The sequence below is a fragment of the Pleurodeles waltl genome, chromosome 9 (assembly GCF_031143425.1).
Source record: "Pleurodeles waltl isolate 20211129_DDA chromosome 9, aPleWal1.hap1.20221129, whole genome shotgun sequence".
NCBI lineage: Eukaryota > Metazoa > Chordata > Amphibia > Caudata > Salamandridae > Pleurodeles > Pleurodeles waltl.
Genome location: NC_090448.1, coordinates 660458613 through 660602791, shown reverse-complemented (window position 1 = coordinate 660602791; position 144179 = coordinate 660458613). Strand labels below are relative to the sequence as shown.

At 46.7% G+C, this 144179-nt stretch overlaps 1 protein-coding gene across 1 annotated transcript; it reads left to right on the top strand.

Moving 5' to 3' along the window:
- The first annotated feature begins 23103 nt into the window (after nucleotides 1–23103).
- On the top strand, nucleotides 23104–136347 carry LOC138259833 (bone morphogenetic protein 2-like). The gene is made up of 3 exons (XM_069207729.1): nucleotides 23104–23756; nucleotides 49790–50151; nucleotides 132812–136347. Exons 2-3 carry the CDS (start codon nucleotides 49797–49799, stop codon nucleotides 133708–133710), a joined length of 1254 nt encoding a protein of 417 aa, XP_069063830.1. The 5' UTR covers nucleotides 23104–23756; nucleotides 49790–49796; the 3' UTR covers nucleotides 133711–136347.
- Nucleotides 136348–144179: the final 7832 nt, after the last annotated feature.

Here is a 144179-nt window from a genome sequence, read left to right as displayed (position 1 = left end):
AAACCCTCCCCTGCCACAGTGTCATGAGCTAGGTGATGCATGGCACCTGAGAAAGCAAATTAACCCCAGCCCTTTCTCCATCTGTAGGGTCTGCTGACGAACTTCGAAGACCTGGCTAAGTGGGAGGTCACGTAACATAGAGTATTTCCATATTGCTTAGAAACTTTGTTTTACAAAGCTTCACCTGTGTTTTACAAATGTAGCCTTTTTTTGGAGGGGGTTTATTTTTTTTTGTTTGTTTGTTATTATCATAAAAACACGTTCTGCGGAAGGCGTATGCCTATTATTTGGAACTTTCACAATTTCCGTGCGCTGCTCTGGCAATGTGGGTAACGTTTGATCTGCTGACTCTTATATGGTAAAGGTTATGTCCTAACTACATATAGCAGCATCAGCCTTAAGTCAGTTGTGTAATACGAGCTGCATTTCCTGAAGGAGAGTGACTTTTTTTTAACTACATGCACATTTGTATGAAAAAGCCCGACTTGTTTCATATGTCATTAAAATGCTACAAAGAAAACTTTTGAAATCTGGTCTACATTAACAAATCGAATATTCACACTCTCTAAATGCAATGTATTAACTCAGTGAAAGACCATTATTAAGTACGATATTGAGAATACCATCAGTATGGTTTACTGATGTTCTGTAAGTACCCAGGTGATTCACCCAGATTGAATGTAGGATTAGGATGTGTGCTCACGGGTGATACGTGTGGTGTATTTAGTAAAACTAATGTGGTATTTAATAGGAGAGTTTTAACCTTCTATGTATATCTGGATGCTGATGTAACTACAAATTCATTGTTGTAAATACAATGTGGCATGTTTAATAAAATATAAAAAATGACTGAAAAATTAAAATACATAAATACATATTAATGTTTGTAATGACTATAGTTTATTGGAGTGTTAGGTTTGTGAGATACGTGCTTTGTCGATGAGTTATCATCTGTTAGGCAACTAATTAATGATTCAGGAGGAACACTTGTCCTCCTTGTATGTAATGATGTAATTTGCAAATATTTAAATTACTGGACTTTTTAAAATATATTTGGCACAGATGCACAGTACATTTAAAGTTCCCTACATCTTTCTTCAGTCGCTTCAGGAAAATGAGTAAAATCATACGCACATCAACGGTGAAGCCACGTCTGCCAACATAGCCATACACACACTTCACGTTCACCAAAAACGTGAATTCATCTTCATTTCGGACATCCTCTTTATTTATCTTTTCTTCCAACACATTTAATGTTTGTTCGCTTGATTTTTGGATAGACAAACTGCCCCTTCTTAGGTTGAGTTCACTAGCACTTTGACCTTTTGTAAGTATTGTGGGCTTTTAACCACCACAAGCCCTGCACTTTCACTCCTTCATGGGCTTGCCTTTCAAAAATCCGTTGTTATCATTGGTAAATGCTTTACGTTTGTCCCTCCTTGGGTTGGTTTTGTTATTGCCTTGCAGACTGACACCTATACGTTTGACTATGAGCTAACTTCTTTTTCCTTTTGTGTCTCTCCTTCACGCTCATGGCTCTTTGAATTGGCTCACTCATGTCAACTGTTTTACTTTTTATTTCAATTTATGTTGCAAGAAAAGTCTTATTACAAAGTTACAATGCTAATATCTCTATCTCAGGCAAATGCGAGACCCATTGCATTGTAAATGCTTGTCTTGATGGGCGCTAACCTGCATAGAAATACACATAGGAAAAGGTATCAGTCAGACCGTCCTGCCTGTTACACTCATGGCCCACCATAGCCCTCACGTCCCCTTATGCACAGACATTGCCCACCATACATGCAGCACGCTGCCCAGGGCCCTTCCCCCAACCCACCCCCAAAACGAGTCCCTCACACACAGAACTCCATGCATTCATGCCCCATTCATCGGCTCACAGTGTACTCATCTGTTGGTCTGGAGGCCCATACAGCATTCGGTTCTGGGGTAGGACCCCATCCACCAGTCTCTCCGACTCTGCAGCCGTGAAGGCAGGGGCCTTTTCCCTGGTGACACAAGCCATGGTCGGTTCCAGACACAGGTCACAGCAGCACTTGCTTGCAGTGTAGGTCCTCTCCTGTTGAAGGTCAGGTAGCAAGTGGGTGGACAGATAGAAAATGGGAGTCACGTCCGCAACGGTGCGTACCGCCACCGCCGGCGTACATCACCATTGGCCACTGTAACCCATAGGGCCCAATGGTATCCAATGAGGAGTTGCACAGCGGTTTTCGACCGCCTCCCGGCACAGAACACATCATCAGCCGAATTACCTCATTTCCACCTGTCCCTCCATACAGGACATGCAGATGCCATTTCAGGGGGGGGCAGGCCATGGCACCTAACTGCGTCACAGTACACATAGGTACCATTTGGGCATATACAACAATATTGTGTTACAGTCACAACATGCAATGCAGTGTAGTGTTTGGAAATATGGAATACAGACCAGCTACTCACCGTTTGGCCCCTGGATTACTGCTGCGGATGAATAGGAGCTGGAGACATCCGTGTGTACAGGCCCCTGGTGGACTTGGCAACAATGGAGGACAGGCACATTATCCTCACCTATAGACTGGACAGGGCCACAATCACAGAGCTGTGTGCCCAATTGGAACCTGACCTGATATCTGCTATACGTCAGCCCACCGGGATCCCCCCTCTTGTGCAAGTCCTATCTCTGCTCTATTTCCTGGCAAGTGGCTCCTTCCAAGTGACAATGGGCTGGGCAGCAGGAATGTCTCAGCTAATATTCTCAATAGTGCTGACCATAGTATTGTCTGTCCTGATTAAACGCATGCGCAGCTACATCGTTTTCCCCCAGGTGGAGGATTTGGCCACAGTGAAAGCTGATTTCTATACAATGTAACATACCCCCAACATAATTGGGGCTATTGATGGTACACATATTGCATTTGTCCCCCCCCCCAGAGAAACGAACAGGTGTTCAGAAATCGAAAGAGCTTTCACTCCATGAATGTGCAGATGTTGTGCCTGGCTGACCAGTACATCTCCGATGTCAATGCAAAGTATCCTGGGTCTGTGCATGATGCCTTTATCCTGAGGAATAGCAGCATCCTATATGTGATGGCTCAACTCCAGAGGCACTGAGTGTGGCTAATAGGTGAGCCCTGGTTCCCGCCCAGGGGATGTTGGAGTATGGGTATTGTGTAGGCCCTAAGGGTTAGTGTGTGTCTAACAGTTGTCCCTCGATATTTGCAGGTGACTCTGGTTACCCCAACCTCTCATGGCTACTGACCCCTGTGAGGAATCCCACGACAAGGGGAGAGTAACGTTACAATGAGGCACATGGGCAAACAAAAGAATAATAGAAAGGACATTCGGCCTCCTGAAGGCCAGGTTTCTTTGCCTCCATCTAACAGGTGGATCCCTGTACTACTCACCCAAGAAGGTCTGCCAGATCATCGTGGCATGCTGTATGTTGCACAACCTTGCCTTACTTCGCCAGGTGCCTTTTCAGCAGGGGGATGAGACTGGATATGGGCGTGTGGCAGCAGTGGACCCTGTGGACAGTGAAATGAGGAGGCAGAGGATGAGGATGAGGACAACAGAAGTGCAATAATACAACAGTACCTCCAATGACACACAGGTAAGACACTGTAAATACACTTTACATTGACAGTTTTGTGTTTGACATTGTCACTGGCAGGATGATTTTCCCACTTCAATGGCCACTTACTGTACCCTTTGGCATCTCTATTTTCAGATATTTGTGCCACTCTATCGTTCCTGGTGTGCAGCCAACTACAGGTCATTCCTATTTACACATTACTTTACAGTTATACTGCAGTGTTTAAAGCTTGTTAAACGAATACATGGTTAAATGATTTGACAGACTCCATACTTGTATTTATTCAAATGGTGTTTATTTAAGTGCCAATGATTAGAGGGGGCTGTGTAATGGGCTGGGGTGATGATGGAGGAATGTCCAGGATAGAGTCCAGTCTATTTGTATCACAGGTGCATTGTCCAAAGGGACATAGCATAGGAAGAGGAGCAATGGCAGTTCAAGGTGGACAGTGTGACAGAGTGGGACACAAGAGTGACATTCAGGAGGGTCTTATTTCCTGGCGGGGGTCTTAACAATGTGCTTTGACTTCTGCCTGGATCGCTGGGACCATTTGAGGGGTGGTTCTCCTTCTGCAGGGGGTGGGGAGCTGGTGGCCTGTTGTTCCTGTGGCTGTGCCTCCTGTCCACTAGCGGCAGCGAAGGTGGAAGGCTGTTCATCGGTTTGGCTAGAGTCAGGGGCCCGGTGGTGTGCCACTGCCTCCCTCATGGCGTTGGCCGTGTCTGCCAGCACCCCTGCAATGAAGACCAGGGTGTTGTTTATGTCCTTCAAGTCCTCCCTGATCCCCAGGTACTGTCCCACCTGCAGCCGCTGGGTCTCCTGCAACTTGTCCAGTATCTGGCCCATAGTCTCCTGGGAATGGTGGTATGCTCCCAGGATGTTGGTGAGTGCCTCCTGGAGAGTTGATTCCCTAGGCCTGTACTCCTCCTGTCGCACAGCAGTCCTCCCAGCTTCCCTGTTGTTCCTGTGCCTCTGTCCCCTGAACCATGTGCCCAATGCCACTGGCCCCAGGTCCCTGATCGTCCTGTATTTGTGGGGTGGCTTGGGGTCCCTGTAGTGGTGGACACACTGCTGATTGACTTGTCCTGGGGACAAAGGTATGGGCCCGCTGGGTGGGTACTGTGCTGGTGTTTCCTGAGGGGGAAGGGTCTGTGGTGGTAGGGGACTGTGCCTGGGTTACCGACTGTCCGGAGATCCCTGATGGGCCAGGTTGGTCCTCCAGATCCAGGCATCCAGAGTTGCTGTCATCACTCCGGGCCTCTTCTGGGGGTGGACTGTAGGTTGCTGGCACCTCCTCTCTGGTGACGTTGGCTGGGGGACCTGTGGGAATGTAAATGCAGTGTTATTGTTTCTGTGTGTGTCATCTTGTGCATGGGTGTGTTGCCGTGTATGATTGTTATTGCCCTGGTAGGTTTGCCTTGTGTGAGTAGTGATTTTGTGGGCTAGGTGATTATCTCTAATGTGCATGCTTTAGTGATGGGTGTCCATGCAAGTCTGTGAGGGGTGTCCAAGCATTGGTGTTACATGCAGGGCTTGGTATTGGGATGAGTGGGTTGTGATGGTGGGGTATGTGGGAGGTGGTAAAGTTTTGGGAGTGAGGGTAAGGGCGGGTTATGTGATGGCATGCAGGTGGGGGGTGAAAATAGTAAAGAGTTGACTTACCAGAGTCCAGTCCTCCTCCTACTCCTGCCAGGCCCTCAGGATGCATGGTTGCCAAGACTTGCTCCTCCCATGTTGTTAGTTGTGGGGGAGGAGGTGGGGGTTCACCGCCAGTCCTCTGTACAGCTATTTGGTGTCCTGCTGCTGTGGAACACACCATCCCGAAGGTCGTTCCACCTCTTCCTGATGTCATCCCTTGTTCTGGGGTGATGTCCCACGGTGTTGACCCTGTCCGCGATTCTCCACCATAGCTCCATCTTCCTAGCAATGGACGGCTGCTGCACCTGTGATCCGAATAGCTGTGGCTCTACCCGGATGATTTCCTCCACCATGACCCTTAGCTCCTCCTCAGAGAACCTGGGGTGTCCTTGCGGTGCAATGGGTGTAGTGTGAGTGGTGTGGGTGAGGGTGTGTGGGGTGCTGTGTTGGGGTGTGTGATGTAGGGTGTGTGGATGGTGTATAGGCGATGGTGGTGTGTGTCTGTGGTCTTGCTATCTCTCTTGTGGCACTTGTTTGTAATGGTAAAAGGTTGTGGGTATTGTGGGTAGGTGTTTTATAGAGGTGTGGGTGTGTGGGTGTGGTGTGTGTATGTGTGTCAGGTGTGTGTAGTTTGAATTGTCCAATGTGGTGTAGTTTTGTTAGGTTGTGTGTATTTTGAGCGCGGCGGTATGTATCGCCAATGGTTTAGCTGTGATTCATGGGTCATAATGCTGTGGGTGTAGTTCTGTTGGCGTAGCAGTGTGGGTTTTGCTACCGCCAGTTTATCACTGACCTTTGGGCTGGCGGACTTGTGTGTGTGTGTGTCTATATAGTGACTGATTGCTATGTGTGGGTCATAATATGGGCGGCGGTAATCCGCTGTGGCGGTGGTATGTTGGTGGCAGTCAGCATGGCTGTAAGCGGTACTTACCGCCAATGTCATAATGAGGGCCATAGTGTTCTAAAAGTTCACTTTAAGGGAGAGGTTAATTTAGACACAGAGGCAGAACCGAGGGGCTAAATGACCATACAGCACTACTGCTGGTGGAGGGCAAAAGTTAATAATTATCGTGTGTATATGGTATGGTGCACTGGTTAATGGGGAGATGGCTGAATACTGATGTATAGGGAAGGTATGAGTATGCGTGGTCAAGTCCGAAGGTTAACAACATCCATAGATAAAATGCACTTTTTTAATCTCACATTTTTCATGTTTTTGTAAAGGATCAGTGCTGTGAGGATAAGGTATTCATGTCTTTGTCATGGAGGTGCTACATCGTCTTTATAATAAAATAATTAATTCCATAAATGATTTAAGTGCTGTAGAAAATCAAGCACATAATGAATGGTATAAACGCGGATCAACTGTTTCATCTGACCATATTGTAAAATGAGTTGTTCACAGTAGCAGGAACATTTAAAGATACACTAAATACAGGACCAGAGCATCCCAGAGAGTTCCTTTTTTTATGTTCCTTTTCAAAGTTTATATGTATAATGTCTTATATCATTTTTATGTCTCGACTGCAGGCAGTACACATGGCGAGGATCTATAGTGTCTGAAAAGAAAACCCTCTTTTACCCACCCATTACCTGCCATTCATTAGCATCATTATCACTCTTCTTTTCTGCCTTCTAATTCTGCAGCGTATGCGAGGGGTCGCTTCCTTTTCTTTGTGTGGAGCATGGACCAGTGCAGATTAATTTATTTTAATTAGTGTCTGTCTGCTGCTCAAGCTGTGTTTGAGGTACGATTTCTTTTTTTTTGTGCATTTTTATATAAGCACGAACCCAACCCAAAAGTATTGGAGCACTTTGCGTGAGCACCAGTTATATTACACAAATTGAGATTTATTTTTTAGGCAGGGGAGATTAGGTGATTTGCTCAGAATGACAGGATGGTTCCCCAGTTCTGAAGTCGGGAGCTGTGACTGTAGCACCACATCCTGCTTCCCTCTCCCACCCTCTCCTCTATTTTGCTTTGCTGGGCTGCTTGTGTCAGGTTAAGAGTTAAGCACTGTCAAAGCCAGTAGCTCTTGCTTATGCAAGATCTAGTGGCTTTCTCAATAGTTGTTAGCCATGTTATACAGCAGCCTACCAGTCGTGCAGCATTTTGTACAGCAGAGCAGCTGCAGCGCAGCATTACTGAAAGTGTAAAAAAAAGTACTATTACGCAGTCAATGTTGACCAAGTCATAGTGTTTTTTTTTGCTTTCAACCATGCTGCACACCAACCAGACTGCTGTGCACCATTGCTTAAAAACACTGAAAAGCCAAACAGTGGAGCTATTTGGCTTTGTCAATGTTTTCTTTGCCATGTTGTACAGCTGTGCAGCATTGTTGAAAGTAAAACAAAGCCCTATAAAGAGGCCAGCACTGACCTTGTCACAACACGTTTTTAACTTTTAGCCATGCAACACTGAAGCTGTGCTGCTATACAACACAGCTAAAAAAACTGACAATAAATCGTGCATAGGCAAGACCTATTGGCTTTGCCAGTGCTTGTTGTAAATTGTGTTGATAACCAAAAATAAAGATGTGTTGCTTAAATTAAAGATATGGGGCCAGATGCAGCAATCTTAAAAATTGCGACTTGCAATTTGCGAGTCCCTGCGACTCGCAAATTGCAACTCGCAATTTGGAATGCAGTACGGTGTCTCAGACACCGACTGCGACTCGCAATGGGGTCGCAATGACCCACCTCATGAATATTCATGAGGTGGGTCGCAAATTGCGGCCCCATTGCGAGTATAGGCACTCGCTAACATGGAGGCCTGCTGTAGTCAGCAGGCCTCCATGTTAGCGACCTGCTTTTAAATAAAGCATTTTTTTTTTTTTTTTAAATGTAGCCCGTTTTCCCTAAGGGAAAACGAGCCGCATTTAAAAAAAATCAGAAACCTTTTGTTTCGGTTTTTTCAGGGCAGGGAGTGGTCCCTTGGACCACTCCCTGCCCTGAAAAACTATTTTGGGGTCCAGTCTCAAACTGGAAGGGGTCCCATGGGGACCCCTTCCAATTTGCGAGTGGGTTACCATCCACTTGAAGTGGATGGTAACTGCGACTCCATTTGCGACCGCGTGTTGCATACCACTGCGACTCGCAAATAGGAAGGGAACAGCCCTTCCTATTTGCGATTCGGAAATGCATTTTGCGAGTCGGTAACGACTCGCAAAATGCATTTCTGCATAGGAAACACGCATTTGCGAGTCGCAAACGGCAGATTTTGCCGTTTGCGACTCGCAAAGTGTTTCCTACATCTGGCCCATGGTCCTGTATTTTTTTCAGTGGGAGCAATCCTGTAATTTAGCTGTTTCTCTCAGAACAACATCAGCCTATGTGCCTTACGCAGGTGTGTGTTTTACTCAGGTGAACTGTCAAGTTTTTATTATGCACTGCTCTATATCATTATGTGCAATTTTCCTTCCCCCAGCCATGCTGCTGCTTCCCAATGTTTCTTTTTCTCACTTTACCCCATCAATATAGTTGGCATGGATATCATAACTGAATAAATTAATTGCAACGTCACTGCCCTGTGGTTTCCCTGTCACCACACTGGCTCCCCTGAAAGGTTCCCTACATCTTGCAGTGCTTCTCATCAAAGGTGGGAAGAAGACTGCATCTATCACTTCATTGATGATGGGACAAGCCTGTGTCATCATCAAGATAAATCGCATCATATACAAAACCAACAGACAGAGGTGCTGGAACAATGTTCAGACTGAAGGGGGATTCAATCAATGTTACATCACTGAACTCATAGGGATTGTGAAAGATCCAAGCATCATACAAAGAACAAGTGTCACAAAAGAGCCATGCCCACTCAGCAGAAGAGTGGTGTGTATTATGTAACTGGTGTTGCAAAACCATTACTAGAGCATGGTGATATAGCACACTGTCATTTACTGACAGAGCATTTTCCATTGAAATTACCTCTAAATTTGAAGACATACAGCTTTACTGATAAAACTATAAAGTGCACAAACAATAATATGTGAAAAATTGGTTTCATAGAAGATTAGTCATTTGAACATCACCATGTAAGGTTTCTTGAATTGTTTTGATCCTGTTAACATTTGTGTTTCCATCACACTTCATCATTAGCAAAAATGTGCTTCCTGTGTGCTTTCCTAACTTTTTATTAATGGTGTAAAATGTTTACAGTTCAAATATAGGGATTAACATTTTGTTGTGTTTTAGAAGAGAACATCTGACATCCTGCTCTTTCTCAGCAGTTAAATTGTCACATAGATCACTTTACAAAATCTTCAGAAATTACTATAAGAGAAAAGGGGCATGGCAGAGCAGTGAATGGTATAAGATGGAAGATACTGGAGCTCCATAATACTCGGCCCCATCCGACCCACCAAACCTGGCGTGAGAATCGCCTCTATGGGGGAGTGAGGTGCTTTATTATTCCCCTGAAATTTAATGGGACTCTCCGCCATAGTCTGAAGACTGAAAGCAGCTGCATTTGCCAAGATTGAGAACCTAGACCGCTGCCGCATGTTCGCTTAAGATGGCGACGGTCTTCCAGAGTGGACCATGAGGTGCAACCACTGAGATACCTAGGCACGGTCCTGACAGGACGGTGCGGTAGGGAGATTGGGACCAATCACGGATACCCAGGAATAGGGTTGACCTAGCGCTGGAGGCTCGGTGTCAACAGCGCGTCTAACCGGAGGACCTGGGGGAGGACTTGCCTGCAGCTCTTGCAGGCCTGGGCCGCAGCAGATGAGTCTTAGATGCCTCATGGACCCTTGCTGCCTGAGACTGACACCACTCACCTGACTTTGAGTTGAACGGGGGACCTCATGCCTGGAGGTGAGTCCTCCTCCTCCTTGAACCTACTTATACTGGTGTGTCCTGGGGGCAACAGTGGGACAGCGGCCTGGAGGCCTCAGGGCCGAGGCAGTGCTGACCGCTGAGAGGACAGCCTTACAAGCGGCGATGTGTGGCTCCAGAAGAGGCCTGCTGTGGCCTGCCCACCTCCCTGCCCGCTGACAGAGAGAACCCTTGAAAACAAAAATGCTGTGGCACTTGTGGTGACGAGGCGGGGAGTGGCAAACAGCGCTTAGGCGGTGTGTTCTGCGTGGTGGCACCTGTGGTGGATGGTGGACTCCAGATAGGCACCGGGGTACCAATGCTATCTTCCCCCTGACCTACCCAGCAGCAAAAAAAGAGAACTGGGAAGTGTGCTCCTGCTGAACGAAAATAAGAGAGGCAGTTAACAGAGAGGTCCCGAGGACTATTTAAAGCAGTGGGATGCTCTTAGAAGCCCTGTCTATTTGCACTTGAGGCCTGCCCTGGGGCATCGTCTCTGGCTTCAGCAGACTTTAGCATATTGGCACGCCCTAGGGAGTGGGGCATACTACCTTATAAGCTTGTTATCCCTGGCGTGGGCTGTGGGGAAAAGGTCCTGGTCCTGCCTCCTCATTGAGACAGCGGCCCCTACTAAGAAGTCCACCTGCCACTTATAAGACTGGCTCCAGCGTAAGGTGACCCCTGGGAGCTTATTCCCCTTTTTTGTCCAGGAGTGTGCACACAGGGTCCCATCTCAGCCATTTCCCCCAGGTGCTCCTCTGAGGCCTGTGGTGGCATGCTTGCTCCAGCTCCACTTTAAAGACCGTGACTTTATCCTGCAACAAGCCTGCCTGAAGGAGAACCTTACTGGGGAGAATTATAAAATACTGATCTGTCAGGACTTTTCCTGTGATGTACAGCGTCAATGAGCTGCATTCACCCAGGTGAAGAGGAAACTTCGGGAACTGGGAGTGGTGTACTCCATGCAGTTCCTTGTACAGCTTCGAGTAGTAACACAGGAGGGGGTGCAGTTTTTATCCACACCTTAGGAGGCCTGGTCCTGGACGGAGTGACAGTCTCGCCCTGATCTGAGCAGGGTGCCCCAGGTACACAGGAGAAGTTGCTATCCTTGCTCCCATCGAGGGGGGTTCCTGGCCTCAACTACACCTCCTACTGGGATGGAAGCACAGCTGGAGCACGAGAGAGTGGTTGAGGTGGTCGCCTCCTTGAGCGGATCGATGTCCGGTCCTCCATCCCATAGAGCAGGTGAAAGGAGACCTGATTCTGAAAGCAAATCACTCACCTCTGACCACTTTAGTGTGCTCCTTCCGGTAGGCACCCCAAGGCCACAGATGAGCTAATTTGACAGATTAGTCTTGCTTTATGACTTGATCGAGTTAGAGGGGGTGGGGGTTCCCTATCTTGCTTAATGTTACTAAACTATGTGATCCTTCCCCAAGGATGGACTGCTTATGACTCTGACAAATGTGCACTTGCAGACCTTCAAGACTATACAGAAATGTTTGGCACAATGTATGCCAAAGACCAGTACCAAGGTGCAATACTCTTCTGAACTGCCTTTCACCGCACTCCCTTTCCTCAAAACATGATGGCAGATGGGCGGGGTTGAGTGCCTGGACTGAGGCGAGAGTTACTAAGGTTGGGGACCTGTTTCAGAACTCCACCATGCTCCCCTTTCCTGATTTTAGGGAGAAATGTTGCCTACCTGGAGGCCATTTCCTGCTCCACGGCTCAGTAATGGCTGCCGTACGACAGCGCTGGAGGGCGGTGTAGGAAAGTACCCTCTTTCTTGGATGGTTAATTTCATTTTCTGCCTGTGGTCAGTGTGTTTGACTGTGTTCACTGGGATCATGCTAACCAGGACCCCAGTGATTATGCTCTCTCCCTTTTAACTTCGTAACTTTTTTACTTCCAACCCATGTTTGGTATACTGGTGTCCCATGTAAGTCTCTTGTATATGGTACCCAGGCCACTGGGGTACCAGGGGCTCCCCATGGACTGCAGCATGTATTATGCACAAGCAAAGTGTTCTGCAGGCCTGCCACTGCAGCCTGCGTGAAAGGGTGCATACACCCTTTTTCACTACATGTCACTGCACCAGGTCACTGTAAGTCACCCCAATGGCAGGCCCTCCTAGCCCTGAGGGCAGGGTGCAAGTATCTGTGTGTGAGGGCACCCCTGCACTAGCAGAGGTGCCCCATGAACTCCAGGTCCATTTTCCTGGATTTCGTGAGTGCAGGGACACCATTTTATGTGTGTACTGGACATAGACCACTACCTATGTGTAGCTACATAATGGTAACTCCAAACCTAGCCATGTTTGATATCAAACATGTCGGAATCAAACCCCAATACTGTTTCCAGGGTTGGAAATATGATTCCGTGCACTCAGGGGGCTCCTTAGAGGACCCCAAGCATTGCTCCTACCAGCCTTCTGGGGTCTTCCAGGCAGCCCAAGCTGCTGCCACCCCTCAGACAGGTGTATGCCCTCCTGCTGCTTGACAAGCTCAAGCCCAGGAAGGCAGAACATAGGATTTCCTTGGGGAGAGGGGGGTAACACCCTTTCCCTTTGCAAACAGGTGCTACATGGCTTGGGAGGGGTAGCCTCCCCAAGCCACTGGTATGCCTTGAAGGGCACATTTGGTGCCCTCCGTGCATAAACCAGTCTACACCGGGTGAGGGACCTCCAGTCCCTGCTCTGGCACGAAACTGGACAATGGAAAGGGGAGTGACCACTCCCCTGTCCATCACCACCCCAAGGGTGGTGCTCAGAGCTCTTCCAGATGGTCCCTGGGTTCTGCCATCTTGAATCCAAGGTTGGCAGGGACCTCTGGGAGCATCTGAGTGGCTAGGTCAGGTAGGTGATGTCAGAGCCCCCTCCTGATAAGTGGACACCTGGCTAGGTGACCAATCCCACATTCAGGGCTATTTAGGGTCTCTCTCTTGGGTGGGTCCTCAGATTCGGCTTGCAAGATTCGAGCAGGACTCCTCTGCAACCCTACTTTGACTTCTAGCCACTGGAACCGCAACTGGACCCTCCAGGAACCAACAATCTGCATCCATGAGGAAGACTCTGCTTGCAACATTGTTCCCAAGGCTCTTTCCAGCTTCTGCAACATTTCCCTGGCTGTGCATCCTCTGAGGGTAGCAAGTCTTCAGTCTGCATGAGAAGGAAGAAGGAATCTCCCTTGGAATGAAGGAGTCACACCCCTGCATTCACAGGCACCAACTGCAAGGACGACCAGCAGCGTGGTTCTCCTCTCATCCTGAGCTTAGTGAATCCTGCTTTATGGGTGGTGGTCCAGAGTAGTTCTCTTAGTCCTCTCTGCCAGCTACCCAACTTTGGTAGAGGTAAGCATTTGCATTCCCACACAGGACAGTACCCCCATGCACAGCGTCTCTTGCAACTACAAAGGTTTGTTTGCATCTCCTCCAAGGGATCTTCAGGCTATGTGTAGCTCCAGCCCCCATCACCCCTTCTTGCAACGCACAGCCCTCTGTGTGGTTCTCCTGTGGCGTGGGACCCTTCTACAGTCATTCTGCGACTCCTGTGTCCCCATCCTGTGGGACTCCTGTGGGTGCTGCCTCTGCTTCTCTGAGCTCTCTGTGTCACTGAAGGTCCCCTGTGAATCCCCCTCTTGGCTGAGTCCTCCTGGGCCTTGCTGGTCCCCGGCAGCTCCACTTTCCGCCAACCGCAACATTTGACTTTGCCAGGGCTTGTTGGTGGAATCCCTGCACCAGAACCCAACTGCGTGGGACATTGCCCGCATCCCTGAGGAACTCTTCACTGACTCCAGGGCTGCAGTGCTGACCTTCTTCACATCACCAACGACCAACTCCTCCAATCCTAGACTGGTGGGTGGGGGCTACTTCTCCCACTGGACTCTTCTCTGATTTCTGGACTTGGTCACCTTCTTCGACAGCTCTTCTTCTTCAGGAATCTACCTCTGTTTTCTTGCAGTCTTGTCTGGGTGTTGCATTTTCTTCATGTTCTTCCTTTTAGGTGGTTTGGGAAAATCCAGTAAAGTATTCCTTTCTTACTGGTCGCTAGGGGACACTGTGGTACTTACCTTTGGGGTTTGCTAGTACTCCCATCTCCCAGCTACACATTCCACTTACCTAGGTGAGGGTCCTGTGTTCGCATTCCATTTTTTTAGTGTATGGTTTGGGCTCCCCCTAGGGTCACTATTGTCTAATTGCATTTGCACTGTTTTCTATCACTTTCTATGCCCATTGCTGATAACTAGTGTATATATTAAGTGTGTTACTTACCTCCTATTGGAGGGTTGCCTCTCTAGTACTTTTTGGTATTATGTCACTAAAATAAAGTACCTCTATTTTGTACCACTGGGTGTTTTCTTTCATGTATGTGAGTGCTGTGTGACAACAGTGCTATTGCATGAGCTTTGCATGTCTCCTAGATAAGCCTTGGCTGCTCATCCACAGCTACCTCTAGAGAGCCTGGCTTCTAGACACTGCCTACACTGCACTTAAAGGGGACACCTGGACCTAGTATAAAGTGTAAGTGCCTCAGGTACCCACCACACACCAGGCCAGCTTCCTACATGCGGGAAATTTTGAACTTCTGATCCATTTCTGTTGCACTTATATGCTTCAGGTAGCAGGTACATACAAAGTGATTACCTGCTTATACTGCTTGCTGCAGACCGAAACCTTACGGCCCCTCCATGCCCTTTGGGACAAATGGGAGATGGATTTGGATACCGAAGCGGGCTTGGGAGCTCATGCTAGAGATAATACCAAGGGTCTCTAGGAAAGTAAAATTCAAACCTATTTGTTTTTACATTTTGCGTAGAGCGTACCTCTCCCCAGATAAGCTCAACAAATATTTTGACACAACCAAGGCTGCCTGCCCCAGATGCAAGATGGTGAATGCCTCTTTTCTACACATGAAATAGTCGTACCCCGGGTTGACTCTCTATTGGGCCAGGGTAACTAACTTGCTGGCGACGCTCATAGAGAAGGCGGTCCCAGCCATTCCGGCTCATTGCCTTCTTCACTGGTTCCCCCATATCTCCAAAAATAAGGTGACCAGTAGATTTCAAGATTTAGGCCTAATCCTAGATGAAGGAGAGATTACCCGGCGCTGGTAGGACACTAGAGGACCCGCTTTAGTCTTGTGGCGACGAGAATTAGGGAAGTGGGTGGATTGTGAGGGAACTCTGCTACAGAGAGAACATGGAGGGGGACTGGCCAGGGAGAGGTGGCACAGCCAAGGAAGACATTCACTGATGGCTTAAAAGAGCCCGCTCCCCGGTCGAGGGACACTTTTCTGGTTAGCTCCCCAGGCTCATACACCATGCTCACACTAACTTCTACCCTGACTAGATGTGGAGTTTGCCCCGGACTGGTTGTCCTAATTATAGGTTGTCCCATGGGACAGTCATCCCAGCTAGAGACATACACACAGAGGCCTAAAGGACCTTCCAATAACCACCATACCGATTCAGGGGGTTGCGGAGGGGGGGATTTAGTTTCCCAGTTGTTACATGTAGGAGGCTGGCCTGGCTTATAATTGGTACCTGATGGTACTTACACTTTGTGTCAGGTCCAGTTATCCCTTATTAGTAGATTAGTAGTGTTCTAGCAGCTTAGGCTGATAGAGGTAGCTATAGCAGAGCAGTTTAGGCTGAACTAGGAGACATGCAAAGCTCCTTCTATACCACTTATTTCATATAGCACTATATCATAAGGAACACAATACTCAAAGTTACTAAAAATAAAGGTACTTTATTTTAGTGACAATATGCCAAAAGTATCTCAGAGGATATACTCCCTTAGGAGGTAAGTAAAATACACGAAATATACACACAAACCAAAATCAGGTAAGTAAAACACTTAGAAAAGTAGTGCAAACACTGTAGAACACAATAGAATGCAATTGGAGACAATAGGCCTAGGGGCAACACAAACCATATACTCCACGAGTGGAATGTGAACCACGAATGGACCCCAGGCCTCGTGTAGTGTGTAGAGGGTCTCTAGGAGTGTAAGGAAACAATAAGATACTCCAACCCAAGACCCTGAAAAGTAGGAGTAAAGTTAACCTACTACCCCAGAAAGACAGTAAAGTCAAGATGGGGGGTTCTGCAAAGACAGCAACTGACTGCAAAGCACTGGAGACAGATTCCTGGACCTAAGGACCTGCATAGGAAGGGGACCAAGTCCATGAGTCACGTAAGTGTCCAGGGGGGCAGAAGCCCACTAAACCCCGGATGAAGGTGCAAAAGGGCTGCCTCTGTGTGGAAGAAGCTGAAGATTCTGCAACAATGGAAGTTGCCAGGAACTTCTCCTTTGGTCAGAAGATGTCCTACGGCGTGCTGGAGGATGCAGAGTTGGCTCCACACAGAAAGACCGCAAACAAGCCTTGCTAGCTGCAAGAGTCTCGGTTGAAGGTTTTGGGTGCTGCCATCACCCAGGAAGGACCAGGAGGTTGCCCCTTGGAGGAGGAGGCAGAGGGGGCACTCAGCAACACAGAGAGTCCATGCAGAAGCAGGCAGCACCCGCAGAAGCACCTGAATAGGCGTTCAGGAAATCTGAGCACGGCGGTCAGAGTTGGGCAATGCAGGAAGGAGTGCTGGGGACCTGGGCTGTGCTGTGCATGAAGGAAGTCTTGCAAAAGTGCACAGAAGCCCTAGCAGCTGCAGATCATGCAGTACACAGGATTACTATCTGACGTGGGGAGGCAAGGACTTACCACCACCAAATTTAGACAGAAGAACAACTGGACTGTCGGGGTCACTTGGATCCAGCTCCTGTGTTCCAGGGACCACGCTCGTCAAGGTGAGAGGGGACCCAGAGGACCAGTGATGCAGAAGTTTGATGCCTGCGTTAGCAGGGAGAAGATTCCGTCGACCCACGGGAGATTTCTTCTTGGCTTCCAGTGCAGGGTGAAGGCAGACAGCCCACAGAGCATGCACCACCAGGAAACAGTCGAGAAAGCCAGCAGGATAAGGCACTACAAGGTTGCTGGTAGTCTTCTTAGCTACTTTGTTTGTGGTTTTGCAGGCGTCCTGGAGCAGTCAGCGGTTGATCCTTGGCAGAAGTCGAAGAGAGAAGTGCAGAGGAACTCTGGTGAGCTCTTGCATTCGTTATCTGAAGATAAACCCACAGGAGAGACCCTAAATAGCCCTCAGAGGAGGATTGGCTACCTAACCAGGTAAGACCCTATCAGGAGGGGTCTCTGACGTCACCTGCTGGCACTGGCCACTCAGAGGGCTCCATCGTGCCCTCACACCTCTGCATTCAAGATGGCAGAGGTCTGGGACACACTGGAGGAGCTCTGGGCACCACCTCTTGGGTGGTGATGGACAGGGGAGTGGTCGCTCCCCTTTCCTTTGTCCAGTTTCATGCCAGAGCAGGGGCTGGGGGATCCCTGAACTGGTGTAGACTGGTTTATGCAAGGAGGGCACCATCTGTGCCCTTCAAAGCATTTCCAGAAGCCAGGAGAGGCTACTCCTCTCAGGCCCTTAACACCTATTTCCAAAGGAAGAGGGTGTAACACCCTCTCTCAGAGGGAATCCTTTGTTCTGCCTTCCTGGGACTGGGCTGCCCAGGCCCCAGGGGGGCAGAAACCTGTCTGAGGGTTGGCAGCAGCGGTAGCTGCAGAGAATACCCCAGAGAGCTAGTTTGGCAGTACCCGGGGTCCATGCTGGAACCCCGGGGTTGCATGGGATTGTCACCCAATACCAGAATGGTATTGGGGGGACAATTCCATGATCTTAGACATGTTACATGGCCATGTTCGGAGTTACCATTGTGAAGCTACACATAGGTATTGACCTATATGTAGTTGAGGCGTGTAATGGTGTACCCGCACTCACAAAGTCCGTGGAAATTGCTCTGAACAATGTGGGGGCACCTTGGCTAGTGCCAGGGTGCCCTCACACTTAGTAACTTTGCACCTAACCTTCACTAAGTGAGGGTTAGACATATAGGTGACTTATAAGTTACTTAAGTGCAGTGTAAAATGGCTGTGAAATAACGTGGACATTATTTCACTCAGGCTGCAGTGGCAGTCCTGTGTAAGAATTGTCTGAGCTCCCTATGGGTGGCAAAAGAAATGCTGCAGCCCATAGGGATCTCCTGGAACCCCAATACCCTGGATACCTAGGTACCATATACAAGGGAATTATAAGGGTGTTCCGGTGTGCCAATTAGAATTGGTGAAAATGGTCACTAGCCTGCTGTGACACTTTTAAAAGCAGAGAGAGAATAAACACTGAGGTTCTGGTTAGCAGAGTCTCAGTGATACAGTTAGGCACCACACAGGGAACACATATAGGCCATAAACTATGAGCACTGGGGACCTGCCTAGCAGGGTCCCAGTGACACATATCAAACACACTGACAAAATAGGTTTTCCACTATGAGCACTGGGGTCCTGGTTAGCAGGATCCCAGTGAGACAGTAAAAAAACCCTGACAAATACTCACAAACAGGCCAAAAGTGGTGGTAACAAGGCTAGAAAGAGGCTACCTTCCTACATCACATGCATGCTGTCTGGTATGACTTGCAAGTAGCCTTTAAGAATGAATCTCTTTGTGTAACTGCTTCTACGCTACCACTGGTGGATGCATTGTAATGTTGAGTGCTTTTAAAATTGCCAATTGGAAAACAACCTCAATAAAATCAGTTTACAAAAAAAAGCACTGTTGTTAAGTAAAAAAAAAAGTAAACACCAGTCTCTATTTTAAAAGAATAAGCAACAATTTGTCAAAAATTAGATTGACAATTAACCTCTGTCCTTAAACGCACTGCAAATGTGACAAGATAAAAACAAATTGTAAAGTCTTCTTTAATACTCATTCACCTTTGGAATTCTAGCATGGTTATTTGGGGGTTGTAGGAAGTTGGCTCTGTATGTACTATTTCAAAGTAAGAAATAGCATGCACAGAGTCCAAGGGTTCCCCTTAGAGGTAAGATAGTGGCAAAAAGAGATAATTCTAATGCTCTATTTTGTGGTAGTGTGGTCGAGCAGTAGGCTTATCAGAGGGTAGAGTTAAGCATTTGTTGTACTCACACAGGCAATAAATGAGGAACATACATTCAAAGACAATTCCAGGCCAATAGGTTTTTATATAGAAAAATATATTTTCTTAGTTTATTTTAAGAACCACAGGTTCAAGATTTACAATCTATACTTCAAATGAAAGGTACTTCACTCAGGTATCATAGGAACTTTGAATCAGCAAAATAGCATGTACGGTTTTGGCAAAAATGGCAAAAAGCTATTTTAAAACTAGACACTGCAAATTTCAACAGTTCCTGGGGGAGGTAAGTATTTGCTAGTTTTGTAGGAAAGTAAACCACCTACAGGGTTCAACGTTGGGTCCAAAGTAGCCCACCGTTGGGGGTTCAGGACAACCCCAAAGTTATCACACCAGCAGCTCAGGGCCGGTCAGGTGCAGAGGTCAAAGTGGTGCCCAAAACGCATAGGCTTCAATGGAGAAGGGGGTGCCCCGGTTCCAGTCTGCCAGCAGGTAATTACCCATGACTTCGGAGGACAGACCTGGGGGGTTTGTAGGGCACCGGGGGGGACACAAGTCAGCACAGAAAGTACACCCTCAGCGGCACGGGGGCGGCCGGGAGCAGAGTGCAACCAGGCGTCAGGTTTGCAATAAGTTTCAATGGGAGACCCCGGGGTCTCTTCAGCGAAGCAGGCAGGCAAGGGGGGGTCTCCTCGGGGTAGCCACCACCTGGGCAAGGGAGAGGGCCACCTGGGGGTCGCTCCTGCCCTGGAGGTCAGATCCTTCAGGTCCTGGGGGCTCCGGGTGTGGTATCTTTACCAGCCGTTGGGTTCTTGGAAGCAGGCAGTCGCAGTCAGAAGGAGCCTCTGGATTCCCTCTGCAGGCGTCGCTGGTGGGGCTCAGGGGGGTCAACTCTGGCTACTCACAGGGTCGCAGTCGTCGGGGAGTCCTCCCTGTAGTGTTGTTTCTCCACACGTCGAGCCGGGGAGAAACGTGGAGTCCTTTTAAAGTTGTTTCTTTGTTGCAAGTTTTGGTTTCTTTGGAACAGGGCCGCTGTCCTCTGGAGTTCCTGGTCCTTTTAGATGCAGGGTGGTCCTCTGAGGCTTCAGAGGTCGCTGGACCCTGGGGAGTGCGTCGCTGTTGCAGTTTCTCTCGAAGTTGGGGAGACAGGCCGGTAGGGCTGGGGCCAAAGCAGTTGGTGTCTCCTTCTTCTCTGCAGGGCTTCAGGTCAGCAGTCCTTCTTTGTCTTAGGTTGCAGGAATCTATCTTCCTCTGTTCTGGGAGCCCCTTAATACTCAATTTAGGGGTGTGTTTAGGTCTGGGGGGTTAGTAGCCAATGGCTACTAGCCCTGAGGGTGTCTACACCCTCTTTGTGCCTCCTCCCTGAGGGGAGTGGGGCACATCCCTAATCCTATTGGGGGAATCCTCCATCTGCAAGATGGAGGATTTCTAAAAGTCAGAGTCACCTCAGCTCAGGACACCTTAGGGGTTGTCCTGACTGGCCAGTGACTCCTCCTTGTTTTTCTCATTATCTCCTCTGGCCTTGCCGCCAAAAGTGGGGCCGTGGCCGGAGGGGTTAGGCATCTCCACTAGCTGGAATGCCCTGTGGCGCTGTAACAAAGGGGGTGAGCCTTTGAGGCTCACCGCCAGGTGTTACAGCTCCTGCAGGGGGAGGAGAGAAGCACCTCCACCCAGTACAGGCTTTGTTACTAGCCACAGAGTGACAAAGACACTCTCCCCATGTGGCCAGCAACATGTCTAGTGCGTGGCAGGCTGGCAAAACTCGTCAGCCCACACTGGAAGTCGGGTATGTTTTCAGGGGGCATCTCTAAGATGCCCTCTGGGGTGTACTTCAAAATAAAATGTACACTGGCATCAGTGTGCATTTATTGTGCTGAGAAGTTTGATACCAAACTTCCCAGTTTTCAGTGTAGCCATTATGGTGCTGTGGAGTTCGTGTCTATCAGACTCCCAGACCATGCTCAGCACATGCACCTATGCCCTCACCTATAGTTAGTGCACTCTGCCTTAGGGCTGTAAGGCATGCTAGAGGGGTGACTTATCTATGCCATGGGCAGTGTGAGGTTGGCATGGCACCCTGAGGGGAATGCCATGTCGACTTAGTCATTTTCTCCCCACCAGCACACACAAGCTGGCAAGCAGTGTGTCTGTGCTGAGTCAGCGGTCCCCAGGGTGGCATTAGACATGCTGCAGCCCTTAGAGACCTTCCCTGGCATCAGGGCCCTTGGTACCAGGGGTACCAGTTACAAGGGACTTACCTGGATGTCAGGGTGTGCCAATTGTGAAAACAAAGGTACAGTTTTAGGGAAAGAACACTGGTGCTGGGGCCTGGTTAGCAGGCCTCAGCACACTTTCAAATCATAACTTGGCGTCAGCAAAAGCAAAAAGTCAGTGGGTAACCATGCCAAGGAGGCATTTCCTTACAGGGGTGACGCAGCACACCCTGAACCCCTCTTCTGGCATTCATGATGCCAAAAGAACTTGCACCCTGAAATAACAGAACAGAAACTAACTACCGCAGGTGGATACCAGAACCCATGACATAGATGACATAGCCAGACTAAAAACATAAAACTGCAAAAACAAACCGATCAGAAGACGACACCTCTCCATCTACCCTCCTGGGATCACAAACAACATTCCCATCAACATTCAACTGCCCCAACCCTTCTGCAGTTCGGAAAAGAGCTGAAGACTCAGACCTTCAGAGAATATTACATCTCCACATGGTAGGGCAAGCCACTCACAAACACCCTTCTTCATTGTAAACAATACTGACTCATAACGTTGGGGCTTCTGCCCTTGTTTGTCACTCTGTTTCCCTGGGTCTAGGTTTGTACTGTAAAATAGTTACAATTCCATGCAAACATCATCTCTATGGCACATGCCATTGGTGTACGTGTCACTTGGCAATGAGCATTGTATTTTTTCCACACTGTGTAGTGAAGACTATGCACTAAAATGTTCTCTTGGAATCTGATTAACTGAAGTTTTTCCTTGGCTTGAGTCTCTCTTAAATCATGAAATGTGGATCTGATTTAGGAAGGGCTTGTACTGGGTTAAGGCGGTCTAATAATAGTTTTACGACTCTCCGACTTTGCCTTAAAGACTGACAAGGCAAAGATGACTTTAGTAAGACAGGCCTGTGGTGCCTCAACGATAGGTGTCATTTGCACTCGTTAACAGTACTTGTCTTGTCGCGTAGGGAATGTCAAAAGGATAAGATGGCACTGTGGGGTCTTAGTTCTTCGACTACAGGTCTCTGTGGTGTGTACTCAACATGCTGGGCATGACTGACTTATTGTTCCACATGCTTGAGCTTAACGTGACACAGTATTAAAGAGTCTTTAGCCGGAAAAAAAGCCTCCCTGATCTATGAGTTGTTTTGTACTGGCTTAAGGCAATCTTAAAACATTCCTAATGCATTTTAAAATGTTTGTGTTTGACTTAATACAGTCACACGGCTGCATAAAGCCAAGGAAAACCTTCGAAAATACAGTCTTAAGTCAGGGAATGGCATTGGGAAATAAGACTCATATATTTTTCTTTTAAGACAGTCTTATTACTGTTTTAAACCTGGAAATAATTTCAGTAAAAAGGTCGATGTTTCTTCATTTGAGACAGTCTTACCACTGTTTTAACCCCCGGAAACGACTTTAGCATATTAGGCGCGCTGAGTGTGTTCTACTTGGTGCAGCTTGCTTGGACCTAGCACTGCCGTGTGACCCTTGACGCCCTCCTCCACTCAGGTGATCTCCCATCCATACATACCCTTCAGGGCCTACTTCGGGACCACACACTGCGATGCTGGATTATATTAACAGGCATAACCTAAACACAAAAGATGAAACCTACGCAGTGGGAGACAATCTCATTACACAAACCTGCCCGTGGGCACGTTAAAAAGGCCCTGTCACTCCCCGCAATACTTACCAACAAGCATGACAAAGTCCCTGGCTGCCGCGAGCTCGAGGGTGGCACAGCTCCAGCTGATATCACGTCCTGGACGCAGGATGGGGTGGGGTGGGGTGGAGGGAAGGGAAAGCTATCCCAGGCACATTTTAGTCGGAATAGGTGGTAAACAGCACGTTACTTAAGAGAGGCGGACAGGGTAAGGGCAGAGAGTCGGGCACAAAAGAATTGATCTGGCAGAGCAAATATTCTGAAATAAACTCAGGGCGTAAGAAAAAGAGAGCAGCAAAAACAAGAAGCGGAAGACGAAGATAGGAGAGGGTGGAGGATTGGAGCATGAAAGAAAAGGCGAGTATTGTATATAGTGCTTTTCGGAGGTAAGGATGGAGGCTTAGTCCAGATTAAATGTCTTGTTCCGGATCATTTCAAGAGGGCACAGAGGAATTCTGGGACTAGAACTCCACTTGGGTATAACGCATTATGTGCACACGCCTCGAAGACGTCTCATCAGAGGGCGATGGCAGGTAGTGGCATGACCATGTGCCGGGCGGTGTGTTAAGGACACTCATCAGGTTTGCTGCTCGCACGGCACGGCTGAGGTGTTCGCCCACCGCGAGAAAGGCAGTCCGGGGCCCGCCATCAAGGAAACGGCAGAGGAAACAGCAAAGCACAACAGGAAAAGGGAAAAAGAGCGCCTCGTGGGCTGGTGAGACGAGGGGAGAGTTCAGAACCTGCGCCGCTGGAGGACAGCATGGGGCCACTCTGCCCCCTTGGGACCCGGGGCTGCGTAAGTTATTGCACATGTTATATTTTCTTATGCTTTTGTATCCAGAGACAACAGTTTAAGATTTGTTTTGTGTTCTGGGGATCACGTCTGGAAAGATGTGTAAAGTTTTAGAGGCTACACATCCAGAGTATTGTGTTAAATTCTGCAGACCGCATCTGCAGCACTATGCAGAGGCGCTTTAAGGCATAGAATTGCCAAAGTGGGCCATTGCCCAGGGCTTCCAACTCCCAGGGGCACGCCTGGAGAAATATTTTGGATGGTTAGAAGCAGTGCTTGAAATAGAAAAATTAAAGTGCAGGTACTCTGTGCCAGAGTACCTGCTTGTTTCTGAGAAGGGCCGGTACTCTCCAATTCAAAGTATTACGTTTTTCTTGAGAAGAGCAGGTACTCTCCCTCTCAAAATAAAAAAAAGTGCTGGTACTCAGTACCGGACAGTACCGGCCCATTTAAAGCACTGGTTAGAAGAATCTTTCTCTCGCCTTCCATTGCTCTCTTCTCTGTCTCTCACTCCTCCTCCCTCTCTTCTGTTTCTTTGTCTGCCGACCCCTAGCTCCCACTATCTACTTTCTACCCACTCCACCTCACTTATCTCTCATTCTGTCATTTCTGTCTGCCTGCATTGCTCACCCTCTTCACTTCTCTCTGCTTCTGTCTACACTCGCAACCGTGGTGTAACTCACCTCCTGCTGTCTTCGCTTCTCCTTTCTGCCTCTCCCCTCTCTTTCTGCCTCACCTTTCTCTGCTTCATCTCTCTCTACCTCTCAAATCATTACACAACCACCTTTCTCTCTACCCGGCCCCTTTAAGTCAACTCTCTCAAACTCACCACTCATGAGGGCTTGAGTTAGTTGAAATTGAGTAATAAATGTAATGCTGTTCTGAACAGGGGACATGAAAATATGCCTTGCCCAGCGCACCACAAATCCTTAAGGTGATGCTGGTGGTATGGCCACAAGTGGAGTAGGGCCAGATGGATGGCTCCTTGTTATTTTCTATAGCATTGGGCGAGCCAACAAATTAACAGGGAAAGCCGAGTTGGATTCGAGCGAAGACTATCTCAGCCCAAAGACCAAGGTACGGGCAAAGCCTTTGAAATATTTGGCATATATATATCATACAATAAATATCATGATAAAGTGTCTTCAAATTTAAAATATTGTATTTCTTTGACATGCAGAAGTGTTTCACCTTAGTACACATTCAATCGTTGTATTGAGAGGCATTAATTAAAAGTGATAGTTTCTAAACAAAAGCTTAGAAACTTTCGTGACCCTCCGCCCCCCCCACCAGGATGATAAGTCACTAATGAACTAAGAGGCAAATCAGTTATTACATGTACCCTATTTGTGGACGAGATTCTTATTAGAGCAATATAAACTTGTAAATCAAACAAAAGTTTTTTTTTAATAGCACTCATTCTGAACTCACATATTAGAAGGTGCTCATCATATGTGATAATGAATTAAAACGAGGTTTGGTCAAATACAATATGTGCCTAGGATCACACAATTTGGTCAAGCGGGATAGCTGGGATTGATCTCAGGTTTTCTGGTTTCACAACCATTATATGAATATCTCTTTCTCGCTCGCTTTTTTACGTCAAAGGTCACTGCTGTCTTTAATTCTTTGTGCCTGAGATAACAGCATATGTAATAGCAGAACTCACATAAAAGGTCGGCTCGTTTTGGACTCAAAAGTCCAGGGGACCTAGAGCTGAGCCAGAGTCATGCAGCTGGCTCGACTCTGACTCTAGCTTTCAGTAGCTCACCACCTCTAATTTTATGGCATGGTGTGTTTGTGCAGCACACTGACGCCAAGGTTTCCTAGCGCTACAAGGCCATGTTAGGGTAATCAAGAACTCAAAATATACAGACAGCTATTTCTCAGACATAGCTGCTTGCATCTGCAGGTCACAAGTTCCAATCCCAGCAAGATCGATCTACTCAGCCTTGCATTCTTCAGAGGTCAGTACACCAAGTGCCATTACATTGTGTGACAGTAGACACAGGTACTTATAGTCCTAGAAATAGCAGACATGAAAACTGCATACATAAAAGAAGCAATTTATTATCTTTGTGGTCAGTTCAGTTCTGAAGGTTACATCTGTAGCTCTGAGTGCTGTCTTCAGGTCTGGAGACCAAAATTGTTTAAATGACAAAGGCTGACTGCAGACAGTCCAGGGACTGGCAGTTAACATGCTGCAGTTTTTAAACCACAAACCAGGAGGAGAAAGAGAGGAATACGGTTTCAGATAAAAAAAAAGTCCTAAGTCTAAAGGAAGTAAGGGGAAAGGAAGACATAGACGTTTTTCAGCAAGAGCACAACAGAAACTAAAGGTCAGAATATAAGAATAAATAGTGTGGTTCAGGGTTAACATGAGACTTGAGGGAATGGCCACTGATAAACATTAGAGGTTACAATATGAGGCTTGGGGGAGTAGCCGTTGGGTGATAATTGGGGGTCATGACATGAGCCACAGGGATGTAACCATTGAGTATCATTAGAGCTCATGATGTCAGTTTCGGGAGAGTAGCCTATGAGTAATGTTAGAGGTCTCGATACCAGACTTCAAGGAGTGTACATTGATTAACTTTTGGAGGTTGTGATATGAGACTTTAGGGAGTGGTCATGGAGAAATGCTAGATGTCACAATATGGAATAACAAAAGAGGTTGCAACGAGGCACTGGATTGGTGAGGCTCTGGAATAACATAAGCTGTGCTGCCATGAGGCTGGTGGGTCTCTTTCTAACTACTTCCTGCTCTCTCTGACCCCTCTTTCTCTCTCTCTTGCTCGACCTTTCTGCCCCATCCTCGATATCTGTTTATTGGCCTCTTTCACAAAAGTAATAATTATCTATATTATTCTCTACACCTATATGTGTATATCTCTCCTTCCTGTCTCCCTTGTTTCGAACCTCTCGCTGTCTCTTTCTCTCTGCTGGTTTCTCTCTTGCTCTAACTCTCACTTTCTCTCTTTCAGTTCCTGGTCTCATCCTTCTTTCCCCACCCCTTCAATTTCATTCATTCACCTCAATCTCTTTTTTCCTCTCTCTCTCTCCCTCTCTCTCTCTCTCTTTCGTGTTCCATTGCATTCTTTCCCCTTTCTCTCGCTTTCTCTCTCCATTCCCTCTTTTATTCTTTTCCCCCCCACCCTTCCGTTCCCTTTGATCGCTCTCTCTGCCTCTGGGCTCCACCCTCTTTCTATCCTTTTCACTCACTCAATCATTCACATTTCAATAATACTCTTTTGTTATAGAAGGGCACGGATTTATTATTATTCCCAAAGCTTTACAGAGTCACATATTTTCAATAATTTTAACTGTGAGTTTTTTGGGATTCACATTGAGTGCTAGGTGACAGACATTCTTATGCCCTCCCCGAATCCTCTAAAGGCTTGCTTTTTAAAGAAGTTCGGGAAGGGTTTTCCCGCAGCAGGAATTATTTGTTTCCTCGCAACTGGGGCAGTTTATGAGGAATTTGAGCAAGTTAAAGTCTCTGGTACATTTTGACAGGTTTGGCCGCCTTCTGCGGGTGATGTCCTTTTCGCCATCCAGACGGTGATCTCTTACCCTGGGGTTCACCATCCGTTTGTGAGTCTCCGTTGTGAACAGATAATGTGTTTTGTGATAAGTAGTGTGTGATAGGACTTCTCAGTGGATTGAAAGTATTTTTGGTGTTTTCTTACTACTTGCGCTCGACAGGCATCTCATGGTAGTTTTTGTACAACTCGAGTGCTTGTTTGTAGAACAGTAGGTCGTGTTTTCTGTTGGTCGGGATTTATACTAGGGGCCAGATCGCAGGTGTTACAGTAACTCTCTCATGACCTTAAATTCCCCTTTCCAGCATAGGCGGTATAACAAATGGTGCAGTTCTGCGTGCCTTGCATTAGCCAATGTGGTAAATGCTGGGCACACTTGCACCTTACAAAAGCAGGTGGCATTTATGCCAAGAAATGGCCCTGTGGTAAGGAAAACATCCAGGAATAGGTGCAGAAGTTTCTTACCCAACTTGTTATTCCTCATTACTAAGCCAGGAACTCGTGCTTGCAGGTAATAGTCAGTTGATGTGCTACAGAAAAGGTAATTATGGTGGAAAATTTGCTTCCCACCATTGCCGTTCAACTGGTGATCTACCCTTTGGTGTAATACTCTGGTTACTTACCGGTAATCTTCATTACTCCAGATCCAAGTCTTCCTAGATACAGTCCTGGGATGCCCCTCCTCCCGTCCCTTTGGTGGGGGCATTGCTTATATGTGCTTCTTTTCTTCTGTGGTTTGCTTGGTACTACAGGATGTGTGGTTTGAGACTTCACCTTTGTAGTGGCACCTCGGTAATGGCGGCCATATTGGAGGAAGTATTTTGAGTCAGTTAGGGAATAGGGTCTGCCAGAAGGAGGTGTGATCTCAGTTGTAAGGACTGGATGAGGGAAGATGGACATGGAAGTAATGGCTGGTGTTTATTGGGTGCTGGACTTCCCTACCTAGAGGAGGATTCGCTGGACCACCCTTTACAATAGCTCCATCCCATACTTTACCGGAGTCTTCATGCCCCACTGCTTGGCCCTTATAGCAACAAACGCTCACATGGTCTTCTTTTGGAAGCGTGTAATGGCTGAGGTTAAGTTTCCAGAGTGCTGAATGGTATTCCCTGACTGTTGTAGTTGGTTCTTATTTGGATAGTCTTCCTGTTAACCCTGTGTTTGTTTTAGTTGGTTCTTACGTTTTTCGTTTTTCCCTAGCCGATTATGACTTTGGCGTTCGTTTGGATCATTTTCAGGCACCAAAAATCGCAGTCAGTTTTCTTCCTGTTGAGGTTCCATTGCAGGCTGCCCTATTGTGGATCTTTGTACCTCAGAGCAATGTCCTGCTACCGGTGAAAAATCCTGTATGCCCCCTGTGTATGATGGCTTTGGTGGAAGATATGCCGGTTTTATTTTCATTTAGGAGAGCATCGAAGAATGTCCCAAGATGCTGCAGCCCGGATTTTATGCTTATTGACAAACATTAGTAATCCATTTATAAGTAGTTTAAGCTTGTTTTAACTGCACGTTTTTGATAGGGTGAACACAGGAATTAATTCCTCCCTTCCCTTCCCTACCATTCCCTTCAATTCGCTTCCTCCCCTCGATGAAGGGCTCAGTCTCCCTCTTTAAGGGCCACTGTTAGATGAAGGATGCCCCTTTGTCATACTCGTGTGTGGCAAGCTATCTATGGTTTTGGTGACCACAAAGGGGAAAGAGTCTGAAGGCTTTTCTATGGTCGCAGAAGAGCACAGACAAAGACACAATCTAATTATGTTTGGAGTCGGGAGGTCTTCAGCCCTTTTACTGGAGAGTCGTGTTCTTCATGCCATCCAAACAATGCAGCACATTGATTTGGTGTTTCCTAAAACTGGTAATTTCTCCAGAATTTTAGTATGTCATAGAACCCCAGGTTAGAGCCTAAGAAGAGTGTGTCTGCACACTAGGTGTAGAATTATCAAACGACCTTTGACCCTCCCAGTCTGTACAGCAGAAAAGATCAAAGGTCGTCTGCGATGAGATCATTAGGTACAATGCTTTGTTATAGTATTGAAATTCGATTCATGACGCCTCTCCCTCTTTTGAAAGGGCACACCACACGCAAATGTTGAAGTGTGGGGAAAATCCTAGTAACATTGCTTTCCAGAACCAGCAACGCAATAACAAATCACGTAGTACACGATTAAAAGAATAGTAGTGTCACGAATCATGTGCCGAAATCAAGTTGCTTCATTTCTTATACACTTTATATTCTTTATCCATCAACAAATGTGGCGAAACATGATATCGAAGGGCTAGAGAACATGTTAAATGTTCTTAAGAGTAGAGATTCAGCGTTTACAATGTCCAGATTTCACAGACTATAAGAGAACATCGTGAACATTTATTTGACACTTGTTTTCAAGAACAGGCAAATTAATAAAAAATACCATCTACACAATCTATTTTTAGGCCAGTTTAAGGATCTCAGTGAAATGTAAAATTCTATTTTCCTCAAAGCTTTCCTAAGTAACACTGCAGACTTTATAAAGTTCCTAGACGCTCCTAAAGGAGTATAAAGCAATATATGAATAAAGGTATGGTACTTCTGTAGTCACTCTTCGTGTTATTAGTTGCTACCATCAGGCGGAAGCTGGAGCAAGTTCACCGGATAAGTTCCACTTTTAAGCTGCCAGCCAGGCATCTGTATCAGATATATCCTTCAATGCAAGTGGTGCCCCCTTCTACACTGATCCCTCAGTGTTAAAGAGCATATATGCAACTTACGGCAGTGGCCATTTTGCATTCTGTTAGTTCAAGTGTTTCCATGACCGCAATGATCTGTGATACCTCTGATTCAGGGCCAGCAGTGCTTTGCAATACCAGCCAGAGACCATCAGTAGTCTGTGGGACTTCTGATCAGAGGGCCACAATGTTTTGTGGTCACCGGTAGAGACCAGCAGTGTTCTGTAGTGCCTCTGATTGTGTGCCCACAGTGCTTTTTGGTACCCATCAGAGGCCAGCAGGGCTCTGAGGTGCCTTTGCTCCAGGGCCACAGTGCTTTGTGGTACCAGTCATAAGGGAGCAGTACTCTACGATAGCTCTGCTCAGGGGCCCACAGTGCTTTTGGTAACTGTCTTGGGCCAGTCTATGGTACCTCTGATCTGGGGTGCACTTTCAGTGTGTTGTGGTACCGTCAAATAACAGCAATGCGCCTTGCTACCACTGACCGGGGGACCCACAGTGCTTCATGTTACCCGTCATAGGCCAGCAGCCTTCTGTGATAATCTGTGATTGGGGGCCCACAGTGCTATGCGGTACCCGTCAAAAGACAAGAGTGTTATGTTATATCTTTGAATAAAGGCCAAAAGGCATCTCTGCCACCTGTGCTTAGTGGCCAGAATTACTCTGGTTCTTGGTATGGTTTCGTGGACCATGACCAAAGATAAGCTCTATAAATCCAAGTTTATCACAGGAAACGAATGCGAAAAACTGATCAGCTGCTGTAAACTTTCCAACTTCCCTCTAGATGCTTGCTCTACAGCCTATATTAAATATATTAAACAGAGGGAAGGAAGATCCGTATATCTGTGATGTCATCAACCAATTGCTAAGGAAAGGAATAATTCTTAAACAATTTAAAACAATCTTTGTTCGTCCCCTACTCATGGAAGCCACTTTAAAAGCTGGCGATGCGATGCTACAAACTAACATCCTGTATCACTTTTAGCTTATCTTGCTAAACTACTGGAGAAAGTCGTGACTCAGCAGCTTCAAAATTTCACAAAATCTAATAACTTTCTAGACGAGGCACACACTTTCCTCCCGGGCTGGGTATTGAACCAGTACTGAGCCAGGTAACAGACATGAGGATGAGGATGGATGAAGGTGGGTTGGGGCACTTGTACAGTTGTACAGGTGGAGCTGTCAGCTGCCTTCGACACCATACAGCAACCGGCTACTGATGCCTAAGCTCAAGAGCACAGCAGTAGGTACCTCTTTAAACTATTTAACACTCCTCTGGTGCAACCACTCCCCTTAATTCATAACCAGCGCTTGGGTGCAGAGCTGACATTCACGACATTGATTTCGAACACTGGTCTAGTGAGGATAGATTCCCACAGCTCTGATCTCATATACGCATCTCTGGGGCAGGACTGAACCTCACAACACTGAGCTAAACACTCAGGGGTGGCTCCGTTTGACGAGCTCTGGTGCGGATTGTCCAGTGCTTGTGTTCTCATTTCTCGCGGCAAAAGGTTCCCACACAAGGGTGTATTCTTGGAACGTCTTTGCTAATATGTGACCCGAATGACTTTGTTTAAAGTAAATTTATAGGAACCTTGGTATTGCCATTTATTGCCTTCAAAAACGTATTTCCTTATGCTATATACAATGGGGCTCTGTGAGGGGTCTGTACCAGTTGCTTGTTTTATGCCCTACGTCCCCTCAAGGCGACCATATATTGCCTGTTCATTGTGAGGGCTGGATTTTTCACAATGTGAATGGAGGTCAAACAGAGAAGCATCCTCGCCCCCAGGGCTTGAAGGCAGAGGCGCCAATTATGTGGACACTCCATAACTAACTACTTGAGGATAACTCCTTAACTCTAAGGAAGTCGGTAAAGCTAACAGTCACAAACATGCGTCTCACGAAAGTATCATCTTCGCAACCTCGCATGTTTTGTTTTGAGTTTCTTTTTTAAAGAAAACTGCATTTAGAGTCGGAGCAAGATATGTAGACCTGGCACCGATGAGGCGGGTGGGAGATATAGGTGTACATTGTCAGACTGACAACCAGAGCAATCTGGCAAAGCCCGAAGGTCTATTCTGACAAGACAGCGTGGGTCGGTTTTCTGGCTGCTTGTAGGCCCGTGTGATGGTCTGGTAGGCCGGAGTGTACAATTGATTCCCCTGATACTATCACAGACACTACCTGCAGCAAGCACAAATGAATGCCGTCCCCCATACCATGCAAAACACGTACATAACGTGTATTTACATCAAAAAAACTGCTCCGATTTACGAAATGCGGTCTGTTAAGTATCTGATTCGGGTATGGGGGTAATTTTATTTTGCTGCCCTGACATAACTTGTGCCCCAGTCCGACCCTGTTGTGGAGCATAGACAGGCGTATGAGATGAAAAGGACGGGGCGTCTTTGACAGGAAGATAAGACTAGCAAACACAGGCACTGTCAGTCTCACTTCATAACAGAGCGAGTTCTGAGGAAGTGTCAGGCACATGCCAGGCCACTTCCTCTTGATAGTCCATAGTCAGAACTAGGTTACCATCGGTCACGTTTCACGCCAGAGCCCCTGAAAGGTCCAACGACTAGGTCAGTCAGTCACAGACCAGTGCCTCAGACAAGACCGCTAGCGCTAGTTCAGGCACCCACACACCAGTGCCCTTGAAAGGCTGGTAAGCCTAGGACAGAGTCAGTTACAGACTAGTGCCTCTCAAATGCCGAGAGGGCTAGGTCAGGTTCAGTCATAGAACAGGCTGGTACGTCTAGGAGAGAGTGAAAGAACGGTGCCACTGAAAGGCTAGTAGGACTAGGACAGAGTGCCACCGAAAGAATAAGAGGCCTAGGTCACATGCCGGTTCCCTTGAAAGAACGGTAATGCTAGGTGAGAGTAACCAAAAAGGTTAATGCCAGTCAGACTAGGACGGAGTCAAAACCAGTGTCTTTAAGAGCCGGTACGGCTAGGACAGAGGCAGCCATGTGGCAGGTCCAACTCTGAAAATCCAGTAGTGATAGGGTGGATTCGGAATCATGACACGTGATAGACCAGTGGAAAGTGTTCCTTTTTACTCAGTTTTACATGAAGGAAGGACCTTTAATTTTGTCAGTAAAAAGAGGAGTGGTGGGGGCAGGGCATATAGCACAATATGAAAGGATCCTCTTCTTGGCTCATACCTGATACAAGTAAGGCGCGTTTTTTAGAAGCGCATGCTACAAATACAGGGAGAGTTTCCAATGACCTGGAATATTCAGAATACCTTCTCCTAACCTATTCAATGCAATGAAGAGGTCCGGTAAAGAGTGCAAAAAAATGCAATGTAAATCACTCCTGGAGGGTTTGGGGTGTGAGGAGGGCTAGTAAAAGAAATTAAATGAACAGAAGTGATAGAAATTAGCAGGCCTTGAGAGGCGGTGGACTGGGACAAAAAATAGTCCCGGGCACCAAAATAAAAGTGGCCCTCCCATTACTGAAGCACATAGATAGAAAAAATGGACGACACACCCCACAACTAGCAGTAGGGGCAGCATTAGTTCTGACACAGTCTGGAGCCCCCCTGTTTGTTTTTGCAGGCTTCAGGATTGGACGTGCCACCGTGATGATGTCATCTGGGTGCGACAACCAGTGGCGGGACCAATTTAAAAGGGCAGCAGAAAGCTTTGTGCCAGATTCTTCCTCGGCTAGCTCAGCGGATAAAACATTTTCTAGCTTTTGCGTCAAGAATTTTTCAATTCTATTAAGGACACGGAGGCGAGGATTATGCTGCTCTTTCAATGCTTTAATTTTTCAGCAGCCAATCCGAAAAACAAAACAAAGACATCACTTCCTGTGACACAGTATCACATGACCACCATAGAGCCTAGCCCTCTATAAACCCCTTAGGGATATAACGCCTCCTCTTTCTTTGCGTGAGTCCAAAGTAAAAGTCTCAAGAACAATCCCCAAAGGAGGGAAAAAACTACAAACCACACAGGAACTTCAACGGGCCAACGAAGATCCAACCAGTGAAGGGACCAACGGACCGGGTCTGAGACGGAGATCTCAGATGACAGGAATGACGCCAACTCAGAATAATCAGGAGTCACTTGTCTTCATTGCCTAAGAATAAAGAAATAAATCGAGCCATAAACACTGGACTATACCCTTTGACATTCAATATAATTTCAAAAGTAGGGGGGGTAAGAAAAGGAACACAACAGGAAATCAAGACATATCAATAACATGTGTGATACAATATACAAAACACTTTTCCAAGGGAGGGATAATCCTCGCCTCCGTGTCCTTAATAGAATTGGAAAATTCTTGATGTGAAAGCTATTCTATGTCAGGACCGGAGGCTTCCATTATGCTAGTTTAAAGCTGGTCTAGAACAATTGTTGAAATGTCTAAAATGTGTTTGTACAAAAAGACCTTAAATGTAGACTCGGACAACCAGTCAGCCGCTCTCAAAATGTCCTCAAGGCGAGATCCTAAAGAAAAAGCCTTAGAAGCCATGGTGCCTCTCGCGGAGTGAGCCCCAAACTGAGTGCTATCAATGCCCGTCTCACTCAAAAGCCACCGCATCCATCTAGCCAGGGTGGCTGAAGATACTGGGCAGAAAGGCTTTAGTAAAGATTTTACCAACTGATCGCCCGTGTCAGAGCAAAATTCGGCTGTACTTACCTCAGACTCTTTTAAACATTGTACAACACACAACTTAGAAACTCATTTACACAATACCAAACACAACAGCATAGTAAGTTTAGCAGAAAGCTGCTTCCTGGAAAGGTACTTATTAGCCGGCCAGGATTCTAAGAAACGCAAGACAATATTAACATCCCAAAGGGCAGAATAGCGTGGTTGAGGAGGGTTAGAAAAATGAATTCCTAGAAGTTTACACACAATCGGAAGTTCGCCAATAGACTTACCCTCGATGGGAACATGACCTGCTGAGATGGCCGACCTGTACTTATTAACAGATCTGTAGGCCATACCTGAAGCAGCCAAATGAGATAAGAAATTTAGGATCATATAACAATCAACTAAGTTTGGATCAACACATCGTCCACTGCACCAAGTACGCCAGCGTTTCCAAGCGGATGCGTAACGCTTGTGAGTGCTGGGAGCCCAGGAACTCGCAATTAAATCATGAGATTTGCGCAAAAGTCCTGGGAGAGACCATCGTTTCCTGGAATTCTCCACGCCACCAGGGTCAGGAAGTGCGATTGCACTAGAGGATGGGGAAGGCCCATCGGGTCTAGTAACAGGTTCCAAAGATGTGGAAGTATAACTGGAGTGAGCAAGTCTACTCTAGAACTACAGGAAACCAGGCTTGAGCCCTCCACAGGGGGGTCACAAGCACTAGCTCCACTCTCTGACGACACACGATTCAGAACTCTGGGTATCATCATGAATGGAGGAAAGGCGTATCCCAGGAACTAAGAGCAGTCCTGCAGAAATGCATTGGTCGCCTGAGCTTCCGGATCTGGGTGCCAACTGAAAAACCAATCCAACTGCCGGTTGAGGCGAGACGCAAAGAGGTCTATTGCGAAAGGGCCCCACAGGCTTTGGAGAGAGTGAAATATTCTCGGATGAAGTCTCTAATCGCTGAAGTCTCGAAGGTAACGAGACTGCCAATCGGCTACTGTATTGCTCTGACCTGGGAGATATTCTGCCACTACCAAAATCCGATGTTGAAGGCAAAAGTGCCAAAAATCCTTGGCAATCTCCACCAAGAAGCAAGATCTCGTCCTGCCCCGTCTGTTGATATAACAGATTGCTGAAATGTTGTTGATCCGGAGAGGGATGCAAGAATTCGACTTTTCTGGAGAGAGGCTGCGAATTGCAAAAGAACCCACCAAGAGTTCCAAGCAATTGATATGAAGATCTAGCTCTGCCCTTGACCAATGACCCCCTGTAACTATCGAGCCGCAGCGGGTTCTCTGCCACAGTGGCTGGTATCGGATTTGTTCACAATCTCCGGAGGCGAGCCAAAGATTGCTCTGCCATTCCAAGCATCCATATGAATGAGCCACCACTGGATCTCGGACCAGGGGGAATGAGGGCAGAATAGCTGAGGCCCTTTTGTAGATGGGAGATCTTCAGAAGTTGAAGGGCCCGATAATGGAGGGGACCCGGAAATATAGTCTGAATGGACAAGGAAAGGAGGCCCACCATCTGTGCTAGGTATCTCAAAGATACCATCTGTTTGGACAACATCGTCCTCAACTCCTTCTTTATGTTGCGGACTTTGGAAGGAGGAAGGATCAACTGAGCTAGGACAGAGTCTACGTGAAAGCCCAGAAACTCCAGCCACTGGGAAGAAACAAGGATGGACTTCTGACTGTTGATGATGAAACTCAAGTCCTGAAGGAGAGATATAGCCCATTCCAGATGGGTCAGTATAAGAAGAGGGCACTGAGACATGATGATAAGGTCGTCAAGATATATGATCAGACCTACCATTTTGGCCCAAAGGTGTTCCATAATGGGGCGCATCACCTTTGTGAGGCCCCAAGGCGTTGAAGACAGGCCAAAAGGAAGAACCTTGTATTCACAACAACGGCCCTGCCATAGAAACTGAAGAAATCTCTGATGAGGAGGAAAGATAGGAATGGTCAGGTAGGCATTTTTTAAGTCTATGGGGACCATCCAGTCTTTTTCTCTTAAGATGTCCCTTAATAAGTGTATGCTCTCCATCTTGAAATGGCGGTAAATGATCCAGCCATTGAAATCCTTTAGATTTGTGACTAGCCGGGAACCACAGCCCTTCTTTTCTACTAGAAAAATTGGACTGAGAAAACCATAAGGGTGAGGATAGGAGTCCATTATGGCCCCTTTGGCTAGATAAGCTGCGACTTCCAATGAGATGAACCCTCGATCTTGTAGGGAAAAAAAATTCCCGGAGGAGATAACCTCTGTACCGGGGAATCTGAAAATTCTAGTTTGATAGCCTGGATAGGCTCAAGGACCCAGGGGCCCTGAGTGATCTTTTGCCAGTTGTGAACAAAAAAAGCAATCCTGCCCCCAGAATCACTTCTGAACCCGAAATAAGTCTCACCTGTAGGGTTGGGCTCCTGATAGGTGGTGTAGGATGCCTTAGATTTTCCTCTCCGGAATCGGTGCGACCTCCGCTGGACCAGGTGGGGGTAGAAGGTGGAGGAGGAATCCTGATACCCCCCTCTGGGGTGTTGGTAGGAATCTCATGGGGGGGCCTTAATAATAATTGCGGCCGAATGCTCGCCCTCTGTAGCGTCCGGCTCTGGAAAAAAGCGGGCAAAGAAACTTTTTTATGGAGCTCTGAGCCTTGTCTAGGTTGGCATAAGTGGAAACAGACTTAGAAAGCTTCTTGAGAAAAGGAGATCCAAAAAGCAGTCCCTGAGCCAGTGGGCCCGATTCAGACGAGGTCAGATCTGTTAGTTTGGGATCCATCTTTATTAGAATGGAGTGCCTCTGCTCACTAGAGATGGTGCAGTTTGCGTTTCCCAGAAACCATAAGGCTCTCTGTGCCCAGCCAACCAAAACTTCTGGGTTAACAGGGGTACCTAATTCCCTACCCTGAAAACCCAGTTCCATGATCTTAGCAAGAGAGCCTGAGACATCCAGGAGTTTGTCCTGACAACCTCACCAGGCACAATCAATGCCCTTTTTACGGTCTTTGGAGAATTTGTTAGGATAGGTTACCAGGGTGGGATCTATCTCCGGAGTCTCAGTAACCTTTGAGGGGAAATCAGGTCTGGAACATTCAAATCTCAGCAGAGACTGGACATCTTTGTTGACACAATGGCGAATGTGTGCTTGAACGTATTCGGCCACCTCTGAAGGCGGAGTTCAGGAAGAAGCTCTAGGTTGGACAATATCTTCCGATTCGAAAGTGAGTTCTTTCAGAGGCTGAGAAGCCGCTTGAATGTGCCGTGATTTAGCCTTTCATTTATGAGGAGGAGAATCAGTGTCCTTATCCGGATTTTGGGAGGAAGACGCAGAATCTGAATCCTCCTTACTCTCATCTCGTAGATGAAGTGACTGTGAGGATGAGTAACCATGCTCATTAGCCAAGGATTTTACAAGTTGTTCAAAGTCAGCTTGGTGAGGGTGTGCATCAGAGCTTGAGCCGGAGGGACCGTGTGAAAATGGCAGCTCTTCTGAGAGGCTAGAATGTGGGACCCAGACCTGCTGCTCAGCGAAACCCAATAAGTGATGCTTAATCGACTGGATAGTCGGGTCAAGTCCTCATTGACAGTGTGCGAACACCAGCATCAAGGGCATAGACAAGATCTTGCTCAAACGACCCCACAGAGTCATCATAAAAGGTACCATCCCCAGATTCTCCTTCATAACCAGCCATGCTGTACAGTATCAGGTCACAAAAGTGAGAATTTAAAGGGAGGAGGAATCTGCCAATAGTAACTTCAAATGAAGTGGGAGGGAGGAGTTGCTGACAAACTTCAAAGCAGGCTAATATGCTCAGGGAAGGCGCCAAGCCAGTAGTAAAGTGTGGAGGAAGGCCTGCTTAAAAATAGAGAAAATATTCCACTAACAAAGTGGTATTCCAACAAGACAGAGCCTAATAATAATGATTACAGCCCAACAGCAACAGCCGATCGGGCGTTGGCCGGAGAGCTGGTGAATTCCTGCACGAGACGAACACACACGTCCCTCTCGTGTTCAAAGCCCAAGGGAATAATGCTGACAGGAGTCAGAATGAATTGCGCGTGCGGGCAAAGTCAGGAACACCAAAAATAGAAAGAGGACACTGCGTCAAGCATAACACGCTGTCCTCGCTCTCCTAGCTCCCACCCCACATATAATTAAAGGCGAGGGTTAAGGAAACTCTCGCCGGGAGGATAAACGCTCCCACAACGTAAAGGACGTGCGATGCGAGCGCGCAATAAGTATCAGAAGCATCCAATCGTAAAACGCTCAATTATGCAAATAACGAGTCTCAATCGCAACGTGCATCCCACATTAAAACACATTCAACAATATAAAGACACTTAACTGGCTGCAAAGCAGCAATGAAAGAGGAGGTGTTATATCACTAAGGAGTTTATACAGTATAGGGCTAGGCGCTATGGTGGTCATGTGGTACTGTGTCACAGGAAGTTATGTCTTTGTTTTGTTTTTCTGATTGGCTGCTGAAAAATTAAAGCATGGAAAGAGAAGCATAATTTGAGCCTCCATTCCTGACATAGAATTGGAGATGACACTCATCCACGCCTGATAAGAGCGGGCAGAACTCCTATCTGCAGAGACAAGGGGGAGACCCCAAGGAGTGGACTGTTGCATGGACTGACCCCTTGGCGGGGTGTATTTCCGAGGTGGCTCGGGGCTGGCAGGATGGGGACTGCCCTGCTGGTGGTCCTGGACCTTTCTGCCAAAACCCTGGGATGCATGAATGTGGATGCTTTGGGAGGCTTTGCCTGGTGTCAAGCACCCGGGCAGGGACGGTGCACTATGTGGTGCCATGGTAATGTGTGTTTGCTGAAAACTGCAGACCTTGTTTGTTTCTTTTGCATTAAAGGTTGTGTTTCATTAAGTATGTTCACCTGTCAAAGATCTTGCTGATGCAGTTGGGTGAAGTTGATGTATGTGATGTGTAAGATGTATCCAGCTCTGCATGGAATTGGGGACTTCTGGCACAACGCTGCAGTTAATGCTTGCTGTAAAGGGGTGCTGCAATGTCAAATCGTTTAAGTCTGAGATGGTGAGTGCTTTTCTCTCTGTCCTGTCTCTATTTTGAATACTTGTTTATGTCTCAGCAACATCAATGGAGTTCATTGTAAGTAATGTCTACTGGTTGCTTTGCTTTTCGGAGCTTGTAATAAAAGGCTATGTCATGAAACAACTACAAAACTGGGTTGGTCTCACTCCTTGGTACTGTGCGGTGGAGGAGAGGGTTAGTGACTGGCACGTTGAAGTGCACTAAAATATGGTAATATTAGGGAATCAACAATAAAAAAAACAGTCCACCTGGCCATAAAACCGGCCCACAAACTGATCTGTCAGACCAGCCCATTGGGTACTGCCTGACTGCCCCTTATGCAATCTGACCCTGGGCCTTGATGAGTGTGAAGGGTTCGCAGCATTCTGCTCACACAGAAGAGGTCCCAAAGTCACAAATAGTACAACATTGTAGCATACCACCTTCTAACAGCCACTGTTTACCCTACAGAGCTGGTCAATGGCGGATCTCAAGATTTTGAACAGGTGCATCGTGCAACACTTGCGATGGGATCACACGACTCCCCCTGCAAGCTCATTTAAAGCCTGTTCGAAGAGATTCGCCCTTGTGTGCCAAGTCTGAGTTATTAAGTAGGTGGGTGGGTTGCCCCAAATAACAATTACATAAGAGGTTACAACTGCTCATCGACATGTGGAAAAACTAAGAATAAGCACAAAGTCCAACAGTTTGAACTGTGCCCTAACCTTTGTTTGCTTCTTCACGATAACCAACTTCCATCTTGAAGTCTCCACCACAATGAGCTAAGTGTACAATTCTGGAAAGGAATTTCCCCTTAGACATCATTAGCAAAGGCTCTAAGTTGCTGTTGCCAAACTGGGTAACACAATTTTGTTTCACCAGTGCAAGTCTGAAAAAGTATCATTAGCATTTGCACTGGTGATTAGAAGTGTTAATACACAGCCTTCCTGGTGTACATGCAAGAGAGTAAAATTATGTGTCAGAAACCGCAAAGGACAAAGAGAGGGATGTGAAGACGAGAAGGCAGCGTGTACAGCAGTTTAAGGTATATGAGAATGGCAAGTAAAATGAGGTTGCAAAGGAAAGTATATTAGAGAGCTGTCTGTGTCAATGAGAGGAAGGTGTGAGTGCATGTGACTAGCATGGAAAGAGAAATTTGTGGGGTACAGAAGGGATGATCTTGTGGACAAGGTGCACAAAAAAGGTGAGAACTGAAGATCTTAGAGCTCTCAAGTTTCACAGATCCATACACGAGTAGCTCCTTCAGCCCAGGATTTTGCTTTGTATTCTGAGAGCTGTAGTCCTGTATCCCATTATAAAATCAGTAATATAAGTCTCAAAATGAAAAGCAAAAAAACTGAACCAAATGACCTAGTCATACTTGGACTCAGGCAATAAGAGCTCTGACATCTGTGAAAGGATTTTGTAAGAAAGGAATGTACGAGAGAAGATAATGAGATGAGAGTCAGAAAGAGTGTATATCTGTGTGTTTGTGTGGTGAACTACAGGAAAGTGAGAGGGAGGAAGATGAGCTGGTTGTCAGAAGATGGAGAGAAATTAGACTTGCCAATTAAATGTGTGTGTTAGGGTGGGAGAAAAGGGTCTGGGAAATAGAGAAAGGGCGATTAGGTGGTACGAAAAGGCAATGTGCGAGGAGTACACGTTTAAAAAGAAGTAGGAGGATGAATGAGAAAAAAGGGACAAGGAAAGGAGTTTTTGAAAAAAATAGAACACTGTGAAACACAAGAGAGAATTGACCTATTATTGGGAAAGCAAATATTAGGTGGATGTCTAGGAAGTCACCATGAAGGAGTGTTAGGCAGCTCCACCAGTGAAATAACTGGTATAGGCAGTGATATGGAAAGATGTGCCTCCAGATTTGGGGGTGAAAAAATCATTGCACTGGTCCTAGAAAGTGGTGAGGGGTAGAAGAAGGACATAGGGGGAAGCAAGAGAGTAGGTAGGTGAGTGATAGAGGTTTTGGACAATGGGAAGAGTGTGCCAAAAGTGTAAAAGCTTGGTTGAAAGCGAGTAGAAGTGTGAGTACATACCCACCATGGTCTTCGTTAGGAGTTAATGTAAAGAGAAGAGGGTAAAAATGCAAATGAAGTTGAAACAGGAGCACTAGTCACATATTCACCCACTCACTTACAACCTATACATTCATCTGAATGGATTGAGCCCCTGCTCTATAAACCTGTGTGTAACGTACATGTCACTCATAGATTAATTGGACATGCTTTATGAGAGAGGAAGCTTACACTACTATACTACATAGCACCACAGTACCATCTCCTACACAGCTACCAGCCTGGCTTCAGATGATGCTGCAGATAGCCAGCTTACAAATCATAGGCATGCCCTCCTGACCACAGATGGCGTTTTTCTCTTCCTATGTGTGCTTCAGAATGCAGCACACATAGAAAGAGGAAAAACGGGGAGAATTAATGTTATTTCTCCTCTTTGCGCCATTATAACGTCACTCCTGAGGTAGGAATCGGATGCATTCCCAGCCTTGTAAATCTGGGAATGCATCGGATTCCATGGGTGTTGCGTAGGAATATCCACAGCACCACAACCAGGGAACGCCCCTTTCACGCAGAGTAATTCGTGAAAGGGGGCCATATTTACAAGGCCATGAAAAGCCACAAAAGGTTGCTTTGCATGGCCTTGTATATATGGGCTAGCACATTGTGCCATTGGAGCGTAAAAACAAATGGCGCTTTCATGGCACAGTGTGCCGCTAGGGGCTTGTAAATGAGGCCTCCAGTGCCTCAAACGATGCCTCTACTTCTTCTGGACTCAGATCTCCAGTACCTACCTGAAACCCACCCAGTACACAGTGTCTTTTTAACTATGGTTAATTCAATAGGGTAGGTAAGTAGTTATCCAACTCTCCAACGATACAACAATTATAAATGTATTCACTAGAAAAGTCCATGTATTGGAAGTAAAGTCTTGCTGTAATGATTACTACAGTCTTTTAACATGTTACTTCAAAGCCTTAAGCAGTTCATACTCATAAGTGTCTGGTCTCTCTTCCTTTATCTGTTGAATTCGATCCAGATGTTACTCTTGATTTCTTTTTGTTAAAGTTGTTTGTTAAAGTTGGCAGTTGGCAGGGAATTATTTCACCTGAAACAGATGTTTTCCAGGTAAGGTTTGGTACTGTTCCCTCTCTGCATCCTTTGTTCTTTCTCTCCTTCTGAACACTTGCCTGAAGTGTAGATGATTCCCAAGTAAAGACTGGTCCTGTTCCCATTTTACATCCTCACCAGATTTCCCTCTGCAGTACCGGCACCTAAACAACGTATAGGTTTTAAAAGTTAGGGCATGACGCATACCTATCAAACTTTTAATCTTCCAAGGAATGTGAGATTCAGGGATTATTGATGGTGATCTCATTGAAATCAATGGTAATTACGTTATTGGGAGGAAGGCGGGGAAGGTTTTCAGAGCACATGAGCCCATTGAAAGGAACGGACGGAATGGCCCTGGTTTGGAAGGTGGTGAGACCAGGGAAGTTGATGCCCTACAAATGAGGGTGAGATGAGGTGTATGCATAATACTCTCAGCTTCATAGCAACAAAGACCGTATCTGTTGGAGGACTCAAAAAGCAAATGTCAGAGCTGCTAATCTTTACCTAGTCTTTTCTAATATGTAGCATTATCAGTGTGCTTACAATGCTCTATTAAACAAAGTATTGTAAATGCAGTCGCTGGTAAGGAAAGACGGCTCAGATCTTCTACCCCTGTCCATTCAGGCTGCAGCAGTTTTGAGATGTGCTTCTTTTTAAAATCAATAGGTCTAAGATCTGTTGGTACAGATCATTTTTGCTAATTTTGCCTCAGTAGGGTAAGTCTGCAGTGGGCAGGAGTCTTTCCCCTCTCCTACCCTGCCCTGAGCAACAGGTCTGAAGCCCCAGCTGGTAGTACCCTCTTCTTATTTGCAAAGCATCTCAATGAGGTCCCCTTCTTCTCTGAACCATTAGCCATTCAGGCCCCCAGCACACGGTTGTTTCTCCCTATTTGTAAAACATCACATTGAGCCTTCATGTTGTTAGCCTTACACCTTGCTGTGCTCCCATTAGCCAACATTAATAGTCTCCAAAGATTCCAGCCAAAGGGTAGGGCTGCTCTCCATGGTTGTCAGTGCCAGCCTGATAGGACAGTATGCTTCTTCACTCCTATCGCCCGACACATCTTGTTTGGGGTCAAGGGCAACAAGTTTTTATGTTTACTTTGTCCTTGGGACAAGTAGGCCCAACCCTCTGCAGCACAAACCCTTTGGCTGCCTGTTTACAGAGAGTGGAACTCTCTACAGTTGAGGTAATGTGTTTCCAAGAGATAACGCTGTTCGAACTTGTATTTATGGTTCATTATTTGAAAACCTTCATTATTAGGGTGAGTGCTGTAAATAAAGGTTTTAAGGTCACACTTCACTACTGACGTTGGTTCCAGTACAAAAAAAAAAAACGTGTATACACATGTTTGAAAAGTTTAGGCTATGAGGCTAAGTATAATGCTCCCAGAATGCTCTCTGATTAGATGCAAATGCGGTGTAATTTAGTAAAATGTTTTGATGCATGCTAGTATTTCCCAAAAATATTTCTAATGGAAAATCAGTGTAACCATTTTCAACACGATTATGGGAAGCATGAAAATAAACAAACACTGACAAAGCCAACTGATCTGACATATTTTTATAAGTCTTTTAGTTTCATCAATGCGTGTCTTGTTTTGACATGGCTTTTGTAACACTTTATTGTTGTGGGAGCTACCAGGCCCTCAACATTGTAACAAACACTGGCAAAAAAAAACCAAAATGTTTTTGAACTCTAAAAGCACACGTTGCCACCAGTGGCATAACAAAGGCCCCGCAGCCGCCCTCCAGGGGGCCCCTTCAGCACAGCACCTACTCTGAGTGAGTCTGGAGAGGGGGCTCCTCCATGTTCTTTGCAAAGGGGCACCCTCCAGTTTCGTTACGTCACTGATTGCCACTGTAGTTCCTGACACTGAACAAAACTACTTTGTGTGCCAATATGCTCCTTGTGGAAGAGAAGAATGCGATCACTCACAGTAAAGCCAGCCGAAAGAGAGAGAAATAGAAGTTTAATAAAAACAAAATGTCTTTAACACCAGACCTAATTAGGGACCAAGACCCACATGTAGGTAGCTTTTTGCATGTCGCAAACAGCGACTTTCGCTGTTTGCGACGTGCAAAAAGCACATTGCGGTGCACAAACCCAGTTTTGCGACTCGCAATTAGGAAGGGGTGTTCTCTTCCTAATTGCGACTCGCAGTGCAATGTAGGATTGTTTTGCGAACGCGGGCGCAAACCAATCGCAGTTTGCACCCATTTCAAATGGGTGCTAACACTTTCACAAAAGGGAAGGGGTCCCCCTGGGACCCCTTCCCCATTGTGAATGTCACTGTAAACATTTTTTCAGAGCAGGCAGTGGTCCGCAGGACCACTGCCTGCTCTGAAAAAATGAAACGAAAACGTTTAATTTTTCGTTTTTGTAATGCATCTCGTTTTCCTTTAAGGAAAACGGGCTGCATTACAAAAAAAAAAAAACTGCTTTATTGAAAAGCAGTCACAGACATGGTGGTCTGCTGTCTCCAGCAGGCCACCATCCCTGTGAGGCCGCCATTCGCAAGGGGGTCGCAAATTGCGACCCACCTTATGATTATTCATGAGGTGTGCATTTGCGAAGCCCTTGCGAATCACAGATTGTGTCAGGGACACCATCCTACATTCGGATTTGCGACTCGCAATTTGCGGGTCGCAAATCTGAACCTACCTACATGTGGCCCCAAATTCTTAAAGAAAGTCACAAAAGTGCACCCATGGTATATGTCGTACCCCTATAAAATATTTGTGAACTGTATTTTAGCATGGGTAAATACGCATGTGTAGATTTGCTCATGTGAAAATCTATTGAGCATTTGCAAGTTCATTTTCCCTCCAGCCACTTTCTTCCCAACCCTGGAAGAAGTTCTAATTCTGCCATTGTCAGGAGTAAATGTCCAACCTTTCTTATTATGGGAAAATATTAGAGAGAAGCTGGTGAAGATCTTTAAAACATGCAGGTTAGTAGGTTTGCAGACTCAAAGGCATTCCAGCCCTGGAACTATTGCTTACTGCTTCCTCCAGCCCCAGTATGCAGATCTGCAGAAAGGTGGAAAAATAAGGAAATTGCTACAGTAGGGATTGAAACTGCAAGTATTCAAGCCCTACTATGGTAGTAGCCCTGGCATAATCAGAGAGGCTATTATCAGAGCTCTTACATAATGAGATTGCTGCCATAATTTGGCGCCACACTACATGGCACCAAAGGGACAAGTAGATCTTTTTACAGGACAAGTAGATTTGAGAAGCAACCTGTCCCGTGGACAAGTAGATATTTTAATAAATTCCACACCCCTGACTCCCTTTGCTCCCCTCTCGTCACTGTAAAGAGGTGTGCAAGACAGCCAGGCTGGAAATGCGGCACGCAAGCAAGGGCAGTGCTTCCAGGCTATCTTTCCAGCATTGGTAAATTACCCTACACTCAGCCTCAACCCACACTTTTTGCCTTCTCTAACTGCTGAAGGAAATGTGTTCCTCTGAAAATAGCATCACAGACACTGGTGTGGGGGTTGAAGACATCTGGTCTTTCTGGTCAGATATCTGCCTTCCTCACAGATAAGAAATTAAACAATTCATAGCCTCTCCATTCCATTGCCCTGCGTCCTGTCCTGGGGTTGCAACCCTGATTTCTAGCTCCTCTTTACTTCCCTGAAATATCTCTATGTGGCGGGGACTGCCTTTCCACCTGTTTGGAGCCCTATGGCTCCACTGACCACAGAAGTCTCCACCTATACTTAAGGTGCCTACTGTTAGGGTGGTTCTATGTTCTTTGCATATATATCCTTGTCCACCTCCTTGCATCCTCAAGACAGAATTACTATTATATGACAAGAAGAACCAGCAAGAAATAGTACACACTGGCTCAATGACATGAGCCTTGACGGCTTCAAAACCCAACTTTCACCCAGTGCCAAGTCCCTGAATTCACCCTAGACATCATCTTCAACCTCAGGGAACATACTGCTATGAAGACCAAGAAAGCCCTCTCACTACTTAAGAAAGTGAATTGATTTCTCCAGAAAGCACTGCTGTTCAAGACCCCGTACTCTTGCATATGGATAGTAGTAATGCGCTGCTTCATGCCACTCACTGGCCCCCCTTCAGGGCGTCCTTCATACAACAGCATGTCTCATACATGGCCTGAAGAATTATGATCACATTACTCACATCCTGATGTAACTCCACTGGCTCCTCGTGGTGGCCTGCACGATCTTCGAAATCAGCTGTTTCATCTACTAAGCTGTCCCAACCTGCACCCATGGATGTTTGGCTGACAACCTCACCATCACTTGTAGCTCTCAGCAGACCTAAGCCGAGATACCACCAATTGGAGTCAAAGAAGTGTGGAAAAATAGGAAACTGAACTTTTCCATCTATGTACCCAGGATCTGCAATAACCCAACCTTACCTGTCGAAATCACACCACCCCATGCTCAAGCTCTGGAGGGAACTGAAAACACACTTTCTTAAATAACACCACATCATGGTTCATCTGAAAACACACTTTCTTAAATAACACTACAGCATGATTCAGTAACATTCAACAAACCAACTATCGCTCAAATCATTTGATTGTATCCTTGCTTTTGACCCTGTAAAGTGCACTACTCTGTTAGCTAGGTTAGCACTATTCAAATACCCCCTGCATACATATGAAGATTGCTTCTGGGCTGAATCTGTTCTGCAGGGAAGGGACACCTTGCACGGCGGCTGCCTTCTGGGTGGCAGAGAAGCTTGTTTCGCGGTTGCCAAACTTTATTGGTTCTGCAAGGAAACAAAGATTGCACTGCCGCTTCCTGATTTCTTCCTGCCCTGTGAGAGATAGAAGCTCTGTTACTCAACCCCTGTCTGTTCTGTGGGCGAGGAAGCTTGCATTGCTGATCTTCGGTAAATGCTCTATCAAAGAACATTTCCAATTATATTACCCAAAAATACAGCTTCTTTGCGGAGGCGAAGCGTTCACTGTTGATGCTTCAGTTGAACCTAATCTAATCTGTTGATGCTCTACGTTTACCTAGTCTATGAGGAAGGGAAGCTTGTACCTGTTCTGTGTGTGGCAGAATGTTGAGCTGCTCTTTCTGCTGCTATGGCCCGTGCTTTACCTATTCTTTGTGTCAGTGAAAGTTGCACTAATATTGCGCAATCATTTCCCTATACAAAAGCCAAAATGGCTGACACAGTCAAGGCTTGTTTGAACACAATTTTATTAACAAAAGAGTGAACGCTCACAAAAAAAGGGAGTTAGGCTTACTTTTGGTTTTACATCTGAAATAAGCAATTGTTGACAGGAGTTACGCCTAAAATTGTAAACACAACTGCCAAGTGTTACATGTTATGTATGTCTCCTTCAGCTAATTCTGACTTTTTAGCCAAAATCATTTTACACAGAGACACTGTTAAAAGCAAAGCTCACCACAAGAGTGCAATGTGGTGTTTGGTGAGAAGCAAAAACTGACTAATGATATCACGTTATTGAGCCACATGGTAGCTTTGAGAAAAGCAAAATAGAATTCATTTATTTTTGTCCTTTATCTTTTATGGGAATATGAGTTAAATAGGTCAGTGGTGGAGATGGCCTTTAAAACTTAAATGGAAGCACCCTACTGCTAATAGCTAACATTAACACTCTTCTAACAACAAAGGATGATGCAAAAATGACAAATGACAAAAGTCTACATAGGGTTTGGATATTCGAAACAGGACCACTTGCAAACATATCTCCTCGTAGGATTAGATGTTTATTGCAGCGTCTGCAGAGACATTAGAAATCAGGCTTTACAGGTGGCACAACACCTGCAATATTTGTGTGAAAGGCCCTACATTGAACCGGTCCAACATGTATTTAAGGTGCTGACCCGTGTGGACCACCAGTGATGCTGGCAGCTCTAAAGTTTTTTATACAGCTCTTCTATCACGTCTGCCATTTCTTAGTGCTGTATATAACCAATGTTGCTATTACCCCTTTAATGGTACGCAATCTAACGACCTCCAAAGGATAGAAGGCTGAATCAACCTTGCCAGAATTGGAATTGTAACATGCAGAGTGGTGAATTGCTCAGCAGCGAGTGTTCATTCAATGATCCATCCTGCTAGCTTGAAATGCAGAATAGAAACTGTCACCATAGATATCTTCCACTTTATGAGACAATGGGGCAGTTCATCACTTCCCACAACAGGCGAAAATAACCCCTTCATGAGGTATGCCAAATCTAGTAATAGATCTTCAAATAACACAAAAAATGAGGGTTCTCAAGGCTGTATCACGTTTTAAAGAGATCCTTATATTGAAATGTATGTTTCATTCAAGAGGCCAGCATGTGTTTCAGACTAACAAGTCGCTTGTTCAGGGCGAAGGCTATATCAAAATCAATATTGTAACTTTAATGATGTCTTCCACTTTACGAATGGCTACCACATACCCTTGGCTGTCAACTACCAAATTGCCCAATGTATCCATGTAGCCATTTACCCAAATACACTATAAGAGTCCATCTTAAGTCTTGATACACTGAACTCTCCTACATGAACTACTAAGTATCCTAATCTGGTAGAGCAGCAGTTGAGAGGTTTTCAGATAGCCAGTTGCTAAACTGCAGGCCAGTGGTGTTGAGTGCATTATTTATACCTGGACTTATTTTTCAGAAATGTCACAGGGGCGTCGTAGTGTGCTTGAGCAAAGGGCATTTCCTTGTAAATGTGAGACATACCTAAACATCCTGCCATAAAAATTCTGAACAAATCTAAAGAAGTCAACCGCACTGATTATGATAGAATGTAAATCATGTGTTTGCACTATTGTGGAGGTACATATGTTAACAGGATGTAAGATGACAATACTTACTGAACTGGCATTCTTTGTTTTTGTCCTCCTTCCTCTTACATCTCCCTTTCCTATTTTTCCTAATCTCTATATGCTACGTGTGCCTCACTTTGTTTTTGCCTTCTCTTTTACTCCCTTCTCCTCTCCCTCCCACTGCAGCTTCACAATGTTTGGTGGTGACATCAGCGTCCTCATAATTTTGCTGATTCCTCCCATCTTCCTGAGCTTGAAAGTGAGTGTGAATCACAGGGAAGCCGCTTCAGGTCAGAACGACAACACCGTACTGCCTCATGCTACCTCGCTCTCGCCAACGGTGCTTCAATCCGTTCAAACCATCCTTCTTAGGCGCTTGGGTCTGAGCGGTCCCCCAGAACGGAAACCTGGATTTGTGGTCCATCCATACTTACTAGACTTGTACAGTTTACACTCTGGAGAGAGACGCGTCCTCCTGGATTCCAAATCCCGTTTGCCACTGAAGTATGCAGAGAAATCCAACACTGTACGGGCATTCCACAATCTAGGTAAGGTCATTTTAAGTGTGTTTGCCTTATCTATGATCATGATAAATGGCTTGTTTTATGATCACCTTGTCATATATTAGTCAGCAACAGTGACTCTGTAGTTATGACTGAAATGATATCGAAAAAACGATTTTGATTACTAAGAATTTTGGCCTTATTTGAAGAGACTGCATGAAACATTGTTTTTCTAAAAATTAACTAGTAGTTTAAAGTGATGCTTACATGCGTCGTGGACATTGGTTAGTGCGGTAAAAGTTATGGGAACCTGGTTCGTAGTTCTTGTTCAAATTTCGAGTTTTACTAAAAGATAATCGAAAAATCTATTGACCCAAACTTGGTATAAAGAGAGAAGTGGTAATCTGTGGCGTTTTTGTGATTTGATATAAATAAAAAATTAGGTTTATGAAATATCCCAAAAACAAAGTCCCAAAACATGTACAGATATCTGACAGTTTGGTTGCGAGTACAGCTTCAAATCTGAATCTTACAATGCCATTTGTTTAAGAAGAACAAAAAATAGAGCCAGGATGTTGACTCACTTGCAGAATCCCTTTCAGAGGGCCAAGGGGCAAGCAGGAGCTCATGGGACCAACCGTGAGGACTGTGGCCTTTTAGTCCTGAAACCCTTGGTCCAACCTTATATGGGCTCTGAGTAACTAGGTCAAGTACTATTCCTTCAGCACTTGACTCTCAATGGTAGCGCTGGTCGAGCAGTCCAAGGATCTACAAGGGAGGTATATGCAAGAGCTCGCAACTCAAAATACCCATAGTGTCCCCAACAAGGTGATTGTCCCGTCCAAAATAAATTTTACATATAGATTAGGATGAACTCTATCCTCACTATGTACACACATGGGATAGCAAAGGTGTATTCTATTGCAGAACAATATTTTATGCTAACCTACCTAGTTGACACACCTATAAAAGGACCTGCTACATATGAAAAAGTGCGGTTTGGAATACCACTGCTCTCACTATAAAAGTATAAATATTGATTTTAGTATATAAGCAGTATTTATAATGGGCGCAAGTCATGACACCTAAATAAATAGAGTCTCCTTTTAAGACTAGCACCCTAGTGCTGAACCGGGCTGTCTTCCCTTCCCACAGGTCCCTTTTCCCATCACCTTCTAACCACTTTTACTTTGCATCACCGTATGGAACTTAGGAGTTGACCCCAGGTGCGGCCCTCATTAGCACGCACATTAAAGTCTCGCTTTAGCCTGTAAAGTCAGCTCTCAGGTAGAACGCCGCCTAGCTAGCATCATTCTCTACAAAGGGCCTGTAGCCCTGTTTCTGCCTGACCTTAGTGCAATCTCCAAAGTGTCCAACAGCCAAAGATCTTCCCATCCCGTACTTCCACCTCGAGCAGCATGCACCTCGATCTCCCACAATCAGTGGAGACAGCCCTTACGAGACGGTCTTAGACAGCGGTAGGTCCTTCCTCGCTGTCCTGCCAGGTAATCAGACAAAGTAACAGCTTTCAGAATGGCAGCTTCACGTCTTGTTTCTGAGTTCACCTGCGGGGACTCCTGCAGCAAGGTGACTGCCCCAGTGCTCCTCGTGGCCCTCTCATGGCATCTGAGTGTCACAGGGATGGGCGGCCGAACTGATGCCCCCTAGTGGGGCAACCATGAAAGTATGCCACATTACAAACAATATAGGTTAGGCCCAGTTTGGGCGATGTTACACTGTTTATGGACTAGTATTGCACGCTACAGTAGATAAGAAACCTATTACACGGGCACCATAGCTCTGATGCCGCTCCAAGTATGTTGAGTACGTAGAACCTTGAACCTGATGTGATTATAAGCAAAGCTCATTGAACTCGTGAACTCAGGGAATACTCGGCAGACATATCGATTGATGTATGTACTATATTATTGCTCTGGGTGTAAGATGTAACCAGGTTATGCTTATATATGTCTGTGTTACTCGTTTGAATTTAATTAATATGACAAAAAACAGCATGCACATGTAAGTATCATGCACTGTGTGGTGCTAAATGCACTCAATGCAGGCCAAGGCTGAGTTAACCAGACAGCCATAGAATTTTACACGAGTGGGGCAGTAGCCCCCATTTCAGTGACATATGTAAAAAGTCCTGTTCACATTACTGACTCTACTGAGCATAAAACCAGGAACGCCGTCACCACCGTACTCGTGTGACTTAACTGAGGTAAGGGCAGGAGCCCTCTACCTTCATGAGGGTAGCGATTGGAGTACTACTTCTGGTGTTAGTAGGCAACCTTCTCCCACACCAAAACGGTGCTACAAAAAGCTGAAGAGTCAAGCAGTGGCTAGGTATCCACAAATCATACACATGGGGAATGTGGCCATATCCTTGCCGGTGAGGAGAGAATAATATACCCTTAATTTAGAGGGAAATGTGTTAAAAACGGTTGCAGTTGACACTTTTAACTTGGGGTCAATATAAGAAATAGTTTTTACAACTTTTACAAGTTTTCCGTTTGTTTTCTAAGGCAGGAGTCTGGAGTTTTGACCTTAGCTGTAGTCGTAAGTGTGCTACACAAGCTCAGCATATGTGCTCTGCAAACCTGCCATGCATTTGTCGCCTTGGTGCAGGTCTCGCTACTGTAGGGCTATGTTATTAAAGAGGATTGCTGAAAAATAAATACTACGCTCACGTAAATCAGCAGTAGTTTGCTAATTAGAGGAGAGTTATGAAAAGGTTTGATACAGAAAACATCATTACCGAATGTTTATCTTTTCCGTCAACTGTTATAACTGTAGCTAACCGATGTTGCTGCAAAAAAATGTCTATTTTAAAATAGGTAATGCCAAAAACGTCTCACACGTAGTTTTAATAGGGGCCCAGCATCACTTCCAAGGTGCTAGGAACGAGACATGATACATAACTACAGTGTTCCACTCAGCAAAACTTCTTCTATTTCCAGACCGAGAACATCCGTTATTTTTCATCATCACCCAACAATTCTTCAAAATTGAATGTTAAGTTAAATCACACAAGTGCAGCACACCAAACAACTGATATTTTCAAAAATATTCATACAACATTTAGCACATAAATATGAAATATAATTATTGGATTATCATATACATCATTATTCATAAATTTTTAATAAAAATATAGTTGCCCCATAACCATCCATAACAGAAAGATAAAGAATGTGTTGAGAAAAAGTGCTCGTGAATCAAGAAAACTAAGGAAAAGAAAAATCAACCTTTTTTTATTGTTTTATTGAGTTTAATATGCATAACAAAAAAGAAACAGTATTCTGTATTTCATTGCGAGATATCACAAAGATAAATCAATCTTAATTTCTATATAAAGTTTATGTATAAAAGCCTGTTGATTAACCATTTTGAATCACATAAAAATAAATCTCATTCCCTAAGGGTAAAATATCCTAATCAAAATTGCCCTTTGGTGGTCTCCATAAGCCAATCTAGACTCAATATACTCGTCAACGTTTCGACCTGGCGTAACAGGAAGAGACCACTTCTAGCTTTAAAAGCGGGTCTTCATCAGGACTCACATTGAAAAGGAGCAATCTAAACTCTTCGGTCATGAGATGAGACAAAGGTCAAACTTAGCCAGCAGGTACGACTGGCCTCTCAATGTAGGAACAATCTCCTTCCTTCCATGAAAGAACAAAGAAACACTCCAGCATCGTTATCAGAAAATCTCTTAGTCATTGCCAGAGGTAGCACGCCAAATAGTATAATTATTTCCCACATCTCCATACCGGATTAAGATAGTCCTTTCTTGACCTTGGATACTTACAACTTCCTTCTTTGTTGTTTTAGCCACTCCGTCTGCCGCTGCACCTGATGCTTCTAGTGGTGTCCAGCATATCAGAGGTGCCTATTTTCACATTCCTCACAGATTTACTGCTCTTATTGTGACAGGAAGGAAACGAGACTGGGTTTGCTGTGCCTTTTCATCTGATGCTACTCTTGAGCTGTTTGCTACCTGATCAGCAGCCAACAAACTTCAATCCATATTTTCTGCGCTTGGCTCCGAAACATTCTGACTAGGGACAAACCTCTTCCAGATATGACTTTAGCAATGCAGTTATTAGCACAAATCCCAATGTCTGTTGGCAAGCGAACGCTATAATGTCTAATCATGAATCTCGGAAGAGTCGCACTTTTGGTTGGGCAACACTACTGATTGATCACAGTGATCACCTACTCACTGATTATGATTTGATATTAGACTACATGGCCTTGCCTGAACATGATATGGTAAGCAATCTGTTCCTAAATAAATGATGATCCTCCAGCAGGGGTACCATGATTTAGTTACCTACATTATCTAATTCAAGCATTTGGGAGCAACACCCAGTTGGTTAAGCACTTTCTAGGTACTTGGTTCTACCACGGTGAATGGGGCAAAGGACAATGAAATGTTTTATTAAGTTGTGACACTTCAAGAAACGTCTGATGACATTATAACTCGAGTAATGTAATGGGATCACAGATAAAGCAAAAGGGAGGTAAAGAAGAGGTACTTTGAACCAAGGAAACCGATTTTTCGTTTCACTGAAGGCTCATTCTTTGCTTGAAGCCAGGCAGTTAGGTAGACTGATTGAGAATCTGTCTCCAGAAGGGTGAGGAGATATGATGCAGGGGTAATTTTTTTTTTCTGCCATAGAGAAGGAGGTCATCACATCTGTATATACCCATGAACTAAAATAGTGTCCCGTTGTGAAAATGACCAAGCCCACCAACAATAATGATCCCCCAGAGGGCGAGTCCACTTTGACTTCCTAACTTAGCTATTCTTTGAAACATTAAATGCATCTCCGATGTACACACTAATAGAAATAAGGGCACCTAAGCTTTTATCACTGAAAAACGCTGTTCTCATTACCTATGGGACATTGACTTTACCTTTACTAACTGAGTATTTCTCTTCCTTTAAAGTTATATCCAGAATCCATTTGTGGGTGTAGATGAGTCTCAATTAACCTCAAGGTCCACAACTCAGGTGCTCTGAGCTGCATATCATTTTCTTCTGGATGGTGGTAACACCCAGCTCCATGTCCTCCCAGACTCCACTACAGTACACCTTAAGGGCATCTTATACACCACAGCACAACTCATTCAGGGCCTTAAGAAACATTATCACACCACCCCATCCTAAAGGAACTCCATTAGTTTGACTTGACAGCTCACAACATACTCAAAATCAACATGCACATTTCCAGAGCCATCACAACCAGCACCCCCACCACCTTGCATACATGCTCACAATCTTTGATGGGTTTCACAATGGCCAAGACACCATCAGACTGCAGAGTAAGAAGTGTAAAAACAAAAAAACAAGGCAGCAGGCCTCTATCTATGCACGCAGGATCTGGAATAACATCGCTGATCATTCATTTATTAACACGTATGCATGAAGGCACATACGCTCAAGTAAGATGGGGTAACCAAGGCGAATTGACTAACAAGTTTCCCATTAAAAGAGGTGTTCGTCAGGGATGTGTCCTAGCGCCTCTTTTGTTTTGTTTTCTTTATTCATTAACGAGGTGGTCCAAGAACTCATGACATGCCAGAATGATGCTCCCAGCTTAGGCAATCAGAAAATCCCAATTCTTCTTTTTGCGGATGATTCTCTATTGATCTCAAAGACCCCTATGGGGCTGCAAATTCTTGTGGATAGATTTAAATCATTCTGCTGGAATTTTGGTTTAGAGCTGAACTCGAAGAAAACAAAATTGATGGTGCTTCGCTCTGGCTCTCGTAAGAAGTGTACGATCAGGTTAGATGGAGCTATTTTGGACCAGGTTAGCTCTATCGACTACTTGGGTGTGAGGCTTACAGACTCACTCCTCTGGGACGAACAAGTCGGTAAGAGTGGCGGGCTTTTGCAACATCGGGCAGCATCCATATTACGCCTTTACAGGAATACGATCGCTAAAGTTGTGTCTCCAGCAGTAAAGATCTATGTGGCCAAGGCACAGGGTGCTGCTGTTTATGGTGCAGAGATTTGGGGCATGACAGATAGCAGTAGGATAACTAAAATTGAGAATAGCTTTGCTCGGGCTCTATGTGCTTGTCCCACTAGCACCCCATTAACCCCCCTTTTTTTAGATCTAGGGCTTAAACGTATAGCCGATTTGATTATCTTACGGCCCCTACTATATTGGGTGAGGCTTTGGGTAGTTCCTGAACTGGCTATATATAAGTCTTCCCTATTAGAATTGTTAAAAACCTCTAACTCCATGTCCATACCATGGATCAAACACGTATCTAGTTGGTTTTGCATGCTAGGACTGAGGAACTTCTGGGAGAATCCCCAGCAACTTGTGAAGCCCCATGTAAAAGTATTGAAGAGAGCTTACTGGTCCCACATATGTAATAATTACATTTCTCAGAAATCGAATGGTCATTTAACTAACTCGTTTATTGATTTTAAATGGTACCCTGAGTTTGAACCATACTTAGATACAATACCTGATTTGTTAGGCAAAAGTTTGTATGCCAGATTTCGATTTGGAACATTACCCCTGAAGGCCTTAACGAGCAGATGGGGACCTAAGTCAAGCTCTGATACCTGTCCTGTATGTGGCATTCCTTCCGAAACAGTAGAACATTTTATGTTTTTTTGTCCCGCCTATTCAATCCCAAGGTTTAAATGGATATATAAAATCTGTAGGGAATTGAATTTAAGGAAATGTTTTTTAGCTTTGCGGATCTTAAAAAGCCACAATTCAAATGTGACAATTTACGCAGTAAGTAAGTTTTTAGCAACAGCATGGCGCATACGCACTTTTTATTTACAATGAGTTGAAATTGTTTTAAGACGGGCAAACATGGATCATTCTTTTTTTAAATTTTTCTATGACATTATGGTTTATATTATTATATTATATTGTATTGTATTGTATTGCTTTGATGGTCTGTTGGCCGAATAAAGCTTATGTGAAACACTTTGCAAACACATCGCTGTTTCCATAAAGACTGTCCCAGAGTGGCTCAGATTTAGGAAAGAGTTCAAGGTGCACCTCTTTAAGGAATACGTATATCACACACAAGACAGTAACAATCTGATAACCAGCAACCTCGAGTATTAATTGTTGACTTTCTGCTTGTGTTTGACTCTGTACAGTGCTCTAATGCCTTATGCATAGGTTTGCACTTTAGAAATACCATATACATACATGAAGACATTAGCTCAAATGCACTGTAACTGCTTCACTTCACTTTACTTTGGTGGAGGGACCACCACGGCTTTTGAATAACTTTACACTCAGATTATATGAATAACCATAACTAGTAGTTTTAGCATGTTATTCCCATTCGAAAAGTATCTTTGGTAAATCAACACCTGATCTCACCATATTACCAGGGCCTATAATTATCTACAATCCGAGTCACGGTACCACATAGAACTGTATACTGCTGTTTAATTAAGGGGCACTGTTAATGAAGGCCACACACATACCTAATTTGGAACATCTGGTCTCTATTATGGTGAGCATCCGGACCTGCATCATCTCTGCATGCATGTGTGCCAATGTAGAGAATTAAGGTATTGTGTAGAGAAGTTTTTGAAGGTAAGCCGTTCACTCATCGTGACTGATAGTACCAGGCTCTCATAAGACAGATAGTCTGACTGAGAGATGGTATCCCACTCTGATTGTGAGTGGCACAGCGTTTCTGAATGAGTAAGAAGGTCCGTCTCATTGTGGGTGAGAGTGACAGTGTTGTTCCGAATTTGAGTTTGGGTGCAGTCTCATTGTTTGTAAAAGTGATACACATTGTGATAAAGAAACGCAATCTCTTACCATAAGTAGTGCAATTGTCTCTCAGTGTGAATCAGAATGATAGTCTCTAGTAAGTGATTGTGACAGTATGGTGGAAAATTTGTGAAATAGATTCCTGGGGGATCTATACTGGGTGCAGACCTGTGGAAATATGAAAAGCTGAGATGTCGACTGAACAAATGTATAGTATATAATGCAAGTCATTGGGGAATCAGAGCAATATATAAAACACACTGCTGTGTAACTACTTTGGGATGAATAGAGCCACTGGAATACAAAAAACCCTGCTTGCTGTCATTGATGGCCATCACAACAGTTCCTGTCAATCTTGTAAAAGTTTGATGAATGACTTTGTCATACAGTATGGACACCATGCAAACTTTTGAAGCAGGAGTCTGATGTTGAAAAATGAAAAACGAATGACCACCACACCAAGGGAATTTTGTGGGAAGGTCATTATTATTATTATTTTTTACTGCCCCTCACTACCATGTTCTGCCTGTAAAAAAAAGCAAATGTATCAATCATTCTATATTGAGTGGGCGGTAAGATTGCTAACTTCTGACAGCACGTATGTCTTCAAGTCGTCACAGGAGTAGGTCAGTGACAAAGGCGAGTAGTATCCCTCATCAACATGCTTTTGGTCTGCCCACCTCTAAATCGGGCAGGCGGACCGTGAGTTTGGCAGACAGCTTACTCCATCATCAGTGCAACAGAGTACCCTCTCCTCCAAACTCTTATTCAGCCCCTTAGAAAGATATTGACTTAGAAAGAATGAGCATAAATGACACTGTGGGCAACAGTGATTGAGACTGCAAGTGACAGATTGTCTGGACATTCTCCGGGGCTTTCATAGTTCTGGTGTTATTATGAAAAAAAAAAATCATTGCATTTTGAAAAAAAGTTCCTCTCGCCCACATCCAGAGGCTGGCGAGGCCACGTTAATTTGGGTAGCTAAGCCCTGTGTTAAACACAAAACAAAATATTTCCTACATAAACCTGTCCTTTCTCCAACTCAACACACATCCCATGTACCCTTTGCAGTAACAATGCTATCCCACTAGGAGATTTGCTGGTCTGAGGATTGTGGAGGTATTCACTATCCACCCTCTCAATTTATCTCAAACCAGTTTCCTGGTCCTTCCATTAGCCATTTCTCTCCGCAGTCAGGTGGAGAACTCTTAGAGTATTTGGGGTGGCTGAGTTCCTGCAACTGTCCAGCAGGAAAGCTTATAAAGCGCTGCATGATTTTCTCATAGTTGTACTTTTTTGCCTTCTATGGATATTGTGATTTGTTCCATGCTTAAAACCTCCCATAGAGAGTGGAGCCAGCCTTGATGATCCAGGATAGTGGCTTTGCCCCACTGGGATGCAATCACTCATTTTATTTCACACAGGGCTAGGGCCATTGATCTGCCCATGGGGGAGTGGAGGAGGTATGTTTGTTTATTGGGCAAGCGTAAGATTATACAGGCCGAGAATCAATGGAATTGTGTGTTGAATATGATGTCTACATCATCTAGGGCCTTTTTTCAATATTCGGTCCTCTTCAGACACTGCCAGAACAGATGCGAAAGTGTGCCTGTTACCCCACAGTTGCTCCAGCTTAGTTCAGTTTTATTGGTGGCTCAAGCCTGTACACTCTACAGGTATGTGTTGGTTTTCAGGAGCAATGCTATAGCATGTGTACAGTGGATGGAGAGTTGTGTTGTGTCATGGGTGTCTTGCCATTCTGTCAGTGTGAAGACCTGCCCTATCTCCTTCTGCCAACTCTTCCTGCCTAGGTGGGTTATCTAGCAGTAGTTGAAATATTTCAGAAAAGGTCCACAATATCCATTCATGGAGAGCAGTCACTTTTCAAATGATGTCGGAACTGATTGTTCTGCATAGCACCCAGTGTCGGATCTGGTAGTAGTGCATGCTCTCTCTTTTGGGTATGTTGAGTTCCCTCTTGATTTGTTCAAACCGTCTAATGCCATTTGCACCTGAGAAAACCCCTATGTGTTTGTAGCCCTGTTCCGTCCCAAATGCCTATTCCTAATTATGTAGAGCCAAGGGGAATGCCGGGTTTCCATGTAAGGGTGTGATCGGAGAGGGGAATGTTATCAGACCACTATTCTTCACAATCTTGTCCGAAACTGCTAGTTTACTTCTTGTCACTGGTAATGCTTATATCCCCCTAGTTCGGTGATTCATAGGGAGCCAAGGTATTCTCCAAATATGGGAGCCAGCAATGAGTAGGTTAATAAAGCACCAGTACTTCATTGATTCCCTCCTTTGCCATTCTACAAGGTGATAAGATTCGGCTGCCTGGTAATATGTAAACATATCCAACATACCCAGTCCTCCTTCATCTGGGTATCTATTAGCCCTTGCTAGTCGGAGCCCCCCTACAAATAAATAGACCTACTGTTTATTTAAGTCTCTGAGGTGTCTGCTATGGAGGTTGAAGTGGAAGTGTTTGAATCAAGAATTGAATTTTGAGCAGCATTGCCATTTTAATAGCTGCAATGCAGCTGAGCTAGGGCAAGCCTGAGTTGTTACATGATTGCAAGTCTTTTTTGATAGTTTACAAGATATCTGTGTAGTTTATTTTTGGCGTTGCTGACATGATGGTGGTTATTCTGAGCCCCATGTACTTGAATTTGTAAGGGGGCCAAAGAAAATGGTACAGTCCCTTGATGTGAATATGCTGATCATCAGGTGGGTGCTTATTGAGGACAGCTGATGTTAGAAGATTCAGGCTAAAGTTTGAAGTGTCCCCAAACAAAAGCCTGCAGTTTGGACATCAATATCAGGAGGGATTTTAACAGGTCTGACAGTGCGCTCCAAGAATGTCACCTGCATACTTATTAAGGGTGTGCATGCCTGGCCCTACTTTAAATACGGTTATTGTTACATTATTCCTCACTCTCTATGCCGGTGACACCATGTGGAGAGCAAAAGCAATAGGAAGTGCGGACATCCCTGCCTAGTCCCTCTCTGTACTGGCAGATTAGGTAAGTGGGAGCCATTCTCCTGCACTATTGCAATTGAGGATTGGTAGCTGCAATTAACAGGTGTTCTAAATTTTGCCTCAGTTCCAAAGTTGGTTATTACCTCATTAAGAAAGTGCCAGCGGACATGACTGAATGCATTTGGTGCATCCATAGTGAAGGGCAGTGCACCCCTGCATGATCTGTTGATCTTGTCTCTTATGTGTAGGAGTCTTTTGGTGTTGTTACTACAGTTTCTACTTTTTAAAAACCTTATTGATCAGGGCCGGCCAGATATAATTGGTTCACCAGAATCCTAGTAAAGACTGTGTCATGCACATTAATTAAAGAGCTGGGCTGGTTTGAAGCACAAGAGATCTCCTCTCCCAGTTTCCCTATGACCGAGCTAGAGGCCTCCGACATGGATTTATTGACAGTACCCGTCTAAGCGAAGGTATTATAAAGCATGGTCAGGGCATGGGCTAAGTCTGGCCTGAAGAATTTATAAAGGAGTGGGATAAATCCATCTGGCCCTGCTGCTTTACCTATTTTCATATGAGTTATGCTAGATATCACCTCCTCAGCTGTTGGTCCAATGATTCCCCACACTCCTGAGGGTGTGTCTCAATTGTGGAATTTCAGATAAGGATCTGAATAGTGTGTACTGGTACCTGTTCTGCTTGGTATAACAGTGCATAGAAGTCACTGAATGCTTGAGCTATGTCTGTGTCCCCTTTGTGGTCTCGAATTTCTGCTACTGTGTCTTTGGCGATCCTGACTCAGCTAGCACGCCAGGAGTTGTCCTGCTTTTGTCTCCTGCATAGCATCTCTGTTTAGTACAGATAAACACATATTCTGCTCTGCCTGTGTCTAACATCTTGACTTGCACTCTTACGGCTAATAGTTTGTGCCATATCTTCTTACAGCCTGTTAGTTTATGTATAAAATCTAGATCTTTAAATGTTTTGATTAGTTCCTCTCTTTTGTCCCTTCTAGTCTTGTTTATTCTATTGGCTATGGCCATACAGGCCCTCCATTGCCATACTCTTCGAATCTTCCCAAAATGTAGACAGGGAAACTTCACTTTCCTCATTCTGTATTATGTATTCTTGTATTATTGCTTGCACTTCGGGTTTGTACTGCTGGTTGCAAATTAAGAAGTTCTGGTGCCTCCAAGTATTTTGAGGCCGCGTATTTGAATTTATGAAATGTTTAGAGATCCTGGTGCATGGTCTGAGATTGACAGCACACCTATCTCAGATGATGTTATGTACATTAAAGGCAGTTATTACGAAGTCACCTGGCATGCGTAGGTGCCATATGCTGCACAGTAATAGTTGTAATCCCTCAAGTCCAGGTGTTGGATCCACAAATGTCTAAAGGGCTGAAAGAATCTGAACAAATACACACCTGTCTGAGTGCTCCCTCTTGATCTGACCCTGAGGCAGAATAGTCAAGTGTGTTATCCATCACCAAATTAAGGTCTCCCTCCTATGTATACCTCCTTATCTGGTGTGCACAGGATTTCCAGGATGGTGCAGGATAGGAATGTTTATATTTTAGCCAATGTAAAACTAAGAGGGCCACAATGTAATCTAAGCACTAGTACTCTGCCTTTTTCTCACATATTGATTCCGTGACCTTTCCCTGAAAGGAGCTAAACAGCAGTATTGCAATGTCCTCTTTCTTAGATTGGTCACATGACAAGTACTGACCTGGGAACCGATTAGATCTAAGGACTAGCCATCTTTGCCTGGTAGATGGGTCTATTGGGTTAAGGCAATGCCACACTTCATCTCATGCAACAAAAAGAGAGCTGCTATGTTTTTTCAGGGACATTAAGGCCTCACACATTAACACTGACAATTTTTAACAAGTTAGCCATTTTGGCAAGGTGATAAGATTGTTTATGATTTGTGTATCCCCTTTGGTGCTTATTTCTCGAAACATGCTTGTTTGAGTAAACCTATTGGGTAGATGGATTGGTAAACCCCAAGACAACAAAATAAACAATTTGGAAACAGGCTGAAAGAAGGACTGCCTCTCCTGTGCTATCTCTGTGACATTTCTTTTTTTCTTCTTCATGGACGTTGGACTGTGGCCCAGTGTCATGTGTCCAGGCTACCACCTGGGCAATGTTATTGCGGTTGCTCTGGGTCATACAGTTGTACAATTCACCCGGACTTGGAAAATGATTTCAGCTGGACTGTGCTTCTCTCCCATTGGAAGATTGAATGAAAAGGGTGGCCCCACCTACATAGAATTTGCTTACCCCACAGGACGTTTGTGGTGTTGTTAGAGGCTCCCATTTCTATTAACATTCCTGAGAGCCAGCTCACGGTGGGTCCTTCATAATACCAGAGAGAACTTGCTAACATTCTGGACTGCGATGCAGTCCGTAGTTTGAAGGTGGATGTTCTTCTGGCTTTTTCAGAATTCTTGTGTTGGCGTCTCCCGGGTCCTGTTCTCCTCCTCATGTTTGATTCACCAGGTTGGATTTTTTAAGGGGATGAGTTGCTCCTCCCTGGAAGGCAAAACTTCAGTCATGTGGCAGCCAGGTTGCTCTCATATTTTTTTTGGCGCCTTATCCTTACTTTCCCTCTCAGTTTCTGGGTTTTCTCCTTAAGCTTGTTGACTACTCAGACCCTCCATTTGTGACACTGGTTCAGTTAATTTGACTTGCTTCTGGAGTCACTTTTCAATGGATATGGTGGTAATTCTTGAGTTGGGCCGATTCGTGCTGGTCCTTGCTCCTTCTCTGGAATTCCCATGGTGAGAATGTTCTTCCTCTGCAACTTTGGCTCCCTCAAGTTTCTCTTTTGGTAGGTCCTATCAGTATTCGGTTTGGCATTCCCCTCAATTTAGGATTGAGGCTTCTTTTTCAACCAGGCGCAGGCCCTCCTCCCTGATAGGGCCCTTGGTTTGTCTTCCATTTGTTTTCCAGGACTTTGCCAGACCATCATTCTAACTCTCTTGATCAGGTGTTTGTCTGGTTGCCAAGTTGGCAGCACCTCTTTTATCGTTTAACTTTTATCACTCATGTTTTTTTTTACTGATATTCATGACTTCTAGATGTAATCTTGTTTGTCTTATAAGCTATTGCTTAGTAGGTGTCCTCCATTGTGAGCCACACTTTGCTCAGCATTCATGTGTCCTATCATTTTGGAATGACTGCAGTTGAGTTACTGGCTTGGTACATCCTCATAAAGTCTAGAAGAAGGAAGATGCAAGGTGGTAAAATCCTGAATACTTACAGGTAATCTTCATTATTCCAAGTCCTAGTCTTTCTTGTAATTTCCTCCATACCTCCCTTCTGGGATCATCCTCTGTGTTTGTTACTCTGACGTGTTTGGGGTGGTTGAACATTGGTATCTGACACACAGAGCTTCTGGGTGTAGGGTTGTGCCATAGAATGGGAAGAGGGAGAGGGGCAAAATAATAGAATGGGAAGAAGAGATATAGCTTCCAGAGATATGAGTCTTCCCAGTTATGAAACAGAGGGTTATCTATCTCGAGTTGGCAACTTGCCTCATAAACGTTAGAACTGGGATGCAAAATAGCAGGACTTGGAGTAATGAAGATAACTGGTAAGCATTTGGAACATCACCTCTATACAGTATAAGATAAACACACATCTAGAAAGCTAACCTATCTTGTTTCCCAAGTGAAAATTACTCTTTTGATGATTCTCCAGTTTGTGTGTGTGACAGAGTAGATGAGTTAGTGGACCAATGTGATATAAGCCAATAGGTAAGTTGAGTGGAAAGCATGGATAGATATAAATGGAAGGGTGTGAGAAATTGGGCTGTTGGTTGACTGGGGTGTGAGCCCTGGTCAAGCAAAAGCCACAATCCCTTGCAGGGTGAACCACAAAAAGTCACTAAATTAACCTGCTCTTAACACTGAGTAGCTTGGCACAAAAAGCAGTCAGGGTAAACTTAGAAGCAATGTTTAAAGAATTTATGTAGCACACATGCAGTGAAACCACAACACAATAAAAATTCTAAGCCAATTTTGAAAATTAGATTCCATTTTATTAAAAGATTTGACACCAAAATCACCAAAATCCAATTATTAGAACCAGAGGTATACATTTTTAAAGTTTGAAGTGTCAAATAGTGCTTGAAAGCAAAAAGCGTCAACTGAGGACATTTGACTGCACTAGACCTGGGAAAAGTCAAAAGGTAAGGCTGACCATAATGGAGTGCAGTTCGGATATACAAATTGGCTTGGCCCCGGTCAGCAACTACCTTCCAACGTAAAAATAATTTTTAGGAAAAAGAGAAGGTAGAAGTTCAGTGGGGCAAGGCTGCAGAAGTGCTCGCGGAGGAAGCATTGTCGTCATATAGCTGTGGAGCTAATCGGCAGTGAAGATTTTGACCTTCTGACTTGGTTGTCGAGGTAGAATTTGAAAATCTCCAGTGGGACAAAGCAGAAGGCAGTAGCCAAAGACAGTTTCACAAGGTTGTGTACCCCTTATAAAAAGAACCATTGAAAAGGATTTGCTGCTGCAGAGAATAACGTAGCGGGAGAAGCTTTGAAGTCAATCTGATCGGTGATGTACCTCGGGTGGATAGGAGAACATGTTGGTCCTGGTCTCCCCCTGGTTCTCAGAGAACATTTTGGCCAAATTTTACCTAAGTCCTCAGTTTTGGAGAATTGCCATCTGAGCACCTTTAGCACCACAACCATGGGTCCAGGAGTGGACAGAGACTTCTTGGGGGTTCAGGACTCATTCAGGCTGGGTCTAGGTTTGTGTTCAAGATAGTTTGAGGCTGTTATGTCTCTGTGGCTCCGAACAGGAAGTCAGCAAACTAGCACTTGGAGCCACTTCTGGGAGTTCTGGGTGCATGTGAAGATGCAAGGCTCAACAGCAGGGCTGGTCTCTCAAGAATTAAGGCAGGCTCCAGGCATCAAAGCAATCCTTATAGGTACAGCAGCAGTCTGGCAGAGTGCCCAGCAGGTCACAGCAGCAGGCAGTCCTCAGTGAGTCCTTCCACAGATCCAGTAGTAAACTGAAGAGTGGGTTTGAGGGGCCCTCTTTTTATACCCTGGTGACCTGCTCCTAGAAGGTGGGAGAAGATTCCAGAAAGGTTCTTTGAAGTTCCAGGAGTTTCCTGCCTCCCCTGCCCAGACTCCTAGCTGGCTGCACTGACAGTACAAGGGTGCTAACCTATTGTGTGGTAGCAGAGCACAGCCTATTCAGGTGCAAGTGGGTCTGTGCTCAGCTCTACCCTGCGCCCATTCTGCCAGTGGAAAGGACATTCCGGCTCTGCTAATCCCACTATTATGTGACTGTTTGGGATGAATTCAGAAATTCTCAACTGTCAGTTACATCCACTCATGTGACCTAAGGCTTACTGCAGGCACAGAGGGCTAGGGGCAGGAAAATACTAACTTTCTAAAAGTGGCATTTTTAAACTTCTAATGACAAAATCAAATTTACCATGAACGACCATTTATCATCCCACTATTATATGACTGTTTGAGGTGAATTTGCAGATTCTCAACTTTGAGTTACAGCCATTCATCAGTCATGTGACCTAAGGCAGGCTTCAGGCACAGAGGGTAAGGGCAGAAAAATGCCAACTTTCTACAAGTGGCATTTTTAAACTTCTAATGATAAATTTGACTTTACCACTAAAGAAGGTTTATCATTACAAGTCCATAGATACCAAACATGACATAACTTCCTCCTCCGGTTTAGGAATCTATCTTATTAAATGTAAAAACGAATCCCCAATCTTAGCCTATGGAATGGGTGGGCCTCACAGTAGTGAAAAACAAATTTGGGTGTTTTCCACTACTAGGACATGTAGAACTTAAAAGCACATGTCTTATCTTTTAATTACACAGCACCCTGCCCTATGGGCTACCTAGGGCCTACCTTAGGGGTGAGTTATATATATAATCAAATGGGAGTTTAAGGCTTGGCAAAAGGGCTTTAAATGCCAAGTCAACATGCGAGTGGGACACTGCATCCAGGCTACAGTGGCAGGCCTGGGACATGTTTTAAAGTGCTACTTAAGTGGTTGGCACAATAAGTGATGCAGGCCCACTGGTAGCATTTAATTTACAGGCCCTGGGTATATGGTATACCACTCTACAAGGGACGTACATGTAACTCAAATATGCCAAACTGGTGTATGCCAATTAAATCATGTTTAGAGGAGTAAACGCAAGTACTTTAGCATTGGTTAGCAGTGGTAAAGTGCACAGAGTCCTAAGGCCAACAGGGCAAAAATCTAGCAAAAAGAAGGAGGAGGAAGGCAAAAAGGTTGGGTGTGACCCTGTAGAGAGGGCCATTTCCAGCAAATGGGTTCATGGCAGACGGAACCAGACAGATTTTTGTGTAGCAAGAGAAACAGCATGTTCATAGACTGATATTTAAATAAGACAAATTACCAGAGTGCTTTAAGGAATTCAAGACTGCCGAAGCCCCAAAATAAGGACACCCATGTAATCTTGGTGTAATGTCTTTTAATGGGTTATGGTGAGAGCCTGGCAGTGAAACCTACACCCTGTGCCATCTGAGTTGCTTCAGTCATACTCTAGTTATGGCAGGTGTGGTGTGGGTAGCTGGACCCAGAATTAGGAGATACTATTATGTTAAGTGTTAATTTTCAATAATTGTTTTAGAATTATTTAGATTTTATTTGATTACTTTAGTTATGTAGATGTGTATCTATCTCACCCTCATAGACATCCAATTCTGATTCAATGAATTCCAAAGCAGAACTGTGTTATAATGAGGAGAGGAAAGTAAGTTTCTCAAACATTCTGTTTTCTCAAAGATTCAATTGTTCCTTCTGGTTGCTCTCAGTATAAATATATGAAGGTACTCCACTTGCATCAAACGGTTAATGAGATACAGTTGTAGTTCTTTTGAGACATTTTAAATTAACAGGGTGATCGTACACTGGCATTCAGAATTTATAATTCACTTACTAGTTTAACAACGTGTTTAAAGATAAATTCAAGTGAACGGCCAACACATGTTTCGCCCCTTATATAGCCTCTCTGGCAGGGGCTTTTTCAAGGCTCGATGAACAAAAATTCCAAGTACTGCATTCCTGAATACGATTCTGTCATAGATCAGGTATAATTGTAAGCGCCCAAGCGGGAGAAACTGGTCTCTGGTCCTGTTTATAAACCTGTCCCTGTGGTCCTTTCAATCTCTCCGTAGATAACCATGAGGTGGAGTTTGCCCAACCCTTAAGGCGTGTCAATGATTTTCACCCAAACAAATGGGAAAGTGTAAACTAAAAAGGTATATCAAAGCAGGAAGGAGTGGGCCAGGCCTGTGATTCAGATAAATAAGAATTAGAAGATGCTGAATATTCAGGAGCAGCCCCTCATGTCAATTCACCATCTTTGTGGTAGCCCATTTTAACCTTAACACACACAGATCAGGTGGACCTCGGACTGCAGCTGTGTACGCTTACACATACAGGCACGCACACACATACACCTGACTCCTGTAGGATGTGGAATTGGATTGCAGGCAGATTTAGGCTACCTTGTGGAAGAGTCCACTAACCAACACTAGGATCAGCAGGCTCTTCTAGCTGAATTTGGCCTGGGTCACTCAGAGTCACTGTTGACAAGTGAACAATCAGAAATCGCACCAACTGACAGAACTTTGATACTCATGCAATCAAAGACCATTCCAAAACCACTGTACAGTCTGAAAAGCCAAACATCCAGTGAGCATTCAGAACTCCACCACCCAATCTCAAATTCATCCAATTTAAAGTCCTAACATGTTTTCATGCCTCAAATATTGTTACCTTTTCCATAAGCAAACTGTCGGCTGAAAGATGTTACTTGTGACCCTGATTCACAAAGGTTTTCTGTGAGAAGGGCCTTAGGGCCAGATGTAGCAAACTTCCAAATTGCGACTTGCAATTTCCGAGTCCCAGCGACTCGCAAATTGCAACTCGCAATTTGGAATGCAGTACGGTGTCTCAGACACCGACTGCGACTCGCTATGGGGTCGCAATGACCCACCTCATGAATATTCATGAGGTGGGTCGCAAATTGCGGCCCCATAGCGAGTCAAGGCCCTCGCAAACATGGAGGCCTGCTGTAGTCAGCAGACCTCCGTGTTCGTGACTGCTTTAAATAAAGCAGTTTTTTTTTTTTGAAGTGTAGCCCGTTTTCCTTAAAGGAAAACGAGCTGCACTTAAAAAAAAAAAACGAAACCTTTAGTTTCGGTATTTTTTCAGGGCAGGGAGTGGTCCCTTGGACCACTCCCTGCCCTGAAAAAATATTTTTGGGTCCATGGGGACCCCTTCCAATTTGCGAGTGGGTTACCATCCACTTCAAGTGGATGGTAACTGCGACTCCATTTGCGACCGCGTACGCGGTCGCAAATGGAATTGCATCCCACTGCGAGTCGCAAATAGGAAGGGAACACCCCTTCCTATTTGCGAGTCGGAAATGCATTTTGCGAGTCAGTCCCGACTCGCAAAATGCCTTTCTGCATAGGAAACTCACATTTGCAAATCGTTTCCTACATCTGGCCCTTAGTCCTAAAATTCTAAATGCGATGTCAAAGAATTGCAGTAGAATAAGGGATTGGGATTAATAAGAGATTCAGTAAAGTGAATAGCCCAAGTAAGTGACATTACAACACACCTTAAGGGACAAGTATGCATTACACATATTGCAAATGTAAACAGCAGTGTGTAGCTGGGTAACTTGCAAAAGCTTTAATCTCCATCTCCCTTTCTTTCTGTCTTTATATTTTCCTCTATCCCTATATTTAACACTATATTTTCCCTAAATTTTGCCTTTTCTGTTTCTCTGTCGTTAACTTTCTGTTTTTTTTGTTATCCCTATCTCTAACCCCAACTTTGTCTGTGTCTTCTGATCTCGCTTTTTCCCCCAACGTTTGTCTGTCTGTCCCAGTCTTCCTTTGCCTCTGCCAAAAACTTTCTCACTGTGTTTTCCTCTGTCATCTTCTCCTCATCTCCTTACTCAGTAATTTCTCTATTTTTCTTTGTTGTTATTTCTCTTGCTGTTGCTCTCTTCCTTTTACTCATATTCTCTGTCTCTCCATCTTTCTTTGTTTCTGTCTCTTTTGCTAGCTGCCTCTATTCACATCCCTGTTTCTCTCCCCCTACCTGTCCATCGTTCTGTGCCCCTGTTTTTTATCTATCTATTTCTCTCCCTGCCTGTTTCTGTATGCCCCCAAATATCAGTGTCTTTTGCTGACTCTCTTTAAGGTTCTGTTTCTCAATCTTTATCTCTCAGAGTGTCTTTGTCTGTCTCCCCCTTTCCTACCTCTCTTTATCTGGGTTCGTCTCCTGCCTCTCATTCACATTTTCTCTCTTCATCTCACCTTTTTCTTCTCTGTATCTATGTGGGACAATCTGCTTTAACATCTAACAGGACAAGTAAACTTTGTGGCCATACCCTGACTTCTCATCTGCTGCTACAGCAGTGCACTGTGGGGCCATTCTGTCTCAGCATCTAAGATTGATTGGCTGACTTGTATCTTTCACTGCTGATATGAGGGAGCATTTTTTTCATTTATCTTTAGCACTCCATGGAAACAGATGGATTTCCTCACTCTGTTCCCTGTTCCTCTGCTTTATTTTGTATTTATGTAGTAGATATTTGTTGGGGGAGCCTGGCAGCTGTACACTTCTACAGGATCGCTTGCTTCCCTGAGCCATCAACCACCCTTCCACCAACCCTATGCTCCATGTGTTGCCAATCCCACCACCACCGCCGCTATGTTGTAACATTTTGAAAAAAATATATTTTTAAAGGAACCTACGAAAATACTAACCTAGTGCTATGGATCCAAGGGGATATTTGCACCTTTCTGACTCTCATCATATCATCCACTGACCATACACAGTAAGAATATGATGGGCAATAGTAGACACAGAGAAAGGGGAATGGGATGAGAGAGAAGACAGACACCCTGGAACCCACCATTCTGATGTATCACTCTGCTGAGCACTAACATCTGCCGGTTAGTGGATAACTAAAGGCAACAGGAGACATCTTATTGATGTACTTGCAAGTTCTGCATTTAAGCTTACCAGTGGATAGACTATACCTTAAAAGTATCTCTATCTAACCAACTCTGTGTTCTGACATCTGTAGGAGGCTGGACTGGCTTGTAGTGAGTACCAAGGGGTACTTGCACCTTGCACCAGGCCCAGTTATCCCTTATTAGTGTATAGGGTGTCTAGCAGCTTAGGCTGATAGATAATGGTAGCTTAGCAGAGCAGCTTAGGCTGAACTAGGAGACGTGTGAAGCTACTACAGTACCACTTAGTGTCATATGCACAATATCATAAGAAAACACAATACACAGTTATACTAAAAATAAAGGTACTTTATTTTTATGACAATATGCCAAAGTATCTTAGAGTGTACCCTCAGGGAGAGGATAGGAAATATACACAAGATATATATACACAATAGCAAAAATATGCAGTATAGTCTTAGAAAACAGTGCAAACAATGTATAGTTACAATAGGATGCAATGGGGAAACATAGGGATAGGGGCAACACAAACCATATACTCCAAAAGTGGAATGTGAACCACGAATGGACCCCAAACCTATGTGACCTTGTAGAGGGTCGCTGGGACTATTAGAAAATAGTGAGAGTTAGAAAAATAACCCTCCCCAAGACCCTGAAAAGTGAGAGCAAAGTGCACCAAAGTTCCCCTAAGGACAAAGAAGTCGTGTTAGAGGAATAATGCAGGAAAGACACAAACCACCAATGCAACAACTGTGGATTTCCAATCTAGGGTACCTGTGGAACAAGGGGACCAAGTCCAAAAGTCACAAGCAAGTCGGAGATGGGCAGATGCCCAGGAAATGCCAGCTGCGGGTGCAAAGAAGCTTCGACTGGACAGAAGAAGCTGAGGTTTCTGCAGGAACGAAAAGGGCTAGAGACTTCCCCTTTGGTGGACGGATCCCTCTCGCCTTGGAGAGTCGTGCAGAAGTGTTTTCCCGCCGGAAGGACGCCAACAAGCCTTGCTACACGCAAATCGTGCGTTTGGCGTTTTTGGACGCTGCTGGGGCCCAGGAGGGACCAGGAGGTCGCAAATTGGACCTGCAGAGAGAGGGGACGTCGAGCAAGACAAAGAGCCCTCACTGAAGCAGGTAGCACCCGGAGAAGTGCCAGAAACAGGCACTACGGGGATGCGTGAAACGGTGCTCGCCGAAGTTGCACAAAGGAGTCCCACGTCGCCGGAGACCAACTTAGAAAGTCGTGCAATGCAGGTTAGAGTGCCGTGGACCCAGGCTTGGCTGTGCACAAAGGATTTCCGCCGGAAGTGCACAGGGGCCGGAGTAGCTGCAAAGTCGCGGTTCCCAGCAATGCAGCCCAGCGAGGTGAGGCAAGGACTTACCTCCACCAAACTTGGGCTGAAGAGTCACTGGACTGTGGGGGTCACTTGGACAGCGTCGCTGGATTCGAGGGACCTCGCTCGTCGTGCTGAGAGGAGACCCAAGGGACCGGTAATGCAGCTTTTTGGTGCCTGCGGTTGCAGGGGGAAGATTCCGTCGACCCACGGGAGATTTCTTTGGAGCTTCTGGTGCAGAGAGGAGGCAGACTACCCCCACAGCATGCACAAGCAGGAAATCAGTCGAGAAGGCGGCAGGATCAGCGTTACAGAGTTGCAGTAGTCGTCTTTGCTACTATGTTGCAGGTTTGCAGGCTTCCAGCGCGGTCAGCGGTCGATTCCTTATCAGAAGGTGAAGAGGGAGATGCAGAGGAACTCGGATGAGCTCTTGCATTCGTTATCTAAAGTTTCCCCAGAGACAGAGACCCTAAATAGCCAGAAAAGAGGGTTTGGCTACCTAGGAGAGAGGAAAGGCTACTAACACCTGAAGGAGCCTATCAGCAGGAGTCTCTGACGTCACCTGGTGGCACTGGCCACTCAGAGCAGTCCAGTGGGCCAGCAGCACCTCTGTTTCCAAGATGGCAGAGGTCTGGAGCACACTGGAGGAGCTCTGGACACCTCCCAGGGGAGGTGCAGGTCAGGGGAGTGGTCACTCCCCTTTCCTTTGTCCAGTTTCGCGCCAGAGCAGGGGCTAAGGGGTCCCTGAACCGGTGTAGACTGGCTTATGCAGAATTGGGCACATCTGTGCCCAACAAAGCATTTCCAGAGGCTGGGGGAGGCTACTCCTCCCCTGCCTTCACACCATTTTCCAAAGGGAGAGGGTGTCACACCCTCTCTCAGAGGAAGTTCTTTGTTCTGCCATCCTGGGCCAGGCCTGGCTGGACCCCAGGAGGGCAGCTGCCTGTCTGAGGGGTTGGCAGCAGCAGCAGCTGCAGTGAAACCCCAGGAAGGGCAGTCTGGCAGTACCAGGGTCTGTGCTACAGACCACTGGGATCATGGAATTGTACCAACAATGCCAGGATGGCATAGAGGGGGCAATTCCATGATCATAGACATGTTACATGGCCATATTCGGAGTTACCATGGTGAAGCTACATATAGGTAGTGACCTATATGTAGTGCACGCGTGTAATGGTGTCCCCGCACTCACAAAGTTCAGGGAATTGGCTCTGAACAATGTGGGGGCACCTTGGCTAGTGCCAGGGTGCCCTCACATTAAGTAACTTTGCACCCAACCTTTACCAGGTAAAGGTTAGACATATAGGTGACTTATAAGTTACTTAAGTGCAGTGTAAAATGGCTGTGAAATAACGTGGACGTTATTTCACTCAGGCTGCAGTGGCAGGCCTGTGTAAGAATTGTCAGAGCTCCCTATGGGTGGCAAAAGAAATGCTGCAGCCCATAGGGATCTCCTGGAACCCCAATACCCTGGGTACCTCAGTACCATATACTAGGGAATTATAAGGGTGTTCCAGTAAGCCAATGTAAATTGGTAAAATTGGTCACTAGCCTGTTAGTGACAATTTGAAAGTAATGAGAGAGCATAACCACTGAGGTTCTGGTTAGCAGAGCCTCAGTGAGACAGTTAGGCACCACACAGGGAACATATACATGCACACCTATGAGCACTGGGGCCCTGTGTGACAGGGTCCCAGTGACACATACATATAGGCCACAAACCTATGAGCACTGGGGTCCTGACCAGCAGGATCCCAGTGACACATAACAAACATACTGAAAACATAGTGTTTTCACTATGAGCACTGAGGCCTGGCTATCAGGATCCCAGTGAGACAGTGAAAACAGTGACAAACACCCTCACATACACTCACAAACAGGCCAAAAGTGGGGGTAACAAGGCTAGAAAGAGGCTACCTTCTCACACAACCCCCCCCCAAACGAAGGACAATAAGGCTAACCTTGGCCAGTTGAGACTTTATTGTCTAAGTGGTGATAAGTAGAGAGTAGCTCTGCAATAGACTGGTTACTCCCTTTATCATCCACTATATGGTTACTTCCCTGTGGGGATGTAAACCACCCTGTTTGAAGTTTTTTAGCTAAGCAACAATGTGAAGATGTATTTTCAGAGTTTCTATCAGTAAGTTTTAGTTTAGAGCAGTGGGAATTGTCCACTGAACCTATTTGTAGTGATGGAAATGCCAGACAGGGATGCTGTCTCAGAAAAGCCATAGCTGGGCAAAAACTTTGTCCATCTGGCTGGAAGAGAGAACAGGGATGCTGTTTCTCTTGAGTTGGAGCAGGGCAGGGATGCTGTCCTATGAGCTCCACACTAGGGCAGGGATGCTGTCCTAAGTGTTGTGAGGTAGTGCAGGGTTTCTGCACTAAAGTTTCTCTGGGAGGGTTGGAGGGATGCTCCATGTTAACTAAAATGGTGCTGTTTTTCTCACCAATGTTAGTTATCCCACAGAGAGGTACTTCCACCTCAGGGAGTCCAGCTTTGCCAGCTGATGATTCCCTTGGAACAGGTGCCACCCCAGGAGAGGTTTCTCCCACCACAGGAATAGTATCCTGAATGGTAGGGTGGTTAGGGGATACTGTGATACCCTTTTTACCTGTTGATGGAGAGGGATCCTGAGTTTTCAGGCCTTCTCTCCTTTGCTTTTTCATTTCACTTGAAATGAGAGGGAACAATTCCTCAGGGATGCCCAGCATGGCTGCATGGGCATAAAACTCTACATCAGCCCAACCTGAGGCCTCTAGGTCTTTACCTAAGAGACAGTCTACAGGTAAACTAGGTGATACCACCACCTGCTTAGGGCCAGTAACTCCACCCCAACTAAACTGAATTATAGCTAAGGGAAGAAACTTAGTGGAGTTATGGACATCAATAATCTTATACTGTTGTCCAATGATGTGTTGTTCAGGAGGCACCAGGTTTTCAGTCACCAAAGTGAAACTGGCACCTGTGTCCCTGTAGGCCAAGGCCTCAACACCATTTATTGAAACTGTCTGCCTGTACTTATCCATTGTAAGGGGACAAGCAGCCAGTGTGGCAAGGCCAATGCCACTAGGTGTGACAGAAACTGTCTTGGGACTGATTACATCTGTTTCCACTATGGACCCATAAGTGAACCCAACTACACCCTTTGCTTGACTGTTGCCAGCAGTCCCACCACTAGTACCCCTACTGCTAGGGGCACTAGAGCTTGATGTATTAGTGGTGGTAGGCTCAGGGGGTTTACCTGGACAGGACTTATCCCCTGGCCTATGGCCTCTATTTTTACACACAAAGCACCAAGGCTTTTTAATGTGTGCAGGTTGGGAAGAAGAGGAAGAATTTGTTTTATCCCCACCCTCTGAAGAGTGTTTAAGATTTGAAGTGGGATCTTTGGTTTTACCCTTATCCCCATGCTTATCTTGAGATTTTTCACCATCTTTCTTCTTATTGCCATCTTTGTCACCCCCTGTATGAACTTTTCTGTTCACCCTTGTTCTGACCCATTTGTCTGCCTTCTTTCCCAATTCTTGGGGAGAGGTCAGATCAGAGTCTACCAGGTACTGGTGCAACAAATCAGACACACAATTATTAAGTATATGCTCTCTCAGGATTGTGTTATACAGGCTTTCATAATCATTAACTTTACTGCCATGTAACCACCCCTCCAAGGCCTTCACTGAATGGTCAATGAAATCAACCCAGTCTTGTGAAGACTCCTTTTTGGTCTCTCTGAACTTTATCCTGTACTGTTCAGTGGTTAAGCCATAACCATCCAGGAGTGCATTCTTAAGAACTTGGAAATTATTGGCATCATTTTCTTTCACTGTAAGGAGCCTATCCCTACCTTTTCCACTAAATGATAGCCATAGGATAGCAGCCCACTGCTTTTGAGGGACATCCTGTACAACACAGGCCCTCTCAAGTGCAGCAAACCACTTGTTAATGTCATCCCCCTCCTTATAAGGGGGAACTATCTTGTGCAGATTCCTGGAATCATGCTCTTTTGCAGGATGACTATGGGGAATACTGCTGCTGCCACCATGGGTATCTAAACCCAACTTCTGTCTTTCCCTCTCTATTTCTAAAGACTGTCTATCCAAATCCAGCTGTTGCTTCTTGAGCTTCAGTCTGGTTTGTTCCACTCTCAATCTATTGAGCTCCCTTTCTAACAATCTGTCATCAGGGTGGGTGGGAGGGACATTTCTAGATACAGAGGTATGATGGGAATGAACAGAAGGAGACCTGTCCCTTACAGAGGGCACCCTAACAGCTTGGCTACCAGTATAATGTGAGAGCACACCATTAGTATGGTGTGATTCAACCTCTGTACCAACTATGCTAGACTGTCTAGTAATGGGCAGGCTGAGAAGTTTCTTTCCTGAACCTTTTCCTGGGGGAGTCCCTGGATCAGATTGAGAACCATTAGCTACTTTTTCTACAGATTGGGCACTTATGGCCTTATCCTGTACTCTAAGCATATTAATTAACAGTTCTAAGGAAGGATTCTTCCCTACACTCAAACCTCTCTCTATGCAGAGACTCCTTGCTCCTTTCCAGCTAAGGTGATCATATGCAAGTTTGGACAGTTCAACATTTTGGCCTGTGCCAGACATTTTTTAGAGAGAGTTAAAGTGATAGAAAAAGAGAAAAAAGTTTTCAGAACTTTTTGGAAAGACAGAAAAAACTTTTTAAACTTTTAAGAACTTTTGGAAAGTTTTAGAAGTACTTTTCAGCACTTAGAAAAGAGTGAAAAGAGGAAATGCAAAACTTTTTTGGCTATGTGTATATACACTGACCTTGTTTTGTATATTTTTCTCTTATGAAAAGTACAATGACAAGAGTGGTAAGTAGTCTCAAGCACTTATCCCACCACTGCACAACCAATGTAGGAGGCTGGACTGGCTTGTAGTGAGTACCAAGGGGTACTTGCACCTTGCACCAGGCCCAGTTATCCCTTATTAGTGTATAGGGTGTCTAGCAGCTTAGGCTGATAGATAATGGTAGCTTAGCAGAGCAGCTTAGGCTGAACTAGGAGACGTGTGAAGCTACTACAGTACCACTTAGTGTCATATGCACAATATCATAAGAAAACACAATACACAGTTATACTAAAAATAAAGGTACTTTATTTTTATGACAATATGCCAAAGTATCTTAGAGTGTACCCTCAGGGAGAGGATAGGAAATATACACAAGATATATATACACAATAGCAAAAATATGCAGTATAGTCTTAGAAAACAGTGCAAACTATGTATAGTTACAATAGGATGCAATGGGGAAACATAGGGATAGGGGCAACACAAACCATATACTCCAAAAGTGGAATGTGAACCACGAATGGACCCCAAACCTATGTGACCTTGTAGAGGGTCGCTGGGACTATTAGAAAATAGTGAGAGTTAGAAAAATAACCCTCCCCAAGACCCTGAAAAGTGAGTGCAAAGTGCACCAAAGTTCCCCTAAGGACAAAGAAGTCGTGTTAGAGGAATAATGCAGGAAAGACACAAACCAGCAATGCAACAACTGTGGATTTCCAATCTAGGGTACCTGTGGAACAAGGGGACCAAGTCCAAAAGTCACAAGCAAGTCGGAGATGGGCAGATGCCCAGGAAATGCCAGCTGCGGGTGCAAAGAAGCTTCGACTGGACAGAAGAAGCTGAGTTTCTGCAGGAACGAAAAGGGCTAGAGACTTCCCCTTTGGTGGACGGATCCCTCTCGCCTTGGAGAGTCATGCAGAAGTGTTTTCCCGCCGGAAGGACGCCAACAAGCCTTGCTACACGCAAATCGTGCGTTTGGCGTTTTTGGACGCTGCTGGGGCCCAGGAGGGACCAGGAGGTCGCAAATTGGACCTGCAGAGAGAGGGGACGTCGAGCAAGACAAAGAGCCCTCACTGAAGCAGGTAGCACCCGGAGAAGTGCCAGAAACAGGCACTACGGGGATGCGTGAAACGGTGCTCGCCGAAGTTGCACAAAGGAGTCGCCGGAGACCAACTTAGAAAGTCGTGCAATGCAGGTTAGAGTGCCGTGGACCCAGGCTTGGCTGTGCACGAAGGATTTCTGCCGGAAGTGCACAGGGGCCGGAGTAGCTGCAAAGTCGCGGTTCCCAGCAATGCAGCCCAGCGAGGTGAGGCAAGGACTTACCTCCACCAAACTTGGGCTGAAGAGTCACTGGACTGTGGGGGTCACTTGGACAGCGTCGCTGGATTCGAGGGACCTCGCTCGTCGTGCTGAGAGGAGACCCAAGGGACCGGTAATGCAGCTTTTTGGTGCCTGCGGTTGCAGGGGGAAGATTCCGTCGACCCACGGGAGATTTCTTCGGAGCTTCTGGTGCAGAGAGGAGGCAGACTACCCCCACAGCATGCACAAGCAGGAAATCAGTCGAGAAGGCGGCAGGATCAGCGTTACAGAGTTGCAGTAGTCGTCTTTGCTACTATGTTGCAGGTTTGCAGGCTTCCAGCGCGGTCAGCGGTCGATTCCTTATCAGAAGGTGAAGAGGGAGATGCAGAGGAACTCGGATGAGCTCTTGCATTCGTTATCTAAAGTTTCCCCAGAGACAGAGACCCTAAATAGCCAGAAAAGAGGGTTTGGCTACCTAGGAGAGAGGAAAGGCTACTAACACCTGAAGGAGCCTATCAGCAGGAGTCTCTGACGTCACCTGGTGGCACTGGCCACTCAGAGCAGTCCAGTGGGCCAGCAGCACCTCTGTTTCCAAGATGGCAGAGGTCTGGAGCACACTGGAGGAGCTCTGGACACCTCCCAGGGGAGGTGCAGGTCAGGGGAGTGGTCACTCCCCTTTCCTTTGTCCAGTTTCGCGCCAGAGCAGGGGCTAAGGGGTCCCTGAACCGGTGTAGACTGGCTTATGCAGAATTGGGCACATCTGTGCCCAACAAAGCATTTCCAGAGGCTGGGGGAGGCTACTCCTCCCCTGCCTTCACACCATTTTCCAAAGGGAGAGGGTGTCACACCCTCTCTCAGAGGAAGTTCTTTGTTCTGCCATCCTGGGCCAGGCCTGGCTGGACCCCAGGAGGGCAGCTGCCTGTCTGAGGGGTTGGCAGCAGCAGCAGCTGCAGTGAAACCCCAGGAAGGGCAGTCTGGCAGTACCAGGGTCTGTGCTACAGACCACTGGGATCATGGAATTGTACCAACAATGCCAGGATGGCATAGAGGGGGCAATTCCATGATCATAGACATGTTACATGGCCATATTCGGAGTTACCATGGTGAAGCTACATATAGGTAGTGACTTATATGTAGTGCACGCGTGTAATGGTGTCCCCGCACTCACAAAGTTCAGGGAATTGGCTCTGAACAATGTGGGGGCACCTTGGCTAGTGCCAGGGTGCCCTCACACTAAGTAACTTTGCACCCAACCTTTACCAGGTAAAGGTTAGACATATAGGTGACTTATAAGTTACTTAAGTGCAGTGTAAAATGGCTGTGAAATAACGTGGACGTTATTTCACTCAGGCTGCAGTGGCAGGCCTGTGTAAGAATTGTCAGAGCTCCCTATGGGTGGCAAAAGAAATGCTGCAGCCCATAGGGATCTCCTGGAACCCCAATACCCTGGGTACCTCAGTACCATATACTAGGGAATTATAAGGGTGTTCCAGTAAGCCAATGTAAATTGGTAAAATTGGTCACTAGCCTGTTAGTGACAATTTGAAAGTAATGAGAGAGCATAACCACTGAGGTTCTGGTTAGCAGAGCCTCAGTGAGACAGTTAGGCACCACACAGGGAACATATACATGCACACCTATGAGCACTGGGGCCCTGTGTGACAGGGTCCCAGTGACACATACATATAGGCCACAAACCTATGAGCACTGGGGTCCTGACCAGCAGGATCCCAGTGACACATAACAAACATACTGAAAACATAGTGTTTTCACTATGAGCACTGAGGCCTGGCTATCAGGATCCCAGTGAGACAGTGAAAACAGTGACAAACACCCTGACATAAACTCACAAACAGGCCAAAAGTGGGGGTAACAAGGCTAGAAAGAGGCTACCTTCTCACAACATCAAGCTGAGATTCCCAAAACGGAAGCATTACAAGAGTTGAGTAATTTCATAAATACTTGCAAAAAAAATCCATCCTCCTCTGTAACAACCTCAAGTTTCCAAAATATACACTCTCTGTTGTTGATAAACTTAGTGTCTGATCTGCAGTTTGGTAGACGCAGTACAGTCAATCATATTGCGAAGGAAATTCTGTCCGTCACAATGACAGATTACTGTCCCGCAAATTTAGAAATCACCACCAGCCCAGTATTGATTTCAGTACCTTTCTAAGGATAGTCATTCACAAAAACAGGTCTTTGTCACTGAAGAACAAATGTAATGAAGCTCGCACCAAGGGAGTTTTTTTCCTGAGTGTGGGGGGTCATTATTTGTTTTTTCTGTCCCTCACTACTAGGTTTTATCTGGGGGGGATGGACAATAAAAAAAGATAACACACCATTCATCTTAAATAATGGAGGCAATGTAATGCCTTCCTCTGAAGGCTAGGCCATGAAAATAAATTTTCCATTGATAGAGCAATGGGGGTACTGGAAATCTAACAGCCCACCCTACTCTCTAAAGGGCTAGTGGACTGAGGTATGGCAGATGGGGTACTCTGTCACATTTATGACAGACTACTCTGTTCTCCAACATCTAAATCAGTCCCTTAGTTTCTACCTTGCCTCTTGTGCAACTAAAAATTCAGTGATTCCTTTCATCAACAAAACAAATGCCACTTGCTTAACACCACTTTTACCTTAATGCATAATCACATATACATCTCTTGAGTAAAGGATGTCTTGATGCAAGAATACATAAAGTCTTGTTCAAATATTTCAAATTTTGTTTTTCAACACAACTTGATTTCCTGAATACAGTATTTACAAAGTATTCACCAGCAAACCCTCAATGAAACAATTGTTCTCCAAAAGAGAAATTGTGGATTTAAGTAGCAAAGTCCTGGTTGTAGGAACATTGAAGATCAAAGGCCTAGCAAGGAAGCTATTAATCAGTGATCCAAGATAGTTGCTGCAATCTCCAAACAATGTGAGATTTCACGGATTCCTGAGAAATGTAGTTTTGTTGCTGGGCGTCATCATAGATTTTGCTTGTCAGAGATACAGCATGTTTTGTCAGGTAGTGCCAATACTCTCCGCATCCTACCAATCTTTAGTTCAATGTAAAAAAATCGGCACAAGCTGGTCTGGAGAATCGTGTACCCATGCCCAGTGAGCCACAATCGGTAAGTCATAGGGCCAGATGTAGGTAGAAAGCAAATTGCGAGTTGCAATTGGCGAGTCCTTCCGACTCGCAAATTGCAACTCGCAATTTGTTCTGCAGAAAGGTGTCTCAGACACCTTCTGCGACTCGCTATGGGGTCGCAAAGACCCACCTCATTAATATTAATGAGGTGGGTCGCAGTTTGCGACCCCATAGCGATTCTGGGCAGTCACGGGGATGGTGGCCTGCTGGAGACAGCAGACCACCATGTCCGTGACTGCTTTTAAATAAAGCAGTTTTTTTTTTCTATCTGCAGCCCGTTTTCCTTAAAGGAAAACGAGCTGCACTATAAAAAAAAATACCGAAACCTTTTGTTTCGGTTTTTTTCAGAGTAGGCAGTGGTCCATAGGACCACTGCCTGCTCTGAAAAAATAATAATTTTGTGATCATTCACAAAGGGGAAGGGGTCCCATGGGGACCCCTTCCAGTTTTTGAATGAGTTACCATCCACTTCAAGTGGATGGTAACTGCGAGTTGATTTGCAACCGCTTTCGCAAATCAACTTACATCACGGTGCGAGTCGCAAATAGGAAGGGAACACCCCTTCCTATTTGCGAGTCGGAAACGTGTTTCTGCATCGCGCGCAGGCATTTGCGCCTCGCAAACGGCGTTTTTCGACGTTTGCGAGGCGCTAATGCCTTGCTACATCTGGCCCATAGTTCCTAATATGCTTTCTAAATCTACACAGTGGTACAAGCTGTTCACTTCATTTGGTTTGCTCATATTAATTTCTTAATTTACCATTCCAAAATGTTATCAGTCATTTTGAAATGGTAAATTAAACAAAAGATTCTAAAAGTTCCCACCATCAGTAGGCATGCACACATACTGGGAGTCATTTTGGAATCGTTTTTCTTTATGATAAAAATCATTTGAATACTTTGGAATGGTGTTTATCATAAACTAAAAAAAAGAACATTACAAATGGCTGCTGGAGAATGCACATCCTTCCTCATACACTGATTTCCACCCTATTTATTCTTTAAGGTAACTTTGTGCTATGCAAAAAGCAGCAGCAAAGCTGATATCTCTGCGTCTCGGGTCTTGGATGTTTATAGTCTATTCTATGACCACCACTTTGTTGTTTTTCCTCCTTTATAGAATTACAGTGGAGTATTTTTCTTCCTGCCTCTTATTGAGTTTGCACTAATCTTGCAATCTGGTTCCAACAAGAGTGGTGATAATTTCCACACTTCCCTAGCCTTACTGGCTACCAAATAAAGGCTACTATGCTGGGTAGCAGTTAACCTAGAGAAATTAAGTGGAACAAGATAAAGTGAGACTGTGGATATCTCCACTCTGTCTGTTCTTACAAATGATCTTAACCTGCAATGCAGAATCACTATCAATATAATAAAACAAGAAATAAATATGTTAGTATTTAATACACCTTTTGACAATCTCTGTATTTGCAACTCTCTATAGTTGGTTGAAACTCTGTGATTTCCTAGAGCTGAATACAAATTAAACCTTTACAACATATACAATAAGTAACCTGTACTATACTACGGGGGTTATTCTAACTTTGGAGGAGGTGTTAATCCGTACCAAAAGTGACGGAAAAGTGACGGATTTACCACCAGCCATATTACGAGTCCATTATATCCTATGGAACTCGTAATACGGCTGGTGGTATATCCGTCACTTTACCGTCACTTTTGGGACGGATTAACACTCCTCCAAAGTTAGAATAACCCCCTACATGTTACTATAGAGGTAACTGCCTTGCCTTCAGTGATTGGTAAATTAAGTCTGTGATCTGGATGATTCTCATTATATCTATTGTACTTTTCATCCTGACAAGCAATCACTTCCTCACCACTGTAAATACCTTAAAAATGTATGTTATTCAAAAGGAATGTAAACAGGGCCTCTACAACTTGAAAATACTTGCTGTTCTAGTAAAGGAATAAGCTCAAGGTTAGAGTTCATAATCCTTTTAAAGCATAACTCCAGTAATAACATGCAAACAACAATATACATCAGATGGACTACATTTACAAAGAGTTGATGCAATTCAAAGCAGCAAGCAAAGTTGCTGCAGTGCGTTGCGTGAACTTCAGTGAGAAGAACTACTATAAAGTGGAGCAATTCTGCTCTCTGCCTGTACTGACACTCTTTCTACAGCTGTTCGCCGTCCTCGAGGCCATCACTGCATCCCGGGAGGCCCTAGAACTTAAAATTTATACTATAATCCTCAGAGAAGATCATCTCAGGCTATCAGATAGTCTTCACAATGGAACAAACCCTTGAAGACATTTCCACAGACTTCCATCAAATGCAAACTTGCATGTCCAAGAGGGAAAATAAAGTGAAAGTAGTGGAAACCTGAGCGGAAGACGCAGAAAATAGAGCGAGAAGAAGCAACTTGCATATAGTGGGCCTACCAGAGTGAAATCGAAGGGTCAGCATCAAACATGACCGCCTTCCTGGAACGCTGGATTCGCAGCACCATAGCCCCAAAAAGACTGTCCCCATATTTTGATTTTGAGCGTTCCCACGAAGTACCGTCTCAAACCCCCCTTCTGGGTGGGCATCCCCGACTGGTTATCGACAAGCTGCTCTACTTGAAGGATCAGGATCATATCTTGGCCCAAGCATGGCTACGCAGAGAGATAAAAGTCGAGGACCGCTGCATCATGATATTCCCAGATATTACAAGGGAAATTCAAAAGCCATAGAGCATCATTTATTAAAACCAAGAAGAAGTTAAGAACATTGGGAGTCCAATATGCCATACTATTCCCCACCAAACTCCATGTCACTAACAACACTGAAACACTCTTCTTTACTTCCCCACAACAGGTATGGAACTATTTGGAGTCGATCTTCCCTGCTGTGGGCGGGGACATAGGAAGCACACAAGGCTTACCTGGGAAGCGCCCGTAGAGACCACAGAACACTAAAACTGGGACAGCCCTATCGCACATGCAAGCGCTGAAAGAGCGACGAAAGACAGTGGAGATGGCAGCAGTCCTTAGTAGAGTGAGCCATAGCATCTCACAACCATTGGACAATGAGCCAGATGTATCAAAGGGTTTTGCCCATTTTATGTCTATGGGAAAATGTGTTCATACATATGGCCCAATATGTCTTATCGAGACACAGTATCGGAATGTGTAAAGATCTCCTCCATGGTCTCAACGGAACTACCACCAGCGGTAACACCCGGAACGTCCAGTTAAATTACATTAGCAAGTTAACTCACAGGCCAATCTAAAACCTGACTCCCCCCAATGGCCACTGAGCACTGATGCCCCTGATAAGGACAAATGATAATTTACGACTGACTTCATATGCTAGTACTGAGAGTCTGGCCCTGTACACAGTAGATGGAATCCTGGAGGTGCTCCCTCGGCTCTCTACAATACTGACCCCATTTGTGACGGGTGGGATCTTATAACAGTGCGACTGGGGGACTCCTATTAATCTTGTTGATGCAGATGGCGTGATGTGTCTCGTGGGAGCCTAACTGGAGCTCCCAGCACGAATCCAGTCTTGATTGTTGTTACGTTGCAAGAAGGTTTGGGAGGGGATGTTTCTTAGCCCTGCCCTGGGGAAAAGGTGTTGGGTTGTTTATTTAGTTGTTTTACATGTTAGAGGAATTGGCATTGGGTTTGCATCTGCTCACTTACTATCTCACACATTCATGATGGTTATCCCCTGGTATGCTGGAAGAGGGAGTCTATGATCTCTCTGCACATCTTTCCAAGACACTGATGACCCAGTATGGCGTCCTCCCTAACATATAGCTTCCTTACCTGGAACGTCAGGGTGCTGAATTGCTTGTCAAAGCGCTACAAGGTCTATTCCTACTTAAAAAAGTGAGGCGTGCACATTGTTGCGATCACTTAGGAAACATACCTTATAATCCAAGAACGTAACGCCATTAAAAAAGATGGCATGGACAAGTGTACGTCACCACATACTCAGCTTTCCCACGGGGCGTCCTCATTTGGATTCGCCCAGGGGTTCTCTTTCAGGTCACAAAGGAATTGAAAGACTCTGAGGGCCACTAGGCCCTAGTCTCCAGATGATTAGAAGGTTGAAACAACACTATAATAGAGATATACGAACCCAACCATGAGCCGGGGACCTTATTTACTACACTATCAAGCACATTACCCCTTAACTATCACAAGCAGTTCTGATGGGAGGGGTCTACAATTGTGTTTCAAACACTGATCTTGACAAATCACACCCCCTTTGCCTAACTCTCCAATTCATCGCACAGCCAAGCTCTTTAAAACCTGGCAGCAAAACTGAGGACTCCTGGACACGTGGAGACACTTGCACTCTGATGAATGAGACTACTGATTCTACTTGGGACTCCACGATCTATGTGTCAGGTTCAATACGTTACTGGCATCCCCTGAATTCCACAGCAATGTGGGTGCAGTAGCATACCAGTGCCGCTTGATATCGGACCACAATCCCCTACTGCTTTCTGTGGCATGGCACAGAGGGCACCCTTGTATACCCGATTGGTGGCTCCGAGTTGAGACACTAGAAGATGCTGCCTTCGGCCACTCGGTCGGAGAGGCCATCCAAACTGACTTTGTGGACAATGCATCCACCACGACCGACCGGGCAGTAGAAGGGGCGGTCTTTAAGACAGTGATCAATGGCTGATGCATAGCTGAGGCGGTCGGAGTTATGCGCACCTTGGAGAAGGAGATTGAGGAGCATAAAAAAGCACTGCACACCCTGGAACAAGAGAAACCGGGTAACCCAGACACAGGCCCGTTACTACTAGAGGCCAGGGAGAGTATAACAGCTTCTTTTGAAAAGCTGCTGTGTTTTGACCATAGGGCTTACATGGCACGGTCACTTATAGAATGGGATAAATCAGGCACTCTTCTCCCATGGTTGATAAATCTCACCTGCAAAAGCTCATTGGTACTGGAGTTTGAAGATACGAAGGGGGGTGAATATTTCGCCAGGGTGACATAAACACAAGGTCTGTAGAATATTACACCTCTTTGTATGCTCCACTGATCAAGCATCTCTCTCCCACTCAATTGAGACTCCTGGAGGACCTAGAACTCCTGCGCTTGCTGGAAGTGAAAGGCCTGGCACCAGGAGCCCCATCACCCTCCCAGAAATTAGAGCAGCCATTAAAACAATGGCTAGGGGCATGGTACCGGGAGCTGATGGGCTCCTGGCCGAGTTTTACATCACATATAGAGACGCAACAGCCCCCAAACTCGTTGACCTCTACGCCAAAGCGCTGGAGGTTGCTCCTTCCAGCCACCAACAAAGCCATAGTCATACCACTTCTAAAGCCGGGGCGCCCTGCTGTCTACCTGCGATCATACCGCCCACTTTCAATGATGAACATGGACTACAAAATCCTGAGCAGGATTCTTGCCACACGTCTCCTCCTGCATATGGCTACACTGATCCACCCGGATCAAACCAGCTTTATATAGCCATCAATGTCAGACGACTAGTCTCCCTCGTCCAATAGCAGCCCCCAGACGCAGAAGATGCAGTGATCATAACAACTGATATCAAAAAAGCTTTTGATAGGCTTCGCTGGGACTATCTCTGTCAAGTGATGGAGAAGATGGGATTGGGGCAGGAGTTCATTAACTGGACTAAACTGCTCTATACCGCCCCTATGGCCAGAGTCAAGACAGGTAGCAGGACATCTGAATCCTATGCATTTGGAAGAAGGACGAGACAGGATTGTCTTCTCTCCCCCCTGCTATTTTCAGTAGCAGTGGAGTCGCTGGCACAGGCTCCGAGATCGGGAAATCATTACAAGGGGTTGGATATGGGCAGACGCTTACATAAAATTGCACTCTATGCAGATAATATGGTGCTCTTCCTCTATAATGCTGATCAAGTGCTGAAGGGGGCGGTCGCCTCATTTGAGCGTTTTGGGGACCCATTGGGATTACACATTAACTGTCAGAAGTCCCGTATATTCTCACAGCACACACCTCCAACCTGCGACCTCCAGGGCCTCTCTTGGGTTTCATCCACCTTCAAATACTTTGGCTTTCAAATCTACCACTAGTCAGATGACCTCCTGGAGGGCAATGTGGGCTCAGCAAATCCAGAAACGTACGGCGGCTCGTTCCATCGTAATTATTAAAATGGTGCCCTTGCCCCACCCGCTTTACCTTTTTGACGCCCTGCCGGTGTACCTCCCAGACTCCCTCTTCCTGGAAATTAACTATATATTGACAGGACCAATCTGGGGGAACGGACGGCGTAGAATAGCCCTGATGAAACTTCAGCTCCCCACAGAGGATTAGCAGCCCCTGATGTAGAATTATACTACCTGGTGGATCAACACCAATGGTTTGCGCAAAGGTTGCACAAGGGAACTCAACCTGACAGAAACAGGCATCAAAACACCCCACCTAATTATGATTTGCTACATATCCTACTGAATCCCAGAGGGCAACACCCTCTGGCTGCACTGGCTGTGCAGGTCATGAGGCAATGTAGGATGCGTGGCCTGCAGTGCACTAGAACCGCCCTGCCCTACACCCCAGAGCCCTGTATATGGGTTTTCTGCTCTTCCAAGGAACCAAGCCCTCTGAGAAGTGGCCGGCTGGGTGGATTTCAACATCACTAAACTTGGTAACTTTTACAGAGATGGGGGGCTCCTACCCTTTGATAGCCCTAGCTGATGAGTAGGGCTCCCCCCAATACAGTTTTTGCTGCACAGGGCATTGATAACCACAGTCAGACAGCACTGGTGACGAGGTTTAGCAGAACCGCCAACACACTTGGGGAGCCAGAGCTCATGCACCATCACCGGATAGGTGAAGGCAATAACATCCCTATACAGGGCGCTAAGAGTAAACACGCGACTCCCCTTAGATGCATTGAGCTTAAGTGGGAACACGATCTCAGATCCCCCCTTGACAATGCTCAGTTGTCTAAAGTTACGTCACATACATATACAAGCTCCAGGAATGCTCACTTCAAATTAATAAATTTTTACATCCTCCACAGGGCCTACCTCACCCCAAACAAAATATCCCAGATGTTTGGTACAGAGAACACCAGTGCCCCTGATGCACTAGTCAGACAGCGGACTTTCTCCGTATGCTATGATCCTGCCCACACCTGAAGGAAGTGTTTCAAAGTATATTTGATGTAACGGCTAGAAGACTCCATGCCTTTCCCCTGGTGGATCTTTTGGGAGGTTTCCCACTCCCTGTTCCTGCAAGATCACCTCAAAATACATAGACCTAACACTTGTCCTGGCAGAAAGAGAAATCACTCTACACTGGAAATCCCCCCTGGGCCCACTTCTAGAGAAATGGAGTTATGCCCTGCTGTGCTGGGTGGAGGCAGAGGGAAGGGTTCTGCATCAGGAAGTGGCGAAGGGCTGCTTTACACCAAATAAAGCCAGGGCGGCTTGGGACCATCTAGTGACCTGTCTTAGGGTACCGGCTCTAGATTCCCCTGACACATCCATAACACTAACTCAACACAGTGAAAATGGAGGACCCAGGGACTAGTAGGACCCAGTATATGAGTGTATGGCTCATACCACGGGAAAGTACAACTAGGGACCCTGATTCATTGACAAACAAATGGAGAAGAAGCAGGGAGGGATGGCATGGCTTTGTTGTTAAAGAGTCACTGAGAATGGGTGATCGCATACAATGTCAAATACTGGGCACCTCCTTTTAAAAAAAAAAAAAAGATGGAATACTTCGGTCTGTTTGAACATGAGTTTGACACCTGTGCCATACAAATGATAGCATCTCAGCTTGTAAGTAGATGACTCACCCAGGGTTATGAACATTCTGCATGTTTTTTTGCTAAATGTCAATAAAATATGTCAACCAAAAAAAACACATCGGTCTCACATGCAAATGCCACACATGCAGTCACAACCACACCAACCATTTCAGCTCCCTCCACCTCAGTTAATCCACACACACACGTACTGACTCACATACACAACAGATAGCACAAACCTCCCCATACAGGTCCCCTTGCAATGCGCACACATGGACACCGTTGTCCAGTGTGAGTGTACCATCATTGTGGTGCCAGCATTAATTTTGCAATGAATGATGAAACCATAATGACAGTTGTGTATGTGTGCAATATGCGTGTTGTGTCAGTGTGTCCCACCTGTGACACAATTGTCACCCCAACATATGTATGCCACAGTGATTTAAAACAATTACTATGACATGTATGTGCCTAGAGTGGTCCCAACCTCCTGTGCAGTTCCCACTCAACATACCCTGGCAATATGGCATCCCTTCCCTCAGGTCTGGCGTTGGTGGGGTCATATTTTCTCCGTGGTTCAGTGGCAGCAGTGACTTCAGAGTTGTTCATTCGTGTCCAGTCGAAGATGGAAGTGGAATGGGTAACAATTTGAGTTTTCACCTCTTCCCCACCTTCATCCGCCAGCTCAGAAGTGGAGGTTGGACCGCCACTTTTTTTCTTGGCAGTAAGGCACATCCAAATCTGCACGGCGCGAAGGGGGGCTGGTGTCCTACCTGCATCAATTTTTCCCTCTCCCAGAGTCGACGTGGGTGGCGTTTCTTGGCAGAGATGGCGGTTTGAATGCAGGCTTTCAGCTATAGGACAACCAACATCTAAATACAGGGGGTGTACAGTCATGGCGGCGGACGGATTTTCAGTCAAAAAGTTGACGGCTGGACTGTTACTGCCAAGATCTAATTTAATCCCCAAGTCTTTGAGGATAGAATGCTGACTTCTAATTTTTAGCAGCAAGGACCTGGCTGCATGAACTAAGGGTTTGATTTAGAGGTTGGCAGATGGGTTACTCCATCACAAACGTAAAGGATATCCTGTCCACCTTATTAAAAGAGCATTATTTCCTATGGCACTTGAAATGAGGCAGTTGGAATATCCCTCAGGTGTATGAAAATGTAATCTGTCTGCGACACTCTAAATCAGGCAGAAAAAAAATCAATCGCTTAAGAAGATTCTGAAATACAAGGAACCACTGTCCCTCTCTAGAGAGTTTTGTTTTGTTCTGGGGTATGTAGTGTATCTTAATTCCAGTTGTGCATGACTCGAGCACCTAAGAAATATGGAGGAGGTTGTTTTTGAGCCTTCCTAGTATATACAGTTGAGAAGAGGCCATGGATAATGACACCTAATAATTATTAGAAGTCACTGAGAGGCAAGAATTCTTGTTGATGCCTCCCTTCTGTTTCTGCAGGTCTTTGTTACTCATTGGTGACTGTAAGAAGAGGGTGCTGAATTGCTTGTCAAAGTGCTATAAGGTCTATTCCTACTTAGAGAGGTGAGGCGTGCACATTGCGATCACTTAGGAAACATACCTTATAACCCAAGAACGTAACGCCATTAAAAAAAGATGGCATGGACAAGTGTACGCCACCACATACTCAGCTTTCCCAAGGGGCGTCCTCATTTGGATTCGCCCAGGGGTTCCCTTTCAGGTCACAAAGGAATTGAAAGACCCTGAGGGCCGCTAGGCCCTAGTCTCCAGATGATCAGAAGGTTGAAACAACACTATAATAGAGATATACACACCCAACCGCAGCAATGTGGGTGCAGTAGCATACCAGTGCCGCATGATATCGGGCCACAATCCCCTACTGCTTTCTGTGGCATGGAACAGAGAGCACCCTTGTATACCCGAGTTGAGACACTGGAAGATGGTGCCTTCGGCCACTCGGTCGGAGAGGCCATCCAAACCGACTTTGTGGACAGTGCGTCCACCGCGACCGACCGGGCAGTAGAAGGGGCGGTCTTTAAGACAGTGATCAGTGGCAAATGCATAGCCGAGGCTGTCGGAGTTATGCGCACCTTGGAGAAGGAGATTGAGGAGCATGAAAAAGCACTGCACACCCTGGAACAAGAGAGACCGGATAACCCAGACACAGGCCCGTTACTACTAGAGGCCAGAGAGAGTATAACAGCTTCTTTTGAAAAGCTGCTGTGTTTTGACTATGGGGCTTGCATGGCACATACAGAAAGGGATAAATAAGGCACTCTTCTCCCATGGTTGATAAATCTCAGCTGCAAAAGCTAATTGGTACTGGAGATTGAAGATACGAAGGAGAGCGATTATTTCGCCAGGGTGACATAAACACCAGGTATGTAGAATATTACACTTCTTTGTATGCTCCACTGAACAAGCATCTCTCTCCCACTCAATTGAGACTCCTGGAGGACCTCGAACTCCTGCGCTTGCTGGAAGTGGAAGGCCTGGCACTAGGAGCCCCATCACCCTCCCAGAAATTAGAGCAGCCATTAAAACAATGGCTAGGGGCATGGTACCGGGAGCTGATGGGCTCCTGGCCGAGTTTTACATCACATATAGAGACGCAATAGCCCCTAAACTCGTTGACCTCTATGCCAACGTGCTGGAGGTTGCTCCTTCCATCCACCAACAAAGCCATAGTCATACCACTTCTAAAGCCGGGGTACCCTGCTGTCTACCTGCAATCATACCACCCACTTTCAATGATAAACATGGACTACAAAATCCTGAGCAGGATTCTTGCCACACGTCTCCTCCTGCATATGGCTACACTGATCCACCCGGATCAAACCAGCTTTATATAGCCATCAATGTCAAACAACTAGTCTCCCTCGTCCAATAGCAGCCCCCAGACGCAGAGGATGCAGTGATCATAACAACTGATATCGAAAAAGCTTTTGATAGGCTTCGCTGGGACTATCTCTGTCAAGTGATGGAGAAGATGGGATTGGGGCAGGAGTTCATTAACTGGACTAAACTGCTCTATACCGCCCCTATGGCCAGAGTCAAGACAGGTAGCAGGACATTTGAATCCTATGCTGGGAAGAAGGATGAGACAGGATTGTCTTCTCTCCCCCCTGCTATTTTCAGTAGCAGTGGAGTCGCTGGCACAGGCTGCGAGATCGGGAAATCATTACAAGGGGTTGGATATAGGCGGACGCTTACATAAAATCGCACTCTTTGCAGATAATATGGTGCTCTTCCTCCATAATGCTGATCAAGTGCTGAAGGGAGCGGTCGCCTCATTTGAGCGTTTTGGGGACCCATCGGGATTACACATTAACTGTCAGAAGTCCCGTATATTCTCAAAGCACACACCTCCAACCTGCGACCTCCAGGGCCTCTCTTGGGTTTCATCCACCTTCAAATACTTAGGCTTGCAAATCTACCACTAGTCAGATGACCTCCTGGAGGGCAATGTGGGCTCAGCAAATCCAGAAATTTACGGCGGCTGGTTCCATCGTAATTATTAAAATGGTGGCCTTGCCCCACCCGCTTTATCTTTTTGACACCCTGCCGGTGTACCTCCCAGGCACCCTCTTCCTGAAAATTAACTATATATTGACAGGACTAATCTGGGGGAACGGACGGCGTAGAATAGCCCTGATGAAACTTCAGCTCCCCACAGAGGATTAGCATCCCCTGATGTAGAATTATACTACCTGGTGGATCAACACCAATGGTTTGCGCAAAGGTTGCACAAGGGATCCCAACCTGACAGAAACAGGCATCAAAACACCCCACCTAATTATGGTTTGCTACATATCCTACTGAATCCCAGAGGGCAACACCCTCTGGCTGCACTGGCTGTGCAGGTCATAAGGCAATGTAGGATGCGTGGCCTGCAGTGCACTAGAACCGCCCTGCCCTACACCCCAGAGCCCTGTAAGTGGGTTTTCTGCTCTTCCGGGGAACCAAGCCCTCTGAGAAGTGGCCGGCTGGGTGGATTACAACATCACTAAACTTGGGAACTTTTACAGAGATGGGAGCTCCTACCCTTTGATAGCCCTAGCTGACGAGTAAGGGCTCCCCCCAGGACAGTTTTTGCTGCACAGGGCATTGATAACCACAGTCAGACAGCACTGGTGACGAGGTTTAGCAGAACCGCCAACACACTTGGGGAGCCAGAGCTCATGCACCATCACCGGATAGGTGAAGGCAATTACATCCCTATACAGGGCGCTAAGACTCCCGTTAGATGCATTGAGCTTAAGTGGGAACACGATCTCAGATCCCCCCTTGACAATGCTCAGTTGTCTAAAGTTACGTCACATACATACACAAGCTCCAGGAATGCTCACTTCAAATTGATACATTTTTACATCCTCCACAGGGCCTACCTCACCCCAAACAAAATATCCCAGATGTTTGGTACAGAGAACACCAGTGCCCCTGATGCACTAGTCAGACAGCGGACTTTCTCCGTATGCTATGATCCTGCCCACACCCGAAGGAAGTGTTTCAAAGTATATTTGATGTAATGGCTAGAAGACTCCATGCCTTTCCCCTGGTGGCTCTCTTGGGAGGTTTCCCACTACCCGTTCCTGCAAGATCACCTCAAAATACATAGACCTCACACTTGTCCTGGCAGAAAGAGAAATCACTCTACACTGGAAATCCCCCAGGGACCCACTTCTAGAGTAATGGAGTTATGCCCTGCTGTGCTGGGCGGAGGCAGAGGGAAGGGTTCTGCATCAGGAAGCGGCGAAGGGCTGCTTTACACCAAATAAAGCCAGGGCTTGGGACCATCTAGTGACCTGTCTTAGGGTACCGGCTCTAGATTCCCCTGACACATCCATAACACTAACTCAACACAGTGAAACTGGAGGACCCAGGGACTAGTAGGACCCAGTATATGAGTGTATGGCTCATACCACGGGACAGTACAACTAGGGACCCAGATTCATTGACAAACAAATGGAGAAGAAGCAGGGAGGAATGGCATGGCTTTGTTGTTAAAGAGTCACTGAGAATGGGTGATCGCATACAATGTCAAATACTGGGCACCTCCTTTTACAAAAAAAAAAAAGATGGAATACTTCGGTTTGTTTGAACATGAGTTTGACACCTGTGCCATACAAATTATAGCATCTCAGCTTGTAAGTAGATGACTCACCCAGGGTTATGAACGTTCTGCATGTTTTTTTGCTAAATGTCAATAAAATATGTCAACCAAAAAAAACACATCGGTCTCACATGCAAATGCCACACATACAGACACAACCACACCAACCACTTCAGCTCCCTCCACCTCAGTTAATCCACACACACAGACACTGACTTACATACACAACATATAGCACAAACCTCCCCATACAGGTCCCCTTGCAATGTGCACACATGGACACCGTTGTCCAGTGTGAGTGTACCATCATTGTGGTGCCAGCATTAATTTTGCAATGAATGATGAAACCATAATGACAGTTATGTATATGTGCAATATGCGTCAGTGTGTCCCACCTGTGACACAATTGTCACCCCAACATATGTATGCCACAGTGATTTAAAAAAATTACTATGACATGTATGTGCCTAGAGTGGTCCCAACCTCCTGTGCAGTTCCCACTCAACATACCCTGGCAATATGGCATCCCTTCCCTCAGGTCTGGCGTTGGTGGGGTCATATTTTCTCCGTGGTTCAGTGGTAGCAGTGACTTCAGAGTTGTCCATTCGTGTCCAGTCGAAGATGGAAGTGGAATGGGTAACAATTTGAATTTTCACCTCTTTCCACCTTCATCCGCCAGCTCAGAAGTGGAGGTTGGACCGCCACTTTTTTTCTTGGCAGTAAGGCACATCAAAATCTGCACGGCGCGAAAGTGGGCTGGGGTCCTACCTGCATCCATTTTTCCCTCTCCCACAGTCGACGTGGGTGGCGTTTCTTGGCAGAGATGGCGGTTTGAATGCAGGCTTTCAGCTATAGGACAACCAACATCTAAATACAGGGGGTGTACAGTCATGACGGCGGACGGATTTTCAGTCAAAAAGTTGACGGCTGGACTGTTACTGCCAAGATTTAAATTAATCCCCAAGTCTTTGAGGATAGCATGCTGACTTCTAATTTTTAGCAGCAAGGATCTGGCTGCATGAACTAAGGGTTTGATTTAGAGGTTGGCAGATGGGTTACTCCATCACAAACATAAAGGATATCCTGTCCACCTTATTAAAAGAGCATTATTTCCTATGGCACTTGAAATGAGGCAGATGGAATATCCCTCAGGTGTATGAAAATGTAATCTGTCTGCGACACTCTAAATCAGGCAGAAAAAAAATCAATCGCTTAAGAAGATTCTGAAATACAAGGAACCACTGTCCGTCTCTAGAGAGTTTTGTTTTGTTCTGGGGCATGTAGTGTATCTTAATTTCAGTTGTGCATGACTCGAGCACCTAAGAAATATGAAGGAGGTTGTTTTTGAGCCTTCCTACTATATACAGTTGAGAAGAGGCCATGGATAATGGCACCTAATAATTATTAGAAGTCACTGAGAGGCAAGAATTCTTGTTGATGCCTCCCTTCTGTTTCTGCAGGTCTTTGTTACTCATTGGTGACTGTAAGAACAGGGTGCTGAATTGCTTGTCAAAGTGCTATAATGTCTATTCCTACTTAGAGAGGTGAGGTGTGCACATTGCGATCACTTAGGAAACATACCTTATAACCCAAGAACATAACGCCATTAAAAAAAGATGGCATGGACAAGTGTATGCCACCACATACTCAGCTTTCCCAAGGGGCGTCCTCATTTGGATTCGCCCAGGGGTTCCCTTTCAGGTCACAAAGGAATTGAAAGACCCTGAGGGCCGCTAGGTCCTAGTCTGCAGATGATCAGAAGGTTGAAACAACACTATAATAGAGTTATACGCACCCAACCATGAGCCAAGGACCTTATTTACTACACTATCAAGCACATTACCCCTTACCTAACACAAGCAGTCCTGATGGGAGGGGACTACAATTGTGTTTCAAACACTGATCTTGACAAATCACACCCCCTTTGCCTAACTCTCCAATTCATCGCACAGCCAAGCTCTTTAAAAACTGGCAGCAGAACTGAGGACTCCTGGACACGTGGAGACACTTGCACTCTGATGAATGAGACTACTGAGTCTACTTGGGACTCCACAATCTATGTGCCAGGTTCAATACGTTACTGGCATCCCCTGAATTCCACAGCAATGTGGGTGCAGTAGCATACCAGTGCCGCATGATATCGGACCACAATCCCGTACTGCTTTCTGTGGCATGGAACAGAGAGCACCCTTGTATACCCGAGTTGAGACACTGGAAGATGGTTCCTTCGGCCACTCGGTTGGAGAGGCCATCCAAACCGACTTTGTGGACAGTGCGTCCACTGCGACCGACCGGGCAGTAGAAGGGGCGGTCTTTAAGACAGTGATCAGTGGCAAATGCATAGCCGAGGCTGTCGGAGTTATGCGCACCTTGGAGAAGGAGATTGAGGAGCATGAAAAAGCACTGCACACCCTAGAACAAGAGAAACCGGGTAACCCAGACACAGGCCCGTTACTACTAGAGGCCAGAGAGAGTATAACAGCTTCTTTTGAAAAGCTGCTGTGTTTTGTCCATGGGGCTTGCATGGCACATACAGAAAGGGATAAATCAGGCACTCTTCTCCCATGGTTGATAAATCTCACCTGCAAAAGCTAATTGGTACTGGAGATTGAAGATACGAAGGGAGGCGATTATTTCGCCAGGGTGACATAAACACAAGGTATGTAGAATATTACACTTCTTTGTATGCTCCACTGAACAAGCTTCTCTCTCCTACTCAATTGAGACTCCTGGAGGACCTCGAACTCCTGCGCTTGCTGGAAGTGGAAGGCCTGGCACTAGGAGCCCCATCACCCTCCCAGAAATTAGAGCAGCCATTAAAACAATGGCTAGGGGCATGGTACCCGGAGCTGATGGGCTCCTGGCCGAGTTTTACATCACATATAGAGACGCATTAGCCCCTAAACTCGTTGACCTCTATGCCAACGCGCTGGAGGTTGCTCCTTCCATCCACCAACAAAGCCATAGTCATACCACTTCTAAAACCGGGGCGCCCTGCTGTCTACCTGCAATCATACCACCCACTTTCAATGATAAATATAGACTACAAAATCCTGAGCAGGATTCTTGCCACACGTCTCCTCCCGCATATGGCTACACTGATCCACCCGGATCAAACCAGCTTTATATAGCCATCAATGTCAGACGACTAGTCTTCCTCCTCCAATAGCAGCCCCCAGACGCAGAGGATGATCATCACAACTGATATCGAAAAAGCTTCTGATAGGCTTCGCTGAGACTATCTCTGTCAAGTGATGGAGAAGATGGTAATGGGGCAGGAGTTCATTAACTGGACTAAACTGCTCTATACCGCCCCTATGGCCAGAGTCAGGACAGGTAGCAGGACATTTGAATCCTATGCTGTGGGAAGAAGGATGAGACAGGATTGTCTTCTCTCCCCCCTGCTATTTTCAGTAGCAGTGGAGTCGCTGGCACAGGCTGCGAGATCGGGAAATCATTACAAGGGGTTGGATATAGGCGGACGCTTACATAAAATCGCACTCTTTGCAGATAATATGGTGCTCTTCCTCCATAATGCTGATCAAGCGCTGAAGGGGGCGGTCGCATCATTTGAGCGTTTTGGGGACCCATTGGGATTACACATTAAATGTCAGAAGTCCCATATATTCTCACAGCACACACCTCCAACCTGCGACCTCCAGGGCCTCTCTTGGGTTTCATCCACCTTCAAATACTTAGGCTTGCACATCTACCACTAGTCAGATGACCCCCTGGAGGGCAATGTGGGCTCAGCGATCCAGAAACTTACAGCGGCTGGTTCCATCGTAATTATTAAAATGGTGGCCTTGCCCCACCCGCTTTATCTTTTTGACACCCTGCCGGTGTACCTCCCAGGGTCCCTCTTCCCGGATTTTAACTATATATTGACAAGAATAATCTGGGGGAATGGACAGCGTAGAATAGACCTGATGAAACTTCAGCTCCCCACAGAGGATTAGCAGCCCCTGATGTAGAATTATACTACCTGTTGGATCAACACCAATGGTCTGCGCAAAGGTTGCACAAGGGATCCCAACCAGACAGAAACAGGCATCAAAACATCCCACCTTATTATGATTTGCTACGTATCCTACTGAATCCCAGAGGGCAACACCCTCTGGCTGCACTGGCTGTGCAGGTCATGAGGCAATGTAGGATGCGTGGCCTGCAGTGAACTAGAACCGCCCTGCCCTACACCCCAGAGCCCTGTAAGTGGGTTTTCTGCTCTTCCCGGGAACCAAGCCCTCTGAGAAGTGGCCAGCTGGGTGGATTACAACATCACTAAACATGGGAACTTATACAGAGATGGGGGCTCCTACCCTTTGATATCCTATCTGACGAGTATGGGCTCTCCCCAGGACAGTTTTTGCTGCACAGGGCATTGGTAACCACAGTCAGACTGCACTGGTGACGAGGTTTAGCAGAACCACCAACACACATGGGGAGCCAGAGCTTATGCACCATCACCAGAAAGGTGAAGGCAATTACCTCCCTATACAGGGCGCTAAGACTAAACACACGACTCCCCTTAGATGCATTGAGCTTAAGTGGGAACACAATCTCAGATCCCCCTTGACGATGCTCAGTGGTCTAAAGTTATGTCACATACATACACAAGCTCCAGGAATGCTCACTTCAAATTAATTAATTTTTACATCCTTCACAGGGCCTACCTCACCCCAAACAAAATATCCCAGATGTTTGTTACAGAGAACACCAGGGCCCCTGATGCACTAGTCAGACAGCAGACTTTCTCCGTATGCTATGATCCTGCCCACACCTGAAGAAAGTGTTTCAAAGTATATTTGATGTAACGGTTAGAAGACTCCATGCCTTTCCTCTGGTGGCTCTCTTGGGAGGTTTCCCACTCCCCGTTCCTGTAAGATCACCTCAAAATACATAGACCTCACACTTGTCCTGGCAGAAAGAGAAATCACTCTACACTGGAAATCCCCCAGGGGCCCACTTCTAGAGAAATGGAGTTATGCCCTGCTGTGCTGGGCGGAGGCAGAGGGAAAGGTTCTGCATCAGGAAGCGGCGAAGGGCTGCTTTACACTAAATAAAGCCAGGGCTTGGGACCATCTAGTGACCTGTCTTAGGGTACCGGCTCTAGATTCCCCCGACACATCCGTAACACTAACTCAACACAATGAAAATGGAGGACCCAGGGATTAGTAGGACCCAGCATATGAGTGTATGGCTCATACCACCATGACCAACAAATGGAGAAGCAGGGAGGGATGGCATGGCTTTGTTGTTAAAGAGTCACTGAGAATGGGTGATCGCATACAATGTCAAATACTGGGCACCTCCTTTAAAAAAAAAAAAAAGATGGAATACTTCAACAGTCTGTTTGAACATGAGTTTCACACCTGTGCCATACAAATTATAGCATCTCAGCTTGTAAGTAGGTGACTCACCCAGGGTTATGAACGTGTTGCATGTTTTTTTGCTAAATGTCAATAAAATATGTTAACCAAAAAAAAAACATTGTCTCACATGCAAATGCCACACATACAGACACAACCACACCACCCACTTCAGCTCCCTCCACCTCAGTTAATCCACACACACACGTACTGGCTCACATACACAACAGATAGCACAAACCTCCCCATACAGGTCTCCTTGGCATGCGCACACATGGACACCGTTATCCAGTGTGCGTGTACCATCATTGTGGTGCCAGCATTAATTTTGAAATGAATGATGAAACCACAATGACAGTTGTGTATGTGTGCAATATGCGTGTTGTGTCAGTGTGTCCCAAGCCATCTGTGACACAATTGTCACCCCAACATATGTATGCCACAGTGATTTAAAAAAATTAATATGACATGTATATGCCTACAATGGTCCCAACCTCCTGTGCCGTTCCCACTCAACATACCCCGGCAATACGGCATCCCTTCCCTCAGGTCTGGCGTTGGTGGGGCCATAGTTTCTCCGTGGTTCAGTGGCAGCAGAGACTTCAGAGTTGTCCATTCGTGTCCAGTCGAAGATGGAAGTTGAATGGGTAAAAATTTGAGTTTTCACCCCTCCCCCCCATCCGCCAGCTCAGAAGTGGAGGTTGGACCGCCACTTTTTTTCTTGGCAGTAAGGCACATCCAAATCTGCATGGCGCGAAGGGTAGCTGGGGTCCTACCTGCATCCATTTTTCCCTCTCAAGCAGTCGATGTGAGTGGTGTTTCTTGGCAGAGATGGCGGTTCGAATGCAGGCTTTCAGCTATAGGACAACCAACATCTAAATACAGCGGGTGGACAGTCATGGCGGCGGATGGATTTTCAGTCAAAAAGTCGACGGCTTGACTGTTACTGCCAAGATCTAAATTAAGCCCCAAGTCTTTGAGGATAGCATTCTGACTTCTAATTTTTAGCAGCAAGGATCTGGCTGCATGAACTAAGGGTTTGATTTAGAGGTTGGCAGATGGGTTACTCCATCACAAACGTAAAGAATATCCTGCCCACCTTATTAAAAAAGCATTATTTCCTACACCACTTGAAATGAGGCAGATGGAATATCCTTCAGGTGTATGAAAATGTAATCTGTCCGCCACACTCTAAATACGGCAAAAAAAAAACAATTGCTTAAGAAGATTCTGAAATACAAGGAACCACTGACTGTCTCTAGAGAGTTTTGTTTTGTTCTGGGGCATGTAGTGTTTCATAATTCCAGTTGTGCATGACTCAAGCACCTAAGAAATATGGAGGAGGTTGTTTTTGAGCCTTCCTAGTATATACAGTTGAGAAGAGGCCATGGATAATGGCACCTAATAATTATTAGAAGTCACTGAGAGGCAAGAATTCTTGTTGATGCCTCCCTTCTGTTTCTGCGGGTCTTTGTTACTCATTGGTGACTGTAGGAGCAGGCTTTTTGGAAGGTTTCCCCAGTCTTTTGCCCTCATATGGGCTATTAACTGCTGGTGTTTCGATTTTAAGAATACACTGAGGCATGCTAAACAGTCTTAGTGCCAATGTTCTGACCCCATGCAATGTATATCTCAAATTGGATACACCCAATTGGCAAGTCTTTACTTACTTATAAGTCCCTAGTATGTGGTACCCAGGGCATGTAAGGCAGAATGCTACTCGGGCTGAAGAACTATTTGTGCCACCTTTTGTGTGACAAGACACAAAATGAACCCTAGCATGCCACTGCAGACTGGATAGACAATGGTTGCACTGTCAGTTTGACTTTACCATTTAAACCTATGGCAAAGCCACCCTATCCCTTAACATTATATATGTCTCCCCCAAGGAAGGCCTGTGGAGTCTTATGGTAGGGAGCTGTATTGAGTTATGCAAGACATGTGGTTTACAATATGTCTTAGCAGAAAGACTTCCAAATTGTCGTCTTGCTGTGGTAAAGTTGGTAGCCGCATTGGCTAATGCAGCGTTACCGGGTGACATCCCAACCCGGCAAACCTTTGACTGGGACTACTAAAGTGGGTTATGTAAGGTACCAAATTAATCATGGTATTACATGTGTCTTGGTGGCCAAGTCTAAATGAATGTCACTTTTAAAGGTAAGCAACTTTCACAAAGTTGTCACTCTGTGCCCCAGTTATTCCAGTGGCCTCATAAAGGTAAACACATGGACAGCTTTCTGCCCGCCTAGGGAGATGTGTGAATGATTCCCTGATCACGAACAAACGTTCTGCGGCACTGGAAGGTGTTAACTCTTCCCATAGGATGGCTGCCAAGGGTGTTAGCCCAAAAGGCGAGCTTCAAAGGTGATGCTGCCTTTGAAGGGCGGCTGTAACAACACTCTCGGGCAGGATGCCTTTTGTTTCCTGCAGACAGAGTAGAGCCAGGGACAGAGGAGGAAAAAACAGTTCACAAACCAGTTTTCAAGGGGCTTGTAGCCCCATAGTAGGCACACCACGGTCCTTACAGCCACACCACACCAATGTCCTTACAGCCAAGAAAGGGTTTTGCCATGTTGGTTGTGGCAGGAATTTTGCATTTTGGGATAACTAGAAGCCACACATTACGGGAAGTGTGTCACCACAGAAGAGGGGACCAACTAGCCCATTGGCTAGTGACCATGTTGTCCCCTCAGGCACTTTGCTGGGATATAATGGGCACCCCTGTCATCCAAGAGCTCAGTACTCACGGGACCTGGAAAGAGGAGAGACAAGAAGGAGACCACTCTGCACCCATTGGGAGTGCATAAAGAGAGCCTGCGACGTCAGAGCAACTGCACCTGATGCACTTTGGGCTAGTGAGGTTTGGAACCTATTCTGCCTGCCTAGCTCAGGGACATGCTGATGCCCAGCCCCAGTCACAAGCAGAGACTCCAAGGGTCAGTTGGCTGGTCCCCTCAGAACAGCACTGTGGACCTTAAAGCTAAAGGAGCCCAAGTCACATCTCTGGTAGCTACCACAGAAGAATTGCCGCTACCAGACACCGGGCACCCCCAACGACAATTTCAAGATAGCCAAAAGGTGGACCCGTGAGTGTTGGTTGTGATCTGATTCATCACCAGAGAGGGACACCAGCCTCCACCAAAGATTTGCACCATCAGTGTTGTGTTGCAAAAGTGCAAGGTCTGCATCAGGAAATCCATTAACTCATCTGTGGACCAAGGACTCGACCGGACTTCAGGGCATCCAGAGCATCTTTGAGCCTGCATCCCTCAGCATTAAGACCACTCCATTATCATCTATGGCAGTCATCCTGTAAAATTTAGATCTAGTGGCCATGTAACTGTCCAAAGTATCCTCTCTGCCCCCTGGACCTCTGTCCTGCCAGACTTGGTCACCCAACTCGGGTCGGAGTTGCAGAACTAGCTTTTCCAAACTTTTCAAAAGTTTCTGAAGTTTTCGTTGACCAATGCTTGTTTTCAGCTGATGCAAACTGTATTTATTCTCTTAAGAATGGTGTATGTTGGTGCCTATCTCTAAAGATACATAAAAATCTAATCTATTTTTCTAACCTGGTATCGTGTTTCTTTCATGTCGTGTGACTTACTTATTATGTTGTTTGGTGCTGTTGCTATGCACATTGTTCCTTTGGTAAGCCTTACAACTCCCAGCCACAGCTACCCAGGGTTGAGTAAACGTACTGGGCTGGACCCAAGATGGTATTTGTGAATGTACTGCACAGTAGGGGTTCCATGTAGTACCCCACCACCAAATCCTCACATTGGTGCCTACTGGTGGGATCCAGATCTTATGTTTGACTGCACAAGACAACTAAGTTGGCAACTACGGAAGGAGGGGGGCACTATAGAGCCCAGGGCAAGATGGCCAGACACTGGTGCAGCTCTGCCAGCCAAGAGCTCAAATCCTGCATGTATCCTGCCATCCAACGCAAAATCACATTAATACTGAGGGCATGGATACAGGCAGATATGTTGCGGGTCTGCTGGCCCTGAAATGGAGACCCCAGGGCACGCCCTAAGCAGAAAAGCAGCTTGCAGAAGACATGCCTCATGTGCAGCTGCACGAAGAAGAGGTGGGGCCATGCGGTGTGGAGAGACCATGGAGTCTGTACAAACAACCACTCTGATCCCTGCGAGACACCTGTGCTGGGGTCCAGGGGCTGAGAATGAAGCAAAATGGGCTCTGCAGTGTAATTGAAGGGGTATAGAGAAGACACCATATGATTGCATACATTGCAATCTATGAGGGGCTGAAGACTGGAGAGTGGCTGTGATCGGCACCCCACAGCAGCTGCAGGCCATGCTGGGAGACGAACACTGTGGCTGAGACCTGCTGCCCTGCTCAGAGATGGGGAGCAAGGAGCGGCATTTCTGGGCCGGAGACTCCTGGAATGAGGAAGTGCCTTGATGCATAGACAGTAAGAGGCGACCAGGACTAATAGGACTGGGTCGAGCACACCCAGCTACAGAGAGGGGAGGGATGGAGCAGCTGTGGGAGATGGAGATTGATTGTGGCGGTGCTTCCCCGGTGCTGGCTGTCCAGAGAGGTCACAACTGGCAGTGAAATGGTCTGGGCGAGAGCACAAGAGTAGCCAATAGATTGCACCCAGACTAAGACAATACTGGCATCGACTGTACTGATTTCAGCATGGGCCCTCTATCACATGTGGTGCATGCTTGACCGAGTGCAGCCCTCTCAGCTAAAATCAGAAGCAAGAACTGTGTGTTTGGGCTGCTCTGTAGGCACCATTTACCCTCCTGCAGCTGTGAAAGTTTGTACACACTCATGCACCAAGCTCCCCTGCTTTTTCAGAGAGATGGGGATATGGCCCATCAGGCACTAGACGGGATACTGATATGCCTGTGTGTGTGTGAAGGTGCTATTTTTGCTCCAAGGTGCCACTTTCCTGCACCTATAAATATGGGGGAATCTGACAGAAGTCAAACTAAAATCATATTTGAGTCAAAATGTGCTAAGTCCCAGCAAAACACTCTCTCAGATCCGGAGAAGGATGGGACTCTACAAGGTACGACTGCCCTTGAGACCACATTTCTAGTCAAGGAACATAGGTGGTCATTCTGACCTCGGCGGTAAAAGGCGCCTACCGCCGTTCAGAAATCCTCCATAATCCCGCCGCGGTCACGGAAACCCGCCACGGTCATTCTGACCCGCAGAAGGCAAACCTCCGAAAATCCGACCGCCACAACAGACCGCCAGACCAGCGGTCGGCGGAAAGGTGGAGGTGACAAAACCTCCACCGTCACGCCAACAGAAATACGCCCATGCCATTATGACCCACGAATCCACGCGGCGGTCATTCAAACGCAGTATTCCATTGGCGGGACACACCGGCGCGGTCAGAATACACACAAACGAACAAAACTCAGCCACATTGGACGATTTGAATCCCACACACCTGATACACATACACACACCACTCCCACACACACAATACAATATAAAACACACACCCACATCACCCACAAACCCCTACGCTAAAAAATTCGTAAAGAAGGCAAGAGCGAGACACCAGCATCCAAAAAATAACAGCCACAGCCACTCAACACCATCACCCACACACTATCCACACAGAAAACAACACACACCACCACACTCAACTCACTTAAATACACATACTCCACCCCACACATCATACACACCACCCCATGGCACCCCAAAGACAACCCCGCTTCACAGACGAAGAACTCAGGGTCATGGTGGAGGAAATCGTTCGGGTAGAGCCCCAGCTGTTCGGCACACAGATACAATACACCAGCATTGCCCGGAGGACGGAGCTATGGCAGAGGATTGTCGACAGGGTGAACGCAGTGGGACAGCACCCCAGAAATCGGGAAGACATCAGGAAGCGATGGAACGACCTACGGGGGAAGGTGCGTTCCATGGTATCCAGGCACAACATCGCCGTGCAGAAGACTGGCGGAGGACCCCCACCTCAACCCCCACAATTCACATCATGGGAGGAGGAAGTCTTGAACATCCTGCATCCTGACGGCCTCGCAGGAGTCGGCGGAGGAATGGATACTGGTAAGTTGAAGCTTCAATACTGCTTCCCCCCCACCTGCATGCCAAATCAGACCCCAACCCTCACCCCCATCCTCGAACCCCACCCTCACCCCCACCCCCATCCTCACCCCCACCCTCACCCCCACCACCATCCTCACCCCCACCACCATCCTCACCCCCACCCCCAGCACACCTATTCCCCGCCAATGTCTCACCATCACAACCCACACATCCCAAAACCTAGGCCTGCATGCGTCCACTAAGCATGGACACCCATCACCAAAGCATGCCCAATGCATATACACATCCCCCCCACAAGCCACCCTCACCAAAGCCCCCACACACGAATGCCAGCACTTGGGGACACGAGAACCCACAGATACACCCATATGCCACTCATTGAAACTATAACCATACCTCTATACCCCTGCAGGACCCAACCGTCAACACACCGCGGCGGAGGGGCCAGAATTCTCCACACCCCCCACCCAAGAGGCCGTCAGCGATGACAGCAGCTCTGTCGACCTGGACACCGATGACCAGCCCGGACCATCGGGGACCTCTGGACAGTCGGTTCCCCTCACACAGGCCCAGGCCACTACAGACCCTAACCCCTCTGGGAACACCAGCACAGCTCCCACCCAGCGGGCCCATGCCTCTGTCTCCAGGGCGCGTCAATCTGCGGTGTGTCTACCACTACAGGGCACCCAGGATAACCCACCACCCCAACAACAACAGGGACCTGGGGGCAGTGGTAGTGGGCACACCGGCCAGGGGGCAGAGGCCCAGGGAAACAGGGGAACTCGGAGGGCAGCTGTGCGACAGGGGGGGGAGGAGAGGCCCAGGGAACCCACTCTCCACGAGGTCCTCACCACCATCATGGGAGCATACAACCGCTCCCAGGAGACGATGGCGACGGTACAGGCCCGGTTCCAGGAGATCCAGGCACTGCAGGAGGAACACTATCGGGGGTACAGGGAGGACATCAGAGCCATCAACACCACCCTGGTTACCATGGTAGGGCTGCTGCAGGACCTCGTAAACACCAGGGCGGACACTCAACAACACCCAAGGGCCCCTGCCACTAGCCTGGACCAAGAACAGCCAACCACCTCCGCCGGCGCTAGTGGACAGGAGGCCCCCGCACAGCAGCAGCCCACCAGACCCCCACCTCCTGCAGGAGAAGAACCACCCCGCAAGAGGGCCCTGAGATCTCGCAAGAAGACAGAGTAGGATGTCAAGACCCCCGCCAGCAATGGATACCACCTGATGTCATCCCACTGTCCCACATTGTCACCCTGTCCATCCTTGAACTGCCCATGCTCCATCTCTCCACAGGCCTCTGGACAATGCACCTGTGTGACTGTTACTCTGGACTCTGCCATGGACATTCCTTCACCATAGCCCCCACCCACTTGAAACCACCCATCCCATTTTGAGCACTTCAATAAACACCTATTTTGCACCAAAATATCTGGAGTCTGGCTGTGATTTCAATATATTGTAATTGACATGACAGTGCAAATATGTCCTTGTACATGGTGAAGTCAACAAACAGCTGCCACAAAGCTGTAGTCCATGGGGAAACGAAGCACAGGACTCGTAGTGGGGACCCCAGATCTGAAATAGGGAGGGAAAAGCCAAAACTCAGTCATCATACACTGGGGCAAATAGACAGGCAGCAGAGATGCAGGAGAGTAGTTAACATTTACTAAATTATCTTAGAAATGTTACCTGTGTCCTATTGGAAGTACTGTTCAATGATTCTGTCCCTGTTGTCTGTTTCAGCCCCGTCGTCTTCCTCCTCGTCACTCTCCTCAGGTTCCACCGCTGCCACAACACCACCGTCTCGACCATCCTCCTGCAGGAAAGGCACCTGGCGGCGCAAAGCCAGGTTGTGAAGCATGCAGCAGGCCACGATGATGTGACACACCTTCTTAGGTGAGTACATTAGGGATCCACCTGTCATATGCAGGCACCTAAACCTGGCCTTTAGGAGGCCAAAGGTGCGTTCGATCACCCTCCTAGTACGCCCATGGGCCTCATTGTACCGTTCCTCTGCCCTGGTCCGGGGATTCCTTACTGGGGTCAGTAGCCACGACAGGTTGGGGTACCCAGAGTCCCCCACTAGCCATACACGGTGTCTCTGTAGCTGTTCCATCACGTAAGGGATGCTGCTATTCCTGAGGATGTAGGCGTCATGCACTGACCCTGGGAATTTGGCATTTACATGCGAGATGTACTGGTCAGCCAAACACACCACCTGGATGTTCATTGAATGGTAATTTTTTCTGTTCCTGTACACCTGCTCCCTGTCTCTTGGGGGAACCAAAGCCACATGGGTCCCATCAATGGCACCAATTACGTTGGGAATATGTCCAAGGGCGTAGAAATCACCCTTCACTGTAGCCAATTCGCCCACCTCAGGGAAAATGATGTAGCTCCTCACGGATTTCATCAGGGCAGACAACACTCTGGATAACACCTTCGAAAACATGGGCTGAGACATCCCAGAAGCAATTCCCACGGTTGTCTGAAATGACCCACTTGCCAAGAAATGGAGTACTGACATGACCTGCACCAGAGGGGGAATCCCTGTGGGTTGGCGGATGGGGGACATCAGGTCGGGCTCCAGCTGGGCACACAGTTCATGGATAGTGGCACGGTTAAGACGGTAGGTCAGGATAATGTGGCGTTCTTCCATTGTCGACAGGTCCACCAGCGGTCGGTACACGGGAGGATTCATCCGTCTCCTCGCCCAACCCAGCGGACGGTGCCTAGGAAGGACAACATGGAGCACACAGTCAAGCAACCCACAGGTACGTACTCACAGCTAGCACAGTAAACGATTCTCTATGCAGTGAATGGCGTGTCTGAGTGGCTATGCAAGGCCTAGGCCTGTGTGACGCAGTTGAAATTGAGCCATGTGGGCCCTGGAAATGGCGGCTGCCTGACCTGTGAAGTGTGACAATGGGATGTGAGGTCAATGCGCTGGCGTGGCACACCGCGGCGGGCGGCGGGCCAAGACCGCGGCGCCAAGCCGCATTGGTTAACATTGAAGCCTATGGGTTTCAGGAGCCAATGGCGAAGGGCGCCGGCGGTGGCGGGACGCACCGCCGCGGTACGCACCGCCGCGGACGTGACCGCCATTTTCTATCTACTTATCCACTTGCGACTTGAACTTTCACAGGAGAGGACCTATACTGCAAGTGTTGCTGTGACCTCGGTCTGGAAGGGACAATGGCTGCTACGCCTGGGGAAAGGGCCCCTGCCTTCACTGGAGAGGAGTTGGAGAAACTTGTGGATGGGGTCCTCCCCCAGTATGCGCTACTCTACGGTCCTCCAGACCAACAAGTGAGTTTAATTCAATCTGGATTTGGGGCCACGGGCTGGCTTGGGGGCCTGGCGGGGATGGGGGGCATGTTGGGCCTGGCGGGGGGCATGGCGGGGGGCCTGGCGGGGATGGGGGGCATGTTGGGTCTGGCGGGGGGCATGGCGGGGGGCCTGGCGGGGATGGGGGGCATGTTGGGCCTGGCGGGGGGCCTGGCGGGGATGGGGGGCATGTTGGGTCTGGCGGGGGGCATGGCGGGGGGCCTGGTGGGGATGGGGGGCATGTTGGGTCTGGCGGGGGGCATGGCGGGGGGCCTGGCGGGGATGGGGGGCATGTTGGGCCTGGCGGGGGGCCTGGCGGGGATGGGGGGCATGTTGGGCCTGGCGGGGGCATGGCGGGGGGCCTGGCGGGGATGGGGGGCATGTTGGGTCTGGCGGGGGGCATGGCGGGGGCCTGGCGGGGATGGGGGGCATGTTGGGCCTGGCGGGGGGCATGGCGGGGGGCCTGGCGGGGATGGGGGGCGTTGGGCCACTGGAAAGGAAAATGCTGACAAACTTGAACGTGGTATTTCTCCCTCCCTGTACGTGTCACATAGGTCCGCGCCCATGAGAAGATCGGGATTTGGCGTGCCATCGCCAAGGAAGTCCGGACCCTGGGGGTCCACCATCGACGGGGCACCCACTGCCGCAAGAGGTGGGAGGACATCCGCCGCGGGACCAAGAAGACCGCCGAGTCTCTGCTGGGGATGGCCTCCCAACGTAGGCGGGGTGCCTGCCGTCAACTGAGCCCCCTGATGTTCCGGATCCTGGCGGTGGCCTACCCTGAATTGGATGGGCGCGTGAGGGCAGCACAGCAGACACAAGGGGGTGAGTACAAGCATTATCTACTCTGTTGTCGCGCAGTGGAGGTGTCTGGTTGGGGGAGGAGGGCTGGGGGTCCCCCTAGGCCAGGGCGATATCTGTAGGCTGGGCACCCCCGTAAGCCCCTGTGTCCCCAGCCACCACCCTCAGTAGTTTGTCAGTACAGCCATCCCTGGGCCGTGTCATCCATGGGTGCAGTTGTCAACTCTAGGCGTGTAGGGCATGTTCCACGGAATGCGTAGCGGACCCCAAGTGCGCAACTTAGTGCAGGGGGCATCTGTGTCTGTCATGTCCGCTAACTGTACCGGAGATCCATGTACTCAATATCCCTTTATTTCTCTCTCCCCCCCCCCTTTTTGTTTGTCTTTCTGTGCTTGTGTGCATCAGCATCATCAGGCGGAGGAGAAGTGGCATCGGGGCAGGAGGGAGCTGCATCTCACATGGCCCAGGAGGGCCATGCCACAGAGTCAGACTGGACCAGTGAGACGGAGGGCGAGGGGAGCTCCACGACGGGGACGACTGGACCCTGCAGCGACACGGACACGTCCTCGGAAGGGGGCTCCCTTGCGGGGGTGGCACCATCCGTGCCCCCCGCCATTACAGGTACAGCCGCCACCCAGCGCACCATCTCCGCCCTCCCAGCAGCCCCTCAGCGTTCGCCCCGTGCCCGCTCTGCCAGGAAGCCGGGCATCTCCTTCGCCCCAGGCACCTCAGGCCCTGCCCCTGTTACCCCCGCTGCCCTCAGTGAGGAGGTCATTGACCTCCTCCGAACGCTCATTGTTGGGCAGACTACCCTTTTGAATGCCATCCAGGGGGTGGAGAGGGAGGTTCATCGCAGCAATGCGTACCTGGAGGGCATTCATTCGGGTCAGGCTGCCCATCAGCGATCGTTCCAGGCTCTGGCCTCAGCACCGACGGCAGCCATTGTCCCTGTCTCCTGCCTGCCTCTACTAACTCCCTCCTCCCAGTCTCCTGTTCCTCTGCCTGTCCCACCCACACCATCAGACCAGCCTGCACACACCTCAACACCCAAGAGAAGCTCATCCAAACATAAGCACCACAGATCACGCAGACATTCACACACGCAACATTCCGATGCAGACATGCCAACAGTCACTACCACCTCTGTGACCCCCACCTCCTCGTCTCCCTCCTCCCTCCCTGTGACGTCTACACTCACACCTCCATTCACCTCACCATCAGCCAGTGTTTCCATCACCAGCACACCCTCCACTCCAGTCCGCACACGTGCAGTCACCACCCCCACTGCCATTTACACGTCCCCTGTGTCCTCTCCCACTGTGTCTGTCACCCCCTCTTCCACACCACACAAACGCAGCCACCCACCCACCCAACAGCCATCCACCTCACAACAGCCTATCCCTCCTGCACCTGCACCCAAAGACAGCAAACGTGACTCACCTACAACCACATCCTCTCCCTCCACTCCCATTCCCACTGTACCTACCACTCTCCATTGTCCCAAGAAGCTCTTCCTCGCCACTACTAACTTCTTTCCTGACCCTGAGCCCCCCCCTCCTTCTCGTCGGGGTAAGAAGAGCACCTCAGCCACCACCAGCCCTGCAGCCCCCTTGACAAGGGTGCAGGGGTATTGGAGCCCGCCAGCCCGCATGTCTGGATCTTCGCCCAGCAGCAAGGGGACAGCCAGCCCACCCCCTGGGAAGAGGAGCAGAAGGCAGAAGGGGCGCCGCAGGAGCCCGCCTTCTACATCCCCCCCGGACACCACCCAGAGACAGTCACCAGCCACAGCTCCAAAGGGAGGAAAGGGACACAGGCCCACGACTAAGGAGGGCAAGGGCAGCAAGTCGGAGAGGTCAGGCAGCAGGCCTGCTGCCCAGGAGGAGCCCACAACCCCCATAGCCGCTGCCCCGGGAGGAACCGGCACAGCTGCCCCGGGAGAGCCCACCACCCCCATAGCCGCTGCCCAGGGAGGACCCAGCCCAGCTGGCCAGGAGGGCCCCACCACCCACAGCCCTGGTGGGCAGTGAAGGAGCACCATCCCCGCTGCCCAGGAGGGCACCACCAGGCAATTAGCAGTTGGCCATAGACCGGCCGCCGTCTCAAGAACCGCGGAACTGGGCCCCGCCGTCTCAAGAACCGCTGAACTGGGCCCTTCAGGGCAAGGACCGCTGAACTGGGCCCCGCCGTCTCAAGAACCGCTGAACTGGGCCCCGCCGTCTCAAGAACCGCTGAACTGGGCCCTTCAGGGCAAGGACCGCTGAACTGGGCCCCGCCGTCTCAAGAACCGCTGAACTGGGCCCTTCAGGGCAAGGACCGCTGAACTGGGCCCCGCCGTCTCAAGAACCGCTGAACTGGGCCCCGCCGTCTCAAGAACCGCTGAACTGGGCCCTTCAAGGCAAGGAGCGCTGAACTGGGCCCCGCCGTCTCAAGAACCGCTTAACTGGGCCCTTCAGGGCAAGGACCGCTGAACTGGGCCCCGCCGTCTCAAGAACCGCTGAACTGGGCCCGCCGTCTCAAGAACCGCTGAACTGGGCCCTTCAAGGCAAGGAGCGCTGAACTGGGCCCCGCCGTCTCAAGAACCGCTTAACTGGGCCCTTCAGGGCAAGGACCGCTGAACTGGGCCCCGCCGTCTCAAGAACCGCTCCGCTGGGCCCCGCCGTCTCACGCACCGCTCCGCTGGGCCCCGCCGTCTCAAAAACCGCTGAACTGGGCCCCGCCGTCTCAAGAACCGCTTAACTGGGCCCTTCAGGGCAAGGACCGCTGAACTGGGCCCCGCCGTCTCAAGAACCGCTCCGCTGGGCCCCGCCGTCTCACGCACCGCTCCGCTGGGCCCCGCCGTCTCAAGAACCGCTGAACTGGGCCCCGCCGTCTCAAGAACCGCTGAACTGGGCCCTTCAAGGCAAGGAGCGCTGAACTGGGCCCCGCCATCTCAAGAACCGCTTAACTGGGCCCTTCAGGGCAAGGACCGCTGAACTGGGCCCCGCCGTCTCAAGAACCGCTCCGCTGGGCCCCGCCGTCTCACGCACCGCTCCGCTGGGCCCCGCCGTCTCAAGAACCGCTGAACTGGGCCCCGCCGTCTCAAGAACCGCTGAACTGGGCCCTTCAAGGCAAGGAGCGCTGAACTGGGCCCCGCCGTCTCAAGAACCGCTTAACTGGGCCCTTCAGGGCAAGGACCGCTGAACTGGGCCCCGCCGTCTCAAGAACCGCTCCGCTGGGCCCCGCCGTCTCACGCACCGCTCCGCTGGGCCCCGCCGTCTCAAGAACCGCTGAACTGGGCCCCGCCGTCTCAAGAACCGCTTAACTGGGCCCTTCAGGGCAAGGACTGCTGAACTGGGCCCCGCCGTCTCAAGAACCGCTCCGCTGGGCCCCGCCGTCTCACGCACCGCTCCGCTGGGCCCCGCCGTCTCAAGAACCGCTGAACTGGGCCCCGCCGTCTCAAGAACCGCTGAACTGGGCCCTTCAAGGCAAGGAGCGCTGAACTGGGCCCCGCCGTCTCAAGAACCGCTTAACTGGGCCCTTCAGGGCAAGGACCGCTGAACTGGGCCCCGCCGTCTCAAGAACCGCTCCGCTGGGCCCCGCCGTCTCACGCACCGCTCCGCTGGGCCCCGCCGTCTCAAGAACCGCTGAACTGGGCCCGCCGTCTCAAGAACCGCTGAACTGGGCCCTTCAAGGCAAGGAGCGCTGAACTGGGCACCGCCGTCTCAAGAACCGCTTAACTGGGCCCTTCAGGGCAAGGACCGCTGAACTGGGCCCCGCCGTCTCAAGAACCGCTCCGCTGGGCCCCGCCGTCTCACGCACCGCTCCGCTGGGCCCCGCCGTCTCAAGAACCGCTGAACTGGGCCCCGCCGTCTCAAGAACCGCTTAACTGGGCCCTTCAGGGCAAGGACCGCTGAACTGGGCCCCGCCGTCTCAAGAACCGCTCCGCTGGGCCCCGCCGTCTCACGCACCGCTCCGCTGGGCCCCGCCGTCTCAAGAACCGCTGAACTGGGCCCCGCCGTCTCAAGAACCGCTGAACTGGGCCCTTCAAGGCAAGGAGCGCTGAACTTGGCCCCGCCGTCTCAAGAACCGCTTAACTGGGCCCTTCAGGGCAAGGACCGCTGAACTGGGCCCCGCCGTCTCAAGAACCGCTCCGCTGGGCCCCGCCGTCTCACGCACCGCTCCGCTGGGCCCCGCCGTCTCAAGAACCGCTTAACTGGGCCCTTCAGGGCAAGGACCGCTGAACTGGGCCCCGCCGTCTCAAGCACCGCTCCGCTGGGCCCCGCCGTCTCAAGAACCGCTCCGCTGGGCCCCGCCGTCTCACGCACCGCTCCGCTGGGCCCCGCCGTCTCAAGAACCGCTGAACTGGGCCCCGCCGTCTCAGGAACCGCTGAACTGGGCCCTTCAAGGCAAGAACCGCTGGCCCTTTGGCAGACGTGGCAGGGCAGGATCTATCTCGGGCAGGGCTGCAGGATGTCCTCTGGCCAACTTGCCTCCTCCAGTGGCAGTGGGGTCTGTTATGGACTGTATGGACTGTGGCTTTGCTCTCCCCAGGATGGCCCAGTGGGCAGGCCACCCACTGTATGGACTGTTTGGACTGTGGCTTTGCTCTCCCCAGGATGGCCCAGTGGGCAGGCCACCCACTGTATGGACTGTTTGGACTGTGGCTTTGCTCTCCCCAGGATGGCCCAGTGGGCAGGCCACCCACTGTATGGACTGTATGGACTGTGGCTTTGCTCTCCCCAGGATGGCCCAGTGGGCAGGCCACCCACTGTATGGACTGTTTGGACTGTGGCTTTGCTCTCCCCAGGATGGGCCAGTGGGCAGGCCACCCACTGTATGGACTGTTTGGACTGTGGCTTTGCTCTCCCCAGGATGGCCCAGTGGGCAGGCCACCCACTGTATGGACTGTTTGGACTGTGGCTTTGCTCTCCCCAGGATGGCCCAGTGGGCAGGCCACCCACTGTATGGACTGTTTGGACTGTGGCTTTGCTCTCCCCAGGATGGGCCAGTGGTCATGGAGTCCCCTCGTGGATCTGGCGTCGTGTACTCAAGTGGCTGAGGTGCCCCCCCTTCCCTTCCCCCTGAGGTGCCTGTCCTATTTTCTTTCTGATGCCCCTGCAGTGTTCTCTCCGTGGAGTTCTTGTCGTGGGACTGGGCCTTGCCCCTTTGCACAGGACCCCTGTGATCCACGGACAGTGGTTGGACTACATTTAGTAGCTGTATATATTTTGTACATAGTTTATTTATTTATTGGGATTACTGGTGTACATATTTCAATATATCTGCCCGTTTATGATCTCTTCTTTTGGTCTTTGCATTATTTCGGAGGGGGGTGGTTTGTGGGTTGTGACAGTGATCTGTGGGAATGCATTGATGTGTGTGTTGTAGTGGGTGTGGGTGGGTGGGTGTGTGCCGGTAATCTTTTCCCTCCCCTGTGTCGTAGGTGCAGTACGCACCGATGTCTTCCGCGCCGCCGGGCGTGCTCCTGCTATATGAGCAGGAATAGGAGTGCGGGGATGACCTGCAACTCTGGTTCCATACTGCCGGAATCTCGCGTGGAGTGCGCAGAGGTGAGCGTTTTCCCGTTCGTAGTCTGTTTCCGCCGTGTTCTTATCGGCGGTGCTCCCGCCCCGGAAAAGGTGGCAGATTGGTGGGTCGTAATAGGGTGGGCGGTACATTGTCTGCCGCCTGGCTGTTGGCGGGAACCGCCGCGCTGTTTGTTTGTACCGCTGTGGCGGGCGGAGTGTTAAGTTGGCGGGCTGTGTTGGCGGTTCCCGCCAGGGTCAGAATTGCATATTTTAGACCGCCGGCCTGTTGGCGGCTTGGCCGCCGCTTTATCACCGACCGCCAGGGTCAGAATGAGGGCCATAGTCCACTGTCTATTGATGGGAAGATAGACACGCCAAACCTGCATGTAGACCACTTGTCCATGAAACTCTATAAACAGACAGCCCGAATAACTACGGCTGAGCAGCGGATCTCTGCAAAGGAGAACGACCTAGAATCAATGAACACTAGGGACCAGATTTACAAGGCCCTAGCGCCACCGGAGCGGCAATTTTTGTGATTTTTACAGACATTTACAGATGGCACTAAGCCAATTTTTGTGGCTTAAGGCTGTCTTGTAAATATGGGCCCCTGTGGTGCAGTTTTCTGTGCCACAGGAGCGTGCAATGGGTATTGCTGTGGGCATTACATCACAACACCCATTGCTTTTGACGCTGCCACAGATTTACTAGAAGGTGTAAATCGGTGGCAGTGCCAAAAACTAACGCCACCCCAGGGGCACAACAAGGAAGAATACTTTTATTCCTCCTCGTTTTTTGCTTTTTCCATGTGTGCTGCATTCTCCAGCACTCATAGAAACAGCAAAAGGCCATGAATGTTTGTTTTGTGCAGGAAGGTTACCCTTTCTGCACATAAACAATCATTCAAAAATGACATTCTGCAGCACAAAAAGAAGTGCCAAATCGCCATTACAGATTGTTTATGTGAAGGACGTGACACCTTCCTGCACATAAACAATCACTCCCCTCATCGCAGACACCCTTGCAATATAGTGCAAGGATGCCTGCATTGGCGCAGGCTGCTTAATTTAGCAACAGTGCAGAGGGAAACGCAGGGGTGCACCATATTCTTGTAAATATGGAACATCCCTGCGTTTCAAAACTGGTGTGGTGCTGCTATTTTTGGTGCAGCACTGTGTCACGCCAGTTTCGCGTAGATCTCGGCCTAAATGTCTACATATGGAGAAGGTCCTTGTGGTAATCCAGGCCAAAAATGATGATTTACAGGTGCGCTTTATGCATAATTACCTATGCATTACTGGGATGCCGGAATCCATCATCACCTGTAGAATGGAACAGTACATGGAAACTATGCTCACTGAGATTTTTGGCACTAACAACTTGTCACACATGTTGGTGGTAGAGAGCGCACACAGATCCCTTATGGCAAGGCCACCTCCTGGGCCCCCCAGTGGCCCATAGTAACCAAGCTTCTCAACTATAGAGACCGCAACACAGTCCTTCATCTGACCTGTGAGAAGAAAGAAATCAACTACCAGGGAAATTGTGTGGCATCCTTCGCAGAGCTCACGTTGGCAGTGAAGACAGCCCACAAAGAATTCCTGACTGTAAAAAAAACATTGCAGAAGCCGAAAGTCCCATATCCAATGCTCAAACTGGCACATTTACATGTGGAGCACCATGGAGCCCAGAAGGTCTTCACAACACCCAAAGCAGCAACGGAGTTCCTTAAGAACTCACCCCTAGACACCGTGAGCAGTCGGGTACTGAAACAGATAACGAGGGAGGTTACATGCTCAGAACTCCTACGACATCGGAGCTCTTTGCTGTGATGATGTAGCTATGCTTGAGGGCACCTGCCAAAGGGTGCCCACAGCATATATGGTGTTTACCTTTAATTTGCACGTATGTCCTTGGTATGATTGGGATGCTGAAGTGGGTGGGAGGGGTACTGTCCATAATGTTGGTTGTCGACACTATGCTGCCACCAGATGTTCATGTCTGGAAGATCCTAGAAATCCTACAACACCATACATAATGGCTAACATATCACGTATGCTGCTATGACACAGATTCAGGGACATATTTACCACATAATATGGAATGTAAGGGGCCTTAATAACCCCTATAAAACACAGCTGGTACTTGGCTACTTAGATAGACATAATATACAAGTTGCACTTGAGACACACACCACACAGAACATACCTTGGGTGCCCACTGAGTGGCAACTCGACTGGCATCCTCCTACTCTGAGACGAGTCCTGCTATTAGTTAAGAAAGGTGTGCCCTTCAATCTAAACTATACCGAAACTGAAGATCAAGGTCGATATGCAATACTGCAGGGCAATTTTTGGTGGTACTTTGATAATCTCAGTTACACATATGGGCCAAATATTGATTGTCCTGAATTATACACACAACTCTGGAACTGCTTCCATTCCATTCCATCATCTGCCATTTTGTGGGATGGAGACCTCAACACATATTTGGGCCCCATATTGGACCATTTAACCAGGGCGTAACGGCGTGGTAGATGCACCACCAAAGCTAAATGTAAAGGCATGGCAGAATGCGGCCTAGTGGATCTGCAGCGCTTGTGTAATCCTGCGGGACTGAGGGCATATTTGCCTCTTTGGAGCACAACAAGTGGTCCCGTCTGGACTACTGGCTGGGGACCCGGTAAGTAAGTGCATGGGCTGTAGATATATGGCATCTACTCAGAACACTATCTGGCCATGCACCATTGAAGCTTGTGGTCTTTCTCCCTACGCATGCTCTTGCGTCATATACATGAAAGTTTCACATAACTGCTTTGCTAGAGCCAGTGTTCCTGGAGGGCCTGAGCTCAGTCGTTATTGAATATTTTGAGAAAAACAAGGGATCAGTGAAAGGGACAGACACACTTGGGGAATTGTTTGAGGTCACAATCAGAGGAGTATGTATAGGCACGGAAGCAAGAGTCCTGAGAGACGTACCCACACAAATCCACACTATAAAAAACTCCTTGAGAGCACTGGAATTAGATTATGATTCCTGGCGCGATTCAACTACATTCACAGCCATCAGGGAACAACTCACAAATTACACTGACATGGCCACACAGGAGACACAGCATATGGCAAGAGCATGTGGGGAGGGTGGCCGCCCAGGCCACAGCTTGGTTAGTAGGTTGCGTACAACTTGGGCACACATCCATATTGTTGAAATCACTGACTCCAAGAGCGGGGATCACTGTGACCCCCGGGTATTGTGTCTGCTTTCGCAGACTTCTATACATGGCTGTATAATACCTGATGCTCAGCCTCCGAGGCTGTGATTGCTGAATAGCTAGATGATGTGGCACTAGCGTGATTGTCATTAGGACGGAGGGAATACTCTGTGCAGCCTATTACAACTGTAGAGGTCAGAGAGGCCAAGCGTTTGCTCCCGAATGGTAAAGCACCAGGCCTGAATGTCCTGACAGGAGATTCTATAAAGAATTTGCAAATTTACTGTTGCCTCATTTTCACATGGTGTATGAGGAAGCGTATACTAAACAAATACTGGCCCCCCTCCCTTCGAGGGGCGTTAATTATTACGCTATTAAAGTTGGACAAACAACCCAACCATTTTGAGTCCTACAGATCACTCTAGTTAATAAATATCAATGCCAAGATTCTATCTAAAATCCTGCCCAACAGGCTCCAGCCCCTGCTTACTAATATGGTTCTGCCGGACCAGTCTGGGTTCATCCCCACCCGCTTGACAATGCACAATCTACAAACTCTGTTCGCCTTATTACATCACATGAACCCTGATGTCAGACGGTGGTACTCTTAGATGCAGCCAAAGCTTTTTGACTCCAATGAACGGACCTACATGTTCACAGACCTGTTTCATATTCGGATTCCCCAAACATTTTTGAGGTGGAAATGGCTGTTATATAGCAACCTGTAGGCACATGTGCACATAAATGTAACAAATCTGAGGTGCTGCGAGTCTACAGAAGCACAAGACAGGGCTGTCCTCTGTCACCAATATTATTTGTGCTAGCCTTAGAGCCTCTGGTATGCATAGTTTGCCAATGACATGATGTCACAGAACTTAAGTTTCGACTTGAAACCTCTTAGCATTTCTCTTTATACCAATGGCATGGTGTGATATGTTCGTAACCCTAGGATACATTTGGCTCCCATAATCCGGGAATATATTTGCTTTGAATGCTATTCTGGTCTAAGTCTTAACTGGTCAAAATTGACAATACTCCCCCGGACTCTGAACACATAGCCCCACCCGCTGGAATTTCCACTGGAAAGGAGCACAGACTCTGTCAAATAACGCAGGATATGGATCCATAGAGATCTATAACTAGTTGAATAATGTAATTATGGTATAGCAATCTCAAAACTAGAAGAACAAGTAGCCAGGTGGTCCACAAGAACAAGTTACTTACCTTCTGTAAGACATTACCTGGTAGACCCCCAGACCCTGCTCTGCCACGAAACTGGACAAAGGAAAGGAAGAGTGACCACTCTCCTGTCCATCACCACCCAGGGGTGGTGCCCAGAGCTCCTCCATAGTGTCCCTGGCATTAGCCATCTTGGATTCCAAGGTGTGGGGACCCTCTGGAGACCTTGAGTGGCTAGTGCCAGCAGGTGACGTCAGAGACCCCTACTGATAGGTGCATACCTGGGTAGGTAGCCAATCACCCTCCCAGCCCTATTTAGGGCCTCTCCTCGGGGTGTTTCCTCAGATTCGGTTTGCAAGATTCCTCCAGGACTCCTCTGCATCCTCTGCTTCAGCTTCTCACTGTCAGATCAACGGCAGACTGCTCCAGGAACTGCTATAACTGCAACAAAGTATCCAGGACAACTCCTGTGACCTGCAACTTCAGCTCTAGCCACCTTTTGCAACAGTTTCCAAGGTGTGCACGATCTGAGGACTGCCTTTCTTCACCCTGCACCAGAAGAACCGAAGAAATCTCCTGTGGAGTGACGGAGTCACTTCCCTGCTTCTGCAGGCACCCTTCTGCGAGAATGACTGGTACTCTGCGACTCCTCTCCTGGCTCCGAGCATGCTGCCTGGAACACAGGTAGTGGACCGAAGTGACCTAGACTGTCCAAAGGTCCAGCTGTCCAAATTTGCTGGAGGTAAGAGCTTGCCACCCCGTGCTGTGACAATACCCTGTGCATCACGTCTTCTGCAGCTCCTTGAGCTTCTGGGCACTTCTTCCAAGGGTCCTTCATGCACAGTGTAGCCCAAGTCCCCAGCACTCCATACTGCGACGCACAGCTCCCTGAGTTATTCTCCGGCGGCATGGGACCTTCCTGTGTAGTGCTGAGACAACCGCACTTTGCATCTTCTTTGTCTCAATGTTCGCGGATTCCCGTGGGTGCTGCCTGGTCTTCTGAGGGCTCTCTGAAGTGCTGAGAGCCCCCTCTGTCTCCTCAGTCCGAGTTGAGACCCTCAGATTTCTCCTGGGTCCAGGCGTCTCCTGGGTCCAGGCAGCTCCTTCTTGGCACAAACTGCGTACTTGCTTAAACCAAGGCTTGTTGGTGGAATCCAGCGACGCAAACAGCCTGCATCCAACAACTTGACGTGGGGCATCTCCTGCACCAAGCAGGAACCCGTAGCCATCCTCATTGGTGCTCTTCTGTACTTTTCTTCTGACCGGTAGAATCCACTTTTGCACCTTCTTCTAGGTTGGCAGGGGCTCCTGTCCTTCCTGGACTCTTCTTCGACTTCTGGACTTGGTCCCCTCTCTCCACAGGTCTTCAGGTCCAGGAATCTATTGTTTGTTGCTTGCAGTCTTGCTTTGTTCTTTCATAATCCTTTATCATGACTTGTACTTTACTCCTGCTTTCCTGGGCTCTGGGGTGGGGTACTTTACTTACCTTTGGTGTTTTCCTACACTCCCAGCGACCCCCTACACACTACACTTGCCTAGGGAGGAATTCGTTATTCCCATTCCACTAGTTTAGTATATGGTTTGTGTTGCTCCTAGGCCCATTACAATCTATTGTATTTTCTACTGTTTGCACTATTCTATGACTGTTTACTTACCTGATTTTGGTTACTAGTGTATATATTGTGGATAATACTTACCTCCGGAAGGAGTATTGACTCTAAGATATTTTTGGCCTTGTGTTACTAAAATAAAGTACCTTTATTTTTTGGTAAGACTGAGTATTGTCTTTTATTGTGTATAAGTACTGTGAACTATAGTGGTATTGCAGGAGCTTTGCATGTCTCCTAGTTCAGCCTAAGCTGCTCTGCTACAGCTACCTCTAGACAGCATAAGCTGCAGGAACACTGCCTACATTTCACTTATAAGGGATAACTGGACCAGGTACAAGGTGTAAGTACCTTAGGTACCCACTACAAACCAGGCAAGCCTCCTACACCCAGCTGAAGCACCTCTGTCAGGATGATAGGCCTGACCGGCACCGTAGGCAAATCTAGGTCCAAGACCTCAGCTGCTCTACGCACCACCAAGGCGTATGATGATCCCTCCTCTGTAGCCACAGGAGGAGGTGAGAGCATACCAGCATCTGGAGAAGTATCCAGTCTGCTGGCTTCCCCGAGATCCTCATACCAGTCCTGCTCCTCTAATCCATATTCCAAAGGGTCCTCAGACTCCCACTTCTCACCTGTGCCTGGCCGATCAAAATAAGCCTCAGGCACTGATCTGGGGCGAGTCGGCGCCGTCGAAGTTGGTATCGGCGTTGTGCAATGTCATTCCGACTGAGGATCATCAGGAATGAGGACGGGGCTTCCACCACCTACAGGTGCCGGCGGTGTGGGGAGCGTCAACGTCGGGCCCAGCGCTGCAGGAGGCCGACTGTAAGGAACCAGCCCAAGGTCCGGATCCGATATCAGATCCTAGGGTCCCCAGTGGCACAGAGGCCGAAGCCGCCGGCGTTGAACCCGATGGGGCCCCTGCTGACCCCACGGGGTCCGAAGACCCACCCGTGGGGGCAGCCCGCTCAAAAATAAGGCGCTTGGCTTTGTAAAAGTCTTTTATCTGAGTGGGGGTTGCTCCGGCTCCCGGATAAGGGGGGAGCCGCAAAGTCAGCCCTGGTAACGGCTCTGCGGAACTGAGCTCGGACCGTCAACGTTCCTGTGACGCTTTGTCGGCCGACAGCCATGGCTAAGTCGAAGTCTGCTTGGACTTCTTCTTCTTCTTGTGCCTCTTCCCCGAGTACCCGGAGGACCTCGAGTGGGAAGATGAGGACTTGGGGCTCCTGGAGCTGTCCCGCCACCTCCTTCTTGAGCGGGACCGTGACCTCTGAGGAGTCATGAGCTTTAGAGACCGCTCTCTCAAAGCCTTCAAGGACATGGCCCAGCAGTCGGAGGTCCCTGTCGAGGCACCAGAGACATATCTGGTGGGGGTCTGTCCCTGACATGGCGCAATGACAGACGCCACACAGCTTGACCCCCGTCTTCCTGAATGACATCTCCTCGCACAGACAAAAAAAATCTTTGACAAAAGGTAAAAAAAAGGCTTGCCAAAAAAGGCAAGGGATAGCTCGATCCCCGCCCTGTGCTTAACTGGTGCGCCAGGAAAATAACTGATGTACACATGCCAGGTGGTGCCTTTATAGGCAACCGTGATGTCACAGACGGACTTCCTCTTCTTCTTGTGCCTCTTCCCCGAGTGCCCTGAGGACCTTGACTGAGAAGAAGAGGACTTGGGGCTCCTGGAGGAGTCCGGCAACTTCCTCCTCGAGCAGGACTGTGACCTCCAAGGAGTTGCGCCGACGGAAGCTATGAGCTTTAGAGACTGCTCTCTTAAAGCCTTCGGGGCCACAGCCCGGCAGTCGGAGCATGACTTCAAGTCGTGGTCCCTGTCGAGACACCAGAGACATACCTGGTAGGGGTCCGTCACTGACATGGCACGACAACAGGCACCACGCGGCTTGAACCCCGTCTTCCTGGATGACATCTCCTCACACACACAAAAAAATTATTCGACAAAAGGTCGAAAAAAGGCTTGCCAAAAAAGGCAAAGGATAGCTCAATCCCGGACCTGCGCTAAACCGGCGTGCCAGGAAAAGAACTGATGTACACGTGCTGGGGTGGTGCCTTTGTAGGCGACCATGACGTCACAGACAGCTCCAACAACGCTAACTAAGCCACGCAGAGCCGGGTGGCACACGTGGATCCAAATGACGCCACCCGACGGGGCGTGCACGGTATTGCTCAGCAAAAAGATTTCAGATTCGAAGCTGACACCAGGGCATTCAAAGGTAAGGAATCTGCAGCTAGAAGTCTCTCTCAGATTGCCCTTGTCACTGGTGGACAGAACGGCTGTCATGAAAATTATTGTGCTACCTCGATTTATATATCTCTTTAACAATATACCTATTGTCCTGCCGCAATACTTTTTTAAAACAGTCAGATTCCATATGATAGCATTTGGATGGGTGGGCAAGTAGCCTAGAGTTAGTTGCGATTCGCTTACACTTCCATACTCAATGGGGTGTTTTGGAGCACCAGATCTGCACTTATATTACTTGTGAGCATATGCACAATTTGCCCATTATTGGTATTACCCTTACGCATATTTCCCATACTTAGCAGTCAAGGCTGATGACACTCACACTCTCCTGCTCCCCCTGCTATATCACCCAGACCTTACGGTCGTGGAGGAGGTTCAAGTTCTCACTATACTGCAAAGGCAGGATTGCATACTATGGGTGATGTATATCCAGTGGGACATTTATTGCACTAACTGACATTGCCCATGTGTAGTGACAAATCTCACTTTAACACTGTGGTGCCAGTCTGGGGTGGGACTACATCCCCAGACTGCAGTGAGGCCAGGCAGGGTCAGGAGCATCGCTGGACACTCTCAAAACGCGTCTAGGCACGTGCCTGGGCAAAGACCATGCCAAGAGCGAACCTGTCTGTGTCCGTCAGAGCCCAGAGGAGGCTGGGCTGGGCCCTGTCTCTTGGCTCAGGCAGGAATTTGCACACTAAGGAGACCATCCACATCAACTCTGACAAGCAATTAACAGGTACCCAGTGTGAGGATGGGGAAGTGAAAGGGAAAACATTTATCTGCTTGGGTGAAAAAGGGGGGAGTTGGTTCCAGTTCTATCACTAGTTATTTATCACCCGTTATGGGGGTAATTGAAAAAGAGATTGATTGAGTGGAAGCCAGTATGGATTCTATGCTACAGAGATCTGGTTTCTCTAGTGGGCACAAAGAATATTACAGTAGACTTACAGAACAAATGCCAAAAGAGCCCCTAAGCCTTATTCCTTCAGTTAGCCTGTACTCTGATCACGTATATTCCATTTTGAAGAGAATCTCGCTGACCCCTTGCCCTCCCAACCCATGTGTCATTCAAGACCCAGAAGTCTTGGAGAGGCTTGATGCATTATCTAATTCCGACAGTCCTTCCCTCAAGAGAAGCAAGCAAGAGGCTGCTAGAACAGAATCTGCCAGCACCACTAATCTAAAGTCTACATTTGTATCTCAGGGAAAACAAGGCCCAATTGGCAAGAGAAGTGTGGTGGAAAAGAAAACGGCTGCCAAAACTGAGATTGACATTAAGAAGTTTGTTCGTAATTGGTCTGCCAGATTGGATCAGCTTGATAGTTACTTTAAGAATATATCTCAATTCTGCTCTTCTGTTGCATCGAAACTAACCACTCTAGAGAAACGTGATCTCGTCCAATCTGCCCAAGAGAAATTTGCAGATAAAATTTCTTCTTTGGATAGTCAAAAAAGTCCCCAGGATGTCTCAACACTCAACCGGCTCATGCATAAACACTCAGTCACACAAAATGGACCCCGTCTAAGCATCAAAGAGAGGAAATCATGAGTTTGCGCTTGCCACCACGTGCTAGATCTATTTCAACCAATTGATGACCACAAAGGGAGCAGTTAACCTCTGAATCTCAGGGCTCTTGTAAGAGGGGCACTCAGACTGCTTACAGCTGAAACTGGGATGAAGTCTATAACATCCGCCCACATATTCCCCTGCAGTGCACACCTTACATAATTGTGTTGAGCACCCACTATTCAAATCTCACACTTCCCAGCTCAACAAAGTGTTATATTGGGTGAGAAAGCATTCTGGTTGGTCTAGAGACCTGTGAAAAGATATCATCACCACAAGGAGAGTCTCATGGGTTGGGCCGCTGGCAAAGGTCTCATACGGTGTCTCTGTAATAATAAATGTTAGGAGACCCGATCTTGTGCGGGCCTTGTTACAGTGTCTCTCTAAAACACCACTTTCTTTGGAGTGTATTTGAGCCCAATCACTAGGCTTCTTTTATGGCCCAAAATATCTTCAATCTTTTGGTACCAGCAGTAGAGTCCCTCAGACCAGCCGTATGATGGTCTGATTAAGGATTTGTTAACAACCCAACCCCCACAAAGCAGCCTACCTCTTTTCAGCAGATTAGAAGCATCATTGGAACAAATAGATTGACTGCCACAAGGTGCCAAAAGCCTAAAAGAGCCCTGTGAACCTGAAACTCTTTCTGTGCTGACCCCCCCCCCCCAAAATCCCCCCACTCAGACGAATGCCACTGCCACATCCACCCAGGAAAAGACAGGGAGTATAATTTCATGGAAAGTGGCCGGACTTCGTTCCAAGCTATGGAATCCTGACTGGTCAAGGCTGGTGGAACAGCACTTAATAATTTGCTGCCAAGAGACTTAGCTTCTAGATCACCCGCATTTAGATGGTTATGTGACCTACCATGCCCCAGCCATTCCCTCAGAGTCAGGCTAGGCTAAAAGTGGCTTGGCTACCTTTATATCAGTGACCTGGGTGGGGTTAGAGCCCAAGAAATATCTATTACACTGTATTATCATATACTCATAATTACTCAGCAGAAATCTTTTATTGTAATAAATTTGATTTAGCTGTGACCGAGGTGGTGAACGGTTGAGAGGAACCCTTACACAAGGTGCTCAAAGATCATGAGAAAGAACTTTTAATCATCTGGCTGGGAGATTTTAACATACAATTATGCAATCCAAAAGTTACAACAACATGTGGCATTTGCAATTAATTAGATCAACCCCTTACACACTTTTGGCATACCCCGTTTTGGAATTCACTGAACAGAGTGATAATTGCCAACAATTTGATTCTTGTCCAAGATTTTGGCAGGGCAGTAGTTCCATTACTGGCCACATGTTAATTTCTAAGGAACTGCTGCTGGCTCTCAAAGGCTGTAAAATTCTGACCAGCTGTATAAGTGATCATAATCCTCTAATTATGGTTTTTAAAATGGATTTGGGCAGCAATACCTAAATTACTCGCCAATATTGGGTGGAATACAGCAACGATAAGCACATAAATATAAAATGGGAGAAAATAAATAGGGATGTCTTCTTTCAAGGCTTTTTTGTAAATAATCAACCCCAAATTGCTACAGTTTTGCAGAATGGTGTAAGCCCAGTAGACATTATACAGACATAATCTTCCTTAAAACGGGTATATGGTAGCAAGATTAAATAAAACTGTCCACAAGATAAGCTATAGTCATGGATGGTTCAATCGTGCCTGTTCAAAAGCCCACCAATCCCTAAAAACTGCCCTTTGCAAACACCCGCAAGATCGGGAAGTGGTAGCTTCGGCCAGGAAAACATACAGAGAAGCAATTGCCACTAGGAAGGCTGAAATAAGGGAGAGGGCCGGGGAAGACCTAAGGGTAGCAACTACCCTGAAAGTTTCCCAAATGTTTCAGCAGGATGTCAGCGCACCCAACTTGCTGGGAGACGAAATGCCAAAAGTAGAGACGACAATAACAGCTAAAGACTGGGTGGATTATTTTTCAAAAATGTTTTGCAAATATGCCCAGACGAATAACTTGGCGCCAGATCCTATATTCACCTGTGATCCGATGCTACCTTAGCCCTTAGCATGTCAGTTGAGGTGTCAGACATCATTCTAGCCATCGTGAGTAGTTCTCTGAATAAGGCCCCGGAAACGGAAAAAAATCCCCCTGATCTCTATAAATCTTGCCACAATTTTGGGCACCACTCATTGCAAACATCGTTAGATGTGCAATTGAACGTCCTTTAGTCAAAACATGGCAGGACGATACAATCGTCCTTATCTTTAATTTCCCTGCTAAGTAGTATGGTAAAAAAATCTGGGCAGGGTAATCCTAGCAAAATTGGAAAATTGGGCAGCAGAGTCCAGAGGGCTTTCGGATGTTCAATTCTGGTTTCGTCCTGGTTGAGGAATGTCAGAACACTCCCTGAATCTACCCCTGATCATCCAAAAATATACTAAAGCAAAAAAAGCCTGTGTCCGCCTAGCCTTTATGGACTTAACATGTGCCTTTGACACACTAGATTGATCTAAGCTGTGGTCAATTAGGGCACAACTAGTTATGGACAGCGCAATAATTACTCTGCTCTGCAAGCTTCACGCAAACACCACAGCCAAGGTCTGGTAAGCAAGGATAGGGATTTAACGAATGAGTTCCGCTCTACAGTTGGAGTAAGGCAAGGCTGCGTGTTGGCACCTTTTCTTTTTTTATTTAATTCAACATGGTTGAGAGATTACTTTATGCAGATAATGCAGTTCTATTAGCAAGAACAGCAAATGACCTTCGATTTTTACTTGTTGCCTTTAATAGTTTTATGGACAACTTGCGACTTAGGACAAATGGCATTAACTCTTTTATAATGAAATGAGGTCCTAAATTGGCAAAAAACTGGTAATTTCGGCTCAGACTTCTTCACTTCTAAGCAAAAGTGCTTAGTTAACGCTCAGTCTTCTGAAGGCTCACAGGTGAATGAAGAGTGCATTGGAATTGATTGGTGACCTGGTATATGAGGAGGAATGGTATTTTAAAATTAGATTTGATCTCTTCATAAATAGACAAGTAGAAGAAGTGAAGAAGTCTGAGGATATATTTAAGGGACTCCCATCGTACTAGTCCTGAAGAAGACCCATTGTGGAGCTGGGATTTGGCCCAAGATATAGAGGGGTCGACACGTCGACGGATATATCATAGTCTGGATTGGTTTCTGCACAGTATCTTTGGAGGATTGAAACAATTGACTTAGACTCTCTGAGGATTTGGAATGGATTTAATGCAGCAAACAGAAAAGAACCAACCGACTGTTTTTAATGTTTCTTGTATAGGTTTTTGATCCATTGGAATATGTATTATTCTTCTTTCTATCTATCACAAGCACTTTTTCTCACACTACCTGTCCTTTGGTGTGTTGTTTTATCAGATGGGCTGTGCATATAGGATGAATATATTAAATTGATATTTATGTATAAGTAAATAAATGAATATTATGTTTGTATGAATAAATAGTTTGTTTGTTTTTACCTATGTTGTTTTATGATATATAAACAATTTGTTTTCCCCGGTTAGGGCATTGTCGTATGTAATCGTCTTCTACCCAGCCCGATCGGGTTTTTGGGTTACCCTCTGTGGTTTACTAGCAATAAGCATAGGCCCATCATCTCATAGAGAGATATTTAACCAACGGAAATGACATCATTTATATGTTAAAGCTTTTTTAAGGGGCTGAACATGTAGTGTGAATTATGGAAATTGGTGACGTCAAATGAATGAGAAGGCTATTTCAAAGATCTTGTTTATGTTTATATATTTATTACTGCATTTATTAGTGTACAAATTAGTTTGTTGTACAATGGCATATTTAGGCTAATAAAGACACACTTACCTGCGCAAGCACCAGGCTCACAACAGAGCAGGGGCATAGCTTAGAGGTAAGACTAGAGGGGTATGAGCTTAAGATTTTCAATCACCCTGGCACATAATGTTAAAATACTTTATACAACAAGCAGGGCGCATGAGAGGGGATAAAGGGCCAGTGGAAAGAGAGATAAAGACGGATTGATAGGGGTAATAAGTAAGAGACAACACAATGTTTTTTTAAATAAACAACCTTTTTGAAGATTTTCAAAACAGAGAGAGGGAGAGTGTGTGTCGTTTTGTCTGTTTGTGCATGCTAAAATTCCTTGTGAAATCCAACAGACATTTCACAATTCCTGACTAAAAGCACCAGAATCCAACTATTTACCAGGAAATACATGCATTATGCAGGTATAACACCCCCCAATCCCACTCCTGAAGCTACGCCCCTACAGCAAAGACATGCAAATGAACCAGATCCATTCTCTCCAACATCATCAATGCAGCACCTTACCTCAGTTAGGAAATTGTTTCAGGTTTCTGTTCTAGCCCTCCAGTGCTTATACAAGCCCTGCTCTTGTGTACTGCAGAGTACTTTGAGAGGACAGGAGTGATTATTCTGTGATTTCCTAGGAGTAGGGGAGTACAAGCAACAACTATTCTTGTCTTAACTTTACTAAGCTATATTTAACTGGATCTCTGCTGAGCTCAAGCCCTGGTCACTCTTGCTTGTCTATCCAATCACTGAGATGCCATTGTTTAATGACATCACAAGTCAAATGTCTATCATTTACAGTTTCATCGGTCTTCAAAACGTTCATCCATATGGCTCACTCGCCCAAGTATTCATCTAGCATCCATCCATGTACTCAATCACCCATTCATCCACCCATGCACTCACTCAAATATTCATTAATCCATCTATGAACTCTTTCTCCCATGCATTGACTTATCCAGACATTCATCTATGGAGTCAGTCGGTGATACATTGAAGCCCACACTTACTTTTGACCTTCTCCCAACCATGTAATCACACGAACAAACTCACCTATTAATGAAGAGTCATATTTGTTTACAAAAATAGCTAGACCCATTTGCTTTGTCAATGCTTTTTTGTTTTGTTCAAAGTATTTATATTGCCACAAAGAGGGGATTTTTTGTGACTGCATCAGGTAGGCAAGTATTTGTACTTATTTCTTCAAAGTAAGAATAATATCATGTTCCCTTCTCTGCTCTTCCTATTATCTATGTCCCTCTATCTGGTTCTCTATCTTCCTTACATATGTCTCATTCCCATCTTTTTTGTGCCACTATAGCACTTTGAAGTAGGAATAGGGTATACGTGCTGTACATACCATACAAGTTCCATGGTCAATGAGACTCATTCGCCCTCCCTCCCCCAGTTTAGCACAGAGTCTGCGATGTTACTAGCCTCTAAATCTATCAGGTTTGACTTTGACGGGGGTAATACTGCAGCATTGATAATGTTGGCTCTTAGGGCGACCTTCGAAAGAGTGTCCCACGGCCTTCTTCTCAAACGGCTGTGGAATTATCGGAACTGGAGTCAAGGCCCTGTGGTGGCTAGCTTCTATCTTACATAACTGCACTTTCCAGGTTGTTAAAAAACGTTTTTCATCTGAGGTTTTTCCACTGCAGCAGGGGGGTGCCCCAGGGCTCAGCGTTGACCCCCACTCAAATCAATCTCTATATGCGCCTCCTAGCTGATATCATCAAGGGATGCAGCTTTAACGTGTTGTACACTGATGATATGCAGCTCTTTATCACTCTTGTCTCAGGATAAAGAAAATACGGCGGTTCTGTTATAATCCTGCTTGTCAGAGTGGATGGACCACAGCTGTCTTAAACTAAATGCCTATAAAACGGAGGTCCTTATCCTAGGGAAGCAACCACCAATGTGGCCCTTGTCTGACGGCCGGATTCGCTTGGGACACTACCTGACCCCAAGTTTAAAGTCAAGAATCTCGGCCTCTTGTTTGATGTAAGACTCTAGTTTGATAGTCAGATCACCAGCCTAACCGGAAAATGTTTTAAAAATCTTAAAAAAGATGCTGGGACTTCTTCAGGAAGCCGTTAAAAAGTCAGTAGTCCAGGCTCTGGTAATGTCCAGCCTGGACTATTGCAATGTGTTGTACCTGGGAGTCTCACAATCCAGATTGTTGAGACTCCAGAGTGTGCAGAAAGAGGCAGCTCGACAGCTGCTTAATCTGCCCAGGTGATCACCTACTGGTCCAACCCTCGTCAAAATGCACTGGCTGCCCCTGGGAAAGGGAGTGTCCTTCAAAGCTACTGCCACAGAATCCTGGCTAAGAAAGAGCCTCGCTAAGTACACTCTTTTGACAAACCTTACCTGCCCGGGAGAAGTCTCAGATCTGCAGGGGCCTTCTTAGCCTGTCTTCCTACGGTGAGAAGAGCACTCATAGTTTTTTAACCACCAAAATGTGGAATTCCCTGGCTCTGTCATTTAGACAGGAAAGCACTGATTTGCCTCCTGAAAACAAATAAAATCGTGACTATTGAGACAGACCTAAATGTTTAAGTCCTGAAACCTCAGTGCAGAGACACTTCGGTAGAAGGATCAAGGTGCTTTATAAATCACTTTATCATTTGTATTATTATATAAGTGACTAACAGAATATATCTTAATGTTTGCTTCTTGCCCGCTTCCTAGACCACCTTCAGTGGCAACTGGGGATCATTTTAAGTGGGTGCATGCACTTATATTCCCTGTGTTGCAGAGAGTGAGGCTTTCTTCCTCCTGTAGGCGTTAGAGAAAGGGCGTTCCCCCTAAAAAAAGAAACTTAAAAAACAGGGATCCAAATAGCAATTTTGCATTTTACAACATAGTTTTTTATAAATGTGCTCATGTATCATATATTCTGAAAGGGCACTCATAAAATACTCCACTACTTTGAAGATGTGACAAGTATACCTATCCACATAGAATTAGATGCCCCTCCCAAGCAAACGGTTGAGAAAATGTTACCAAAACGAAATGGTACTGTCATAATGCATTTTTCAGAACAATTCCCCTCCGAAGTATCTTAAAAAGCCCTGTTATATGCAGACAAGTCAGAAAAGAGAATTGTTATGGTCTATCACTTTTTATAGTATCCACCCACACTTCTAAATTTGACTTCCTTTCATTTTTCCACCCTGCCATTTCCAAGTAGATTCTTAATCATAAGTTAATGTATGACTAAAAGTGCGATTGATGAAGAAGATCTTGATTAGAGGTCTGTGATTTCAATCACACTGCAAGTGTTTTGCAGGGGCTGCCACGGGTGTCCGACCGCTGACATAGAGCAGTCCCAGGATATGATTTTAGATCCTACTTCTCTAACAAAATAATGCCTATGAGTATACTAAACCATATAAACGACACGTCTAATGGACGGATTGTGGACCACTGGCCCATCAGACATTCACATTTGGCTTTATCTCTTGCACCATTATACCCGCAGAGTTGCAAAAGAAAAAGAGTTGGAGTGGCACCTCAACTCACCAATGAGTGAAACACCTATGACCACCTTCCCTATTTCCTGCTTGTTTTCTTATGCCTTTGCTTTGCTTGTTTTGATCCCTCTCAGTGCATCGAAACTGAGTAAGGGTAGTATAAGAACAATAAAATCAAGAAATATACAGGTAAAAGACATACAGGGAAAAAACTGGTAACCCGTATTGGCTGTCACCACCTATGTATCTATGTTATAACTGTAAATGTATTTTTTTATTTCACAGAAAATTTCACCAGCAATGGGGAACAGAAAGAAGAAAATTATCTGTGTTTTCTTTTCAATATATCCTCCATCCCGCAAGATGAGGAGCTGAAGGGCTTAGAGCTCCTATTCTACAGTCGAAAGTTAGAAATCCAGAACCACAGCAGTTTACATAGAATTAATTTGTACCATGTTACAGGCCCGTGTTCATCCAAATCCAAGGGAATGTTGTTAGAAAGCCGTCTGCTGTTTCTGGATCAAGCAACATGGGTGAGCTTTGATGTGACTCCTATGCTAAAATGGAAATTACACAGTGGAAATGGCTTTCAGTTTAAGGTGGAGGTGCTTATGCCCAATGGTTGCCGCACCCTTCATCACCAAATTGCACACCTCAGAGTGAGGAGATCTGCTGGAGAAGATGAGACACAGTGGGCTCTAGAGAGACCTCTTCTAGTGACACATAGTCATGATGGAAGAAGTGAACCATTCACCAACAGAATTAAAAGAAGCTGGAGTCATATAGGAAGGTCCCGTTGGGATCTGTACAAGAGAAATGGGATGCTGCTGAACTCAAGAAGTAAAAGGATAGGGAAAAAAAGAATGAGCAATGCAAAGTGTAAGAGGCGCCCCCTCTTTGTGGATTTTAAGGATGTTGGGTGGAACCAATGGATTGTGGCCCCCAAGGGATACCATGCATTCTTCTGCCATGGAGAATGCCACTTCCCTTTGGCAGACCATTTGAACTCATCCAGCCATGCCATGGTACAGATGCTGATGAACAATGTGAACTCCTCAGTGCCACGTCCCTGCTGTGTACCCACCACACTCGGGTCCATCACTCTTCTCTACTTGGACCAGGATGAGAAGTTGGTGCTGAAGAATTACCAGGACATGGTGGTGGAGGGTTGCGGATGTCAATAGGTTCCACTAAGGATCCGAATAAGCAGTAGAAGCTGGGCCTGTTGAAAAATTAAGAGACTCCTAGAAAGACTAGTATTTGCTGGGACAGAATAAGCCAAATCTCAATAAACTAGCAGATGGTTGCTCATTTCAATTAGGTTGATAATTTTAAGACAGTAAGCAAGCTACAAAGCATGAAGTTCATTAAATGTTACAAGAGCGACCAAACACATAAGGAACCCGGAGTGTAACAATGCCTCTTTTGTGGTTGTTGTTCTCACCATAACATGGCCTGGCTCTGTCTGTATTGTTTTGAATTTGTGGGGTATGAAAGCCTTTACCTATAATGTGACTACTTTCCTTGCAGTACAGTTAGTATTCATTTTCAGATGAGGTGAATTGCAAAGGAGAGCATCCCAAAAAGGGTTGCCCAGCAATCAGTGGGTTAAAGATTGATGGCTTTCATGTGTTGTTTGTCTTTAAATAATCTTGATCCACATTTCAAAGGACTGCCATTTATGCTACAAAGACTGGAGAAATGTCTCCTAGATACCTCGTCAGTACCATTTGACTCTGCCCTCCCCACTACGCCCACTTGGACCTCCTTGGTCGTAGATCTTTCTCTGATGCCCAGGTGGCAGACTGGCTTTGGCATGGTTTTCCTGAGGGCATCACAATGACTAACATCTAAAGTGATTTAACGGTACTAGGTAATACATCTAATGTTTAAAGAAAAATATTCCACAAAGATTTCACAATAGGTGGGAGATTTCTTTAAAACGAGTTATTTTCGTAAAATATTTACATTGTGGAAATAAAGAAAATAAGGGAATGTTTGACAGAAAAATGTAGACAACTCTCGGGGCTTACCACGTTGAGGGGATGGGAGCTTTCCTCTGTTTAGAAAGTAAAAAATACATTAAAAATGCACAAGTCGGTATGTTCACCCATTCTGTTTTAAAAAGAAAAGAAAATATGTTTTTTTCTGTGAATCCTAAGTTTTAGAAAGTATAGGAAAAGGCATCTAATAATCTTAACTTTCAAACAGATATTTTTTCAGACATTCTCAGCAATCGTTTTTAATGGTCTTAATTTTTAAAAAGAACAGTTTTCACAGGTCTGGTCCATCTTTGGAATGGAATGTTCAAAGATGACTTGTGTTACGTTAAGGTGTCTACGTGCTTTGGGACTCGTAGGGTTTTACAGCAACTTTTTCAACCAGCTTAAATGTTCTCCGTTTATCTATCACCATAAGTCTACAAAAGGGTGGAAATAGAAGAGGGGGGGGGGTCAATGAAGGAGACTCATCAGATTAGAAGTATAGCCACAGGAAGGTTCATATTTCCTAGATGATAAAATTAATACTAATGCAATGAAAATGCTTTAGAGTAACATTAGAGTCATATACTCAATTTGAAAACTGTAGGCCATCCAATACTAAGTGAAGGTGGTGCGTGTCCTTTGCTCTGTATATCACAGACTACGCACCATGTGCATTATCAATGTTATTAGTCATGAAGTTAACAACCACACGGAATATGATCATATGTCTAGCCTGCATTCCACCGGGACACAAAACTATTGATATAAGCTACTATGTCAGTACAAATGTAAATTTTGCACTTGTATAGCGCACCACTCACCCGTTAGGGTCTCAAGGCACTGTACTCATACCGCTATGGAACCCCTCCTGGCTTTTCCCTGTGAGGTGCCCACTCCTGGGCAGAAGCCAGGCATCCAAGCACTGTTGGGGCCGTTGTGGAGATTAAGCAAGCTATTGCCCAGAGTTGCAGAGTGGGACCCATTAATTAGATTAGGCACCGAGGCGAGAATTATCTGGTCCAAGGGAATTGAGCCCAAGACCTGCCGAAGCAGGACTTGAACCCTGGTCTTGAGCCAGATGTCTGCTTCAGGGTCTCCCACTCTAACCATTGTGCCACACTTCTCCACATTGTCTTGTAAATGCACAATAGCCTTACAACACACTTTAGTCTTTCTCCAAAACTACATGAGTGAGACAATTTTAAAGTTTGCCAATTGGATGAAGGTTGATTATTTCGTTTTTTATTTATAAATGCTTTGGATGCACGTGTTTATACTTTTCAAAATGATGTTATGTTCACCTGTAGCTCTGGAGTGGCTGAATCAACACATCTAATTTTGGCAATGGCTTGCACCGTTTGAGGGCCCGAGTGTCTGTGTGTTCTTGCGAAGGTCTTATTCAAAGGTTTCCCAACTGTTTGTGAAAAACTTAGATGTGGAATTTTCCATTTGCTCATGTGTACTGGCGTTTTCTAAGTAAGTAAATAATCACATATTAAACATGATGAAACATGATGAAATATTACAGCAGTTCATACTCACCGAACTCTGTTGAAAGCCGAACTCTGTTGAAAGCATTCCAATAACCTGCAGCCTGCTATTTGGAACCCAGTACAACCTACCTAGGCACTGAATCCCCACCTCCTTTTCTTGTTCAATAAGCTATTACATCGTAAATTGATGAATATTTGTTGCAGTTCTCTGGGTTATTCTGGAAGTAGGGTGGGGAAGTGCCTAGTGAAGTAGTAATTCTGACTGTAAGATTGCATTAACATTTGAATGCCCTATACCCTTCAAGATGAATACGCTATATGGAAAGCGTGCTACAAAACTACTTGACCATGTTAAACATTTCAATCACCTCAGTAGTCAACTGAAGCGGCAAAAACATAAAAAATAATCTCCCCGTTCTTCTCCCTGTTTTCCCCTTTGTCTGTGTCTCTTTTTCTCAGTCTTTCTTTTGCAAAGGTAGTCTAGAGTGCCTTGAAAGGGAAAAACTATTTCTTGACTGGTCCATTCCCTTTACCCATTCCCAATGATAGGAAAAAGTTCCCACTCTCCATTGTCGCCCAATATCTTATTTTGCCACGGTGCAGCTTAAATCCACAAGGACTTTGTGGTATCGGGTGTGATCTGTCTGTCCCCACACTCCCAGTAATGCCAACCTGGGATGGAGTTCTAATGACATACTTGCTACTCCGTCTAGCGTTCTCTTCACTGACTCACAGAAACTCGTTATCGTGGGCAACTCCAAAGTGTGTAGTAAATTGTACCCTCTTGTCCACACCCTCTAAGACATTGAGCGTCTGTAACCCTACCTAGTTTATAGTGCAAGGCGCGTGTATAATATGCCCTGTGCAGGATTTTCAATTGAATCAAGGAAAGGTTCGCTGGAATTGCCAGCTTAGCTGGGGATGACAGCGTCTCCCTTCAATCCTTTTCATCCAGGTCTTCACAATTGCGCAACCACCTCTCTAATAGCCCAGACAGAGGGGATTGTGTGGTCCTCATCAGGGTCCCATATGTTGAGGAAATTAATTTTTTCTCTACCAGTCGATCTAGCAGTCGCAGGTCAAGCAGCAAGTCTTCTTGTGTCTCTTCCTGAGGGGACAGGCTTTTTTAAGGGCAGCAGAAAATTGAGCATACTTCAACCATTGCATACTGGACATCTGATATTCAGGTTGCAGATAAGCATAGGCAACCATTCCATTAGCATCCCATACATCCGCAAGGGATGAAATACCAATGTTGTCCAACAAATATGTGATGGAACAACTAGGTCCTAAATAACTACTTGCCTAAACCACAACTGCTAAACAACTAAAAAGTTTCTACAACGAAGTACTGAACAACTGCTGTCTAAACAACAATTTTGCCTGAATAACGATTGCCTGAACAACGAATTTTAAGGTAAGTTTTTCTTTTTTTATGGTTTATTAGTTGTTTAGAATTTTTATATATATAGCTATATATATATATACATCGAAAGTTTCCTTGCCCACTTACAAAGAAAAAAGTCAAGACACCTTCGGAAAGTTGAAAAATATATTAAAGATGGCACAAGGTTGTTCCTCCCAATGCGTTTCAGCCGTAGCCTTGATCACGGATGGGGGAGTCATAATTCAAACTACATAAATAGCAAAATACACCAACATAGAAAATGGACTACAAATACAATACAAACAAACTACTCAGAAAAGTGGTCGCCATCTTAGAGTGTTGATTTTTCTCTGTTAACTCAAAATGAATTTAAGAAGTCTTTCAATTATCCAAAAAGGATTATCAAAATGGAAACATGATTAACTCTAAATATATCGCATTTGTTTAGCCTGTAGATGATAAATTAATATTTTGCATGATTCCCATTCCTGCATATACTATTTTTACTAAATACACCAATCAGAGTATATTTAGTTTCCATATATTCTATCTACATCATTTTCAAATCTTCGATCCCTCTATATCATTACATTCTGGCGATTCCCACTTAAAGTCGGTGTCCCCTCTGCCAACCCCTACTCTGTAATGCCCCCAATCCTTCCTGCTTACTGCGCCACCAGGAAAAACTCTGATAAAAAGTTATTTCCTGACCCCATCTACAAAACTTTTGTTTGAACCTGCAAGTTCATTAACTCAACTTAAAACCAGCAACCTTGTTTGACGCAAAAGCTGCCGCCAAAGCAGCTAGGCATTGCAAAATGCCTTGTCATTTCATTAAGAAAAGTGACATATGTCTCTCGCATTTATTTTAGCAGCACCACCTCTGTATAGCTTAAGTCTACGCCAATTTTTCTCTTATTTCAAGCAGGTACAGCTCAGTCCCCATGAACGAAAGATGGACCCCATCTTGTCTAAAGAATTGAAACTCTTCCTTCTTAATATCATGATGTTCAAACCAAGTCAGACCCCTATTCTTACAAAAGCATGACATTTCCCTGTTCAGCTTGCATCTGCCCCTCTCCACTGCTGTGTATTTCACCACCCCCCACCAAACTATTCTGGGCATTAACACTGTGACCACCATTTTCATCTCTGACCAAGACCCCGGATGATATCCAGATCCTTTTTCATCTCTTTAATCAAACCTGACAATTGCACCAAATCATTTTCACCTCAATGCAATAGAGGCACATCAGGACAAGCTCTAACAGAAACTAAATTTGATAAATGCGGAAGCATGCACCCCCTACCCCACCATTCAATTTTTACATCATCGCTCCTGAAACCCAGATTCCTTCCAAAAGGTCTGTTATCGGTCTGCTTTGCAGCCCACGTAACGAACAAATGTCCAACAATCCAAACTGACATGAAAGCCACCGCTGGGCCAGCTACACAAGCTGAAATAAGAGAAAAATTTTAGATACGCCATATAATTTAGGTATCCTCAATATCCCTAATATATCGAAAGTAGCAATCGGATGACCAACGACCCAGTTTCTTCACCTCTTTGATTGAAAACCCCAGTCTTGCTGCTTCAGATGCTGCACCTATATGAAGAGCGTGTGCCAAAGAGAAATGGATCTAAACCTGTGTGACACAGCGCCTTCCTCATGATACCCAAAACTTGTGCAGCTGTCAGTCTACCACCATGCCGGTGAATACATACAAAACTCAACTCACCTCTTTTAATTGCCTTGAAACTCAGCCAGTTACCTACCGGGCACACTATTGCTCCAATCCTCCTAAATAACACTATTACACCTTGTTTCTTCTTATCTGTCTTAGATTGTTCCAAAAATATTTGCACATACTCACCAGTATCATTGACATGTTCTTCCCTTAGTCCACCCTCTTGATTTTTTCCCAGGAGCTCATATATTCTAAATGCACCAAAAAACAGCCATGACATACATAACTTGAAAAATGTTTGCTCATAATCTTAAAAACATACCTGCCTCAAACTATTTAACAAACTTACCAACACTTTCATGGAGATAGGATCCCTAGCTGGGCGAGTTGTCTCTCTCTCTTTTGCCCATCCTTGCAGTATCTCCTACCCATTTCCCCAGCAGAAGGCTCATAACCCCAGAAAATGTTTCCATAAAAAACTCAAACCAGCTAATTTAGCAGCAATAGTTGTAGGGAATATATTCCTATCAATACTGTTCATTGTGAAGGTCAGCACATTGTCTCTCCTTTGTAAACATCCCTGTTCATCTCGGCTCCTACGAGCCACACCTATGCTCAAGAACTCCTCCCAAGCTCTCCTGTAAAACCTTTTAGTGCTCTCCACTAGTGACTTTCCAATCAGTGTCAGCATTTTCAATCGGCAAGATCCCATACCTCCTGGGGGACTCTTGTTTTCGGTAACTCTGTTCTGGGCGACGAACCACGGAATCTCAGCCACTGTGAACGAGATAATGCATCCGCTATATTATTGTTCACTCCTGGCTGTAGGAGGCTGGCCTGGCTTGTAGTGGGTACCTTGTGGTACTTACACCTTGTGCCAGGCCTGGTTATCCCTTATTAGTAGAATAGAGGAGTTTCTAGCAGCTTAGGCTGATAGAGGTAGCTACGGCAAAGCAGCTTAGGCTGAACTAGGAGACATGCAAAGCTCCTACTATACCACTTATGTCATATAGCACAATATCATAAGAAAACACAATACTCAGAGTTACTAAAATAAAGGTACTTTATTTTAGTGATAATATGCCAAAAGTATCTCAGAGGATACCCTCACTTAGGAGGTAAGTAATATACACCAATTATATGTACACAAACCCAAAACAGGTAAGTAACAGTAAGAAAAGTAGTGCAAAGAATGTAGAATCACAATAGGATGCAATAGGTAGACATAGGCCTAGGGGCAACACAAACCATATACTCCAAAAGTGGAATGCGGATCACAAATGGATTCCAGACCTATGGGAGGTTGTAGAGGGTCGCTGGGACTGTAAGAAAACAGTAAGGGTGTCTAAGATACCCCACCCCAAGACCCTGAAAAGTAGGAGTAAAGTTTACACAAGAATGACAGTATAGTCAAAATAGGGGATTCTGCAAGAACCACAAGCACCAGCAAAACACTGAAGACGGATTCCTGGACCTGAGGACCTGTAAAGGAAGGGGACCAAGTCTAAGAGTCACACAAGTGTCCAGGGGGGGCAGGAGCCCACTAAACCCCGGATGAAGGTGCAAAAGGGCTGCCTCCTGGTGGAAGAAGCCAAAGATTCTGCAACAACGGAAGGTGCCAGGCACTTCTCCTTTGGTGAGAAGATGTCCCACGGCGTGCTGGAGGATGCAGAAGTGTTCCCACACAGAAATATCACAAACAAGCCTTGCTAGCTGCAAGAGTCGCAGTTGAGGATTTTGGGAGCTGCTGGGGACCAGGAAGGACCAGGATGTCGCCCCATGAAGGAGGAGACAGAGGGGGCGCTCAGCCACTCAGAGAGCCCCCGCAGAAGCAGGCAGCACCCGCAGGAGTAACGGAACAGGCACTTGGAAGATCTAAGGACAGCGGTCAACTCAGAGTCACAAAGGAGGGTCCCACGACGTTGGAGTCCAACTCAGAAAGTTGGGCAATGGAGGACGGAGTGCTGGGGACCAAGCCTAGGCTGTGCACAAAGGAATCCTTGGAAAAGTGCACAGAAGCAGGAGCAGCTGCAGATCACGCAGTACACAGGATTGCTGTCTGGCGTGGGGAAGCAAGGACTTACCTCCAGCAAATTTGGACAGAAGGGCCACTGGACTGTGGGAGACACTTGGACCCAGCTCCTGTGTTCCAGGGACCATGCTTGTCAGGATGAGAGGGGACCCAGAGGACCGGTGATGCAGAAGTTTGGGGCCTGCGTTGGCAGGGGGAAGATTCCGTAGACCCACAGGAGATTTCTTCTTGGCTTCCAGTGCAGGGTGAAGGCAGACAGCCCTCAGAGCATGCACCACCAGGAAACAGTCGAGAAAGCCGGCAGAATGAGGCGCTACAATGTTGCTGGTAGTCGTCTTGCTACTTTGTTGCAGTTTTGTAGGCATCCTGGAGCAGTCAGCGGTCGATCCTTGGCAGAAGTCGAAGAGGGAAGTGCAGAGGAACTCTGGTGAGCTCTTGCATTCATTATCTGAGGAATAGCCCAGAGGAGAGACACTAAATAGCCCAAAAAGGAGGTTTGGCTACTGAGAAAGGAGGCTTGGCTACTGAGAGAGGTAAGCACCTATCAGGAGGGGTCTCTGACGTCACCTGCTGGCACTGGCCAATCAGAGCTGTCCATTGTGCCCAAACACCTCTGTATTCAAGATGGCAGAGGTCTGGGACACACTGGAGGAGCTCTGGGCACCTCCCCTGGGAGGTGCTGGTCAGGGGAGTGGTCACTCCCCTTTCCTTTGTCCAGTTTTGCACCAGATCAGGGCTGGGGGATCCCTGAACCGGTGTAGACTGGCTTATGCAGAGATGGACACCATCTGTGCCCATCAAAGCATTTCCAGAGGCTAGGGGAGGCTACTCCTCCCCAGCCCTTCACACCTATTTCCAAAGGGAGAGGGTGTAACACCCTCTCTCAGAGAAAATCCTTTGTTTTGCCTTCCTAGGACTGGGCTGCCCAGGCCCTAGGTGGGCTGAAACCTGTCTGAGGGGTTGGCAGCAGCAGCAGCTGCAGTGGAGACCCCAGAAAGGCAGTTTGGCAGTACCCGGGTTCTGTGCTAGAGACCCGGGGATGCATGGAATTGTCCCCCCCAATACCATAATGGTATTGGTGTGACAATTCCATGATCCTAGACATGTTACATGGCCATGTTCGGAGTTACCATTGTGACGCTACATATAGGTAGTGAACTATATGTAGTGCACACGTGTAATGGTGTCCCCGCACTCACAAAGTTCGGGGAATTTGCCCTGAACAATGTGGGGGCCCCTTGGCTAGTGCCAGGGTGCCCACACACTAAGTAACTTGGCACCTAACCTTCATCAAGTGAGGGTTAGACATATAGGTGACTTATAAGTTACTTAAGTGCAGTGTAAAATGGCTGTGAAATAACATGGACGTTATTTCACTCAGGCTGCAGTGGCAGTCCTGCGTTAAGAATTGTCTGAGCTCCCTATTGGTGGCAAAAGAAATGCTGCAGCCCATAGGGATCTCCTGGAACCCCAATACCCTGGGTTCCTAGGTACCATATACAAGGGAATTATAAGGGTGTTCCAGTGTGCCAATGAGACTTGGTAAAATTAGTCACTAGCCTGCAGTGACAATTTTAAAAAGCAGAGAGAGCATAAACACTGAGGTTCTGGTTAGCAGAGCCTCAGTGACACAATTGGACACCACACAGGGAACACATACAGGCCACAAACCTATGAGCGCTGGGGTCCTGGCTAGCAGGATCCCAGTGACACATATCAAACACACTGACAACATAGGGTTTTCACTATGAGCACTGGGCCCTGGCTAGCAGGATCCCAGTGAGACAGTAAAAACACCCTGACATACATTCACAAACAGGCCAAAAGTGGGGGTAACAAGGCTAGAAAGAGGCTACCTTCCTACACAACCCTCCCCCCCCCCCAAACGAAGGACAATAAGGCTAATCCTGGCCAGTTGAGTCTTTATTGTCTAAGTGGTAATAATTGGAGAGTAGTTCTGCAATAGATTTGTTACTCCCTTTATCATCCAATATATGGTTACTTCCCTGTGGGGATGTAAACCACCCTGTTTGAAGTTTTTTAGCTAGCCAACAATGTGAAGTTCTCTTCTCAGAGTTCCTATTAGTATGTTTTAGTTTAGAGCAGTGGGAATTATCCACTGGACCTATATCAAATGATGAGAATGCTAGACAGGGATGTTGTCTCAGTAAAGCCATAGCTGGGCAAAAACGTTGTCCATATGGCTGTAAGAGAGAACAGGGTTTCTGTTTCTCTGGTGTTGGAGCAGGGCAGGGATGCTGTCCTATGAGCTCCACACTAGGGCAGGGCTGCTGTCCTTAGTGTTGTGAGGCAGTGCAGGGTTGCTGCACTAAAGTTTCTCTGGGAGGGATGCTCCATGTTAACTAAAATGGTGCTCTTTTTCGCACCAATATTAGTTATCCCACAGAGAGGTACTTCTACCTCAGGGAGTTCAACTGTGCTAGCTGATGGTTCCCTTGGTACAGGTGCCACCCCAGGAGAGGTTTCTCCCACCACAGGAATGGTATCCTGAATGGCAGGGTGGGTAGGGAATACTTTGTTGCCCTTTTTACCTGTTGTTGGAGAAGGATCCTGAGTTTTCAGGCCTTTTTCTCTGCTTTGCTTTTTCATTTCAGCTGAAATAAGAGGAAGCAATTCCTAAGGGATACCCAGCATGGCTGCATGGGTATTAAACTCTACCTCAGCCCAACCTGAGGCCTCTAGGTCATTACCTAAGAGACAGTCTACAGGTAAGCTAGGTGATACTACCACCTGCTTAGGGCCAGTAACTCCACCCCAACTAAACTAAATTATAGCTAAGGGAATAAACTTAGTGGAGTTATGGACATCAATAATCTTGCACTGTTGTCCAATGATGTGTTGTTCAGGAGGCACTAGGTTTTCAGTCACCAAAGTGATACTGGCACCTGTGTCCCTGTAGGCCTGAGCCTCAACACCATTTATTGAAACTGTTTGCCTGTACTTATCCGTTGTAAGGGGACAAGCAGCCAGTGTGGCAAGGCCAGTGCCACCAGGTGTGACAGAAACTGTCTTGGGACTGACTACCTTAGTTTCTATGATGGCCTCA

Excerpts from the sequence above, each read along its gene's own strand:
- LOC138259833 (XM_069207729.1), top strand. The coding sequence starts at position 49,797 with ATGTTTGGTGGTGACATCAGCGTCCTCATAATTTTGCTGATTCCTCCC. Across the intron at positions 50,152-132,811 it reads ACGGGCATTCCACAATCTAG|AAAATTTCACCAGCAATGGG; the intron begins GTAAGGTCATTT and ends TTTATTTCACAG.